The 144,179-nt window shown below is 34.9% G+C and overlaps 1 protein-coding gene across 1 annotated transcript; it reads left to right on the top strand.

Moving 5' to 3' along the window:
- The first annotated feature begins 5,708 nt into the window (after window positions 1-5,708).
- LOC149535492 (chaperone protein ClpB1-like) lies at window positions 5,709-116,730 on the top strand. Its single transcript, XM_089806148.1, has 8 exons — window positions 5,709-5,880; window positions 32,759-33,272; window positions 33,892-34,061; window positions 34,165-34,310; window positions 34,406-34,559; window positions 34,827-35,008; window positions 35,157-35,177; window positions 116,488-116,730. The coding sequence occupies exons 1-8, from the start codon at window positions 5,709-5,711 to the stop codon at window positions 116,728-116,730; spliced, it is 1,602 nt and encodes a 533-aa protein (XP_089662274.1).
- The last annotated feature ends 27,449 nt before the right edge of the window (window positions 116,731-144,179 follow it).

Below are 144,179 nucleotides of genomic sequence, written 5' to 3' on the forward strand. Positions count from 1 at the left end.
AAAGAAAGTGGATAAAAAGATGCCCTTGGATAAAAATAAGAGTTACTTTGTGAAAATTGTATATGGTGTCCACAAGGTGGTAGGAAGTGATGGGTTTGACATGATGTATGGGTTAGTATACATTGTGGAAAAAGATGTACAAGATGTATAACATGGTGGAGAGTATGATTATAAAGCCTTCATCCTAGAAAAAATGAAAGAAAACATCGGCTTGCCACAGAGAGGAGAAATGGGGAATTTTAAATTCCACCATTATTCATTGCTCATGTATCTAATTCAATATAAGAATGTGGGGTACATTAGCAAAAACTTCATTGATCAAACATTAGATGCAAATGGAGAGTTTCTAGTACAACTATGGACATGAATATGGGATATATTCTATCACTACTCTAACTTTATTTCATTTTAAAATCATTTTAGTTCCTTAATTGTGAAAATGTTAGACCCTAGTTTCTTTAGGGCACCTAAGTTATTAAAGAGCATTTTGAGACCATCCCTCCTACCTGATAACAAGAATTTAGACCATAATTGGGGTGATATATTCTTTTTCCCACCCTTTTCCCTCATGAGAGTCTATGGTTGCCCTTAACCACCCCATATACCACCCAAATTTATCCCTCCTACGCTAGCCATCATTGAATTCATGTCACAATTGTTGATGGTCAATAGGGAATACCTAGGGCCTAAAGTGCGTAAGGGCACAATTTTGTGTAGGTTTTTTAGAATATGAGACTTTTCAATTAGAAAAAAAGCCTTGGACCAAATTCATTCTTTCCTCCACCATTATAATTTGTCAACTACTCCCTATAGAATATATGGCCTAAAGGGATATATGAGAAATATCTTTAAAAAATTAGGGGTTATGTGTTATCAAATGCTAGGGAATCACTCCAAGAGGACTTAATTACAAATATTTTAGTTGAGGGGGAAGTTTTAGATAAATTAGCTAAATTTGATGATGTCCCAAGGGTTGAGAATGAGCTAAAAAGGACAAATCTCAGCTTCAAAGGTTTCTACCTAGATGTCCCCTACCCATGTAGGCTTAGGGAGATGGTGGATGATTATGCAGAGATCATGGCACATATGCCTATAGAGTGAATAAGAGAAGAGGATAGAGTAAACCCTAACTCCCCTAAGCTAGACATTACTTTGGAAATAGAAGAGGATGAACCTGCTGAGACATCATGTGTTACTATTAACCAAAAATGCCTTCCTACCAAAATTTGAATTCAAAGGTCTAAGCATACCATAATATTCATATGTTTGAAAATTTAAATATTTGGGCACATAAGAATACTTTGGTTATACACATTACATCTTAGTTCTAATGTTAAGTTTATATTTTAATATCCCCATGGATTCACATTTTTCCCCACTGTCAGATCTTCCTAGATTGATGAGTATCATTTTGTAGAAAAAAATAGACTTTATCCATGTGACAAAGTGATAGTATGAAACACATCTAGGTGAGGCCTTTTTTCTTCTTTGACTAGCACAAGTCACCAACAAGCTTTCATCTGCCATCAGGTCTTTCTAGATCTACGGCCATCACCTTGTCACCTTAGGAAGTTACAAGGGTTTTATGGAAGGTGACAAAGTGACATTGTGACACATGGACCAAATGAGGTCATTCCTTGGGCAAGCTAAAAAAGTAAAGACTTGTTAGGTGAGGTGGAGTAATTTCAGATAGGTTGGTGCACAAACAAGTTCTAATTGGTTTGGATTCTGGCATGGTTAATAGGTTGGTTGCATGTTTCTAGGCCATTAGATGGAAGAAGATCAATGTCCCTTGTTATGTCACTATGAGAAAATGATCGACCTTTAGCTATAGTGACATAGCAAGGTTTTGACACATGTCCATGTTGGCCCATTTCTTCACTTCCTATTTATCATAGGATTTAAAAGGGTAAAAAGTCAAAACTATGACGCCATGATTAATTTTCTATGCTATGATCTTACAATCTAGTGTGAGATCATAAAGATAGTTTTGGGAGCTACCAATGTTACAATATTTGTAAGCATCATAGGGTTGTAGCATTGTATGGTCATAGCACCAAAGGGGACCATAAGATCATGAACCAAAAAGGATACCTACCCAATGCTATGACATTATTGGTGATCGTAAGATCATAATGGTCAATACTAAAAGACTCCATAGGGTTGAAAAAATATATAAACCATTGGTACATGTAGCTCATCTTGGTTGTATGACTTAGTTGACCTGCTGATTTTGGCTGATTTGTTGAGCCAATGAGGAGGAAGTAATGCCATTCCTACATGATTTGTTCTACATGATCAATTCCAACCACTCCAAAGTTACGGCTATGCTAAAAAGACATGAAAGTCATGTTGCCTACCTCCTGGTTATCCATTTTGAGGGGATCTTTGCATTAAGGGAGCCATTTCATGTTAGAATTAGGGTTCTTCTAGTCAAGTTTGATGATTTCCATGACTCTAAAAGTGTATTAGATCCAATCTATCACCAAGATTTCATCCAATTTTCCTTTGAAAGTCTTAAATACATGACTAAAATTATGAAGCAATCGAGAGTTATGCTTAAACTATAAAAGAAAGTTTTGTTGTTTTCTCAAGAGTTCTCTTTTTTTCTAATTCTTAGAGAGCTCTCTCTTTTTGAATTTTTTGATCTCTTCTATAATTTTTCCTATGCTTAATAGAGATCGTCTTTGCTATATCCATTTTATGTTAGCCAAGTGTGTGCATATCCCTATGGCCTCACTTGTTGAATGTATTTGTCAATCAAAATATCATATAATTATGTTCATACTTGGTGGCTAATTAGATCAAGTGAATCCATTGTATTCCTTCTTTGATTGTGTTATCTTTGGCCCATTATAATATAGAGATTAAAAAGGTGTAGATAATGGTATATTTTGAGAAATCTATTAAGTTTTTAGTGCATTCATCGGAAAAGAAGTAGACCCACAAACTATTTGGCACATCACCCTTCAAATTAGATTAGGTATTTTTTCTCACATACATTCCTTCTCCCTTTTTCTCTTGAAGATATGTTAGGTGCACCCTGATAGTGAGCTAAGTTGACCTTCTCCAAAGACTCAATCTCAAGCTGAAAAGTCCCACACTTTTGAGATTGTTTCCATGTTAAACAAGGTTGTCTGAGAAGTATTCCCTCATACTAGGGTGCAAGGTTTTGTGTCAAAAATTTTTTGGCACACTCGGTGGGACTCATATTCAAGAAGATTTCAAGTCTACTAGTGTCAAAAGGGAAGAATTTAAAGTTTTTTTAAGAAGATAGTGTTGCTCTCAATATTGCAAGCCTTTAAGAGGCTCATTTCTACAAAGCACTTGGTGACTCTACAACCTTCATATCTAGTTTTAGACCATAGTTGTTGTGATTCATTCCCAAGCTCAAAATAAGGGTATCTTCTAGATGTAATCTCCAATATCAAGAGCTTTCATTTTCAAATCATAGAAGAAGAAAGACTAGATTGTCTCTATCACTAGTTAGGAGTATAAAAGAAATCCATACACTTGCCAAATTAATTTGTACTCCTCCTGTTGTTAGATCTCAACCTAGAGTACCATCTACTCATATTAATATAGAACTTGCTTATATGGCTAGAGTTCATGCTTTTTCCACCTTTATTGGTGGAAGTCCTCTTTTATTAGCTCAAAGACATGACATACTAGTAGCTACACTTAAAAGTATACCTGATTTTACTAGTGAAACTTCTGTCTCTCCCTTAGAACACATTCAAGAGGTTGCAAATGTCTATAATATGCATGGTATTATAGAAGATGATGTGGCCATTAGACTCCTAGCTTCATATTTAAAAGGGAAGGCCCTACAATGGTACCAGGGTCTATAACATGTTTCTATAACAAATTGGGATGGATTAGGAGCGGGGGCTATGTAAACATTTTGAGGAAAAAAGTGACTATTTATCACTTTTAGAACAACTAACTACTATAAAAAGAGCTCCCCATGAATGTATGACTAATTTCAACTACATATTTCATAATGCATGGGACAAAATACCTACTTCAGTGAAGCCTACACTTAGTAATGCCTTCTTGCATTATGTCAGAGCTTTTAACAATGATATTGCCACTACAATCTAAACCATGGGAGGAGATACCTTACCTGATGCTTATGAAATAAAAATAAGGGTAGAAAACATATTGATACAAGGAGGAAAGTTAGTTCCAAGCCCTCCTATTCCCTTATTCCCTAATATATTAAATCACCAACCAACAATGGCCCCTATTCACAAAACTTCCACATCACAACCCCTTGCTCTTGTCCCTCAAGCTTCCAAATCTTCAAATGGAATGGATGAAATAAAAGAGATGATGTAGTCTATAATGTTGAACATAGATAAAATATTGCAAGGTCAAGAGGAGAAGCTAGAGGATAGCTTCTCTGTGATGCAAAAAATGAGCAACAAAGTGGTGACTTTGGAGAGGCAACAAGCTCAGGGTAATAAGGCTCCTCAACTACAATATCAAACTCTAAATAATGGTAGGCCCCTAAATCATAATTATGGGAATACTTCTTTTGATCTAAATAGGAAGAATAGTTATGCCTCTATTTCAAGTTCAAATCAAAGTAGGACCATAGTCCCTCAAAATAATATGGCTCAAGACTGAGATTTTTGCTCCTCCTACAATTACTTCTATGCCTATTGTATGTGTCAAAAGGCCGAATCTTATTTGGCTTTAACCACTCAAGAGCCTGTAGTAGGATAGTCATATGATGGTAACCAACCCAAAGATGCCTAACATATGTGAAGATAGGGTGATTTCTCCTTCATTAATCATCAGGTGGAGGAACACTCTAATATAAGCCAAGACTCCATTTCTCACAATATTAGGAGCAAAAGAAGAGATGTTGAAGATGCTATGCCCTATCATCCATTTAGGCTTCAACTTCAAAAGTTGTTCCTCAAGTGCTATTAATGAATGCCCAATCCAATGATACTCCTTAGCAAAATCAAAACACAAGTAACAAAGACCTTGTTGAGCCTTAGGTTACTCAACCTCAACCATCTACCCATGCAATCCACAAAGCTTCAACCAAGGCAGTCAACACTCCTTTTAATGTAGTAGATAAAATGAGAAGAAATAATTTAAATATCTCCATGTGGGATGTTGTTACCACCATGCCATTGCAAAAAGAATCACTACAGAAGGAGTTATAGAGCATAGAGGCCAAGGATCAACTACCTAGAGAAGAGAATGCAACAAGCTTGGTATAGCCAATAAAGGGAGGAGAAACAAGTAAGAAAATTATGCCTCCCCCTTTTTACATTTCTTTGATCATAGGAGTTAAACTAGTCCATAATTGTATGATAGATTCAGGGGCTAGTAGTTTTGGAATGCCCAAAAGTGTGGTTGATCTCCTTTGTATCAAATATGAGCCCATGATTAGGGATGTCCTTCAATTGGATGGTAGCTTTTTCAAGACTGTAGGGGTCCTAAAAAATGTAAAGATGGAATTACATGCTTGTCCTAGTTGCATAGTAACCCAAGATAAAACAATAGTAGATATAGAACCTTATTTTTCTATATGTCTTTCTAAAGATTTCACTACACAGATAGGGGGTCATATTGTGATAGATTGGTCATTTATGTTCTTTGGGACAAGATATGGGGCAAGAGCTTCCCTAAGGGTAGATCCTTTAGTCCTTAACCACATAAAGACTTATACTCCAAGACCTATAAACATGAATTGTAAAATTGGGGAGGAGGAAGAAGTGTACACATTCCATAAGCCTGCTACTTCACTAGCAAAGGTCCTTGATTTTCTTTTGGATGAGTGGGCCACCACCTATCATCTTGATCCAATACAAGAAGCCAAAGAGATGGGTCTTGGGACGTATTTTATATTTGAAAAAGGTTTTTCTATCCCCAATCTCATGAAAATAAAAGAGGATATAAATAGATTGTGGGAGTTGTTCTTTGATGGTTCAAGAAACAAAAATAGTTCAAGGGCTGGCATTATGTTGATCTCTCCTAAATTGGAAAAGTATTATTTTTCTTATAGGCTCCAATTTAGCTACACAAATAATGCAGTAGAATTTTGAGGTCCTAATCCAAAGTCTCCAACTAGCATGATAGAGAGGTGTTAAAATCTTAAAGGTGTACGGGGACTGTGAGCTTATTGTAAATCAAGTTAGGAACTAGAACATTGTGAAGAACAATCTCTTCAAATAATATAAATACATAGTATGGGATCTACTTGAAGATTGTCATGCATTCAATATTTAGAGTGGTCTAAGGAACAAGAAAAAACATGCTAATAGGCTTGCAGTCATTCGTGCCCACTATGATATACCGGAGCATGTTGTTTATGAGAAGGAGGAACAAATTGGGAATGTTATAAGACCTATTGTTCTTTACAATTGCATAGATTGGCAGGTGTTTGATTCTAATGTGCAAATGTTATTTTTTTTGCAAAATGAGGCATAATTCTCCACTAAAAATCAATCCAAACTCCAAAGTCAATATGGGGACCAAATCATGAATTTGAACTCTAACAAATTACCTAAGGGTCTTATTACCTTGGATGGGATTTTCAATTCTAATAATCAAGTAAGAAGTAAGGGTTCAAATCTGACTATAAGTAAAGATGACTACACACCCATCATTGTTGCTGATGGAAAGACTCTTAATTTAGGAAAGGTATGTATTAAAGTTGAACAAGAAATTTTCATTAAGTTATGTCAAGAATTTAATGAAGTCATTGCATGGATGTATGAAGAATTAAAGGGTTTTGACCCAAGCTTATTTCAGCATACTATAGATTTGAACCAAGATGCCAAGCCTATTAGACAAAAACAAAGGCCAATTAATCCTAGGATTGAGCCATTAATGAAAAAAGAGTTGTCAAAACTCATAGAGGCTAATATCATTTTTCCTATTAAAAATTCCTCATGGATAGCTAATCTTATTCTATGGAACAAATTCTATCCAAGGTTAGTGGTTCAAAAATATTTTCTTTCTCGGATGATGTACTTGTCCAGGAATAAAATTGACATAAGACAACCTTTACCACTAAATTGGGTACCTCTACCTATTTTAAGATTCCATTTGGACTAACTAATGAAGGTGCCATATTTTAGAAGGTAATGGAGATGGCTTTGAAAGGTGTGATGGAAAATTTTGTGTTAGTGTATCTTGATAATATAACTATCTTCTCCAAACACACAATAGATCACTTTGATCATTTTAGGTAGGTATTTGCTAGATGTAGAGAATATGGTGTTTCCCTAAATCCCAAGAAGTGTGTGTTTGCCACTAAGCAGGGAAAGCTCCTAGGACATATTGCATCAAGTGATGGATTGAGGATAGATCTAGAGAGGGTACAAGAAATTCTTTCTCTCCCACTTCCTACTCATAAGAAAGGGTTTCAAAGTTTCCTTTGTAGGATTAATTTTGTAAGAAGATTCATTCCAAACCTTGCTATTATGGTCAAAACCCTTACATCCATGTTAAAAAGAATTTAACCTTCACCTAGACTAAGGAGGAGAAAGCTAGTTTTGATGAAATCAAGAAATAAATTGCCTCAACCCTCACTCCTGTTAACCCCAAGTTTGATAGAGATTTCATCATTTACTCCTTTGGAAGAGAATCAAGCATATCAATAGTTTTGACACAACTAAATGATGAAAACTTGAAACAACCCATTGCTTTTTTTAGTGAAGGGCTCAATGATTATGAGGGTAGATATAGTTATGTAGAGAAGAAATCCCTTTCTATTATAAGAGATCTAAAAAAAATTAGGAATCTCTTGTCTCATAAAAAAATCCAACTTTTAGTTCCACATGTAGGTGTGAAGGACTTCCTCTTGAAAAATAATACTTATTAAAAAAGGGTTTGATGGATTACTAAAGTCATGGAACATACATTTATATCAAGATCACTAAGATAATAAGAGTTAAACGACTTTATGAGTAGATGGCTTCATCTTTTGAGATACCTGAGGAGGCTATCCTCTTTATTCAAGGAGAGCAACCACTAGGTAATGAGGGTTAGTCTAACTGGTTGTAGGACATGACAACCTTCTTGCTAGAAGGAAGATATCCTCAACACTTAATTAGAATAAAGAGGAGACAATTTTGGTTACTATCTATTCTCTATGTCTTGGTGGATGGAATATTGTTCAAGAAAGATTCTGATGGAGTCCTATTAAGATGCATCTAGACTAACCAGGTCAGTAGGTTGTTGAAGGACTTTTATGATGACTCTACTGGTGGCCATTTCTTATCCAAAGTTACTACCATGAAGATAATAAGGGCTGGCTATTATTGGCCAAATTTGTTTAATGACTATTATAAATGGGTGAGTAAATGTGAGAAATGTGATTTCTTTTCTAGGAAGCAAAGAGTGGTTGTCTTTCCCATCCATCCCATTCAGGTTGATCAACCTTTTACTCAATGGTTTTTGGATTTTATTGGTCCAATAAACCCACCCTCTAGTACTGGTTGCAAGTGGATCCTAGCAACCATAGATTATTTCACAAGATGGATAGAAGCAGTGGCCCTCAAGGATGCAACATAAGCTTTTGTGGTTGATTTCCTTAATGGAATTATAACTAGATTTGGTGTTCCTTCTACAATTATATCTAATAATGTCAAATATTTCATTGGACCTCATATCTAATCTTGGGCTTTAGAACATGAAATATATCTAAGAACCTCCTCAAATTATTACCCCCAAGGTAATGGCTTGGCTAAATCCTCTAACAAGAACCTCATCAAAATCATGAAGAGGATAATTGAAGATAATCAGAGGTGTTGGCATGCCAAGTTAAAGACAACCCTTTGGGCTAATAGAATTACATCTAAGAGGGACATTGGGAACTCTACATTCATGCTAGTATATGAAAAAGAAGCCAAGCTTCCTATCTCATTAGAGTTCCCCTCTCTTGAGTTAACTCATCAATTGGAGCTAGAAGAATATGACCCCATGACAATTAGATTGGCAAAATTGATGGAGTTGGAAGAGAATAGAAAATAGGCCATGCAAACCCTAAAAGCACATTAGCAATAGATGAAAAAGAGCTCTGATAGGAAGGGTAAGGTTAGAATTTTAAAGAGGGTGACCTTGTGCTCAAGTGGGATGCAGATAGGAAGAAACCAGGGAGGCACTCAAAATTTGATGCACTATGGAGTGGTCCTTATATGTTTATTAGTTGCAAATAGGCCAATACTTTTCAATTAAGAAGGCCTAATGGTGAAATTCTGCCTATTCCAATTAATGGAACATATCTTAAGTCCTACTTTAGATAAAAGATGAGTATTTTGTGTGTATAGTTAGAGTAATTTTCTTCCTATTTGTTCATGTATTCCAAGAAGTCTCATTGTTTGTCTCTTTGTGAGATAGTAGGGTTTTGAGTATTTTTAGGTCTTACTAAAGTTGCAGAGAATCTTCTCAAGTTTTCCATTATAGAGAGTAGTTTTGAGTTTCATTGGGCATGTCCCTCTACAATTTTATGATTTTTTTGGATGGGTTTCTGTGTTAACTCTACAACCTAAGGATTCTTTAGGTCATTGGTCTTATTCATAGTAGGCTTGCATCCCACTTGAGTCACTAGAATTGTTAACCAAAAATGCCTTCCCACCAAAATTTGAATTCAAAGGCCTAAGCATACCCTAACATTCATATGTTTGAAAATTTAAATATTAGGGCATGCAAGAATACTTTGGTTATATGTGTTACATCCTAATTCCCAAGGTTAATTTCATATTTTAATATCCCCATAGGGTCACATTTTTCCCCGCTATCAAATCTTCCCAGATCAATGAGCACCACTATGTCATTTTATAGAAAAACACAAACTTTATTCAATGTGACAAAGAGACAGTATGACACACATGTAGGTGGGGCCTTTGTTCTTCTTTGGTCAGCACAAGTCACTAGCAAATTTTCATCTGCCATCAGATCTTTCTAGATCTACAACCATCACCTTGTTTCCTTAGGAAGTTACAAGGGTTTTATGGAAGGGGACAAAGGGATATTGTAACATGTGGACCAAGTGATGTCATTCCTTGGGTGGGCTAAAAAAGTAAAGACTTATCAAGTGAGGTGGAAAAATGTTAGACAGGTTAGCACACAAATGAGTTCTAATTGATTTGGATTTTGGCATGGTCAGTAGGTTGGTTCCATGTTTCTCGATCATTATATGGAAGAAGATCAACATCCCTCATTATGTTGCTATGATAAAATGATCGACATTTAGTTATAGTGACATAGCGAGGTTCCACCACGTGTCCACGTGGGCCCATTTCTTTAGTTCCTATTTATCATAGGATCACAAGGGTGAAAAGTCAAAGCTACGATGCATCAACTAATTTCCTATGCTACAATCTTATGATCTAATGTGAGATCATAAAGATAGTTCTAGGAGCTATCAACGTAATGATATTCATAAGCATCATAGGGTCATAGCCTTGTATGGTTGTAGCACCAAATGGGGTTGTAAGATTGCAAACCAAAAAGGATACATGCCCGATGCTAAGACATTATTGGTGATCATAAGATCATAATGGTCGATACTTAAAGACTCCATAGGGTGGCAAAAAGATATAAACCTTTGGTACACATGGCTCATCTTGGTTGTCTAACTTAGTTGACCTAGTAATTTTAGCTGATTTGTCAAGCTGACAGGGAGGGAGTAATGGCATTCCTACATGATCTAATCTCCATGATCGATTCCAACCATCTAGAGTTATGGTCATACTAAAAATATGTGAAAGACATGCTACTTACCTCCTGGTTATCCATTTTGAGGGGAACTTTTCTTTAAGGGCATCATTTCATGCTAGAATCAGAGTTCTTCTAGTTAGGGTTGATGATTTCCATGACTCTAAAAGTGTCCCAAATCCAATCTATCACCCAGATTTCATCCAATCATCCTTTGATAGTCTTAAATGCATGAATGGAATTATGAAGCAATCAAGAGTTATGCTTAAACTATAAAAGAAAGTTTTGTTGTTTTCTCAAGGGTTCTCTTTTTTCTTATTCTTAGAGAGCTCTCTCTTTTCAAAGTTTTAGAGCTCTTCTATAATTTTTCCTATGGTCAATAGAGATCTTCTCTACTATACCCATTTTCTATTAGTTAAGTGTGTGCATATCCCTATGGTCTCACTTGCTAAATGTATTTGACACTCAAAATATCATATAATTATGTTCATACTTGGGGGTTGATTAAATCAAGTGAATCCATTGTATTCCTTCTCTAATTGTGTTATCTTTGTCTCATTATGATATAGAGATAAAAAAAGGTGTAGGTAATGCTATATTTTGAGAAATATATTAAGTTTTTAGTGCATTCATTGAAAAAGAAGTAGATCCACATACTATTTGGTGCATTTCCCTTTAAATTAGATTAGGTAGTTTTGCTTACATGCATTCCTTCTCCCTTTTCCCATTGAAGATAAGTTAGGTGCACCTTCTCTAGAGACTCAATCTCAAGTTGTCAAGTCCCACACTTTTGAGATTGTTTCTATGTTACACAAGGTTTTCTGAGAAGTATTTCCTCATACTAGGGTGCAAGCTTTTGTGTCAACAGTTACCAAGGGTAACAAAAGGTAGAAACTGGTCCATATACCTAAAAAGGTAAAATAGAGGACACTTCAAATCATGCTTGGAAAAAATCAATATTTTTCTGACCTAAGGCAAAGTTACTTGCAGGTAAGGATGAATACAGTAGAGAATTCTCTAACTGATCTTGAGCTAGCTACAGCTAGGCTGGATGATAAAATCATCTAAAAAAAATAGTTCATGGAAGATGATTTCTTCCTTAAGTCTATTGAATTCAAATTCTTCCTGTATAATGCAAAGCAGAGTGAACTAGTGTTGAAGCTAAAACCAAGGGAATCTAAAGAAAAGATCTAAGAATTGGTTGATAAACTTCATGCTTATGACCCAGTGAGAAAAGTAGACCCCTGCAAAGGCAAGGGACTTAGCCCAAAGAAGTAGCATGCTTCTAGTACCAGGATGGGATCTGGAACAAGCCTTTATGCTTGACCAAATAAGGAGGCAAGAGAGCTCCATCTCATATGAGGCATTTGGAGTTTGTGGTTTACAAAGGGGATTAGGATTCAACATTTATTTAAAATCCCTAGTAGTATGGATAATGGCTCCTAAGACCAATAAGCCCAATCTAATGGATATCCAAAATAATGTTGAAGGAAACATGATAATATGGACTCTGTAGAGTGCATCTGGTGCAAAAATCTCTGAGGCCATGAAGCATTTCTCATTCACAAATGAGGCCAAGGTAGAGGAGATAGAGACTAAGCTTGCTAGGACATTCCATGATTATGTAGACTTAAGGAAGCTCTATGAAGAGGATTTGAGAAAGAGCTATGTCTAAAAATAGTAGGTAGAGGAACTAGAAGAAAAGGCTCAGGGACTAGAGGCTGAAGTTGCATCCTTGAAGGAGTAACTAAACAATACAAAGAAGAATAGGGCACATGACATAAATGCACAACTAGCAAGGGTCACACTAGAAGTGTCTACTTAGACCATAGAGTTGGAACAAGAGGAGATAGAACCAAGAAGGATGAGCATTCATGCTCAATCTCCATAATAAGGTGGTGAAGTAAGGACAAGTTTCTTGACATGCATGATAGGCCATAGAGTAGAGACTATAAATAAAATTTCTCAATAGGCTCATGCCATTTATATTTATTTACAAGATGTTGAAAATTTTTGCAATGAAGTAATCTTATGGCTATAACCCATCTTTAATCAATTTGGGCCATATATACAGTTCCTAGAAAGATTAATAATGTTAATGGCAAAGAAGCTAGATCTACTAGACAAGATCATCACAATGAAAGAAGACATGGAAACAGTAAAAAAAATTAATAGGTTTCTTCACTAGTAAATTGTAGATGGTACAAGGTAAGATGAAAATCTTGTTAGAAGGGATTGAACCTTGTATCCCTCTAATTTTGGATGCTAAAAATAAGATGAAAAATTGGAAAGAGTGGTCAAATGCTTTCAGTTCAATATTAATACATATAAGAATAGCATTAGTTTTTCAAGATGACAATGATACTCCCTTTAATAGCTTAATTTATTCATCGTTTGAAGTTGAAATAGACTTGAAATTTTTTTTAGTAGAATCAAAGGCCATTACAGATGCCAGATAGAATAAGGTAGTAAAATATTGAGATGAAGTCAAAGGCACTGAATGTCCCACCAAAAGGGAGATATATTTTTGCAAGGCAATTGGAGAAATCAAGGCTCTACCAACGAGAAGCAGTTAAGAACTACAATGAGATGACAAAAAAGAAAAAGTGAAGAAAAGGAAAGGAAAGTGATAGGTTGTCAGAGTACAACAAGTTTCATGCTGAAGACACTTGAGGAAAGTGTCACCTACCAATTGTGCATCTATTTCCCCAATTTTGATCAAATACAGAGAGTGTTTTGTAAAGTAACATGTAAAAATATCTTTGTATTTTGATTCCAAATCAATTTTTGACTTATGTCCTCCCATCTAAAGCTTTTTCAATCCTTTATTCAAAAGGATTTCCAAGATGTGGAGTGAGGGTCCAAGTCTTGTATAATTTTAGTATTATGCTATTACAGTCGGTCCAAAGTTTTGTGTCAATTGTATGTTGTTTCATATTTGCAAATATGAGAATATAGTGAATCTTGAATGAAAATTTTTGTCATATTTTTAGTTATGTCTTGATTTTTAGATCAATATTGTATTAATTTCAAATAAAATTACTATAAAAAGGAAGTTTTGCATATCTGTGTCTCTGAGTTTTGTCTCCATTTTCATGAATCTGTTATGTTGAGATTGAAATGAGCAAATTTCTTTCAATTTAGTGCATCTTGGATGAGTTGTATATCATTTCATTATTTTTTTTAATTCAAGGAATCAAGTAAATACTTATATGAAGTGGTAGGGTTTTTGGGTATATGGGAGGGATATCATAAGAATAGAATTTAGGGTCAACAATGTAAAAATATCTTTCTATTTCTATTCCAAATCAATTTTTGACTTATGTCCTCCAATCTAAAGCTTTTTGCAATCCTTTATTTAAAAGGATTTCCAAGATGTGGAGTGAGGGTTTGAGTCTTATATAATTTTAGTATTATGCTATTAAAGTCGGTCCAAAGTTTTGTGTCAATTGTATGTTGTTTCGTATTTGCAAATATGAGAATATAGTGAATCTTGAATGAATTTTTTTTTCATATTTTGAGTTATGTCTTCATTTTTAGATCAATATTGTATTACTTTCAAAGAAAATTAATTTAAAAAGGAAGTTTTGTATATCTGTGTCTCTGAGTTTTGTCTCTATTTTCATGAATTTGTTATTTTGAGATTGAAATGAGCAAAGTTCTTTCAATGTAGTGAAGCTTAGATGAGTTGTATATCATTTCATTATTATTTTTAATTCAATGAATTAAGTAAATACTTACATGAAGTGGTAGGGTTTCAGGGTATATGGGAGGGATACCATAAGAATAGAATTTAGGGTTAACAATTGATAAGTTTAACTGTAGGTCAATTAAATAGGTCAAGGGTTATTGGTTTGACTTTGTGTAACAATGAATAAGGCACTAATCATAAATTTGTGATGCAAATTGATACAATCATGTGGTTGCACAATACACATTTAAATCAAAATAAATTTTCCATTTCTGTAATAAATAATTGAAATGTTGGTCATTCACTTAATTGTAATAGCTTTCATTTGAACTATAACTGGCTACTATAAACCAAGAAGTTAATTACAAGTCCAAGAATATTGTTAACCATTTTCCTACTATAAATGATAGATCTGAGGAGAAGAACATTAGTAAATAAGTATTGAAGATGAAAATCAAAGAATAAGTCATCTCAATCCCTAAGTGCACTCACCTTGGCCCTACAAAGTCTAAAGAGTAGAAAACCCTTTTATGCTTTGTTGAAGTTAGTTTAGATCTAATAAATTGTGTTTAATATGGGAATTAGCCAATCCTTAGGCATTTATTGATCTGATGCATCTTAGTACTATTTTGGAACTTTTAGTTTTAAAACACCAACACATACCACATCACTAATTGTAGGGAAATAATTCTAAACATAAAAGAATATACATACAATAAGTGATCCAAACTTACACATAGAGTTAGTTTCCTTACAAGGAGAAACCAAATTCTCAGCCAATCATGTCCATTATAGCTTATCAAGGTCATATTTATGGTCCTTCTTAACAATCTTTCGTGCTTATTTAACTGTTATGCAAGACACACTGTTTAGTCGACTTGACTGGAAAAACTTGTACACAATCACTTGAATGAAAATTCAATAAGAGGTTCTTAAATGATTTTAGTATTCAATCCTCTTCCATTCTATACTCCTTTTCTTTTTCCTCAATTACCTTTTTGCTTTGGCATCAAATTATCTTTGTTTGATCATACATATGGTATCCAATCACAAGATGAATAATTTCCTTTGTGATGTTGATAGATTTGATCTCCAACCACAACTAAATATCATGAATTTGACTAAGAAAAAATTTAATCCATTCAAATTTTAAGTTCCTTAGGAAATCAAGGGAAATAGTTAACCCTTTGATCCAATGGATCCTGGTGGAGTATTCTTTTGATGAACAATTAGTCCTTAATTAGATCCTCTTCACTAAAGATATGCCAAACAAAAGTGTCCTTTATCATGTCCAAATTCTCTTAAGCACTAATCACAAATGCCCAAATAGGATATTAGGTTTTCACAACCAATCTCCAAAAAAGGAAATCCCAATCAAAAGGAAGATCCTCTCAAACAAGACAATTTATCACAAATTTCCCAAATTTGCACAGATTAACAATTTTGACACAATATCCCAAAACATAAACTAAGACTAGGGAGACTCAAGGATGGACTTGTAGTCTATTTAGGTCTAAGATAAGGTGGATTGATGGTTAAAACCAAACTATGCAACATTTATCCTATTGTTGCTTCACAAATCCACCATATTAGGCTTGTAACCCTTTTTCATGAAATTTAGGGTTAACTTCATAAATCTCCATATAATCCTATGGATAAATCACATATTAAAATACCCTTCTAGGTTTTACTAAGCATGCCCAAACACCAAGACTAGAATTTAAAAAAAAATTAGGTTTCTCCCAATTTCTTCCCTAGGCAATTAGCCCTATTAGGTCTCCAAATATAAAGGAGATATACATTGTAAAGGCACAAACTTGAAACCAACAATTCAAACATGAAGTAAAAAGCATAAGAAGATGCAAACCTGATTTCAAGACCTAGTGTTATTTCTAGAGCAAGTTATGGGAGATGTTCAGTGTTATGAGCACACACATGGGTCTTGCATGCCTAGGGCATCAAATTTCTATTCTCCACCTACACATATAGAATTAAGAAAAATAGCATCTTAAAGTACATAATTCACACTTGGATTTCACCAGAGGCCATCAAACTCCCATGGTGAAATCCTGAGATATGGCAAATTGTTATTGAAACCCTAGGTATGAGAACTTTTAAGAGCAACCTCTAGAAAAATCCAAATATATTGACTTGGGAAACTGATCAAGACCTCAAAAAAAGTGCATTGGAAATTCAATTCATCCATATTTCTAGAAATATATGTTTAACACCCTAGTGCATCTATACACATCCATACATGTTGCTACAACATAAAATTGGCAAGAAATCTAAGTTATTTTTTATTGATTTGAATGAAAAAGTACATCATGATACATACCACCCACCTAAAAGGGCTTATGCAGTCATTAAAAAACTTCAAAAAATATTTTAAAACCATTTTTGGCTGTTGGGGATCAAATTACAAGTTTTTGCAATTTTTGCTTAAAAAGTTGCTTGACAACTTTTGAGCAATTTTTGCAATTTGTGAACAAAACATGTTCAAACCTTAACTAAATGATCCAACTAGGATAAAAAAATGAAAAAAAAAATGAAAAAATGAAAATCCTAATATTTTAAGTCATTTGACCACCTTTGACCATAGTTGACTGTGGGCTTATAATTATGCCAATCTTGGAACTAGGTCTTACAAATAGGTTCAAATGTTTAGATGCTAAATCTAGCCTATCCTATAGGTTCTTAGGACTTAAAATATTCATCATTTAATGTTTTCACTCTTGTACCATACTCCCCTTTACTTTTTGAACTCAAGTTCCTGCATGAGGTTAACTACTCCACAGAGGTGCCATGTTGCTTGATTTGATCCCCTATCATCCAATTTGCATCAATGCTAGGGAGTCCTTTCCATTTCACTAGATGTTGCATGTATTTTTTATGCCTTGTTTGTTTCAGCAACTTGGTATCCAATATTTCCTCCACCTCAATTTTTTTTTTTTTAAGGGAGGTTAGTGACATAATCTTCATCCATTTTTGTCTGGTGACCTTGTTCACTTGTTGAACCTATCAAACCTTTATAAGGAGTGAGGTCTGTAACATTGAAATTGAGGAGATCTACAAGGTAGGGCAAAGAGATATTTCATAGGCATTCTCACCCATTTTGTTGAGTATAGAGCATGACCCAACCTTCTTCATTCAAATTTTTGTATATCTACCCTTAGGTAGTCTCTCTTTCCTCATGAATGCCCATACCTTGTCTCCAATTTTGAAATGGACTTCCCTTCTTCTCTTTTCTACCTATTCTCTATACTTCATGGTAGACTTTTTCAATGCTTCTTTCACTTCATGTTGTACCTTGGTGATGAGCTCTGCAAGTTTCTCTCCTTATGCACTGACCTTGAAGTCTAATGGTAACTCTAGCAAATCCAAAGGACCTTTGGGATGAAGGCCATAGACTACTTGGAAAAGACTTTTGACAATAGACCTATCCATGGAGTCATTGAAGAAAAATTATGCTTGGGGTAAGAGAAAATCCCAACTTTGAGAATGTTTCTTAGCTAGGTATCTTAGGAGGTTTTGTAGTGACCTATTCAACACCTTAGTTTTCCAATCAATTTGTGGGTGATAGGTAGAGTTATAGGTCAAGTTAGTTCCTAGATTTTTGAAAAGAGTCCTCCAAAAATACCCTTGAAACTTTACATCCCTGTCTAATACAATAGTTTGGGGTAGGCCATGGATTTTGACTACTTCTTTGAAGAAGAGATGTGCAATGTGATATGCATCATTAGTGATCTTTCATGGTACAAAGTGGACCATCTTTCTAAATCTATCCACTATGATAAACACATTGTCAAATCCTTATTTTTTTCTAGGCAGACCCATTACAAAATCCATTGAAATGGATTCCTAAGGCCTTATGGAAATTAATAAAGGTTGATATAATCCCTAATTTGTGGATACTCCTTTGGCTTGTTGGAAAATGGTACATGTTTCAATGAACTTCTTGACATAATTTCCCATCTTTGGCCAAAAAAAACTCCTCTTTACCATATCTATTGTTTTGTCTATTCCAAAGCAACTAGCTAAGCCACCAAAGTGTTTCTCCAGGTTATAATGTTTGTCCTCGTGGAACGCTTAGGAATGCATAATTGAGCCTCCTTGAATAGGATTCCATTATGAATTAGATATTTAGGAAAATCAATATGGTACTTGCCTACCATTTTTGTGCAAACTTTAAAAGCTTCTCCAAAATATGGATCACCTGCATACAAGTGCTTTAGTGAGTTTATGCCCACACTTCGGAGTTGAACTTCTTCAAATAATCCCACTCTTTTGCTAAGGGCATCAACCACTTTGTTTGTTACACCCTTCTTATGTTTGATATTGAAGGTGCATGATTGTAATTGTTGCATCCATTTGAGATGTTTGACTGGTAATTTTTACTGAGAATTAAGGAAACTTAATGCATGATTATAAGTATAGACTAAAATCTCTTTAGGGATTAGGTAGTGTCTCCATTTCTTTAGGGCTTGTACCATAGCATATAACTCTAGGTCATATGTAGAGTACTTCTTCTTAGCCTCATTTAGTTTTTTAGAAAAGAATTCTATTAGTTTTCCTTTATAGCTTAGGACTGCACCTATAGCCAAGTTACTTGCATCAATCTCAATAGTGAAAACTTTTTTGAAATCAAGGAGCACCAAGATAGGGTATTGAGAAACTATTCTCTTCAAGTACTGAAAAGCATTATTAGCCTCATTTGTCCATGCAAACTTGTTCTTCCTTCCTCCTTTGATAGTGTCTAGCATAGGAACACACACATGACTGAAATTCTTGATGAATTTCCTATAGAAAGTGGCAAGGTCATGGAATCTCCTTACATCACCTTGGTTCTTTGGTGGGGGCCAGTTGACAATGGCTTCAACCTTCTTAGCATCCATCTTGAGGGTGCCTTGTGAAATGAAAAATTCTAGGAACACAAGTTCCCTCTTCATGAATATGCATTTTTCCAAGTTGATCACCAACTTGTGCTGATGAAGTCTCCTCAAAACCTATTCCACATGATCAAGGTGTTCTTCTCTTCTATGACTTAATATTAGTATATCATCAAGGTATATAACAACAAATTTTCCAATCAAATCAATGAATATATCAATCATAAGCCTCATAAATGTACTAGGTGCATCAGTAGTTTTAAATTTTGTCTTCCATTCATCTCCTAGCTTGATCCTAATTTGATGGTAGCCTAACTTTAAGTCATTTTTTTGTGAAATAAAAAGAACCTCCTAGTTGATCCAACAAATATTCAATTCTTGGAATGGGAAATCTATATCTTATGGTGATCTTATTTATTGCCCTTATGTCAGTACACAACCTACACTTTCCATTCTTTTTGGGAGCAAGAATAAATGGGACTGTACAAGGACTAAGACTTCTCTAAATCAAGCCTTTCTCTAGTAGGTAATTGACTTGTTTTGAAATCTCTGCATGTTGGACTGGAGTCATTTTGTAGGGTGCTTTGTTAGGCAAGGAGGAGCTAGGAATTAGGTCAATCTGATGGATGATATCTCTTATGGGAGGTAGGCTTGAGGGTAGGTCATGGGAAGTGACATCATTGTATTTAAGCAGTAGATCCTTTCTTTCATTTGGTATAGGTTATTTGTCCTTAGTACTGATGTTTTCCTTAAGTTTAGAAACTAGTATGAATCCTTGGGAGTCATGTTCCTTCAATGCTTTCAACATTTCCTTATCTCCTATGGTGACTTTAGTAGACTCTTCCTTAGGATCAGATATTGGTTTAATTGTAAAGGTTACCCCATTATCTATTATGGAATAGGTCTTTTTTCCTAAAATGGTGTGTGGAATCTACATCATATTGCTAAGTTCTACTAAGGAGAATGTGAAAGGCATCCATCTCAAAAACATCAAAAAGAATTTTGTCCTTAAAATATGCAATAGAGAACTCTACCCAAGCTTGTTCAATTACCAAGGTTTGTTGACCTTTTGTAAGCCAAGAAACATGATAAGGGAAGGGATGGGGCTTCTTAGGCAACTTAATTTTCTCAACCATTTCATAGGACACTAAATTCTTAGTTAAAATATAATCAATTAACAAACTACATACCTTGCCTTGACATTTGATCTTTTTTTCGAATAGGTTCTTCCTTTGGGGTGGTTCTTGGGTTTGAGGGATTTGTAAGAAGGCTTTCCTCATCATTAGACATGCACCTCCCTCAGGTTCAAGATCCCTATAGTTAAGTTGATCTTCCTCAATAATTTGAGCTCTCCTCTCCCCTTGATTGTTGTTTCTCTTGTTAGGACACTTTCCTACATGGTGACCCAACTAATTGCAAATTGTAGGATTTGATGGGACCATTACCTCTTCCTCTACCTTTTCTGAAGGTATTTCCTCCTCTATAGTTTTCCTCGAAACTAGATTCTCCCTAATCCTTGTTCTAATCATAAGTCTTACTACCATTATTTTTCCCTTTGCTCCAAGAATTTTTTTCCTTGAAGTTCATGTTATTGTTATTTTCCTTCCCTTTATTTTGGTCCTACTTCTTCTTCCATTTCTCTTCCACTTTGATGGCTAACTGGTAGCACTTATTCAGAAAAGTGGGAGTGTGAAGTCTTAATTCCTCTTGGATGGGTACCTTGCATGTTTTTCTTCATCATCATCCACTGTATTGTTCTTCATACATAGTCTTAGGAATTCCTCTGTATAGGAACTAACATCTAGATCTTTTTGTTTCAAACTCTTCTTCCTCCTATGGAGTTGTACCCCATAGTCTTTAGGCACATAGGTTTCTTTGACTAGTGCTACCATTATATCCCAAGAAGAGATCATGCTTCTTCCTTTCTTCACCCTCTCAATTTGGATGAAGTTCCACCAAGTTATGGCTGCCCCGTTCATCTTGGACTTTTCCATTTTTACTCTCTGTTTCTCTAGAATTTCTTCACATTCAAAGAAACTAATCAAGGCCTCAATTGAATCCAAGGCCACATCAAAATTCATATTGCCATTAAAATTTGGCAGTTCTGACTTCCCCTCCATGGTTCTCTTCTCCATAGACTTGAGAGCATTCAATAGAGGTCTTTGTTCTATAGGAACTTCACCATCTTCCTAAAGTTCTTTAGCCTCATCATAATTTTCTTCTTCAGAAAGTGCCTCTCTATTCTTATCCAACTTACTCTCAAGTTCCTTCAATGTCTTCACTAGAGAAGCATTAGTTTCCCTTTGTTCTCTCATGATATTTGAAAGTTTTGCATTAGGTACCCTTGTAGGTATTTCTTCTTCTTTAGTAAGATACATGGCTTTGATACCACTTGATGTAATGGATCTTGGTGGAGTAGTCCTTTGATGAACTAGTCCTTAATCAAATCCTCTTCATTGAAGATATGCCAAAAAAAAGTGTCCTTTATCCTATCCAAATGTGCTTAAGCAACAATCAAAAGTGACCAAATAGGATGTTAGGTTATCACAACAAATCTCCCAAACAAGGAAAACCTAATCACAAGGAAGACCCTCTCAAATAATATAATTTATCACAAATTGCCCAAATTTGCACATATTGACAATTTTGATACAAGACACCAAAAAAAAAAATAATACCAAGGGAGACTCAAGGATGGACTTATAGTCTATTTAGGTCTAACATAAGGGTGATTGATGGTTAAAACAAAACTATGCAACATTTATCCTATGGTTGCTTCACAAATCCACCATATTAGGCTTGTAACCCTTTTTCATGAAATTTAGGGTTAACTTCAAAAATATCCACATAACCCTATGGATAAATAACATATTAAAATACATTATTGGGGTTTACTAAACATACCCAAACAATAGGACTAGAAGTACACAAAAATTAGGTTTTTCCCAATTTCTTCCTTAGGCAATTAGCCTTATTAGGTCTCCAAATACAAAGGAGGTACACTTTGAAAAGTACCAAACTCCAAAAAAAAAATTTAGCATGAAAGGAAAAGCATACAAATATTTTAAACATGATTTCAAGACCTGGTGTCACTTCTGGATCAAGTTATGGGAGATGTTGATCAATGTTATGAGCATGCACATGGGTCTTACATGCCTAGGACACCAAATTTCTATTTTCCACAGCACATATAGACTTAAGACCAAATTCATATTAAATTAAATAATCCACACTTAGATTTCACCAAAGGCCATCAAATTCCCATGGTGAAATGTTGAGATATGGCAAATTATTATTGAAGCCCTAGGTATGACAACTTTTAAGAGCAACCTCTAGAAAAATTGAAATATCTTGAGTTAGGAGATTGATCAAGACCTCAAACAAAGTGAATTAGAATATAATTCATCCACCTTTCTATAAATTTAGGTTTAACAACTTGGTGCATCCGTATATGTCTATACACATTGCTACAACATCAAATTGGTAGGAAATTTGAGTTATTTTTTATTGTTTTGAATGAAAAAGTACATCATGATACCTACCACCAACCTAAAAGGGCTTATGTAGGAATCCCAAATGGTCACAACATATTTTCAAACCATTTTTTGGCTGTTGGGGATTAAATTACAAGTTTTTACAATTTTTGCTTTAAAAGTTGCTTGATAACTTTTGAGCAATTTTTGCACTTTATGCATCTTTTGCAATTTGTAAAAAAAAACATGTTCAAACCTTAACTAAATGATCCAAATAGGATAAAAACATGCTAAAAACATGAAAAATACAAAGATTTTAAGTCATTTGACCACCTTTGACCATAGTTGACCAAGGGCTTATAATTATGCCAATCTTAGAACTAGTTCTTACAAATAGGTCCAAATGTTTAGATGCTAAATATAACCTATCCTATAGGTTCTTAGGATTTATAAGATTCCTCATTTGATGTGGGTTCTCTTGAACCACCCTTTCACTGAAATAATTTTGAATTCTTTCTTCAAAATTTCTTCTTTGCACAACTTCTCATAAGTCATTTTTACCTCATAATCTCCCACTTCACCAATTTTGTATGTATAACAAGATCATACATCATGTATCATTATAACCTTAATTATAATCAATGGTAGGGAAACCATAGAGTCCCCCTTCATCACAATTTTAGGTACATCCTTAAACTTTAGAGGTGGACACATATCATTTATAACTATTTATACAATACTAATATCAATTTCTTGCTCCTTTGCACCTGTAGAAGAACTAGTTTCCATTTTGTCAACTTAGGGTTTAACCATGATCTTCTATGTAACTCGACAATAACAATATTCCACACTTTAATTCACTTTTCCAAAAAGATGTTTTAAATCAGTTTAAAATCTCTTCTCAAAGATCTCTAGATGCTCTTCTCTTGAAAACTCGAATGCAAGGTATGAAAAATGACTTTGAAATCAAACTATATACCTCAGAAACTTGATTTAGGGAATCATTAAATCCACTATAGGAATTCAAGTGACATATAGTTGTTTTAGAATACATTGGACAACTCAGTCACTTCTATTCACTTTACTTGCTTGATCAACACGTTGACTTAGTTGCAACTACATTACTATTCTCTATCTCATCTTGATCAATCATATCAGATCAGTCAATACAGGGGCTTAGTCCACACTATAACTTAGTCACAATTGACATCAATATTGATACCCAAAACCAACTATGCTCCAACTCTATACATGTATTATTTTCTTAGTTCACACTTCAAATCTATCCTAATGCATGTACTCTAATGTAGATATAGACTTCAACATATCATATGTTAGGAACTAATGTAAGATATACCATTTGAAATAAAGTTCCTTACATAACTTCATTGCTTAGTTAGAGGAAGTGTGATCACCTAATCCATTGGATTGGGTGATATTGACATCTTTTTTCATATTGTTTCTACCTTCTTTCTCCATGTTTGATTCATCTAGTTTTTCACTTTTTCACCATTAACAACCTTTTTTCCTTTATTCTATTCATTTTTAGGTGTTGGTGCTCAAGTTCTGTAGTTCCTATTTAAAATTTCAATCTTATGATAGCTCTAACTCATCCAACACTTGGATTTACCACTAAAATGTGTCCCAATACAATTTGTTGCAATATGACCATATTCACCACATAATTGACAATTATACCATGTATTGTAATTCTAATTGATTGTATTACCTTTTTGAGGTGCATTTCCTTTCTTCTTGGGTGTCTAGTTAGATTTTTTCATAGATCTTCAATCTTGCACTCGATGACCATATTTCTAACAATTGTAACAATTGTTGAAATCCAATTGAAAAGATCATTATTGAGAAAGGGATATTGTTGATGAAGAATGTTTTTAATCATTATTTTTACATTGATGTCAAACCTACTATTTTTTGGAATTAAAATTTCTTATAAGATCCAAGTGCTATCACTTAGTTGATTGATGAAGAGTATTTAATCAACAAGATGCAATAACAACACCTAGAGGAAAGGTTGAGTTATGATAATGTAATGAAGTACAAGGATCAATTTAGCCAATGATAATATGATGTATTGATAATCTACTTGAAGGTACAGAGGTTGGCTACACTTAGAAACTTTAGAAGAACTAGTTTTAAAAAAACTATCTGCAAAGCTTAACTAAATTCATTAGTTGGGTGTTGAGCAAAGTTAGTTCATGCCAAGCAAAAAAATCAATAGAAGCTGAGTAAAAGAAAAATCTAGTACGTGTCAAGTGAAGTAGTTGGTGCCGAACATGTTTAGGTATTGATCCAGACAAAATATAATAGGTGTCGAGCATCAATAAAACTTAGTTGATGTCAAGTGAATTCACAGTTGGTTCCAAGTAACATAGTAAGTGTCGAGCATCAGAAGATCAATAGTGCCAAGCTGCTGCATTATTTGAAAAGTCAAAGACTCACCAAGTCTAAGTCAACAAGTTTTTTATCTTGAATTTTGTGAACTAGGTGGAAGATAAAGATGATGAGCTAGTGGTACAAAATTTGAGGTTAACTATTTTTAGGCAACTACAAGTGGATTCTACATGAAGTTTCTAGAAGAAACAAGATAAAGGGTAGATACATTGTATCTAACCTAATCCATTCAAACACTAATCTAAGTGAGGGAAATTAGAGCAAGAAAAGAATTCTAAATTCCTACTTAAGGAATTACTAGTCATGAAGAAAAGTATGTGGTTGGCAATAGAATTTTCTGAAGTGTGTAGAGGAGCAAAAAATAGAGAAGGTCAATAGGACCTAAGGGAGAATAGAGTACAGAGACTCTACTTCATCAAGTGACCACAAGAGTGACTACATTGGCACAACAAACAAGGAGACTCATGGAGATAGAAGCTTGAGGAGTGAAAAAGTTTTCAGAGCTGCAGAGATTGAAAGCCAAGTATAATTGTAAACTAAATTGAGATCTAAAATCTGCAAGTCAAGTTGTAAGTCGTGTTAGATCAAAAGCCCTTATTGTTACTCTCTAACAATTGTATCAGTCGGGGAAAAATCCTATGGACTTAGGCTAGTTTAATAGTCATTGAGAAATCCTTTAGTAGGTTTGCATTACAAGTGAATGTTCTAAAGTCCTTTAACCAAGCTCACTTCTAACAGGGTGATTGAAATCTCTTAACTAGGTCATACTTAATAGTGTGTGTTGTAACCTTTAACACGGTTGGCCTTTCATAGGGCATCACTTTAGAAGAGTGAGAAAGAAGTAGCATGTTACTAGTGGTTTTTCCCAAAAAAAATTTTTACATAAATCACTGTGTTATGTGTTGATCTTTCATAACTTATTGATGCATGTTGATTTATCAGTAACTTGTTAGGTAGATTGTTTAGCTTGGATGTATGAATTGTTTAATGGGCTCACTATGCTTAGTGAATAAGTTTTATTAGCACATCTAGACCTTGAATAATTGATTCACTCTTCCCCTCCCCTCTCATTTATTCTAAAAGCATTTCTAACAATTGGTATCAAAGCCCTCTATTGATTTAGTTTGAAGGTATTAGAAGCACAAAGATCAAGATGTCTAAGAGAGAAGTTCACAAGGTCAACAGAGACAACTTCATTGCATGGAAAATTCTAATGAAGCTACATCTTGGATCAATAGCTAGCCATGCATAGACCTCAATCATAGTGGAACATGTTAATCTAGTTGGTGTGCCTACTGCTAAAGATATAAAGAAAAAGAAGGAGCACAACCAGGCAATGTTGGAAATTGCCTCTACCCTCAGCTATGTAGAATTTGATGACATCAAAGGATGTGACATTGCATTCAAGATGTGGGAAGCCCTATCAAATATCTATGGAGGAGATAAAAATGTCCAAAGAGAAAAGTCAAAAAGCCTTAGAGGAAAGTTTGATGACATGATAATGGAGGAAGGTGAGAACATTGCTCAATATGCCTCCATAATAAAAGAAGTTGTAAGTGCAATTAGAAGTGTTGCTAGTCATTTAGATGATAAAATTGTTTTAGCAAAGTCTTAAGAACCTTACTACCTATCTATGTTATTAGTCTTAGTTATTTAAGAACTAAGGAGCATACCAAGGAACAAACTAAGTCTTGAAGGATTAGTAGGAAGACTTATTGCATTTGAGTTATCCAACTTTGATAACTACAAACTTGAGCATCTGGAACCTGCTTTCAAGGCCAAGTTGTTGTTGAAAGACTCTAAAGAAGTGAAACCAAAGAAGAAGAAAAGAAAGATAAAATATGCATCTAGTGACAACAATATAGATGAAGAAGATCTTGAACAACTAGAAGCACTGCTAGCTAGAAGATTTCATAGAGGAAAAGGTAAATTCAAACATAAGTTGCCTATCATTTGTCTCAATTACAATGAAGTTGGTCATATTGCAGCAAGATGTACACAAAAGAAGAACTATAGTGAAGGAAACAAGTACAAAAATAGAAGAGAGGATGATGGCAACGATTACAAATACAGAGGAAAGAAGTGCTACATTTTTTAAGAAGATGATTTAGATGAACATGATGATGAGGTAGTCTATGTTGCTATGAAAGATGAGTCAAATGAAGATGAAGCAACAACACTAGTAACTTATGTGAACAAGAATGACAAATGGATAATAGACAATGGATGTTCACATCACATGATAGGAGACTAAAGGAAGTTTGTTACCTTAACCTAGTATGATGGAAATAGTGCTAGATTTGGAAATGATGCTCCATGTCTAATAAAAGGAAAAGGTTCCATTAAGCTTACAGAGAAGATTTCATGTGATAATGCATATTAAGTTGAAGGTTTGAACTATAATCTATTGAGTGTGTCATAGTTAATAAATATAGGTTGCAAAGAAGAATTTGAAAATAATACTACCAAGATCTATGACATTGATGGAAATCTAATAGGAAAAGGAGACCAAACTAGAAGTAATCTATTTTACCTAGATATGGAGGATGTTTTCTATCTTATTGTAAGATTTGATAATGTGTGGCTATGGTATAAAAGGTTATGTCATGTCAACTTTGAGAATCTGATCAACATCAGCAATATGAAGAAAGTTAGAGGTTTTCCTAAATTGAAAAAGCTTGATAATGCAACGTGCAAACAATGTCATCCAGGAAAGATGACCAAGTCAAGCTTTAAAAGAAAAACCTATACTTCCAAAGAAGTATCAGAGTTAGTTCATACTAACTTATGTGGTCCAATAGAAGTACAATTACAAAGGAGACAAATATATAATGTTGTTTGTTGGTGATTACTCTAGGATGATGATTGTGATGTTTTTAAAGAAAAAATTTGATGCGTTTAAGATGATTAAGTGGTATCTAGCTAGGGTTAAGAAAGAAATAGGAAAGAGTCTAAAGTGTCTAAGATTAGATAGAGGAGGAGAGTTCACATCAAAAGAATTGAGATGTTCTGTAGTGATAAAGGAATCAAGAGACAAACTTCAACACCAAGAACCCCTCCATAGAATAGAATTGTTGAGAGAAGAAATAGATATGTGATGGACTATGCCAGAACACTAATGATGGAGAAAAATGTTGCTCTAAAGTACTGGAGAGAAGCTATAAGTACAACTATCTACACACTAAACTGAGTACAAATCAAGAAAGGTACAAATGTAATACCTTTTGAATTATGGTATGGTCACTCACCCAATGTGAAAAATTTAAAAGTATTTGGTAGCAAATGCTATATTCTTCAGGATACTAGAAATGGAAAATTTGATGCAAAAAGTGATGAAGGGATATTCCTTGGTTATTCTACAAGAAGTAAAGCATATAAGTTTTTAAATACTAACACCAACAAAATTATGGAAAGTGCAAATGTAAGTTTTGATAAATACACAGAAGTTCATGATGATGAACCCATCAAAATACTAGAGGAATTCAAATCATTTGTATACTTCTATGAGGGAATGCCAGCTGAAGAAGAAGCTACCAGTCAACTTGGGAATTAGCAAAAAGTTTTAGTAACTATTGAGTCATAGCCAATAAATGACAAGTTGCATTCAAATGTCGAGTTGCAGAATGAAGAAAATAAAGTTAGCACACATGACAGAGATGCTGAGTTACCTAAAAGAGATATACATAGTGACTCTGAAACTAAAAGACCAAATGTAGAAGTAAGGACAAAACCAAGATTATCCAAGTATGTCAAAAGACATCACTCTACTGAACAAATTATTGGAAATAAGGATGCCAAACTAATGACAAGAAACAAACTAAGGAGTGAATCATGCTTGTTGAGTTAGATAGAACCCAAAATAGTGAGAGATGCACTAGAAAATGATGATTGGTACAAGGCCATGGAAGAAGAGATTGAACAGATAGAGAAAAACAAAACTTGGAGCCTAGTTCCAAGACCAGCCAATAAAAATGTGATTGGAACTAAGTGGGTATTTAGGGAAAAACTAGATGAGAATGGTGAAATCACAAGGAACAAAGGAAGACTAGTTTGCAAAGGGTATGCTCAAGAAGAAGGAATAGATTATGGGGAAACATTTTCCCCTATTGCAAGAATGGAAGGAGTAAGAACATTACTTGCATATGCTACCTACAAAGGATACAAAATCTACCAGATGGATGTTAAGTTTGCTTTTCTGAATGGTATATTGGAAAATGAAGTCTACATAGAACAACTAAAAGGATTTGTGGATGACAACAACAAGGATATGGTGTGTAAACTACATAAAGCACTCTATGGGCTAAAAAAAGCACCAAGAGCATGGTATGAGATGCTTCACAAATATCTTGTGAAGATTGGATTTGAGAGAACTAATGATAACATCAATCTATACATCAAAATAGAAAGAGGTAAGGACATACTATTATCAAAAATCTTTGTTGATGACATAATATTTAGAGGTAAAGATGTTGTATGCGAGGATTTTTCCAATCATATGAAACATGAGTTTGAGATGTCAATGTTTGGTGAAATCAAGTTCTTTGTTGGCCTACAAGTCTGTTACCCAGTCAAAGTACATCAAGGAGATACTAAAAACTTTTGGACTGCAAGACTCAAAACCTATGAGTACACTTATGATAACAAGACATAAGTTATCAAATAATGATGAATCAGATGAAGTGAATTAGACACTACACTAGTACATTTGAGGTCATTTTTCGACCAAAATTTTTGACCATTTATTAAATTGGTCGGTATGGAAAGGGAAAATATGGCTTTTTTTAAATCTATTCCTGTGTTGGTCAAAATTTTGACCAACATGAGCTTAATGTGTAAAAAGGGCAAATGCCACCCATTTCATTGATTCTATTCAGCTTTAAGGCGCGCGGGAGTTGAGGAACTAGAGCTATTTGACCAGAGATCTGCTCTGATGGGTGCATTGATCTTGAATTTATTTCACTTTTTTTCTGTTATCATTCAGTTCTAGAGAAAATAACATCAGGTTAGGGTTTACATTTGTTGGGAAAGAGCTACATTGCACGATGTGAGCTATGGCCTAATTGGGGCTCGATTTGTTAAAATAGTATTGATATTTATTTTTTGGCAGTCGATGGGTTTTATACAGAGTTAAATTCATTATGATGTAATAATTTAGAATTCTTGAATCATTGGATATCGTAGGTAGATTGGGGTTTCATCCAAAAAATTTAAATTTAGTATTATGCTATAAGATACCTCATGTGTTGGTACCTGATGTTGAGACTTACATGTAGGCAAGTGTCTCGCAGAAGAGTTATCACATTCATATGACAAAACAATGAACCATACTATAGCTCTTACATCTACCAAATATGGTGTTAGTAGAATGAACATGCTCAAAGCTTGCTTCTCTTGAGAAGTACTGCTTATGAAGAGAAACTCTTTTGTCTACATATTTAAAGCAGGACAGGTGAGTCACTTGGATCACAAATTTGGGGAGCACAAGCATTCCTTTTATTTATCTTATCAGAGAAAGAAGAATGAATCTTGACAAATATATAATGCAGATTGTAGTTATTGGGACAATCACAATGATGCTATTTTTGCACACAAAAATGCACCAGCAGAACATTACAGATGGAAATCTATATATGGGAGCTATGTTCTTCAGTCTAGTCCATATGATGTTTAATGGATTTCCAGAATGTCAATGATAGTTGGCCACCTTCCAGTTTTCTACAAGCAAAGAGACCTCCTATTCTATCCAAATTGGGCTTATGCATTACTAGCATGGATAGTGAAGATCCCACTATCTTTTCTAGAAGCATTGATTTGGGTTTCAGTTACATACTATGTTATTGGCTTTGCACCAGAAGTTGAGAGGCAACTCTAAAACTCTGTATCTTTTCTCATATGCAATCTTGGATGCATAAAAGTCATTCTAATCCACTCACAAGAGGTTTAATAGTTCTTTGTGAATAATACTGTTTCATAGATGTGAGAGAAATAATAAGAAATATAATGATTTTAATCTTAACTATTATACATCACTTGCTGTATTTATAATACTGTATTGAAGTGATTCTTTTCAACACCAACATTCCATCTATGGTCAAGAGATGGACAGAATAATTAGTTCTTCAAATTACTTTACCTAAACAATACTAAGCTCAGGCCTCCTTAATTTAAACAAAGCGCTTAGTAATGATCTTCATGATAATTTCAAGAACACAAAAACTGGTCTGTTGTTGTAGCAGATAATTTGGAAGCTCACAATGTATTATTTGCAGCTCAATTCTACCTCTTATTTACCAAGTTCAATGATCCTTACTTATTTGTTAGAAGTTGAGTTTAGAAAATGTTACACATTGAAAAAAATAGATTCATGTTGTGTAGCTCATGCTTATGATGCGCTGTACTCTGCTAGCTAGTCAAATTTGTATCCCCCACAACAGCCAGTTTTGGATTTTGTAAATATTTTATTTTAATTTCCTTTTAGTTATGCAATTAGAAACATGTTAGATGAGCAAAGAGATTTTTTTTAAACTTTGAATTCTATATAGAAGTGTGCACAAACATGGCTCGATTTCTTAGGCAGAGGTGAAATCAATCTTGACGCTAATAGTTTCTTCCTACAAATCATCATCTGCTAAATCTTATCAATACATATTTGGGCCTTGAACTCTGAAGTGTCCTAGTTTTTCTCATTCCAAGGTTTCTTCCATGCAGACGGCAACCAGCATTTAAATGCAAGCTCATTTTATTCAGTTGTCTATGATCATTTTGATGTTATTTGAGAAAACAATTTTACTTTTTCCCCCAAAAATTAACTTGTTGAAACCCGTCAGCTAAAAGATCTTTGTTCCACAAACTGGGAAGGTAGATAAGTGTTGATTTCTATTAATTACAAAACCCTCAACAAACCACTACAAGAACTATTCACTCCATCTAATTGATTGTCTCCTTGAACAACAATAGACAAAAGACTCCACAAAGATTGTTTGTGTTGTTATGTCGTCAAATTCATGCACAACATGCCGATGTATGATAAACATCTTACAAAGCTAACCATGTTGATGATATTTCAGTTATAGTGCTAGCTCAAAAGATCATATTACATGTTAAAGAAGCCATCCTTAAATTTCTTTACAGCATAAAAATGGGTGTGGGGAGTATTGAGTGGGTATTGGAAGGGAGTGAAAAAACAAGAGTTTGGGACAATATTTTTTGAAACTAGGAGGATTCTTTAGTATGTCATGAATGCATGTGTTGTGATTCAATTTCTCTAAGTGAAGCCCACATTCAAGAAGCCAGCCACCAAAGGTAGAAGACCTCTATGATCACTACTCAACATCTTTACTTACTAAGATATTATATGATAGAAGAATTAGTCATGTTGTTTGAATACAAATAAACCAGTGGTCATCAACCTGTTAACCTTCTTGGACTATGCCCTTTAAGATGAGATGTTGTTAAATCTTCACTAATTTTGTCCATGAATTGATACTACTTAAATAGAAATATTCCTTTGTCTATGGGGAACATTTAAAGCAGACAACCTTTAAAAATCATTAGTCCCACATATTTTGGCTGATTAGGAATATAAACACCTTCAATCATTTAAGGGAATGGACTCACATCATGTAAGTCTCAACATCATGTATATCCCGATTCTCATAACCCTACTCCACAAGAAAATCCCCCCAGCACTGCTTTAATCAAATGCATCAGGTGTGCACAATCGAGACAAAAGAAGAAAGGAGATTCTCATTTGGCTGTAGATCATCTTATTCTAGGATTATTGGAGGATTCACAGATTGTGGACAACTTTGAAGAAGCAGGCATGAGTGCTTTGGGTGTTAAATTTGAAATTGAGAAGCTGAGGGTAGAAGGAAAGAATTCGGAGACTACCTTTGGTCATACAAACTTCCAGGCTCTGAAGATCTATGGATGTGACCTGGTGGAACTAGCTGGGAAGCTTGACCCAGTTATTGGCAGAGATGAAGAGACCAAGAGAATCATTAGAATTCTGTGTCGGAGGACGAAGAACAATCCAGTGCTAATTGGAGAGGCTAGTGTAGGAAAGACTGTTGTGGTGGAGGGACTGTCTCAAAGGATTGTTAGAGGAGATGTGCCAAGGCAAGTTGTTTTTTGCTAAACAGGTTCTTATTTTTAGCAATTTTGAAGTAAAGAAAAAGCTTAATAAGAGAGGAACATTTGACGTTTATGCCGGTCTTTTTATTTTTATTTTATATACCCTAGGGCATCCTGTAGGATAGATAATAGTAAGAATACATTAGTACTTGTAGAAGGATTTCATAATCTATTTTATGTCAGTTATATTATTGTTCAAACTTTACATTCAAATTTTCCTTTGGTGGCAATATATACGTTACACTATTCTGCATGGCACACCTCTTTCTAAATTAGCAATTGACAGTTCAAATGATGCAACACTATGCCCCCTTATATATTACTACAAGCTGAAATTAATAACACTAAAGCAACTTGCACAAGCTATTCTAAGCTCTAGATATCTGGTCAGCATGATTCCTTGTGCATTCTGGTTAAAGATTGGCACGTGTCCTTGTAAAATAGTTTTTCCTTTGTAAGCTAACATATAATAAAATGTTGATGCTTGGGAATATTTAAGTAGTATTAGGATAGGGACTGGCATTAAATTGCAATTTTTGCAGTTGGTTTGGGACTTCATGAATTTGCACTTTGACATTCATAAAATTTCTTTGGAATGTTGTAGTAATTTGCTGGAATTTAGATTGATAGAATTGGATATGGGAGCCCTAGTTGCTGGAACAACATACAGGGGTGACTTTGAAGAAAGACTAAAATCTATTTTGAAGGAGGTGGATGAATCCCAAGGAAGAGTCATTCCTTTTATTGATGAAATACATTGGGTTCTCAGTGATGGTGAGTGTTTTTTTTTTATTGTTTTCTTTCTCCATTTGATTAAATCTAAATATGTATCATTATAATTAGTTTTCTTCAATTTGACAAAGGGGGTTTGTCCCAGGACATGTTGAGGGTTCAATGGATGCTGCTAATTTATTGAAACCAATGCTTGCCCGCGGCCATCTGAGTTGTGTGGGAGTAACTACACTGGACGAGTATCGAATATACATAGAGAAAGATGTTGCATTCGAGTGCCAATTTCAAAAAGTTGGCCCTTGATTAATTTTATTGGTGCATTTTATTTTCAAGTCTGTATCACTATAGGATCACAAATCACCTTGTGAGTAGATTATCTCAACAAGTGTCTTTGGCAAGTGTACGTGGCTGAACCAAGTGTGGCTGACACAATCAGCATTTTGAATTGTCTGAAAGAAAAATACGAGGATCACCATGGTGTGAGGATCATGGACAAAGCGTTAGTGGTTGCTGCCCAATTATCGAGTCATTATATAACTGGTAAGTTCTTCAAATAGATATTCATATGATTTAAGTGGTGATAGAAAAAGATGACATTGTGTGGCAGCTCTTTAGATATGAGATTTTATCATAAATGGACAGAATTTTGATTTTAATCAAGTGATTGTGTATAATTAATTACTTGATTTTAAAGTATAAGAAGTTTGTTGAAGCTTGAGACACTAATTTTCATTGAGTAGAATGCAGCCATTTTGTGGGCTTTGTGAAATTGATTAATTATTGTTTTCTTGTTTGGACTATGAACAGACCAAAATCTTCCTAACAAAGTAATTGATCTGATTGATGAGGCATGTGCAAATGTGAGAGTGCAATTAGATAGTCAACCTAAAGAAATTGATGCACTTGAAAGGAAACAAATTCAATTAGAAATTGAGCTCCACGCTCTTGAAAAGGAGAAAGATAGAGCAAGCAAGGCTTGGCTTGTGGAGGTTAGTATGGAGATCTACCTTTCTTTTAAAAAGACTGTTTTGCTATATTGCATGAGCATTGTATACACACATAGAAAGAAAAGATTACTGTGGTATGCAAGGGATTTCTATAGGATAACATATTGTTCTTATTTTTCAAATTCCATAGGTTCAAAATGAGCTTAATGAGGTTAGAATGTTGGGATTTAATAAATGGTTATAAGAAGGTATTAATGGCCATGGATGAACTACCCACCAAATAGCATTGTCATTGTCATATTGTGGTGAGCATTCATATCTGTAAACAAATTGGGCACCAACATTAGTAGGAATGATCATGAGGGAGTTCCATTGTTTAACATTCAACCTCACAAGAGATGGTCTCTTGTGAATCATTCCATGTGAAAAGATGCATCATATAGATTGATTTCATTCAATAAATGTGTAGTTGATTCCCAAAAAAGTGACATCTATATCTTTCAAAAGTTATGCTACTAAATGTTGGGCTCGATCTGGCATAATGAGCTACTTAACATTCCTCCTATGACCTTATTCTAAATCTCTCTAGGATAGATGTTTATTATTAAATCCATTCTCTACTTTGCATGTTATATAGCAACTTGAGGTCTCCCTTATTGCTTGCATTGTGGTAATAGCCAGTGTTTGTTTGTAGAAAAAGGGTGAAGTTGAATTCCTTTTTCTAAAGAGATGAGCTACTTACTACAACCTCTCACGGGGAAACAAGAAGTTGACAAGCACATTAGGGATACATTGGACAAAGTTCTGGTTCTTCATTTTGGAAGGGCCACAGGTATTGTCTGCATGCAGCTTGATGAAATTGTAATATTTCCTCTCTAATGCCACCAACTACAATCAGGCCATCAACCCCTACCCACTACTCAAAGAAGAATGACTAAAACACAGTGGAACTATGCTTCTAGCTCCACAGTCACCGTGAAAGATCTGTAACTTTCATAATAGTTCTCTAATCTCCAAGATACATTTGTAACCACCACCTACTGCAATTAGAAATTTGGAAATCCCTGTGATGCTATAACTATCTATTTTTCCATTTTCAAAATTGAATTCTATTTTTTGTTTTTGGGATAAGGAGCTTATTTTAATCACATATAATCTCAAGGGGCATTAACCATCATATAGGTTAACCATTTGCAAATTTTATAGACTCCTATTCAACTGGTACACTTTATTAACAAGAACAAATTTCCACAATCAGTCATAGTAGAGAGATGCATATTCTAGATTCAAATTTGTTTTATCTCGTATAGCTCTTCTCATCTTGATGATGGATCACTGAGTGTGATTCGAAATGTTGATGCAAAAATGTGGCACACAATCGAATCCAGAATATGCATCTCTCTGGTACACTTTACTTTTAGTTGTATTTTGTTTTTAAGAGTGCTTACAAGTTCCATCATTGCCTTATTCTTTATTTATGAATTGTGTTTTTCATCATCAAATGTTTTGGTGTCTTGAAATTCATGTTCTATGTCATTAGCCCATGTGAAATGACTAATAAGATTGCTCATTTCAATTTCCAATACTGAAGGTTCTTACTCTTCTGAGTTACTAGAGTTGAAGAATAAGTAATCTTCTTTTCATCAGGGTGAATTTCATGTCTGTTTGTTTCTTTTATTAGAAAATATCTAGAATCATAGAATGACTTGTCTGTCTTGGGTTTAATTGTAGCACTAATTATATTTTTATTAAAAAAATAATTTTTTTCTTTCAAATGATTTCATCCCTTTGACTTGAAGAAAATAACAGCCTAGTTCCAAACACTACATGGTTTTCTTAGCCTTTGATGAGTAGTTGCTGATGCACAATGAATTATGGAAAACAGATGTCTGACACCAACCACAATTTCATTCTGAAAAGTGAAAATTATTAGTTGGGCCTATATAATAAAGTTTCTTGTCTGTTCATTTACTCTTTTATTTTTGATTAATAACTTACTCATTAAAAATTATGCAGATCTTTCACCTCCACATTTTACCCCTCTTGTGATCTGTGTCTTGCAAAAGTGCCTTCAAGTTGTCGAGTCAAGTTCCAAAAGTTAGAAGCTTGCCCGCCGGACAATGATTTCATTCTATGTAGCCAGTGTGATGAACTTTCTTTTGTAGGCTTAGGTGTGTATTTGTTCTTCCTCATATAGTTCATTCTAAGTTTGAAGTTAGATCCTTATGTTGACAAGTGGATATTTCCTCTCACAGGTTAATTCAAGGTCATTATCTTTCACAATTGTGACTACTTTGCTTCCAAAAATCAATCAAGTATATCAATCTGATCATGGTTTAGAAGATTTTCTTTGTTAATGGAGTCCATTGAGAAGTTTGCTTCATTTTTCCCAAGGCATATTATCCAAAGAGCAAGTGAGATACAGTTTGGAATCAATAGATACTCACTTTTTGGGAAAAGGAAATCCTACTGTTCAACGATCTCTTTCCCAAGTGCTGTCACTTGTAGAGAATACAGATTGTGAGAGGAAATCTGGTGCAACAACTGCATTTGCATCCTCCATAGTATCTACAATGCCAGAGGAAATAGTGGAAAAATTTCCTTCCCTTTTTACATTATGCCATAAAGTGTTTGGAAAGAACTTTTCTGTCTTGTTGGCTTTGTTGTGTGCGCATAGAGATCTTTTTGGTAGAATTGCTGAGGCCTGGGATGATTATTTCTTATTGGGTCTGAAGCTTGCCAAATATTTTTATCAAACAAGTAGAGATAATGGTAATCTCCAAGTACATCATGTTGATAAGCAAAACTCTTCTTTGGATGATGGGTTCAAATTTTATCAAATGAGACATAAAAGTATAGAGAAGCAATCACTGTCTGTTTCCATGGGTGGTGGATGTTCTAATGATTCGGCTACTATAGCTTTTGTTTCTTTTATCCAATCCATACCATTCTCTATTTTTTTTATGTTAAGTGAAAATTGTTATCAATTAAAGCTTTTGAGTTGCGTGTACATGAAAGCCATTCTGGAGGCAAAATTATGTCAAGTTTCTTTTGATTACATTAACATGCTACAGTTGATTTTGCATTGGATTTTACAAATAGAATCATCATTGAGCAAAGAGGCAAACTCAAAAGAGCAACTAGAAACTTTCTTTTCTCTCTTAAGGCATCTTCTGATTCATGCTATAGAGGGATTCTGGAGTGATTATTGTATGGATAGACTTGATGCTAGTTTGGATATGATGTCTATTGAAGAAATCATTCACACAATTCTAGGTCATCCTGTAATAAACATGTTTATACATAAATGGATGTGTTGTTCAGTGTCAAAGAATACCAAAGGCTTAGAGAATTGTGATACAGAGCATGAGGACTTGCATTGTGATCAATGGCAGACAAAAACTGATCAGCCAAATTGGAAGATATTTTTGGGTCTACGCAAGGATAAGCTTCATGTATTTGATAATGGCATACTCAATTTATTGATGACCCTGATGGATTTTGTGTCTTCCCAGTGTAAAATCAATCGAGGTCACACCTTAAATCAGTGGGAGTCATATTGCAAAGCCATTATAGCATCTTCCAAACCTCTCATTATGTAGTCATTTGCAGTATTTAAAATTGAAATTTCTAAAAGAATGAAAGGAAATTCTTACGAAATATCTCCTTTACCTTCATTTTATGTGCTTTTTGTGTTAAGTCCATTTGTATCCCCTTTCAGTTTACTTGAATTAGTGCATTGGTTATTTTTCAATGACATCTATGAGCGTAAGGAAAATGCAACCTCTGTTCGACACCCAAATATCTCTTATTTGGATATTGGACTATATTTTGGGACTATAGCTTTTGATATGTTCCATGCTTATTGCAATCAGGCTAATGGAGATGCTTGCATTTAGAAGTTTTTTTGGGATTTGGAAGGTCAAAATATTGATCAAAATTTAGTTAAGGAAGTTTATGTAAAAATTGTTGAAGTAGCCATTAAACAGAATCAGGCCACCAACCCCTGCCCACTACTCAAAGAAGAATAACTAAAACACAGAGGGATACTCTGTTTCATTTCAAAATAATAAATTTACTGTCTCATATTTGTAACATTCTTATTCATGAAAACTAATATAGTTTAAAATTCAAGTTTAATTTATGTTTTCAAATAGGAGAAGGTTTTGCAATTTCTCACCTGGACCCTATCAAAGTGATTTGTTAATTTGTGTTTGGCTGCTTATAAGTTTTCATCTCCAGTAAATCATTATCCTAAAGTTGTTTGCATTATGTGAAGATACTGTATCATTCTAATATTACTGTTGGTTGACTGTGGGAACTTGGCTTCCACTGTGATAAAATTCAAGGTGAATGTCGTGCTAAATTTGCATGCCACCTAGATTGTTTTGCTTGGGTCAAGCGTGACAGTTATCTACCACAAGGTAGCCAGGGCCTAAAGGTGCTAGTTCTGTATATCAAAACACTGTAACTTCTAATAGTTAAATAGTTTCTATATTTAATCATTTGTGCTTGGTGAATGCATTTTATGCCCAGCTTGAAATTAAAATGGAATTTATCCTTGGCTTAGACTGTGCGAGTTTTCCTTTTTCACATATATGCCAAAATGATTTTTTTCGTTAATTGTAATTTTAATTCTATGAACCTCCTCTTCTTTTCCCTTCAAGATCTTGTGTCTTACCGTCTGACGTTTCAAAATAGTGGGCATAGTCTTATGTATCTTTCCTATGTTTGTGGCAGCAGTAACACTATAAACAAAAAAATTGTCATTGATTTTGGAGCTGTAGTTTTATTTTAGACTTGCAGAACCTCTTCATCTAGAAGTAGAACATCCCTGATCCAAACTTGGCAGAAAGTGTACATTTCATTTTACACGTGTTCTGGAAGGTTACTTTTCAAACAATTTTATCTCAAGATGCACTTTGCTTAATGGATAGAATGCACTATGAACCTTTTAAATTGGTAGTTTCATGAATCTTGATTTTGTTTTAAAATAGGATAACAATTCAGTAGATGTCTTGTTTGAGATTAAAATGGTGGGTATATGTTTAATCTAGTTCTGTACTGTATTGCCTACCAACTTTCTTCAGCACACTAAAAAAGTTCTTTAAATGGCATTCTCTACTTTTTGTTTTCTACATGTTTTGAGTTTTTTATTTTTGGTGAATTGCTATGAAAGGAGATTCCTCCCATTATATTGAAAGAAAGTAATTTGATTAGAATGACTTCTTGTAATTTGGCTAAGATCATAATGTGAATGCCTTGAGTGATGTCTTGCAATCTTTTGATCTGATTAGGAGAAAATAGATTTCATTGAAGTTTATAAAATAAGCATTTGTTTGCATGTTATTCGTTGCCAGTCTTTTCATCAAAGTGATGCATGCATCATGTCTTCGCTCTTGCTTGCTATTGAAATGCATCCTCAACTAGGCCTCCTTTTGAATCTCTTCTCAAACCAGCAAGTGTCATCAATGCCACAAACCTATAGACTCGATTCACTGTGTTGTTGATCACTCTTCTACCACATTCAAATTTGTTGAGTGATTTTTATTTTGTTTAGTAGATGTATTCCTATTTTAAGCTGTAGACAATGAATCAGAAATAGACTTGGCGAGCGTACTTCAATTGTTAGCTTGGCGAGCTGACTTGGGGAGCCGACCTAGCGATCTAACATGGTGAGTGGGCTTAAAGTGGCAACTTGGTGGGGCAAGTTGGCGAGCTAACTTAGCGAGGCCACTTCAAGATGTGACATGGTGAGTTGACTTGGTGAGCAAGCTTGATGAGTAGACCTAAAGACTGACCTTGATGAGGCACTTTGGTGGGGTGACTTGATGATCGAACTCAAAGAATCAACTTGGCGAGCATACTTGAATAGTTGACTTGGTGGGGCAAGTTGGTGAGCCGACTTAGCGAGTCCACTTGGTGAGGCGAGAGGTGAGTCGACTTGGTGCGATGACTTGGTGAGCTGACTTGGTGAGCAGACTTAAAGACTGACCTTGATGAGGTGCTTTGGTGGGGTGACTTGATGAGTGAACTTAAAGAGTCAACTTTGTGAGTGTACTTGAACAATCAACTTAGTGACATGACTTGGTGGGCTGGTTTGGTGAGCCGACCTGGCATACGTACTTGAACAATAGACTTGGTGAGCTAACTAAAAGAGTCAACTCATTGAGGTGACTAGGTGGGAGTGACTTGGTGAGCTGACCTGGAGAGTTGACCTAGGGGGTGGGCTTGGTGAGAAAACTTAAAGAGTCGACTTGTTGAGTGCACTTGAATTGTTGGCTTGGCGAGCAGACTTGGGGACTTGGTGGGACATGTGGGCGAGCCAACTTGGTGAGGCGACTTGTTGACATGAATTGGTGAGCTAGCTTGGTGAGCTGACCTTAAAGAGTCAACTTTATGAGTGTACTCGAACAATCGACTTGGTGACATGACTTGGTGGGCTTGGTGAGCCGACCTGGCATGCGTACTTGAATAGTAGACTTGGTGAGCTGACTTAAAGAGTCAACTCATTAAGGTGACTCGGTGGGGGTGACTTGGTGGGCTAACCTAGAGAGTTGACCTAAGGGGTGAACTTGGTGAGCGAATTACTTAAAGAGTTGACTTGGTGAGCATACTTGAATTGTCAGCTGGGCAAGCTGACTATGGGAGTCAGCCTGGCAAGCTGATATGGCGAGTCGACTTAAAGTGGTGACTTGGTGGTGCAAGTTGGTGAGCTGACTTATCAAGGCCACTTGGTGAGGCAACTTCACGAAGCGACTTGGTGAGATGACCTACTAAGTTTACTTAAAGACTAACCTTGATGAGGCACTTTGGTTGGGTGACTTGATGAGAAAACTTAAAGTGTCAACTTGGTGTGCCGATCAAGTGAGTTTACATGGTGAGCGAGCTTAGAGAAGCAACTCTATGGGGCAACTTCGTAAGCACACTAAGTGAGCCCACTTACTGGGGCAAGGTGGTAAAACCACTGGGTGAGTCAACTTCGTGAGCTGACTTAATGAGTCAACTCGTTGAGGTGACTGGGTGGGGGTGACTTGGTGAGCTGACTTGGAGAGTTGGCCTAGGGGGCAGACTTGGTGAGCAAACTTAGAGAGTTGACTTGGTGAGTGTACTTCAATTGTTAGCTTGGTGAGCTGACTTGGGGAGTCATTCTGGTGATCTAACATGGTAAGTGGGCTTAAAGTGGCAACTTGGTGGGGCAAGTTGGCGAGCCGACTTAGTGAGGCCACTTAGAGACATGACATGGCGAGCTGACTTGGTGAGCAAGCTCGATGAGCAGACCTGAAGACTGACCTTAGTGAGGCACTTTGGTGGGGTGACTTGAAGACCAAACTGAAAGAGTCAACTTGGCGAGCATACTTGCACTAGTGCATTTGGGTTCATTTTTTGACCTTCATTGATCAAATTTTTGACCTAATTTTTGACCAAATTTGACCAACCCATTGGTCAAAATTTATCTGGTCAAAATTTATCTGGTCAAAATTTTGACCAACTCACTGGTACATGATTTGTCTCAATCATATAACTAATTATATATTTTTCATATTAGTTATTGTCAATGTTTTTTAGGCATTCTATAAAATAGTTCACATGCCTTGCATATGATATGACATTTTGCATGCATCCTGCACTCTCTCTCATTTGGCTAATGATGGATTACGTAGAGTGATCTGAAACCATGATGCTAAAAAACATACAATCAAATCCAAAATGAACTTGCACTACAAATGGATTGTGGAAATCTGATATTGCTAAAATTGCATGCATGTCTACTAGGACAATCACAACTTAAACATATATTTGTCCTAGTAGACATGCATGCAAAATTAACAATATCAGATTTCCACAATCCATTTGTAATGCAAGTTCATTTTGGATTTGATTGTGTGTGTTTTTTAGCATCATGGTTTCAGATCACTCTCCGTAATCCATCATCAGCCAGATGAGAGAGTGCAGGATGCATGCAAAATGTCATATCATATGCAAGGCATGTGACTGTTTTATAGAATGCCTGAAAAAAAATTTACACCTACCTATTGGTAGAAATTTCTACCTTCATTGGTCGAAATTTCTACCTTCATTGGTCAAAAATTTTGACCTTCATTGGTCAAAATTTCTACCTTCATTGGTCAAAATTTTTGACCTTCATTGGTTGAAATTTCTACCTTTATTGGTAAAAATTTCTACCTTTATTGGTCGAATTTTTTTCCTTCATTGGTCAAAATTTCTACCTTTATTGGTCAAAATTTTCTACCTTAATTGGTCAAAATTTTGACCAATTCCTGGTAGAACTTGCACCATGGCTATGGAGGTTTTTTGACCAACGTATTGGTCAAACTTTTGACCAACCAAAAGGTTGGTCAAAATTTTGACCGAAAAAATTCTGACCAATGGGTTGGTCAAAGTTGGTCAAAGTTTGGTTGAAAATTGGGTCAAATTTTTTACCAATAATGATCTCAAATGTACTAGTGCTATATAGGTCAATGATTGGTAAGTTACAATATGTTGTGCATAGTAGACCTGATATAGCATTATCTATTGGTATAGTTGCAAGATTTTCTGTAAATCTAATAGAAAATCATTTTATGGCAGTAAAGAGAATCATGAGGTACCTAAAAGGAACAGATGAATTTGGCCTATAGTATAAGAGGAATGAAAAATTAAAGTTATGAGCCTACACTGATGTAGATTGGGGAGGAAATATAGATGATAGAAAAAGTACCAATGGAGGAGCACTCTTTTTGGGTAGAAGACTAGTCACTTGGACTAGTAAAAATAAAAGTTGTACCTCGCAATCCACAACTAAAGTAGAATATGTTGTTGCTACCATCAAATAAACCAATATTGTATGGATTAAGCATCTACTCAAAGGTATGAAAAAAGAAATAATTGAGCCTATGATACTCTATTGTGATAACACAAGTTCCATCAACATATCAAAGAATCTTGTGCTGCATTCAAAGACAAAGCATATAGCAATCAAGTATAATTATGTAAGAGAGCTAGTTGAAGACAAATAGGTGAAAATGGAATATGTTAATTACAAGGAATAAATTGTTGACATCTTCAAAAAACCATCACCTAAAGATGCATTTGAATATCTTAGAGGTAAGATAGGGGTGATACCCCTACCCAAGGCTTTTTGAGCAAAAACAAGACTACCGTACATCAAATAGGTTGATTGTTGAAATGATATAAATTGACACAGAGGATACTTACTTCAAGATTTTTCTTGAAGTAATCAAAGTGCTAAAATTCCAAAATAGTCACAAGCAAGGTGACAGAGGGAGAAATTGGAAGTTACTACAAATGCTACATTTGCATGATTAAGATACTGAGATAATATGTCTTTGGCATTGTTGTCAAAGAGGGAGAAATAGAAAAAATTGATCAAATAGATGGAGAAATCTTGAGGGATAAATTGCAGAAAGAGAGAAAGAAGCAACTAAGAGGGAGAAGATCAAGAACTTAGAGGGAATAAGCAAAAACAATTTCAGGATAAAGATCTATCTTTTAAGAGGGAGTAATAAGGTAAGATAAGAAGCTAATAGTAAGAATGCTGATAGAAAAAACAAGCTTTTCTTTTTGGCATTCAACCTTATTGTTTTAACCTAGTTAATTTGTAGGTAACTTGGTTGATCAGTTTTGTATGCCATCAATTCCAAAGAGGGAGATTGTTGAAATCTGATTGAAAGCATCATTATTGAGAAAGGGAGATTGTTGATGAAGAATGTTTTCAATCATCATTTTGCCATTGATGTCAAACCTACTATTTTTTGGAATGAAAATTTCTTATAAGATCCAAGTACTATCACTTAGTTGATTGATGAAGAGGATTTAATCAACAAGATGTAACAACAACACCTAAAGGAAAAGTTGAGTTATGATAATGTAATGAAGTACAAGGATCAATTAAGCCAATGATAAGATGATGTATTAATAATCTACTTGAAGGTACAGAGGTTGGATACACTTAGAAACTTTAGAAGAATAAATTAAACAAAATTGTCAGCAAAGCTTCACTAAATTCATTAGTGGGTGTTGAGAAAAGTTGGTTCACGCTGAGTAGAAAAATAAATACGAGCCGAATAAAAGCAAATTCTAGTGTATGCCAAGTGAATTATTTGGTGCCAAACAAGTTTAGGCGCTAAGCCAGACAAAATGTAATATGTGTTGAGCATCAGTAAAACTTAGTTGATGCTGAGTGAATTCACAATTGGTGCTGAGTAAAAAAGTAAGTACCAAGCATCAGAAGATCAATAGTGCCAAGCTATTGCATTATTTGAAAAGTTAAAGATTCACCAAATCTGAGTTGATAAGTTTGTTATCTTGAATTTTGTGAACTAGGTGGAAGATAAAGATGATGAGCTGGTGATACAAAATTTGAGGTTAGCCATTTTTAAGTGATTACAAGTGTATTTTACATGAAGTTTCTAGAAGAAACAAGATAAAGGGTAGATCATTGTATCTAACCTATTCCATTCAAACCCTAATCTAAGCAAGGGATATTTGAGTGGGAAAAGAATTCTAAATTCCTACTTAAAGAATTACTAGTCATGAAGCAAAGTAAGTGGTTGGCAAGAGAATTTTCTAAAGTGTGTAGAGAAGTGAAAAATGGAGAAGGTCAAGAGGACCTAAGGGAGAATAGAGTACAAAGACTATGCTTTGTCAAGTGACCACAAGAGTGACTATATTGGCATAATGAGAAAGGAGACTCATGGAGATAGAAGCTTGAGGAGTGAAAAAGCTATTAGAGTTGTAGAGACTAAAAGCCAAGAAAAATTGTAAACTAAATTGAGATCTAAAATCTACAAGTGAAGTTGTAAGTCATATCAAATCAAAACCCCTTATTGTTACTCTCTAACAACTATATCAATCAGGGAGAAATCCTATGGACTTAGGTTTGTCTAACAACCATTGAGAAATAATTTAATAGAGTGGCATTCTAAGTGAATGTTCTAAAGTCCTTTAACTAGGCTCACTTCTAACAGGGTGATTGAAATCCCTTAACTGGGTCACACTTAACAGTGTGTGTTGTAACATTCAATAGGGTTGGCCTTTCATAGGGCATCACTTTAGAAGAGTGAGAAAGAAGTTGCATGTTACTGGTGGTTTTTCCCAAATTGGGTTTCCATGTAAATCACTGTGTTATGTGTTGATCTTTCATGACTTATTATTGCATGTTGATTTATCAGTAACTTGCTAGATAGATTATTTAGCTTGGATGTATGAATTGTTTAATGGGATCACTAATGAGAAAGTAATATATTGAGAGGGTGGGGAGGTGTGTGAATTAAGATCTATAAACCTTTAACCTTTTCTAACAAATATTCAATCTGATAACTTCACCACAAATATTTATCTCAATAGTCTCATAAATCACATAAACATTTACTTTAATGATGAATGTGGAATTAGTTATGTTACTTTAATTTACAATATATTGTGATAGAAGATTAGTGATTACCAAGTCATAGAGGAAGTAAGGAAAACTTTGAATTGGCTTAAAGATATTAATATTGATCATGCACCCCCCCCTCAACATCCTATATCTCCTAATAATTCCAACATATCTTAGCCAATGGAGGGAACAATACTAGTTTCCACTTCCTCAATAAGCACATTACCCATGTCTCCTTTAGAGAGAGGGGACAAGGAGGGTTAACTAAAGGAGGAGAGGACATATCATGTTTGGGGATTTTCGATACCCAACAAGAGGAACCCTTCTCTAAGTATTTCTCATTGAATTTAGTCTCCTTTGAGTCCTTAATGTTAAGTTAATTAATGGCATGTTTCCATTTTTTCATAGAAAATCTATTAGAATGACAAGGAGTTTCAACAAAATTTCACCTTAGAGTTAACATTATTGGCATTTTTGTTATCATTTCTAAGGGTTTGAAGTTTAGAGGTGTTGGAAGTGTGATGGGAAGTAAGATTTTTTTTTTTTTTTGGGGGGGGGGGGGGGGGGGGGGTGGGGGGGGGGGGGTGTGAATCATGATTTATAAACCTTTTACCCTTTCTAAAAAATATTCAATATGATAACTTCACCAAAAATCCTTATCTCAACAATATCATAAATCACATGACCATTTTCTGCAAGATGTAATATATATAACTACTAATCACATCTATGAAACATATAAGAAAATTATCAACACACAACATAAAGATTTTGGTTACCCAAAAGCCCTCCAAGGTGAAGGTAAAACTAGGGTGGGGATGACACCCACAAATCTTCACTACTACAGTAATAATGTTCACCTATTAGGGATATAAATTTGATTACTTCTAATGATCTACCCTGTGAGGAGTTTGACCTATTAAGAGCTTACAAGACTTATACAATCTACCTTGATTGAAGGATTTACAAAGAACTTACAAGACTTATACAATCTACCTTGATTGAAGGATTTACTTATACAACTAAGTAAGAACTTTTTAAAGAGATTTACAAAGGCTTGCTAGGACCACTTTGTTCAGAGATTTACCCTTGAATACTTTCTAGAATTTATTAGTACCTAATCCTTTAGTTTGTACTTCAAATATTGATAATGAATCTCCTCTTTACAATCTCTAATCTGATCTCTAATATGATATATCTATATTCTACCCTTCACTACTCTCCTCGATCGCTATGTCTAGTTTCCCTTCACACTTTTCCTCTAGCATCCAAACTTGGAACCTCTCTCACACACACAAAATTAGGGTTTGCTTCCTCTTTTTATAACCACATGTAGAAATTTCTAGATCAAAATCAATGATTTAGATCTCTCTCTTTTTTTGCATAGTCCTTCCATTTTTTGGATTTACTAATCACCTTGCATAGTGATTAATGATCCATAGAAGAATGTGTGATCACCTTCATAATTGACTCCTTCAACAAATGCATACATCTCTAGATAAACAAAAATGTTTTATCTTGGTGTTTGTTCCATTCCAAATAATTATTTCAAATTTGGTTTACTTAGCACTTGAACATTCTGACGCTCGGTCATGTCTAATATTTATATTGTCGCTCAGCCTCAATATTCTTTTCTTATACTATATGACTCCACATCTATATGCTCAACATGAGCTAGATATCTTAGTCTCTATTCTTCTTAGCACTAGTATGCACTCAATACTTACTAACTCAACACTCACTACTACTCAGTTCATACATGAAATATATACAAGTCTAATTACAATGAACAACCTATATAGGATGGTTTGATCGTAGTGATAACTAGCCAACCCTGCCAAATATATGACTAAGTGTTTGACACTAATAGACAACATGATTTAGGGATCAAAAAGAGCTAGGGTACTCATCCTTATTCTTCTTTATTTTCTCAAGGGACTCCAACATGTGAGAACATCATTGGACTTCACACTTTTGAAAGGGTTATTAACAAAGCATTTTCTATCTAACCTAAAAGGGGGGAGGATTCATTTCTCATTGGTGGAACCTGAGGGTGAAGTTAAGGGATTTTGGAAGACTATATGGATAGAGATATTGAGTAGATGGAAGAGGTAAAAACATAACATGTAGAGGCAACACACAAATCCCTGCTAAAGAATAACATAGTTCTTCCCTTCTATTTTAGCTTTGGCAATATCAACAATACCACTTTCAATAGAATGGGGTGAAAAGAAAGGAGTGGAAATAAAATCTTTGCTTCTTAAGTGATTAATTAATGAGAAGTGGTAGAAATGAAAAAATCCAAAAATACCCTCTAGAGTAAAATATTTCATAGTAATATCACACATCTTAGGCTAGACATAAAGCAACTCTTCATAGTTGAAGTTGCATTGATTCTTAAGTAGTTGCTCATCTGGAAACCCAAAGAACTAGTTTAGATTGGCTTAGTTAGAAATGGAACTCATCCTATTCCACTTCCTACCATTATTGGAGAGCCCTAGGGCTTCTCCAATTGGCTCTTCATTAACCTTGAATAAGTTTTTTCTTGTTTTCACCTTGCACTTGTTTTAGGTGGAAATGAACTAGCTAGAGATGAGCTCATAATAGACAATCATATTCTCCATAAAAGTTACAATTAATCCTTCTTTAGATATAAACATCACCATAGGGTTATTATTTTCTTCAATATTTGTAGGCTCTATTCTATTCCTATCACCCAACATTTTCAAAACAACAAAGAGAAAGGTTGATAACCATAGCAGCTAATTCTAACCAAAGCAAATCCAACACACAAGAAACCTAATAATAGAGTGACGGTGCAAGAAGTAAGGAATAAGTATTGAAACTAAATAGAGGCCATTAATTAACATGTGTTCCCTTATAATTAATGAAAACAAGACTCATTCATGAATGAATGCATGGAGACACATGTCAATAGTAATAATAGTTTGGTAAATCAACATAAGATGAGTCATTGAACCCAATAAAATCTAACCAACTCAACAAGTTACTAAGATGTTCCTTTATAAGATAGTTACACCATAAAAAATGATTATACCTCAATCACAACATGTAAACAAAAAAATAAAGCCACATAACCACAACAATAAAAATTCCAAAGATAGAGTCTAACTAGTGATCATTAGCTGTCATGTGTTTGAAATTTGAAAAAGGGGCAATGTTTGAAAATTTAGTGGTAGACCTAGTAGTGTAAAACCTAAGTCCAACATAATAAGAGGGGATACCCATCATTTTAAATTATTTTTTATATGTAATCCTATTTCCATATGATTCATTTTGTGAAATCTGAGAGTAGATTGACAATATACCAACATCATAAGTAGCCTGATTGGAAACCAATAGCAGCTAAGAACAAAAGAATTTACATCCTTGTAGGTGTCTATAATTTTCACCTATCCAAATCTAGAGAGTACCCCTCTAATATCCCTCAAGATACTTTCAACTGCGCAACATGCTAGATCCTTTCCTTTGATAGCATCAATTATGATTTTAGAGCTACCCTATAATGCCCCACCAAGGAACCCAAAAGGATAATTCTAAACATTACTAATTTTGTTGATTTTTTTTTAAAATTGACTTGTTAATTATACTTAATCATAGATGTAATATCCCTAACATGTTCCCTAATATCACCCTTAAACAACATTCTTTAATTTCTAAATTCAAGAGTTAGCTTTTTTTATCCAACCAACTCAACAAATATTCGTTATTTGTTTCTTACTTAATTTTCATTCTACATTTCAGCCTTGTTACTTGAGTTAATCCACCTATTAGTTTTATGTCTACTTATCATTTGATACATTATCCATCCTAATATTAATTTTTTTTTTTTGTATTAATTAGATTCATAAATCAAGTGTTCCTTTTTCTTAGATTTGCAAGTAGGACCTAACCACTTTTAAATCGGATAATTTACATCTAACCTTATAGAAGCTAGGGTAGGATAATAAATTCTTACATAGTTATTTCCTAACCATTTTTTTCTTAAACCCAACCAACACTTATTTGAATTTAATTAATTTTACCACTTCCAAATCATAAGCCTTATAAATCAAATTCATTTACTTATTGTGCAATAAAATATGTGTGTGATAGATTTAACCCATTAACTACAGATGTTAACCAAATCATATTTTATTCACTATTAAATTTATGAAGAGTACATAATTATTTATTTAATTATACATATTATCATTATCACCATTGAGATACAAGGGAATATACAATGACATCATCATAACTTCAGTCATCCTCTGAGATTAATACAATATGTTCATATTTCCCATTATTTGTCCTAGATATAACCTTTACCCTTATAACATAGCTTTTCATTTCATGACACATAAAAAAATATATATATCAATAGTGATATAAGAAAGGAGTGTGACACCATATAGATCTCTCAAAGAAGTGACTAGGATTGCATCCCCTCATCTAGAAGACACACGAATTTGAGTAAACACATGCATATATAAGGCACAATGGGTTAGTTGGGTTAGCTTAAAACTAAATAATCAAAATATTATAAGTGTGGAAGTGAAAGCATAATAATAAATTCAAAATAGTATGAAAAGAATTATACAAATCAACCATACACCTAATCTCCTAAAGACATTATATAGAACATGATCAAGTGTAAAATACAAATTAATAGATAAAATGTTTCTAAACATATTATAACATGAGAACCTCATTTAAGTAGATAGGTACAATCCTTTTGTGTTAATAATGTGGGATGTCATCTTGTAGTTTTACCTATGCATGAATTTGTGAAGTTGTGAAATTGAGTATCAAAAGTGACCTTATTTTGCAACCTAGTCCAAGTGCACTTATACTTTCTTCAAAACCCTATTGATACTTGTTAAGATAAGAGGGGTATTACATGCCATCAATATCAAAAAAAAATTGGTACCAATAAAGAGGGAGAATTTAAGCCCCCATAGGAGGCTCATTCCTTCCACTTGGTTAACAATTTGATCATAGAGGGGCTAACATAAGAATATATAACTTTTTTATTATATTTCATAAAGATCCCCCTGCCAACCTTAATGTCATTATTAGTAGCACCATAAAAAATAAGTTTATCCTAGTTAGGTTTTGGGGGTAGCCATTTGGAATCTTATCTATCTAGTAACTTGGTATTGTCAAAGAGATCAAATCACTTAGAGAGGTTCGAAGATTTAGCAATCTAAATGTTAGAAACAACTATAGGGTTTGCAGGGATCTTCTAGTGAGAAACCAAGTTGTTCTCATGTAAGAGACTGAGGCCAAGGTGGATAACAAAATTAGGGATAATTTAGAATCCATAAAGATTCTACTATGACATTCCTTCCAAATACAACAACAAGCATGAGGTGAAATTTCCTGCAAAAGGAGATGGATAAGAGGATGCATAGAGGGGTAATGCCAATCTATGGCAAATTTTTGAATGCCAAATTTTACAACCCATTGCACATTAAGTTTATTATCCTTTTTTGATAGGATAAATCTTTTGGCCAAAATAGAACCTCTCTTAATAGGATTGTCCATGGTCAGATTTTTCCCATATAAAACAACCCACCAAAAGACGTTCATTTTGGGAATAAGTTGAGAGTATCAAATCTTCTTTGAGAAAATTGGATCCCTAAAATCTCTAATGAGAAGAGAGTAGGTATATTTGATCAAGAAATACCCTGATTAAGTTAGGGACCAAAGAACTCTATCCACGTTATCAAAATAGGGATTCTAACCTTAAATAATAAAGTCTAAAACATCTTAGTTGGGTTCAATTCTATTAGTTAGCAATGAAGGGAGGTCTCTCTATTGGCTTTGATCATGATATTGATGATTAAATTACCAACATATGGGATGGGAATTTTTTTCAAGTGGTTGAACCCTGCAATCTCTAGAGTGAAATTTCCAAGCTATTTATCCTCCCAAAATTAGATAACTTTCTCATAACACAACTACCTAATCATCCCCATCAACATGAGGCTCTTGTACTTGAATATATTGTCCCAAATTTTAAAACTAGGGTTAAAGAATCTAGAAGTAAATATATTATAAAAGTACTTCCTATTAAGGTATTTTGGCTCTATGAGTTTAGACTAATTAGGAGATCCAATGACAAACTTCTAGAAATTTTTTTATCATGATGGCCTTATTAATGATGAAAATCTTGTGAATACCAAGGCCTCGAAGGCTTTTGGGAAAGAAAACCTTATCCAAAAAATCAAGTGAGAGTTGTCAAGCTCAAAATTTTGGGCAAAAACACACCAACAACTATTATTTTTAACACTAACATTTACTAAGTTAACTGTTGAAAAGTTTACAAGCTATGTATGTATATTTTCAAAAGTGAGACATGAATCATAGAGTCTATATCTGAGGGGATTCATGACAAAGCATTAGTTGTGTAGTTTTCCCATCATCATGACTAAGTTAGTCAACCTCCCTCTAAATTTTGGGCCTAACTCCCTGAGTTAGAATTTAATAGGATTCAAAGTTAATCATGATATGAATCTAACCCTAATATTCAATTTATATTACTTTTGACCATTTAATATGTTGATCCCTATAGTTTGTTGTCTAGTAGTGTCAAACACTTAGTAATTCCTATGGTAGAGTTGGTCAAACATCACTGTGACTGAGCCATCCTACTAAGGCTGAGCTATGTATGTAAACTTATTAATATTTCAGTTACAACCAAGAAACTATTATTATCAAGAAAGTCTATGGTCGTTAAGTACTCCTATACATGTCAAGTGAGATGGAAGGCAATTTACCCTAATTTATGCATAGTTAGTTCATGACAAGTTATAGAGTAAGTGTTGACCATACAGAAGCTAAGGGATATCATGAAGATTAATTATGAATAAGCATCAAAGAGTTCATGTGTTGAGAAAAATCAATTTTGATATATTTGTTTGGAGTTGCACAAATAGTAAGGTAAACCATTTTTGGTTGACTTAATGCATGTTTTAATGATTGAGGAGTAATTTAAGGAGATGATTATTCATTTTGGCTTGGATCAATAATCATTATGAAATATGTTTAACTAATCATAAAAATGGAAGGTTTAAGTGGTAAAAGGGAGAAATTTGGATTGCTAATCTTGATCTAGAACCTTCTCTAATTGGTTATAAAAGAAGGATCCAAACCTTATTTTTATAATGGCGTATGCATATATGTGTTTGGATGCTTGATGAAAAGTTTTGAAAGACAAATATATAGAGAGACTGGGAAAAGTGGTGAAGTGTAGAATAGAATTATATCAGATCAAAGAGAGGATCAAACATTGGAAAGAGGAGATCGATTATTAAGCATTAAAGTTCTCACTAAAGGATTAGGTACTAGTATATTTCAGCAAAGTGAATCATGGTAAATCTTTTAACAGAATGGTCCTAACAGGCCTATGTGAATCTCCTAATAGAGTGCTTACTTAGTTGTAAGTTTAAAATCATTTAATAAATGTATAATGAATAAGTCTTGCAACTCTTAACAAGGCAGACCCCTCATAGGGTAGATCATCAAAAGTGATCAAAATTGTAGTTCTAATAGGAAAAATTTATTGTTATAGTAGTGAATAAGTGTGGGTGTCATCCCCATCCCAATTTTACCTTCACCTTGGAGGTTTTCTAGGTTACCAAATCTTTTTTTTATGTGTTGATCATTTACTTTCATGTTTAAGGATGTGTTTAGTTGTTAGATCCAATACATCATTGTAGTCTATGTTTATGTGATTCATCTATTTCTTAGGATAAGGGTTAGTGGTGAAAGATATTAGTTTAATTAGATAGATCATGATTCATCCCCCTCTTAGTATTTTACTTTCATAATAGACTTCTAATAATCGGTATCAAAGCTTTGATCTCTTAGTAGAAGTCTAACCAATTTAGATTCAAGACCTTGGAGATGGAGGCTTAGAAGTTAGGAAAGATAATTGAAAATAAAAAGCTTGATATGTAGCTTACACTATAGTAACTTGAAGCAACAAGAATGGAATTGAAGAAATCATTAAAGAAAAGGAAAGATTTGGCAATCCAACAGAATGATACTTAACATCAAGAAGAAGATACTGAAGGAATTCTTGATGATGGAAATTCTAGTAAAAGTGATGCATTAATAGTAGATCTATTGGAGAGGAAGGATACATTGAAAGATTATATAAGATGACTAAAGAGAGAGCATAAAATCCAATCAGTAAGAATATGTGAAGTGACTGAATAGAAAAAGAAATTTGAGGAAGAAAAGTTAATGGCTGATGAAGACACAAGACAAATGGCCACAAGACTTGATGAGAGAATATCTAATGTGCAAAAACTAACTCACAAGAAATTTGACATGCTCAATCAATTGTTAAGTGCAATTCAAGATCTTAATAGGAAAGATGTGGAGGTTGCAAATCTAAAATATGAGAATGAGAATCTGAGGAATAGGTTGAGATCTAAAATTAAATTCATTGAAATGTTGAACAAACCTAAAGAAGCTATGAGATACTATGAAGAGCTGATGAGATCACAAAAAGACCCCATGACACATATGGTCTAGGATATGTTGAGAGCCTATCATCTACCAAGGAAGGAGAATCATCAAAGAGTGGCAAACAAAGGAATGAAAATCCAAAGAATAACAAACCTACATGTTATCATTGTAGGAAACTAGGTCATACAATGAATTTGGTAAGAAAAACATAAGCCCTAATTCAATGGCTACTATATCAATTATAAGAAACAAGGACACCAAGCACATGAGTGCATATCCAAAGCCAACAATATACCAGTTGGACCTAGATTCAAAGGTTAATTTTATAATTGTCAAAAGTATGGACATAGAGCTCAAGAATGCAAATCAAAGACAAAACCTAATTGGACAACTAAGAAGCAAGGATATGCACCTAAGAAAGGAAACTCTTATAATCGGGATTTAAAAACATGGTACAATTTTCATTACTATGTTGAATATGGTCATATTGCAAAAAAAATGTATTAGAACAAATTTTAGAGGCAAATCCAAGAATTGGATGAATGATAGTATAGCTTGTTACAATTATCATAAGATTGGACATTTGAGCAAAAACTGTAGGACCTAAGCACTAACACCAAGTAAAAAAATAGAAAAAATGAAAAGGTGTCATTGATGTGGAATAGACAATAAATGAGATGAATCAAACATGGAGAAAGAAGGATGAAGGCAACAACAGTGGAACTAGTGAAGGTGAGATCACCCAATCTAATAGATCAAGTGATCACACTACCTCAAAATAATCCAAGAAGTTATGTACAGAACTATATTTCAAATTATTTATCATACATCAGTTCCTAGCATAAGACATAGTGAAGTCCATATTTGCATAAAATGAGATGTATTAAGAAAATTTTGAAGTGTGAACTAAGTAAAGAGAACATATATCAAGTTGGAGCATAGTTGATACCAAGCATCAATATTGATGTCTATTGTGACCGAGTCACAGTGTAGACCAAGATCTTGTATGGACCAAGTTGTTATACTTGATCAAGCAATGATTAAGAATCAATATGTTATTGTGATCAAGTTCTTGTCATGATCAAGCCAATGAATAGAGTATGGATGATGATTTGTTTTATGAATGTCAAGATAGCTACCATCCATTTTGAATCTACCTACTATATGTATGGAACATTAAATACAAAAATATTTTGATTCTTTAAAGGTATTTAGTAAATTTTGAGTTCATTTCTTTATTTTCCTATAAATTTGAGAGTTTGCAGAGCATTTGAAAGGTGATTCTAGAGTGATTTTTCTAAAGTTTGCAAGGATCTAGTGCATGTTGTTGGAAAAATTGAGTAAGTTAGCAAAGTTTATTGGAATCAAGTTTGGTTATTGTGTGAAATTGTTTGAAGTTTAGAAACCCTAGTTTGCAATGGTATCTTCTACATATAGAAGTAGTAATAAAAATTCATTGAAGGACACCAATGCCCAAATTGTGTGAAATGGTGCATTCCCCTATCAAAATTCAAGGCTTATCCTATGATTGTGATTGCTGGTGATGCATCTAGAGCATTTTCATTGATTCCACCCCAAGTTAAAATGGTACATGGTGTGATCATGCTACATGTGTAAGATTGGAGAAAATAGAGATTTTGAGCTAAGGAATGCTTATGTCAAGCTATGCAAAAACAAAGTTTTGAGGGAAGAAAAAAAAAGTAGTCACTAAGAAAGTGTTTACCTATGCCCTAGCCTTTCCTAAGGTTTTCAAGGTTAAATAGATTAAGATATTTTTGAGTACAATGCACAACATGAAGTTGTGGTTAGAAAATAGGCCAGTGAAGATCACTAAATCAATCATCAATCAAGTTATGAGTTACCTTACCCTTGACCGAGTAATGAGTGTACGATGTCAAGCTAGGAATGTGTTGAAGAACTTACCAAGGTGAAGTGGAATGGCCAATGAATGTCCATTGATGCAATTGATGATTTAGTCATTTAGTTTTTAGTTTGAGTGATTTCTCATAAATTCTATTAGTTAAGTCATTTGAATAATGTGCCTTGCATAGCAGTAGATTTGGTTTACAAGATAGTCAAGAAGGACCATAGCTATGACTTGGCTAAGTTGGATTTAATTCAACTGGCAGAGAATTTAGGATCCATCAGAAAGGAAAAGAATATTTTGTGTAAGTTTTTCTCACTCATTTGTGCTTATTATTTTATGTACAAAATTTATTTCCTACAATTGAAATAGTGTGGGATAAGGCTAGGCCAATAACTGAGAAAATTAATGGTTACATTGAGAAATCAGGTGAGAATTTGAGATAATTTTGGATGGGCATTTTGATAAGTTCAAAAGGAAAATGAAGAGTAAGATGAGAATTCCTAAGTTTTTTGTTTAAAAATATTATCATTACATGTGTTTCATGGTGGATACTAACTACACCTATGCCCAAGCTATCATACCAAGGGTCACATGGCTAAGGCCAATGAATTATGAAGTTAATGTTGATGAAGTGTCTACAATAGTAACAACATTACTTTGAGAAGAGATTGACAAGAATGTTAAGCCATTCAAAACATATGAAATTGTAAAGGTTAAGATGGTGATGTAGATAAAGGTCCCCAAGATAGCTAAGAAGAGAAGGAAATTGATTCAAGATCTAGAAGGAAAAATTGGAGAGGCACCCATGAAAATCACTATAGGTAAAGGGGGAGATCAAGAGAGTGGTGATGAAGATGATGAAGAAGATGAATCCAAAGGCAAAGAATTAGTGGTTTCTAATCCTCAAATAACTAAAAGAAAGAAGATTGTGACTGTTGATGCTAAGGTCAAGAGGGGAGTAAAGACAGTGGTTATACCAACCAATTCTATGCCTCAAATAAAAGTAACTAGGAAAGGATCAGAGACAACTACCCCCTATAGCTACCGAGCCAACGAAAGGAATGGTGAAGATTACCAAATTAACAAAGGGAAAATCTCCCAAGAAGAGGAAATCAAAGGTCAAGGAGACCAAGAAAGGTTAGAAGAAGAGGTCGAGGAGGAAAATCATGTTTGAATCAGATGATCTCAATAAATTTTAGATAGTTACAAGGAAAGCTCCTTAGGAAATAGAAAAGTTATGTGAAAAAATTAGAAGTTTAGCAGACCTAACTTGGTTCAAATGTATAAAATATGATTCTTTAGATGAAAGTGATAAAGAAAAAGTTGAGAAAGTAGTTTTGGAAATGATGATCAATTTTAAATACACACATATAGAATTAGGTAAAGAATTGCCACAAGAATTATATAATAAAATGGATTCAAAATGGAAATGAGCATTAAGTACTAAAAGAAAAATAAGGGAAATAACTTTAACCCAGACTATTTCTAACTTGGGAAAGACTAGTATATCTATAGCCCTAATAGATTTTGCAAAGAAATTTGTGCCCAAGACAAGGGCTTATTAAATGTTGAGGAATAGAATTGAAGAGGTAGTTTAGGAGAGATAATTTTTATGGAAGAAGGCATTTGGGTTGATGCCATGAACTATAGAAGAGGAAGAAAATGAATATGAGGTAGTTGAGTTGGATAACACAAATGATTTTTATAGTGATGCATAACAAATAGTGGAGACAATTGAGAAAATGGCTCAAGATAAGGAAAAGTAGATAGAGACAATCATCATTGAGGATGAAACCCTTGATAGTACTTTGCCCAATGTGACTTTATTGTCAACTAAGATAGAAAAGATAGTGTCTACCAATTAAGAGAAAGGGGAGAAAGCTCTAAAATCTATTAAAGCTATTCTTATTGATGCCTCTAATCTAGTAATTGTTCAAATCATGGAATATCCAAAGATTAGAGAGAAGGGAAAAAATTGATTGATAACTATATAAATAACTAAAACACCTATTGTTACTATTGACTCCAATGCAAAATTACAACAAAAGACATTAGTCATAGATATTGAGGAATAGAGTGGATTGAAAATTGAAAAGGAGAGAGATGAAGAGCTAGATAATGTAGATCAAACCATAGAGGGTTATGCTAATGTGACTTCATGTAGAGAAATCTACTAAAGGTGAAGAAAGTACACTAGTCTCAAGACCTCTCAAAGAGGGAATTAAGGAGAAGGAGCCACCAAGTGTAGCAAGGATTGAGTAGGATGAAGCATAGAAGAAGCTAATAGAGAAATAAAGTAGACAAAGTTTATAAGGACCTCCTACACAATTTTGAGGTTAGATAAGTGGTATACCTAAACAACAAGTGATTGTAACTTAGAAGGAGTCAGCTTTAGAAAACATTGATGCTAGTGTAGCATAAGAGCAATAGAGACTGAGTGTAGATGATGTAGGAGCATCTAGCAGTGTAAAGGTAGACCTGTATCACCAAAGAATATGCTTAGTGTTATTTTTCGTTTTATGTGTTTGTATTTATGGATACTCATTTAGGCCAAATAGAGATTCCAACTCTCATAGTTGCACTATTAATTTTTTGGGTTAGTGTTTTCTACCACCTTAAGATATGTGCTAGTGTAGAAAATGGGGTATTTTGTAATTGATTCATAATTATTATGATTTATAGATTTTAAGTTGCATAGATGACTATACTTGAAATTTCAAGCACTCCAAAAAAATAACTAGGTCAAAAGGCTTTACAGTTTGAAAGTTATGACAATTTTAAGTTTCTTGGAGACCCCCTAAGAATGCTTCAGAGTCATATTTAAGGCACTAAATAGCCTCATAAATAATTTCCAATCTCATCCATTATGATATAGAGTGCTCAAAGATCTTTTTGGAAATGTAAATGGTTCATCAATCAGATTATTAGATCAAAAGTTATGCTCCCAAATGTTGGACTACCATTTCTAGATTCTTCTAATTTTGCACCGACTTCTTATGTGTCTTTAGAACCTTCTGCTTTGGCAGTGGATGCAAAATGAAATATTCTAAAATTTATTCCTAACCCTAAACCTAATTTAGGTTACTTAAGGTAATTTCTTAAATTGTAAAGGTAGTTTTTGTGGAGTTTGGGAGAAGGTACTATGAGAAGGGTTTTTTCTCTAGAATTTGATTATGTTATGAGCCCATAGAGCATATAAGTTGAGTTTGTTTTTTCTATAATGAATTTACTAGAATATAATTTTCATATTAAAAGTCTCATTTCTTATTGTTTTCATTTTTTTTGGGTTCTTCCCTCATTAGTATATGTTTCATCACACTCACTATAACTAGCATTGTTGAGCAACAACACACCAAAGAAGAAAATTCTAAAGAAGAAGGCAAGGTCATTTATGAAGCTAGTGAAACTTGATGAAGTCATATTGATCCCCAAGTTTGATAATAATCACTTGACCTATGAACACATGCAAATATTGCAAGATCTTTTGGCCAGGAAGACATGATAGGAAGAATTGAGAAGGGAACATCAACAAAAAATAGGAACTTCAAGAGATAAAGGATATCTTTGTTGATGTATGTGATATCAAAGATGGTAATAAGAAAGTTCCCATTGTGGACCAATTAATGCATATTTTTGAGATGATAAATAATGATGACATAGATAAAAATGAGAAGTTATTGCATTGATCTAAGAAGAAAGTTTTGGAGAAAGTGTCAACTGAAATAGCCATCAAGAAAGTTGAACTTTCTAACCTTGTAAATAATGTAGAAGTTGTAGTGAAGAATATTAAAATTTTGTATAAGACATTGTGTGATGTACCAAGGTTTACACAAGATATTCAGGATCATATTGAGAAGTTACAGTTCGGTCTAAAGCCTATGGGACATTCTTTGAACATGGACACTATCATGCCCAAAATTTACAAGACTAAAACACAACTATTTTTTTTTTTGAAACTAAACCTAAGATATATGTTGACATGTGCATGATGCAACCATGTTAGGTGACATTGCCAGGTGATTTTCCCATTCGATACTTCATTATCACTACTTATATGCCTTCATGGGATAGCACAAATAATTTATTGAAGTTCAAGTGATGGCACATGCTTTAGATTGTAATTGTTTCTAGGGGATAAGCTTTCTTGAGGCCTTTTTCTGCATGTTTTGATAAGTGATATCACTTTTAATTCCATAACCTATCTTCAAAACAATGTTGTATTCCTAGATGTGGGATATCAATTCCTTATATAGGCTCACAACTTAATCAAGTCTATGTATTGATGGTAGATAGTCCTACTCGTTCTAGTATGTATATGTCTTTTCAATATTAGGGTTATATATAAAAATTTATCATTCGATATAGGTGGATGGATTAGTTATATCACAATGATAATATAAATAAGAATCTTATGCTTCTACATGGTTATCACCTCTTCATAATGTACTTTATTTTGCACTTCCATCTTATCTTTTAGATAAATAACTTTACTAAAACATTAAGTGTCCTATACTTATCAACATTATCTTTAGCTAATATGCTTACTAAGGCATTCAAAAATGTGATAAAAAATCAATTTCCTTACCAAATTCCATCCTTCAAGAGACAAACTAATCAATAGAATAATTCTCCTAATTATCACTAATGTCCATTATGTTGAGTTGTCATTTTACACGATGCTAAATGGTAGGAATTCTTGCAAACTCCTCTCTTGAAAAGCTGATTTTATAAATCAACTCCAAGGTTCTAGGTGATCTTGTGACCTACTGGAACCCACCTAGTTAAAGATAAATGTGAAAGTTCACAAGGAGGCCTTTTTTGGTTCATTTTGATTTTGGATGGAATGTAGAATCAGCACACTATCTCAAAATAACACTAAAAGTAAACTATATTTTTGTATTTTATGTTTTTTTATGAATGCAATCTAACAATGCAACTAATATGAGTTCCTATTCTAACAAAGGGTTAGCAAAGAAAATAAAAAAACTTGAAAGTAAATAACATGAAATTGAAATCCTAATGGACATAAGCTACATAAAACAACACATTGTGAGTTAAGCTTTCAAAGAGATCGGTAGGTAACCAATGAAAATAGGAGTAGTGCTTCCTAGATTCCACTCATGCAATCATCGATCGAAAATTTCAATAACTAAATGATGTTTCACCCTTCATCAAATTCCAAGGCCATGGAAAGTGTGCTCATGCAAGACAAAGAGTTATGTAGGCACAATTTGGTGATTTCTTCTCGAGCTTAATACATCAACAGAATTCGTAAATCTATAGCAAACACCAAAACTAAAGATCCCACAACTAGAAACAATGCAATAAACCTTTGGCTCAATCACAATTCCATGAGCAAAATTCATAAAACAATGACACATTCAGGAAAGAATGACTACACTCCAAATGTGAGTACCAAAAGCATAATTTTATTGCATAATAATGATGGCCTTTGTTACATATTACAATAGGGTATTTATAAGAAATCTCCTCAATTTTTTTTGAGAGTGAGAGATATCTTCATGCAATAAAATGCCTTTTAAACATTAAAACAAACTAAATATATACAAACTGACAATTAATCTAGTGCTTATTAGGACTCCATCCATATTTTATTCATTTATTAGATGCATGAGTCTTTACATGTCAAAAACAAAGAAAATATGAGAGAAGAAAGAGGAGGAAGCCTTTAGTCAGAGTAGAAGTGTTTGGAGGTGCCAAAATTAGAAGCTAGTCCTTTACTAGGCATGTGTCAAAGTTAAATTGCCATTAGAATGCATGGAAAGCTCTATATTTGGAACAAGCAGTTAACTATCAATGCACCTCTAAGCTATGGAGCTATACAACTATGCACCTGAAGACCTATGCACTTATGGACCTGTGGAGCTATGGACATATAGAGCTACAAACCTCAACAAGGTCAAAATCTCAAAATTTTATTGAGTGTCAAAATTAAAATTATGGCATCTAGGTTTTGTTCTTCTTCATCCCAAAGCTATGTTTGGATATTTGCCCTTGAATTTCTCTATCATCTTAGCAATTTTAGCTGCATCTAGTAGATCTAAAGCCTAATATTTATCTTTAACCTTCTATCTATAATTGTCTACCTCAATTTGGGTGTCAACAAAATCCTCGAGTTTGATATCCAATTCTAATAGGGCTTCTTCTATCTTGAAGGCTTGTCAGATGTCCTCATCATTAGCAACCTCCACAAAAATCTTCCAGAAATTCTCCACTACCATCTCTATAGGTAAAAACTTTTCTCATTCCTCATCTTCAAATATATCCAAGCATGCATCACTGTAGTGTCTCTCTGCTTCCAAAATTTGCTCTCAGGCTTGGTCCTTGAGCCGATGAATCTCTTCATGTAATGTTTCCCATTACTTTATTGCTATCTACTATCATTTCAATCCATTCATCAATCATATCTAATTCTTCTCCAGTATATACATCAATCAAAACTAGTACCTTTGCCCCTTTATGGCTTGTAGATTTTGCAAATCCTTATACCAAGCTCGTACTTAATCCATATATTTGAAGTCTTGCTTCAAAATTACTATGATTTTATTCACATTCTCCTATGTAGCATATAGTAACTTAAAATTCCTTGTAATTATCATAACACCTTTCTCCTCAAAACTTTCCCACCACTATTGACAGGCTTTCAGAAATGGATCAATGTGCATCGCTCCCCGTTCTCTGAGAATAGTATTCAAATTTTGGTCAAGGTGATTAGGATCAAGAGGACCAACTACTTTGTCTAGATATCTTTTTAGGATCTCAACTTCGAAGTGTTTGGAATTTAGCCTCATCTTGGTCCATGTTCTTGAGGACCTCTTTGACCCCCATGGTCATCATCAATTAGGTTGAATCTTTTTTAGGCCTCCCCAACATAACATCCTTCAACTTGAAATCCTCAAGACTAAGACCTTCTGCATCTGTGTCTTTTAGAGGGACAACCACTTGTGCAAACAATTCCTGGCTTCATGTGCTAGTGACAAATGCCAATGGTGTTGCCTCGTGTGATGGAGACTCGGGTTTATTCAAAATCTATGCAATGTCACAAATGTCTTCCTCTAAAGCATAGAATTGAGGCTTAGTAATCCTCATTATTTCCTTTCAAATCCATCTAGGGATGCATCCTACTGAGGACCTAGCTCTTGATGAAAAAGGGGTATATTCTGCAATTTCCTTCCCTTTGTCACCCCTACTCAGACTTGTCTCCTATTGTGAGGGATCCTCTTTTGTAGCCTTAGTCTTAATAGACCATGTAGCCTAAACCTTATTGTCTTGGGAAGGCAATTGAGAATATTCCACCATTTTTCCCTCCTTCAACACTTCATCGGTTGCCATTTGTTCTGGTCTCTCCTCCTATGATGATTCCTTCTGAGCTTGCTCTTCTTCTAAACTCTAAGGTGGAGGAGTCACCGAGCCCTATTCTACCACTATAACTAGTGGTGGAGATAGAAGAGTAAGATCAGGACCTTGTGTATCTAGTAGCATTTGTGTCCAGTCCTCCTATTGAGGTTCACCTATAGGGGTGTCCCTAATCTTATCCCCAATCAACTCTATACCCATGAGCATAAAATAAAAATTGAAAAAACATCATTGCCCACTTCACTGTACTCATCTATCCATATTATACTTCATCTTCTAAGGAAGAGAGTTCTAAGGGTTCTGGTACCTGTGGAACTCTTTCTCCTTTGTAATTTTTTTGGCTCTTGTTGGTCGATTTCTTCCTTATAGGAGCACTTTTTCCTCTTCCTCTTCATCTCCCTTCAGAATGCTTTCAAGAATAGAGGGGGAAGGCACCAATATTTTGTTTATCCTTTGCCTCTTTTTCATCTAGATCTTAATCCTCTTCTTTTTTTTCTTGGAAGTAGAAGAAGTTGGCTCATCTTAGGCAGGAGGAATGGAGACTTGCAAAATCTCTCCCTCTTCTTATTGGTTGGACACAATGGGAGATAGTTGAGGTTCATCATGGACTTGAGTAGCTCCAGTATCTTTGGACCCTTGTGCACTCTATTCTTTTTGCTAGAGAGACGCCTATTTTGCAACTTGTTCTACTTGAATCCTCTAAGGGGAGGTCCTCTTTCTTTTGTTCTTTCCCTCCCTCTCTAGAGGGTGACAGTATCCAACCAGGTGATCAAGCTGGTATACTATCTCTGGTCTAATAGGAGACTAGGCCACAAAGGTAGGAATTGTTACTTTCTTCCCTCTACCTCTTTATGGGTGGGCATGTGCATGGAAGATCATTATATTAGGAATTGGATCAAGTGGAAAAGGTCTCTGTATCCAATCCTTTGTCATTCTGACGACATGCCTTGCCTAATGATTAATATCATCAGCCTCCTTCCTATCAACATTAGCATTCATAATGGGTCTTTCAACAATTTTGTTAGCATTGAACAGGGGGTCCAATAACTCCTTAGATTCATGTTGCATTATCTCCTCTGGGATTTTCAACTGTAGCACCTTCTTTTCTAGATACAAAGTCATCCTACAATAGTCCCTTATGCAAACATCATAGTCATTCATTGCATTCATCCAGTGATCTTCAACAACATCCTCTTGGTGAAAGTATTTTCCTACCAGACTCTCCACTCTCTCAACATTGTCAAAATAGGGCTGGGGAGAGTTGTATTCTTCAAGGAAATAATTCTCTAACTCCCACTCGAAGGATAGAATATCTTACTTCTACTTCACCTGATATGGTCCAATGATCGATGGCCATGCCTAGCAAGGTCTCGGTTGCCTCTTTATCATCTTATAGGCCAACTCAATTTGTCGAGAAATCTCTAATAGCACCATTTTTTCACTTGGGTATCTTGGGAGCTTCTTAGGATTGATGGAGGCACAACCTACCCAAAAATATGTGAATGTCTTGAATTGGATGAAGTAGGCTCTGAGAACTATAATCTGTGCTTTGGCTTAATCAGATAACCTCTTTTCGTAATCCCCTTCAATGAATCAGATGATCACAAAAATGAATGCATCATTCATGATTTGGTACTCTTTTCTCTTTGTTGAGAGTTTCTTCTTCACTAGATAAGGGTAGACCTAGATCCTGCATACTGCCTCTCTTGTACAAACTGGGATAGTTTTTTTCCCTTGCTACAAGAAAGTATACCATGTAAGAAGTCATGTAAAACTTCTTCTTGTCCTTCACTATCCTCAATCGCTCACACAAATTTTCACTTAGTGTGGTGGCCCAGTCTAGTGGTATCTTTTCCTTTTTGATGGTCTCAATGAAGTTGACCATGAAAGTGTTGAGGTGGCCTATTGCAAGTAAACCCATGGCTCTACTTAAAAGAGTGATAGAGTATCCAATGTCCTCCTTCATGTATCCCTAAGTCATGTCAATTTTATCTATTATCCTTCCCCTAGGAAGCTTCTCAATGAGGTAGGAGGATCGTATGATGTCAATTGCCTCCTGTTGATGCTCCCTGTACCATCTCTTAGCTATTTCATATGAGAGCCTAATGAACTGGTCGGCTCTCAGAAGATGGAAGACCTTCTCAATATTGTTGGGTTGTAGGTCCAACACAACCTCTCTTGTGATGCTTTTGATGACCCTTTCTTCAAGAACAAAATGTTGTGCTAGGGCCATGATTAGTTCTGATGAATTTACTGACATAGGATGTGATGCTATGTTCGCCAACTGAGAATGGATCAATGAGGATACTAGTATAGATCTCTCACTGGGCTTATTGCAAATTTTTAAGAATTCTCCCAAATCAGTGTGTCCTAGGTCAATACCTCTAATTTCTACGTAATCATCATAGAATCTCAACTTTGAGGGTATGCCTTGGAACTTGAATACGATGGGTTTGGGTGCTACTCCAAATGTGGATGCCATTTGATCACCTGCACATCACAAGAAAAAATGCTTGTCAAGTCAACAATAAAACTTATGAATAAAATGTAAAAGCTTTAAACTTAAATAAACAAAAATGAAATGCCCAATTTGGGCATTTTTATTTATTTATTATCATTATTTTCTATTATTATTATTTTTTAATCTTTTACATTTATTTATTTATTCTGAATTTTTAGGCTTTTTTTGAGAAATGAAAAAGTGTGGGTGTATGGCACCAAAAGAGACTGTGTGCGGGTCATGGCATGGAAGTGCACGTAGCATGCACAACTTTGTGTGGTGTGACTTGCTTGGCGCGGTGCAACCATGCTTGTGGGCACAATGCCTACAGTGTCGAGCATGAGCAGCAAACAGTTTTATGGGTGTGTATGGGTACAATGAGTTCAGCGTGCATGAGCATGAGTGGCACCGAGCATGAGCAACGCACTAAGGAACTATGCTTGGAGTTTTAGTAATGCATGTGAGTTTTGAAATACGTAGTGCATGCAAATTTTTTTTATTATTATTATTTTATTTTTTTTGGAATTTTTATAATTTTTATATTTTTTATTTTTTGATTTTTTTATCTTTTTTATTTTTTTCAATTTTTTGGGTTTTTCAAAAAAAATTTTTTTTTTTTTAACTTTTTGACTCTTAACATCGTATTTTTTTTTCTTGACTCTCGAACTCACAGTTCATGAGCCTAAAGAAAAATAGGGGGTCCCCATTCCTAGTTAGGAATGGGGCGTGTGTTGTGAGACCACAAAAAATAGCCCCAAGGAAACGTATAAATGACCAAGGCATTTCTTCATCAATAAACATTCTTCCAACATGCACCAAACACCAACTAAACTTCAAACATCTCAAGTGTCTTTCGGATGACTTTGCAATCAAAATCTCAAAATTTGAAACCTTCAAGCTCATTGTGATTTGTGTATTCACTCCCTTTGACATCTCAGAATGCATTCTATCAAAGTTTTTTGACAACCCAGAAACAATCTTCCACTCCTCATGACTCATTCATTTAGAATCTTCACGAAGGCTATTCATCGATCATTAGCTTGACCAGATGAGAGAATCAGTTTGAGGCCTCTTGGTGAGGTGCCACATTCTTTTAGCTTTTTGGAAAATTTGAATAATCACTCCATATCATTCAGGATGTTACTTTTGATGAAGCAATATTTTGGATACAAGATACTTTGTCTTGAAAACATATCTTTTACCATTTTAGATTTTTAGAATCCTTCAATCTTAACACTTTATTTTCTTTCATTTTCTTTTTCTCTTTTTTTTTCCTTCTGTATCTCGACTATGCTTAGACTATGTAGTCAAGACATCGGTGTCATTTCTTGGATTTGATCTCTTGTGAACATCCCTTGCACTCCTATTTTAGAACTTTTTGGAAACTCTCGTGTCAAACAATGATCTTGGAAACCTTTCGAAGAGACTCCTCTTGTTTGAACTAGTTGAAGTTTGGATTGTCCCTCTTCATCTTTGACTTTAATTTGACAACACCCAAAATAATCAATTTTTTAAATTTGCAAAGTGTTGAGAACTTATTGGCCTAGACTTCTGATTTCTGGACTAAAAATCCCCTATTTCCATAAGAAATGTCAGTTGCTCAGTTGGTATAAGACACACAATCGTCCAAATTTTTTGACAAATAAATACCTCTTCCTAAAATCAAAACCAAAGAGTGGTTAATAAAATATTGATAGAAAATCTTAGGTACATCTTACCCCCCAGGACTGACATAACTTTGAAGGGAAACACACAACTAAAAGCAAACACGCAACATGAAATCAAACACACTTGCATAAATAAACACACTTGTAGGAATAAAAATCTAAGCTAAATATAGAAATAAAATCTAACTAATTTTTTTAATTTTTTGTTTTTTAGGCTTCAAAATATTGCTTTAGAAACTGCCCATTTATGAGCAAGGGAAGCAATTCCCCCTGTAAGGAACTGAGCCTAAAAGTGTTTTCTCTGAGAATTTTCACGATCTGATAAGGGCCTATCCACAAGTGTTGAAACTTGGTATATCTTCCCAAATTTTCTTTTGCCTCATCCCAGAGTAGAACAAGGTCAGAAATTCTAAATGATTTAATGATGGCTATCTTGTCAAACCATCTTTTCACAATAGCTTGATGTTTAGCCAGATGCTCCAATGTAGCTATCCATTTCTCATCCATCTCTAAAAGATTCATAACTATAATTTTTACTTTGTTAGCATCTTCAGCATACCCACTCATGAATTTCAAAATAGGAATCCTTAGATTAAGTGGGAACACTGGTTCTTGTCTATAGACAAGAAAATATGGAGAAGTCCCTAAAGCATTTTTTACTCTCACTCAATCTATCCATAAAGCATTTTTGAGTTATGTATGCCAATCCCTAGGATTCTCCTTCAACGTTCATCTTATTACTATGATCAAGTTCTTGTTTGTAGATTCTACTACCCCATTTCCTTGTGGGTAGTAATTTGAAGAGAACTTGATAATGACTTGATTTTCAAATGCCCATTGGGTCAGGAATGTTGATGCAAAAGCAGACCCATTATCACACTCAAGGGTGAAAAGCATTCTAAATGTAGTAACAATATGTTCTTCCAAGAAGTCTGTTACCACCTTATTAGTGCAATTTCTGAATGTTTTTTCTTTTGTCCATCATGTACAGTAATTTGTAGCTATGAGAATAAATGCATGTCTAGTTGATGATGGTGGATTGACAGGACCAATAAAATCTAGCCCCCACTTTGTGAAGGGGTGTATCTCATATATAGGTTGTAAGGGCATCACCAAATTCCTTTCTCTATTGGCACTAGTTTGATAGATATGGCAAGAGCGTACATGCTCAAAAGTGTCTTTGAATATCGAAGGCTAAAAATAACTTGATCTTAGAATCATGTGAGATGTTACTTCTATTGAACCATGTCCTATACCATACTTGTCATGGAAATGTTCCAAGACTTCTTTTGCTTCCTCATGGCCTAAACACTTTAGATAAATCCCTTCATAGTTCCTATTTTATAACTTATTGTCATGTAGCATATAAGATTCACACTTCTTTTTAAGTCCCTTACATTGTGAACTATTCATCCAACTAGGACATTGGTCTTGTAGAAGATAATAAACAATGTCTTGATACCCAACATTTTTTACCACACCTTGACCAATATCAACTTGAGACACAATCTTTTTATTCTGATCATCCTCATTTGTTTCACTGTTGAACTTGAACTCCTTTTCATTCCCATCCTAGTTATTAGCTATCATTCTTGACAACCCTTGACCTCAAACTAATCTCATAGGTTGAATTTTGAGATCAAATTCTTGAAGTATGGCCATCCATTTACCTCTCCTTTCACCAAGTTCATTTTGCATCAAAAGTGTCTTTATTGTTGGATCAGGTACAATTGCATGCACCTTACTTCTCAGTATGTAAGGATGGAACTTCTTCACCACCTTGATGAATGCAAAGGATTGTTTCTCAAGGTTTGAGTACTTCAACTCAGTGTTCTTCAGGGGATAGCTCATAAGTTTGATTGGTCTTTCATCCTCCTTTTCCTTCTTCTATGTCAGGATCCCTACACAAGAGTATTCTGAAGCAAAGGAATAGAACTTAAAAGGTAACTCGTAATCATGAATCACCAAGACTAGGGCCGTGGAAATGGCCACTTTGATATCTTCAAATGATTTCTTAATCTTTGGGACCCATTCTATCTTGGCCCCCTTCTTGAGTAAATCATTAAGGGGATGAATGATTTCTACAAATCTTCTTATAAATTTTTGCACAAAATTTATCTTCCCAAAGAAAGACTTGAGTTCTTTTTGACTATGGGGAGGTGAAAACTTTAGAATAGCTTCAATTCTATCAGGATTAATGGAGATCCCAGCCTTATAAATGATATGTCCTAGGAGCTTTCCTTTAGTGACCCCAAATGAACATTTCTTGGGATTGAGGAATATGTTGTACCTATGACATCTATTGAATACCCACCTTAAATCAGCAATGTGAGTGCTTTGATCTTTTGAAAAGATGGTTAAATCATCCATGTAGATGACTATAAACTTATTTACTAATCCTTTAACAGCTTCATCCATGGCTCGCTGAAATGTAGCCCCTGCATTAATCAGTTTGAAAGGCATTCTCATGTAGGCAAAAGTTCCCCATTTGGTTGTGAAAGTTGTCTTTAGTTGATCTTCTTCTTCAACCATCACCTGATTATATCCTGAATATTCATCTAAGAAAGACATCATTTTTGAACCATTTATGATTTTTTGAACCTCATCAAGGGAGGGTAGAGTATAATTGTCCTTTTGAGATACCATTTTCAAGTTACAAAAATCTAAACAAAGACGAATCTGTCCAGTCTTCTTCTGCATGAGAACCAAATTAGCCACCCATATAGAATGGTGAATGGGAAATATGATCTTTGCATCCAGCAATTTCTTGACTTCCTTCATTATCAGGGGCTCAAGAATGGGATTAACGGGCCTTTGCCTTTGCTGAAAAGGCTTGGTATCTAGTTTCAACGGGATGTCATGAGTTATAATCTTAGGGTCATATGTCTTTACCTCTTCATAGCTCCAAGAAATAACATCTTTATACTCAGTAAGTAACTTGAGCATTTATTCCCTTTCTTGTATATTGCATGCTTTCCCTATTTGGACCATCCTCATATCTTCTTTAGTTCCTAGGTTCTATTCATCACACTCTTTGATACCCTTTTCTTGGATTGTTCTTTTATTAAGTGTGGATTCATCATGATCAAAAATGCTCAACCATCCCCTTGGGAATAGTGTTAGTCTTTAAATTCAGAATCCCATTTTCATCTTCAAGTTCATCATCCTTAGGCTTGTTATCTAGATTATCATCAATTTCTTGGCCTTCAAAGTGACCATTGGACATGATAAATTTGAGTATGTACTAATCATCCTAAAACACTTGAAATTTTGTAATATTGTCTATAATAGATGGGGCAGCAACCAACTCTACTGAAAATCTTTTCAACTTTGTTCTTTCGACTAGTTGTAATGCACTTGCTGAAATAGTGAGAGCATCTACCACCATGTTCTTTCTTATTGGAATGGACCTTATGTTTAAAGCTTTAAAATCATCCAGTAAATCCCATACTCTCTTCTTGTAAGACAGTAACCTTTTATCATTGCAAGAGTATAATGATTTTACTTGACAAATAACCAACTGAGAATCTCCTTCAATTATGAGAGCTATGACTCCTTTCTCAAGTGCAAAGAGAAGTCCTTAGATCAATGCTTCATATTCTGTAGCATTGTTAGTACATATAAACCATAATCTGTATGCTATATAAAAAGAATTACCTTTTGGATTAACCAATTCTATGCCTACTCTAGCCCCTAATTTGCATCTAGAACTGTTGAAGCAAAGTGTCCAAAATAGATTGTCCTTGGGCTTCTTAACCTTGCATTTGTTTGTTCTTAGCTTCTCTTTCACCTGAGACCTAAAATATTGTTTCTTGGGAACCCATTGCAACTTCTCATGGGGTGGACTTGATGATTCTCTTTTGTAATTTGTAGATAGAGGAAGTGTTTTTTTTTCCTATTTATCCTGGATTTCCCCTATCAATTCTTTTATTTCCTCAACTTTAGGTTCAAGATGAATGAATACTAAAGTTCATCCTTTACCTTTCATATATCATATTCTTCTTTGTACTTTAATAATCCTTGGAGGAGGAGAAGACAATCCTCCACCATCTGAAGAGGTATCACTGTATGAAACATTTAAATCTTCAATTTCTTCTTCCATCTACCTTGTCGACTCAGTTGATTTTATATTACTTTGATCTCCCACATGTCCCTTTTCTAGAATGTGGTTATTTGTGCCTTGCATTATATGTGTTAACACCTTTGCAATTGCTTCTTGGCATGATGAGCATTCAAACTTAGAATGACTAACTTTGTGTAATCGACAAAATCTAGGGAGAAGTAAGATGTCGATGTCAACTTCTTCTCCCAAGAATTACAAATTAGTCACCATATTATCTATGAATTGTGCCATGATCTCATCCTTTGGGATTGGTATCTCGAGTTCCTTATCTTGATCTTGGGATGCTTTGATTGGGATAGTATTGAATACCATCACCTTGTATGAACCCAAATCTAAGTATAAGAATGCTATCTCATTCAAGGCATTGTAATTTGTAATCATCATTTTAAATTTGGGTTCTGCATCTATATTTATTTTATTGTTTAATCATTTCAATGGTAACCATAACTGAGTGAAATCTATAGAAAACCATCCTCTTAGGCATTTCATCCATTCTCTACTCAGGAGCACTCCATGCATCTCTGGAATGTCCACAACATGTATATCAATGACATCCAAAATCCAAGGATTGACTACCAACTATATCCAAATCTCTTTCACTATACTGATGACTTTCACCTTTATTTTGTGTAACTGTATCACTATCTGGTTGGAAGGTTGAGGACTTATCCCTAACCTTTGTGCTATTGATAGTGGCATGACATTACATGAGGCTTCTGAATCAATCAAGAAATTGTGGAGATTCTTTCCATATATCCTAATGCTAAGAAAAAATGGGGATACTTCAACTTTGTCTTTAAACATAGTAGGCATCACTTCTGTGACATTGACTTGTTGAGATACAATCTTTTGAGGGACCGTATTCGTGTTATGGGGTACCTTTGTATGATCCAGAGTCTTCATGAGCACTTCTCACTATTGTGGACAATTTTGTAACATGTCAAACATGGACATATTTGATTTGGTTATTTTCAAGTCTTTGACAACACTATACTTTTGAGTAGACCAAGCAGGATTCTTCAATATCATTGGTACATTCACTAGGTTTTGGTTTTGTTGTCCTCCATATGGTGGCCTAATTGGTGCCAGATTGTTACTCACTCTTTGATCAGTAGGAGTTGGTTGTAAACCTAGAGGAATTCCATCTGTCAAAAGTTCCTTGCTATTTCTCAGATTATATGTATTTTGATTGTCATTGTGGAAAGCAAACATCTCGTCATGTTGAAGATCAGGTTCCAGATTGAATGGAAAAGAGAACTCTTCACTGGTAGGTTGTTCTACCTACACATTCTATGTAGAATCATAGGATTCTAGTAGCATGGCATTGAATTGTATAGGAGGAGCACTATCATTCACTTGTGAATTTTGAGCCATCTCTTGATTCCCATTGTAATATGAACCATATTTGTTGGGTGCATGCTGACCATCATCACATTGATTAACATCTGCATATTGAACATTGTTATTATTGTTTTCAATGGGAATACTTCCATTATTTGGTCGAGTGTTCCATTATCGATTCTATCTTTGGAAGCCATTATTATGATCAGAAGGATTGAATTTGTTTCCCCCATTGTTGTTTCCTGCATTGTTGTTGTTGTTTCCACTGAAGTTCCTATTATAATTCTGGCCATAATTTTTATTGTAGGGACCAACATTGTTCCTTTGAAATTTGTTGTTATGTCCCTGCAATAACCTTAGACAAGTCAATTTATTATTCATTTGGGGCATAGTCTTTTTCATTTGACCAAATTTTGAAACAAAATCATTGTCTGCTTCAGTGGGTATTGTTGCATTTTACTCAAAGAAAGTAGCTTTCGAAGGTCCAAATTCTAGATATGTTAGAGTGGGATTTGGCAAGGTGGGTTCCTATTGCAATCGAACTAGATTCATAGGTATGAACTGACTAGGCATTGTGGGTACTCTAGTACAGTATTTTGGCATCATTGTGATAGCTGGAGTTGGAAGCATTAATCCTCCTCTATTAGGATTAGCTTACTTAGTGAAAGTAATTGCCTCTGTGAAGACTTTATCCAATTTGTTGATATTTGTTGTAGGAAGTCTTCTCAAAAAAATTGCAGTAAGATGGTCCATAACATTTAGATAAATCTGAACAATGGCTTCAATTGGTATAGTGTATGGCGTCTCTAGCTTGTGATATGCCATGTGAAAGTGATGGTTGAAGCGAGCAACTATCTCAGCTGGGTCCCTTTTGATTGATATGAATTGTTGGTGAATAACAGTAGGGTTGATTAATGTTTTAAATTGTTCCATGAACAATATTTTGAAAGTATCCCAATCTCCAATGCATCCAGGTGGAAAATTAACATACCAATTGAAGGTAATTTCACCCAAAGGGTAGGGGAATAAATGAAGAACCACATCCTCATTAGCAACCTACTTGTGGTTACAAATTTTTTTAAATACCTTGACATGATCTTTGACAGTTCGTGTTTCACCATAGATGAATCTTGGTCAAAACTTCTTGGGATTCTTAGGCAAGTCATGGAGTGCACCTCTCGAGTTTATGGGTGAGTCCATAGTATTTGCAAAAGAGGCCATTGGTGGCTTTGGTGGACCTAATAGTGGTTTTTGAGGAGTAGCTATTGGAATATGTGGTGGTTGACCAAGTGGTTGGAGTGGAGGTGGAGTTGAAGAAGATGATGAAAGTTCAAATAGAAGTGGTTGAATGTGGGGTATTCATTTGTCACTACATGGTTTGTAGAAGTGGGTAAGCTCAAGAAACTTGTGTGCACTTGGCATAGACCTTAATGCTCATTGAAATGGGTATTTTGGATCAATATCCTCTAGTTTTCATCAATTCTAGAAAAAGTGTACCTCTATAGAAGTACACTTTCTCACCTCAAAATTTTGTGCACCACAGAGTTATGTGCTCTTATGGACCTACAAAGTTCCAGATCTACGGACCTATGTACCTACAAAGCTACAAAGCTATAGACTTGAATTTCTCAAAAACTCAAAAAAAAAAAAATTTACTTGTGTGAAGCGTAGATTTTTGCAAAAAGTGCAAAATTTTGAAACTTTGGAAAATTTTCCACTTTTCTCCAATCTAAAAGTGTGGCCCTCCTTCTAGAGCCACTTCTGTTGAGTTGTCATTTTACATGATGCTAAACGGCAGGAATTCTTGCAAACTCCTCTCTTGAAAAGCTGATTTTATAAATTGACTCCAAGGTTTCAGGTGATCTTGTGACATACTAGAACCCACCCAGTTGAAGATAAATGTGAATGTTCATGAGGAGGGCTTTGCTGGTTTTTTTTTATTTTGGATGGAATGTAGAATCTGCACACTATTTCAAAATAACACTAAAAGAAAACTGTAGTTTTTTTATTTTATGTTTTTTTTATGAATGCAATCTAGCAATGCAACTAATATGAGTTCCTATTCTAACAAAGGGTTAACAAAGAAAATAACAAAAATTGAAAGTAAATAACATGAAAATGAAAGAAAATAACATGAAATTGAAATCCTAATGGACATAAGCTATAGAAAATAACACACTGCAAGTTAAGCTTTCGAAGAGATCTATAGGTAACTAATGAAAATAGGAGTAGTGCTTCCTAGATTCCACTGACACAAACATTGATGGGAAATTTCAACAACTAAATGATGTTTCACCCTTCATCAAATTGCAAGGCCACAAAAAGTGCGCTCATGCAAGACAAAGAGTTATGCAAGCACAATTTGGTGATTTCTTCTTGACCTCAATATGTTAGTAGAATTCGTAAATCTGTAGCAAACACCAGAACTAAAAGATCACAAAACCAAAAACAACATAATAAACCTTTGGCTCAATCACAATTCCATGAACAAAATTCATAAAACAATGACATATTCAGGCAAGAATGACTACACTTGAAATGCGAGCACCAAAAGCATAATTTTATTGCATAATAATGGTGGCCTTTGTTACATATTACAATAGGGCATTTATAAGAAATCATCTCCTCAATTTGTGTTGAGAGTGAGAGATATCTTCATGTAATAAAATGCCTTTTAAACATTAAAAAAATTAAATATATACAAACTAACAATTAATCTAGTGCTTAGTAGGACTCCATCCATATTTTATTTATTAATTGGATGCATGAGTCTTTACATGTCAAAAACAAAGAAAATATGAGAGAAGAAAGAGGAGGAAGCCTTCAATAAAAGTAGGAGTGTCTGGAGGTGCCAAAATTAGAAGCTAGTCCTTTACTAGGCATGTGTTGAAGTTAAACTGTCTTCAGAATGCATTTTTGATGCATGGAAAGCTCTATTTTTGGAAAAAGAAGTTAACTGTCAGAGCACCTTTGAGTTGTAGAGCTACAAACCTACATATCTACCAACCTGTGCACCTATGGACCTACACACCTATGAAGTTGCAGAGCTGCAGACCTCAACAAGGTTAAAATCTCAAAATTTTATCAAGTGTCGAAATTGAAATTATGGCATCTAGATTTTGTTCTTCTTCATCCCAAAGCTATGTTTGGATGTTTGCCCTTGAATTTCCCTATCATCTCAATGATTTTAGCCACATCTGATAGATCTAAAGCCTCATATTTATCTTTGACCTTCTGTCTAGAATTTTCTACCTCAATTCGGGTGTCAGAAAAATCCCTAAGTTTGGTATCCAATTCTAACAGTGCTTCTTCTATCCTGAAGGCTTGTTAGATGTCCTCATCATCAGCAACCCCCACAAAAATCTTCTTGAAATTCTCCACTATCGTCTCTTCAAGTAACAACTTTTCTCATTCCTCATCTTCAAAAATATCCAAGAATGCATCACTTGTCTCTTTTCTTCCAAAAGTCACTCTCAAGCTTGGTCCTTGAGCCAATGACTCTCCTCATGTAATGTTCCCATTACTTTATTGCTATCTACTATCTTTTCTATCCAGTCATCAATCATATCTAATTCTTCTCCGGTATATACATCAATCAAAACCCAGTACCTTTGTCCCTTTATGGCTTGTAGAGTTTGCAAATCCTTACTCTAGGCTTTTACTTCATCCATAATACTAAAGTATTGCTTCAAAATTGCTACAATTTTATTCACATTCTCCTCCATAACATGCAGTAACTTCAAATTCCCTGTAATTATTGTAACACCTTTCTCCTCAAAAATTTCCCACCACTACTGATAGGCTTTCAAAAATGGATCAATGTGCACCACTCCCACTTCTCTAAGAATAGTATTCAAAGTCTTCTTGGGGTGTTCAGGATCAAGAGGACCAACTACTTCTACTAGATATCTTTTCAGGATCTCAACCTACCTTCGAAGTGTTTGGAGTTTAGCCTCATCTTCCTCCATGTTCTTGAGGACCTTTTCACCCCCATGGTCATCATTAATCAGGTTGAATCTCTTGTAGGCCTCCCCAACATAACATCCTTCAATTCATAATCCTTGAGACCAAGACCTTCTGCATATGTGTCTTTCAAGGGGATAGCCACTTGTGCAAACAATTCCTGGCTCTGTGTACTAGTGATGGAGACTCAAGTTTATTCAAAATCTTTGCAATGTCACAAATGTCTTCCTCTAAAGCATAGAATTGAGGCTTAGTACTCCTCATTATTTCCTTTCAAATCCATCTAGGGATGTATCTTGCTGAGGACCTAGCTCTTGATGACGAAGGGGTATGTTATTCAATTTCCTTCCCTTTGCCACTCCTGTCAGAGTTGTCTCCTATTAGGAGGGCTCCTCTTCTATAGCCTTAGTCACAGCAGACCCTATGGCCTGAACCTCAATGTCTTGGGAAGTCAATTAAGAATATTCCACCATTTTTCCCTCCTTTGACACTTCATCAGTCATCATGTGTTCTGGTCTCTTCTCCTATGATGGTTCCTTTTGAACTTGCTCTTCTTCTAAACTCTAAGTTGGAGGAGTCATTGAACCCTATTCCACCACTATAACTCATGGTGGAGATGGAGGAGTAAGATAAGGACCCTATGTATCTAGTGACATTTGTGTCTAGTCCTCCTGTTGAGGTTCACCTATAGGGTTGTCCCTTATCTTATCCCCAATCAACTTTGTACCCATGGGAATAAAATCAAAATCTAACATTGAAAAAATGTCATCGCCCTCTTTACTTTTCTCATCCACCCACTGTTTTACTTCATCTTTTGAGGAAGAGAGTTCTAAGGGTTTTTCTTGGGTGGATGGCAAGGTACCCGTGGCACTCTTTCTCCTTTGTAATTTTTTGGCTCTTGCTAGCTGAGTTCTTCCTTGTAGGGGCACTTGTTCCTCTTCCTCTTTTGATTCTTCTTCTTCTTCCTCTTCCTCTTCATCTCCCTTTGAAATGCTTTTAGGAATAGAGGGGGAAGGCACCAATCTTGTGTTGATCCTTTTACTCATTTTCATCTAGATCTTAATCCTCTTCTTTTTTTTCTTGGAAGTATAATGAGAAGCTAGCTCATCTTGGGTAGGAGGAATGGATCCTTGTGGAATCTCTCCCTCTTCTTGTTGGTTGGACAGAATAGGAGGCAGTTGAGGTTCATCCTAGACTTGAGTAGCTCCAATATCTTCAAACCCTTGTGCACTCTATTCTTGTTGCTAGGGAGATGCCTATTCTATAGCTTGTTCTGCTTGAATCCTCTGAGGGGAGTTCCTCTTTCTTTTGTTCTTTCCCTTCCTCTCTGGAGGGTGATAGTATCCAACCAGGTGATCAAGCTGGTATACTATCTTTGGCCTAATAAGAGACTCGACTGCAAAGGTAGGAATTGTTACTTTCTTCCCTCTACCTCTTTTTGGACAAGCATGTGCATGGAAGATCACTATATCAGGAATTTGATCAAGTGGAAAAGTTTTCTTTATCCAATCTTTCATCATTCTGATGACATGCCTCGACTGATGATTAACATCATCAGCTGCCTCCCTGTCAAACCTCAACATTCATAATGGGTCTTTCACCAATTTTGTCAGTGTTGAGCAGGGGGTCCAGTAACTCCTTAGAGTCATGTTGCCTTATCTCCTATGGGATGTTCAACTAGAGTGCCTTCTCTACTAGATATAAAGTCATCCTACAATAGTCCCTTATGTGGACACCATAGTCATTCATTACATTCATCCAGTGATCTTCAATAGTATCCTCATGGTGAAAGTCTTTTCCTGCCAGACTCTCCACTCTCCCAACATTGTCAAAATAGGGCCAAGGAGAGTTGTATTCTTCAAGAGGATAATTCTCCCACTCCCATTTGAAGGATAGAATATCTTCCTTCCGCTTTACCTGATATGGTCCAATGACTGATGGCCATGCCCAGTAAGGTCTCCGTTGTCTCTTTATCTTCTCATAGGCCGACTCAATTTGTCGAGAAATCTCTAATAGCACTAGTTTGTCACTTGGGTATCTTGGGAGCTTCTTAGGATCGATGAGGCACCAGCTACCTGAAGATATGTGAATGTCTTGAATTAGGTGAAGTAGGCTCCAAGAACTATAATATGTGCTTTGGCTTCATCAGATAACCTCTTTCTATAATCCCCTTCAATGAATCAGATGATCACAAAAATGAATGCATCTTTCATGATTCTATACTCTGTGCTTTGTGCCAAGAGTTTCTTCTTCACCAGCTGAGGGTAGACTATGTATGGCCAGGCATTAGGATCCTACATACTGCCTCTCCTATACAAACTGATATAGTTTGTCACCCTTGCTACAAGTAGGTATACCATGTAAGAAGCCATGTAAAACTTCTTCTTGTCCTTCACTATCCTCAATTGCTCACACAAGTTTTCACTTAGTGTGATGGCCTACTCTAGTGGTATCTTTGCCTGTTTGATAGTCTCAATGAAGTTGACCATGAAAGTGCTGAGGTGGCCTATTGCAGGTAAACCCATGGCTCTGCTTACAAGAATGATAGAGTATCCAATGTCCTCCTTTATGTATCCCCAAGTCATGTCAATTTTACCTATTATCCTTCCCCTAGGAGGCTTCTCAATGAGGTAGGAGGATTATATGATGTCAATTTCCTCTTGTTGGTGCTCCCTATACCATCTCTCAATTTTTTCATATGAGAGCCTAATGAACTGGTCGGCTCTCAAAAGATGGAAGACCCTCTCAATATTGTCGGGTCATAGGTCCAACACAACCTCTCCTATGACGCTTTTGACAACCCTTTCTTTAGAAATAAAATGTTGCACTAGGGCCATGATTAGTTCTAATGACTATACTGACATGGAATGTGACACTGTGTTCACCAACCAAAAACGTATCAACTAGGACACTAGTGTAGATTTCTTGGTGGGCTTATTGAAAATTCTTAAGAATTCTCCCAAATTCATGTGTCCTAGGTCAGTATCTTTGATTTTTGTGTAATCATCATGGAATCTTGACTTTAAGGGTATGCATTGGAACTTGAATACGATAGGTTTGGGTGCTACTCTGGATATGGACGCCATTTGATCACCTGCACATCACAAGAAAAAACACTTGTCAAGTCAATAATAAAACTTATAAATAAAACATAAAAGCTTTAAATTTAAATAAACAAAAATGAAATGCCCAATTTAGGCATATTTATTTATTTATTATCATTATTTTTTAAATTTTTTTTATCATAAACATTTTTTATTTTTTGAATTTTTAGGCTTTTTTTGAGAAATGAAAAAGTGTGGGTGTGTGGCGCCAAAAGAGATCGTGTGTAGGTCATGGCATGGAAGTGTGCATAGCATGCACGACATGGTGCGGTGCACCTTGCTTGGTGCAATGCGACACAAGTGACCATGCTTGTGGGCACAACTTGTGCGATGCCAAGCACAAGCAGCGTGCTAGCTCAAGCAGCACCGAGCATGAGAGACAAACAACTTTATGGGCATGCATGGGTACAATGCGCTTGGTGCACATGAGCGCGCATAGCGCTGAGTGCGAGCAGTACGCTAAGGCACTGCGTTCGGAGTTTTATTAATGTGTGTGAGTTTTGAAATGAGCGCGACGTGCACGGAAGTTTTTTATTATTATTATTTATATATATATATATATATTATTATTTTTTATTTTTTTATTTTTTTAATAATTTTGTATAGTTTAATGATTTTTTTATTTTCTTGTCTTTTTTATTTTTTCAATTTTTTGGGTTTTTCAAAAAAAATTATTTTTATTTTTTTAACTTTTTAACTCTTAACATCATTTTTTTTTCTCGACTCTCGAACTCACAGTTTGGGAGCCTAAAAAAAGTATGGGGTCCCCATTCCTAGTTAGGAATGGGACGTGTGTTATGAGACCACAACACATTAATGACCTTTTTATATTAAAGATCCATTATCAAATCATTCCCATCTAACTTCACTTAAAATCTCCAACACTTTACTACCTATTTTCAAACTTTATTCTCTAAATGACTTGTCACCAAAGATTACTAGTAACCTTGAATACTTGCTAATTTTTACACTAGGTATTGTCCATACTCATCTTTTACTAATTATTAAACCTCTCATACTTAATAACATGATCACTAACAATTATATTTATGAATACCTACTACACAATACATCTACTAACTACTTCACCACTTTCATGCTAGTAGATTCCATCTTGTTAACCTTACATTTCCTAAATTACACCTTCATCCCATCCATATCTTTTCAAATAGGACATTAACTAAATTGTTATATATATATATATATATATTTATTTATTTATTTAAATTTATTTATTTATTTATTTTATTTTTTATTATTATTTCCTTTGGTCATTATTATTATTAAAATGATTATTTAAAATTTAAGTTACATGTACTTGATAATGTAGCCTCATAAGCTATACTAATTTGATATATGTATTCTATGCACTAAATAATACATAATATGATTGCATATAGGTATGCAACATATAACTACATAACAATGTATTTATGAACTCATTCAATAATAAATTATTATTATTTTTTATTTTATTTTATCAATTAATATTTACTAACTACTAATCTATCCCATACTCCTTCACCTACTAACTACCTTATATACTAACATTCTTACCAACTACTCTATTAACTAAATCCCTTAACATGCTTATTAATTCTCTAACTGAATATTTAATCTCTACCCAACATCCTAATACTTTATCATTAATTGAATCTTGCATTTTTCCCTCCCATGAAACTATATATGTCTCCAACACCTAATCATTGTTTACATCCCTTCCATATGAATTTCATAGTCATGGGTCATGTGCCCTTCTCTCCTTCCAAGTGGGGTCACATCCTTCAAGTATAAATCATGTCAAAAGAAGCTATTATCCCAAGGTAATTCAACTTGGGCATGCATTTTAGGCTTGGACCACTTCCCAAGTCCATGCATACTCTTTCATGATGTGATATGGTAGTTAGAGTAAAAAAAAGCTTTTATCAAGTTTTAAACACACCTTTTTTCATCTTTCCCAAGGGCTAGGTGCCTAAGTTGGGGGTCCTATCTATGTCATAAGCTAATCATGTTTTAAACACATTAATGTATGCCTAGTAGGAAGGTTATCCATTTACAAGGGCATTAAACAAGTCTTTTCTTTAAAAAAACTACTAACCCAAAGAATTTGTATTATTACAAGATGGGGGTGTTTGGGGATTAGGGTTTGACTTCATGTCAGAATTTTTCCCTCCCCAAAACCCATGTTACATGTGCCAAGTCTTTCTATGAAAAGGTAGGCACTAGGTGGGTTTGAGTTAGTATTTTTTTTTTTTGTATTTTTTTGAACTTTATTTAATATTTGGTGAGAATATCACATTGGATTGCCATAGTTTTTTTTTTGAAGGTGGCATCCCTTTTTATAATTATGGTCTTATTTAACTATATATTGATAAATTGTTTTCCTAATATGATGTTTCAATGGTCACATGATTCATGAGGGTCCTTTTACATAGACAATATAGGGCTAGGCCATTATTATTATGTGGGTCTTACTCTCTAGTGTGTGTGTGTGTGTGTATAAACACTCCAAGCACAAGATGCTTAGAATATTCCTTTAATATTTTATTGGACTATAATCTTGGGGAAGGAATTATTTTCTTCCCCCATACATTTTCCAAAGAACCAAATATACACCTATAGGATTGTTCTTGTGCATTTGGGCTATATATCTTTTTAAACAAATTTTCTTTAATCCTACCATAAATTTTAAGTGAATATAGTTGATGATGTGATGGTATCACCTAAAAAATTTATTAGAACTTAAAGTCCAAGCGACCTAAATCTTCATACCCATGAATGAACTATCAAAATATGTTAATTTTATTCCATCATATTGCATACAAAACATATATATTTATGATACAACTATTTATGCATTGAAATTAAATCAACTATATCAAAGGATGTAACCACTATTAAATATTTACACTAATTGGATTGCAGGAAGAAATGTTTCTTTTACGTGATTCTCTATTTTGCATCAAATTACATAATGTGAAAACTCACAATAAATGTTTCCTTACAAGCAACTATATAAATATCTTTCAATCTTTCCTTACACATTTTCAAAAAGATACAATAATGAGGATATCCCTCTTTACATCACAATGAAATGAACATGGAGACTTAACATCCTAACACATTTACAATGACATGGAGGATTTTTATCTCCACACACACTTGGTTTCCAACATTTCCAAGAATAAACCCTAACATCTCCAAGGATTTCATCCAAACAAAAACCTACAACACAACACAAAATGGGAACCATGGAGGCTCACCTCCCATCCTAGGCTTCTATGAAGCCACCCACTAAGTAGGGGAAACAGGATCCAAATGGGATACACACACATAAAACATATGATAATGCATGAGAAAACTTACAATACACCACATAATACTCCCTTCCAAGGTTTACACCTTGATTCACCATTGGAATCATAAGAACATTGGGTGAAGGTGGGCTCTTCAAGATGAGATTTTCCATGCCAATACAACTCACACACATTGAATTCACCATGTCTCTACAAGGCTTGCATCATACATACTTTTCATCACAGTCTTCCACTTATCACATTCATATTTCTACTTATCACCCCCAATAATATCATCAAGACATTAGCTTCAATGGAGCCCATACTCCATGAAATCTTTCGTCTTCTCTCCAAGAGAAGAGGCTCTCTACTACATTGTTGAGCCCAACTAATCCCTTCACCCAAGGCTTCTCTTCCCTCCCAAGGATGATTGAAGCCTTCACACCCATGATCACATTCACATTCAAATCAAGACAAGAAAATCAAGAAATAAAGACAAGAAATTTACATGAACACAATGCACATTCCCATTTTCACAACAAAATACCCAAATCTACAATACAAGATTTACCACACAATGCATGATTTCTTGACACCTACTCCATGCTTGTAGAGTTGTTTTTCAATACTAAAAATAAATAGGATGAAGATGGTTTGAATCACCAACCTTGATCCAAGCTAAAGGAAATGATAGTTGTAGTAGAGCTCACTCCTTCCTCCAAAACCCTAATTGTCTCTAAACTCAGAGAGTGGGTGAACACCCCACTAGTTTGTCCAAGATTCTCTAATAAGGCCTTCTCACTAACTATTATAGAAAAGGCACCTAGCCACTTCCTCTTACAAACTTGTCTCCTCTAAATTTTCTATATTTGACTTGGTGGGAAAATGGGAGAAAACACATATGACAACTCCAAATTCGAGTTGATGAAAGAATGCATGGGTAAAGGGGCCCCCTAGGTTGTCTAGGCACTCACATGGTCAAAATTCAGTCCCTATCTTGATATACTAACATATGGGTAACTTATTTTAACATAAAAGACACCTTGGGACCACCTAATGACCCCTCAAAACCCTAGCCAAGTCTAAAATCGAATTTCCTTTGATTGTGACCCCTCCTACCCCTTGTCAAGTGGGTTTACTTACTCATTAATAGGGTAATTAAATTTAGGGTAAATGACCACCATGATCTAAACCCTAAATGACATGTCAATTACAAACAATGTTCACAAGTGTCAAGTGACATATTAAAGCACATTCCACATCACTATGACATGCCCCTAATGCACCTTAATGATTAAACATTTCCACATGCAAGAAACTCACATTTATAAAGAAAAATACTTTCACAATGAGGCTTTTTGAATCTTCCAAAGATTTTCCTTGGTTAAACGATGTTCAAAAAGGTTTGGAACTTGTTTCCCCCAAGAATTTCCATGGTTCCACTTCTTGCACATTAAACTCGAGCATCAGTAGTCCAAGGAGGTCATATATATATATATATATATATATATATATATATATATATATATATATATATATATATATATATATATATATATATATGCATATAAAAAAATCCATATTAACATAATTCAAATTAAATTTCCTTTCCTAATCAATTCAAATAAATCATTCAAGATGTTAGAATATCAAATCTGCATATCATAAACCATCATAATCAATTTAACATCCATATGCATATCATAAATCATCATAATCAATTTAACATTTTGCAATGCATTTTAATCTAATACTATCTTTTCATAAAGTTGCATCCATATGTGTTCAATCATTCCATACACAACATCAGGTTCATAGTACATATCATTAATGCAAACCACTACTAAAATATCAAAATCAATAAATAAAGAAATCCACTATCCATCTAAGTCCTAAATAATGGTCAAATTATCAAAGTCTTGAATATCAAAATGCTAGTAACATGTCTATGCTATAATGGGTCGGGGTGAGGCCTCCCAAACACAAATTCAAGTTCCATTCATTTTAATAGTTTTTTTTTTTCTCAAGGGAGATTGATTGAATTGCAAACCACAGATGGTAGAATGAGAGAAAAAATTATTTCCATTCAGTCAATGTTGATACCTCATTTGGAGGTTATGCAGAAAGAGTTAGCACTAGAAAAGGAAATAGAAAACAAAGATTCATATCTCTCTACTACTGAAATTTTAGTTGACCTATTTGCTTAGCTAGAAATAAAAATTTCAGTTTTGGAATCTATTAGATCAAGTTGTGATAACACTTTAGCAATGGTTATACAAATTCACAAACTATTTTTGGACAAGTATGGGTTGACCCCTTCACCTTGAAAACCATAACTGACAAAAACAAGGAGAAATGTAAATGTATTTGGGAACATCTATCAAAGGGGGAAATGTATATAGATGGATATCAAAGGTATGATTCTTTGAACTTTTTGTAATGGATACTCATTTTGAAGTTAAACTATGTTAGAAGTCATGTATATATGTTGTACATATTAAAGTCTCTTGAAGACTGAGTCATACATAGTGTAGGGGGGGATACTATTTTCAATTTTGAATGCAATATTGAATCATTTTTTTCCACTAATGTCAAAGGGGGATATTATTGATCCCTACAATTTGTTGTCTATTAGTGTCAAATACTTGGTTATTCCTATGGAAGAGTTGGTTGGCCATCACTATGACTAAGCCTTCCTACTAAGGTTGAGCTATGTATGTAGAATTATTTATATTTCAATTAAGGCTGAGCAATTGTTATTATCGAGTAAGTCTATAGTTTTCAAGTACTCATATGCATGCCAAGTGAGACAAAAGATAGTTTGTGTTGAGTTATACAGAGTTAGTCCATGCCAAGTTATATAGTAAGTGTTGAGCATATAGAAGTGAAGGGACAACATGAAGATTGTTCATGACCTAACATTAGAGTGTTCATGTTTTCAGAAAACTAATTTTGATATATTTGTTTGAAATTGCACAAACACTAAGGTAAACCATTTTTGGCTGACTTAATACATGTTTTAATGATGGAGGAGTAATTTAAGAAGATGATTATGCATTTTGGCATGGATCATTAATTCTTATGTAAGGTGTTTAACCAATCATAAAGATAGAAGGTTTGAATAGAAAAAGGGAGAAATTTGGATCATTGATCTTGATCTAGAACCTTCTCTAGTTGGTTATTAAAGAAGGATCCAAACCCTATTTTTACAATAGTTTATGCGTGTGTGTGTGTTTGGATGCTTGATGCAAAGTTCTGAACGAGAAAGAAATAGAGTGAACAACTAAAATAGTGAAGTGGAGAATAGAGTTATATTAGATGAGAGAGAGGATCAAGCACTAGAAAGAGGAGATACATTTTCAAGCATTGGAGTACTAACTGAAGGATCAAGTATTGATACATTTTGGAAAAGTGAATTAGGGTAAATTTTTTATTAGAATGGTCCTAACATGTGTATGTAAATCTCCTAAAAAATTATTTACTTAGTTGCAAGTTTTAAATCCTTTAATCAAGGTAGACTCAATAAGTCTTGTAGTTCTTAATAAGGCAGGCCCCTCATAGGGTAGATCATCAAAAGTGATCAAAATTGTAGCCCTAATAGGAAAACTTTATTTTTGCAGTAGTGAAGATTTGTGGGTGTCATCCCCACCCCAGTTTTACCTTCACCTTGGAGGGTTTATGGGTACCAAATATTTTTGTTACGTGTTGATTATTTACTTTCATATTTATGGATGTGATTAGTTGTTAAATATAATACATCATTGCAGTATATGTTTATGTGATTCATGTATTTATTGAGATAAGGGTTAGTGGTGAAAGATATCATTTTTATATTTGTTTCAAAGGTTAAAAAATTAATAGATCCTTATTTACCACCCCCCCCCTCCCCCTCAAGTATCTTATTTTCCCAATAGATTTCCAACATTAATGCTCATTTATCTAATTAATCATCTAGTGTGAAAACTAGGTTAATAGGGAAGACACTGGTTTATTAGGATCATTAATGTTAAATTAACTTAGTTGATTTTCCTTTGTAGTTCAAAATCTAAAGACATTTGATTTTTTTAAAAATTATTTTTTTCCATAAAAATAAATTTGATTTAATTAAAAATTCCTCGATTCAACCTCGCTACATAAATTATTATGCTAAACCTCCAACTATGATTTTATTATTAATTTTATTACTTCTAAACTCAAGTACAAGCTGGAACACAAAATATGTATATAAAGTTAGATGAAAAATTTACTAGTTATATCCTATGAATTATAAATTAGTGAAATCTCCTTTAGATTTAAAAAGAGTGAATCCCTTCTAAGAACTAAGGTTTTATTAGCATTCTCCTATTAAAGAATCAAATATTAATTCCTAATGAGTTCATACACACAACACATTTGTGTTTTCCTTAATATAATCAAATTGATTAATAGAAAATATATTCCAATAAGACAAAGTCAAATTCTCAATTTAAAATTGAGAATGGTTGAAACCATCATCATCCACCCTTATAAAAAAGGCTTGACCAAAATACAATCACTCAAACATGAATCAGTAGAGTCATTCATGTGAATCTTCCAATCAAGTTGATAAAAGTAAACATTAAGGAGATCTCTTATAGCATATAGAAAAGTTGACACTTTGTTGAACAAACTCTAATGATAACAAAAAATAAATTACCCTAGACTAACCCTAGCGAGGGGATGATGAAAATAATAAAAAATAAACATTATAACATCCCTTTCCCTAAAATTGATTTCACAAGTACTATATTTCTAAAATTCCCCACCCCTCATTCAATTATTCCCAAAGTATCACTATAATTCCACCCAACCAAAATTTTACCATGTAACACAATAAGGATATGTCTATACCATTCTGAATGGGTGAAGGATTTTCTTCTTAGGGATAGGGGTGATGATGCCATGAGGGTTAACACCTCCTTGTCTAAGCCACATGAGGCAGTGGTAAGATGTTGGGTAGTGTTTTGCCCAACTATGTGCATACATATATATTAATGACACTAGTGATATGGTCAAAAAAATCAACATAAGTTCAAGTGATACAACCTCCATGCAGTAATTATTAGAAGAGAAAAGAGAGAAGGCTATGCTGAGGGTTTCTTTATCAGGGAGGAGATGGTTGCAGTGGGAGTTATGGATAAGGTGTGTGAGTCTATTAGTTTATACCCTGGTGACTGAGGCACCAAATATACATGACAAGTGATGATTGACTAATAACCATTAAAGAGAGGTGGGATTGTAGTAGGTGGAAAAAAACCTATGGATGTCAATCCCCATTTTTTGTTCATTTATTCATTTTTTGAAGGATAGCATACTTCACCTATTATAATAGGATACTTAAATTTTTTGTATAAAAAAGTGAATATGTTTGTTAGCATTAAATATTATCAAGATTTCTCATTTAGCTCTATTTAACTTAGTCTTTTTCTTGTTCATGCTTTTTATTAAGGAAAAATATGTTTTAAGGGAACCCTGAAACCCAAAACAAAGAAGGTTTTAAACAAAGGGACTTGAAACCCACATCAAAAGATATTCAATAAATATCCTATATATATAAATCTTAATATTGTTGCTAGACTTTATTCCTAGGGAATTCCGGTGTATGATTCCCTTTCTTTTCTTGACTATCAAGTAGTGTCAAGTTGTGTCTATGGGGTTAGAGTTTCTTGGCTCCCTCTTCTTTGTCTTTGAACTATTTTATCTTTGTTTTGTTTTACTATGTGGAGCTCATTTTATATCTTTCAACATAGGTTGCAGGTCCCTTTGTTTTAACCTTCTTCATGTTGGGTTTAGGGTCCCTTCATGTATTTTGTTCTCGTTAGAATGATAATTATATACACACACACACCCACACCCACACACACACACATGTTTTATGAGGAAAGAAATATTCTGAGATTATTGAATGTAGTGATAACATAGGGTGAAACCCTACATTCTGAATGAGGTTCCTCAATAAAAATAAAAATATATATTTTGACCTAATAATATGTAGGAAGAGTATATAATGTCGAAGAATACATTTTCACTTAAGCACATTTCAAGTTTCTTATTACAAATACATGGGAGTAGCTAGATAGAAAGAGATGTGATTAATGTATTTAAATTGTGGCAAACTAAACTTATCATTTAAATATAATTTACTTTAGGGACCCTATTTTTCATTACCAATTTTTTTTTATCAATTATGTACATGTTTTTTTTTTCTCCAAACCTATTAAAATAGAAGACCATGTAATATTGTCACACCACAAGGTATATAGTACCTTCTTTCATCCAAATATGAGATCTCAATCTAATATTCAAATTTCCTTTTTGTGATATTTAAACAAGTCAAAAGAAACAAGGAAAACTCTTTTTTCTTTTCTTAATAAATCTATAATTTGACATAATATTTTTTTTATCGATAATAGATATATTTTGTTAATAGATATAAAAGAGATTACATCAGCCATAACACCATATACACCATAACTATTAACAATCTAATAGCCAACCCATTACATATTTGCCTACAAATTGGGAAACTATCTATAAACAAACTCCCACGTGTTGTTACACTTTTCCATTTTCCATATATACAAAATTTACAAAATGGGAAACCATCCACTGACAATGAAACCACTATGTCTTTATTTTTCCAACTCCTAAATTCTGCAGCCTTCCAAAATATCAACTCCTCATGCCTATTAGTGATCGATCTTGTGACATGCCCACCATTTCCATAATATCATGTTGAAAGGGCACACAATTAATTCATATGGTGTTATGGCTGTTGTAATCTCTTTCATATATATTTATAGAATATATCTATAAATGATTAAAAAATTATGTCAAATTACAAAAAAAAAATTATTTTTTTAAAAATCTTTTCCTTGAATTGTGTAAATATCACAAATAGGAAATCTGAATATTAGATTAAGATCTCAGATTTAGTGAAAATGATAAGTTTGCATGTGTGAATATGTGTGTGTGTGTGTGTGTGTGTGTGTGTGTGTGTGTGTGTGTGTGTGTGTGTGTTTGTGTATACATATATAAAATATATACATATACATATATCTATATTTATATATCTATATGTATATATACATATATGTATAGATATAAATATATGTATATATTTGCATATATATGTATAGATATATATACAAATATATATTTGTATATATACATATATGTATAGATATATACATTATCATAAATACACACACACACACACACACATATAAGTATAGATATACATATATATACAAATATATATATGTGTATATATATATATATATATATATATATATATATATATATATATATATATATATATATATATATATATATATATATATATATATATATATATATATATGTCAATATATATATGTATATGCATATGTATGTGTATATGTATATGTATATGTATATATGTGTATATATCTATATATGTATATGTATGTATGTGTGTATATATGTATATGTACATATATATTTTTAAAAAATCACACATGCAAACTTATCTTTATCACTAAATATGAGATCTCAATCTAATATTCAAATTTTATAAAAGAATTCAAGGAAAATACTTTTTTTTTTCTTAATAAATCTTTAATTTGATATAATATTTTTTTGGATCAATAATAGTTATATTTTATTAATATATATGAAAGAGATTACATTGGCCCTAACACCATATACAACATAACAATCTAAAAACCATACCATCATATATTTTCCTAAAAACTAAGAAATTATCTATAAACAAACCCCCCATGTGTTATTACACTTTTTTCATTTTTCACACATACATTATTTACATAATGGGAAACTATCCCTTGACAACCAACCATCAAGACTGATAATCTATGTCTTCATTTTTCTAGCTCCTAAATTCTGCAATCTACCAAAACATCTACTCTCCATGCCTATTACCAGTCGATCCTATGACACGCCCACCATTTCCATAATATCATGTTGAAAGGGAACAAGGTTCATTCATTTATGACACCAAAAAATTGCCTTGTTGACCAACTTAAATGGCTCAAAATAATAAGCACCTATCATGTAAGGTTATGAATAACATCTAACACACTATCCATATTATGCTTCTCCATAGAAAAATAGAAAAAAAATCCAATATTCACAAGGCCCAGACACCATTCATAGAATACCCCTCCTCAATTATTCCTCCTCCTTCTCAACGAACTTCACCTTTGAGGATCCTCTACTATTGTTCCAATTTTACATTCACCTCCTCCATTCTCTCACCCAAATCCAAACCCAAAGAAATAAACACATATATAACATCCAAAATTTCCCTTCATTTGATGTTTCTCTCCTAAAATTGGGGACCCATAACAAAAAGAATAGCATTAGTCATCTTGCCACTTTTGAATTTCATCACACCTTTAATCATCTCTACACTAACATAGACCTCAAATATTTTTGGCCACTTCTTAGTATCAACAAAGAATGTGGCCTCCATCCTCACTTAAGTCCAATACCTAAACTACTAACAACCACTTAAACCCCTTCAACCAGTAAACCACTCACACCTACAAATATTGTTCAAGATAGCTCTAAATAGTTACTAGGAAAATCATTGAGACTAATTTATAAATAAATTAGCCCATCACCTTTCCAAGCATTATACTATCAAATATTCCACATTGTGCTAAATTCTCCCTATGTCATATGAAGGTTGACAAAATATCCTTTCACCACACATATCTACAAAATAACTTAGCATTGCTAATCATTAGGCTCCCTCCTCCTATCATCATCAATGTCCTAATTCCTTTTGTGGGGAGAAATATTTATTGTACTAGTTTAATTACCTTAAAATATTATCATTTTATTAATGTTTTAATCCACACTTAACAAATATCCAAGTGGTAAAAGTCTTCAAATGTCATATCTCCAACATTTTGAAAGGGTGTCGCCCAAATTTTTAGCTTGTTATACTCATAATTACTCTATCTCAAATTATGACTAACTTTGAGTTTGTTAAAGAGGTTTAAATCCAAATGTTCTTATGCTAATGGATATTGTAGATGCTATGTTTATGAGTTATTGAATTGTAAATCCTTAATCACTATTTTTGAATCCCCTTCAATGTGAACTTTGTCAATATTAAGAAATCTTTCTAATTTGACATCTAGGAGGGTTTCTTAGGACTCTATTTTATTTTTAGTTCCTTCATGTTTCTTCTTAGATAGGAAGGCCAAAACATTGCCATTCTAACCCCAATAAATAGCACCAATACCATATTCCCATAGGTTTCCTTTAGAAGCCCCATCAAAATTAATCTTCATCTACCTTTTTGTTAGAAAGTAAAGTCCATCAAGATAACTAGGGGGGAGGGGGGGAATGAATCAGTTACCCAACTATTAAAACACTTATCAACCTTATTAATCCTTAAACATGTGAAAAATATAATAAAAAACCACAAGAAGACACTCACACCCAATAACACCATATATGTTAAATAGGAAAACCCTTGATTAGAGGGAAAACCCTGGTGGGGATGGTACCCACAAAATGACGTACTAATATAAATGTTCCTTGTTAGAAGATAGACTTTGTTATGAGACTTTGAACCCCTGTTAGGAGATTCCAACCCAGTTAGGAGTTGTAGAAGGCAAATGGACCTACTATCCAAAAATCTTCAGGTGCAAGACCACTGAACTCACTGCCCAACTGATCTCTATATTATTCTTTATAGAATAATAGAAATGTATAGATCCTTCTTTATCCTCTAGCTAGACCAAATCTCTTTTGATCTTGATATCAAATGACCAACTTTGCAACCAATAATCCCTTAGATCGCTTACTCTCATTTACCAAATAGTTTGCATATCACACACTTGAATACATACTATCACATCAAGGAAAATAACCTTCCTTTATACCATATCCTCAAAATAACTCCTTGAGTTGGCCTTCAAGCTTTCCAAATTAATTATAATAGGACCTCATTAAGATATTACAAAACTTTTCATATTTTTATAATTACAAATTACTGTTAGCTCACAATCTTTACATCTTCTCACACGTGCATCCTTAGACCTTGTGCACTCACTAATGTCATCATCTGGATATCTACTATCATTGTCTAACTACACTCATCATGACTCTATCTCAGTAAAGAGATAAAAATAAATCATCAAGAACCACTTATCAAGGCACTCTATATGTATACTATCTTCTATAAATCAAGCATATCTTCATCATGTCTTCAACTTTCTTCATAAGAAATCCTTACCTATGCTTGACCTGATCATCAATACTCAATCTATATGACCTTGTTCTTTGTATTCTATTCTACTAGTCTTCACAAAAAAAACACTATGCTGGTATCAATGACAAACACATTCATGAATGCAACATGTCAATCATGCTAACAATCTCCCCTAGTGTTCTAGAAATGCATAGGATACTCCCCAAATGAAATACCATGAGCATTCATGCTAACAATCTCCCCATTTGGCATTGATGACAACATAGATGAAAAAATTGAAGTTCCAAGAATACCAAATCAAATGCTATTGTTGTTGTTGTTGTTCTCTCATTTTTAAATCCTCTTCATCAATTAAATAAAAAACTCATAGGAACACAACTCTATATGTGCTTTCTGATTCTTAGGATCGACAATGGTTGTTCACACTCTAACTCTTAGGAAAAATTATCATTCTTTCATGGATGGTCATCAATTTTCACACTTCTCTCCCTTTCAATGTTTCTCGTCATTGACATCAATAGTTATCATGTACTATATCTCCTCCATTGTGCTAGAGCATATTTAATCTTTCTCCCAATATAGCACTTCTCCCCCATAGATAGGATATTTTTTCATGTATACTTCTCTTCCATTGACATCAATGACAAAATTTTCATTACATCAATCATCTACTCTAAGTCTTCAATCAGCTCAAGTGTCCAAAGGTACTATTCAATATTAACTACCAAGAGTCCTTTATGACTCTTCTCATCATGAGATACTCCCCCATATATGAAGCATCAAAATTTATTCTAGACAAACAATAGTGCAATGTACCACTGGACTAATGCAATCTCTAAATCATCTAATCAGAAGTAGGAAGGGGCATAACCCCAAGCATACCTCACAACTACTCAAATGTATCTTTAGGAAAAGGCTTCATAAGGTATATGCAATCTAATTTTTTGTATGTACATACTCTGATCTGATCTCTTTCTCTACAAATTTCTCTCTCAAAACATGATATTTAATAGATATATGCTTAATCTTAAAATGCAGCATAGGATTCTTAGACATACTCACTATACTTGTGTTATAAAAATGTATGATAACATGTTTTGAAAATTCTATCCCAATGTCCTTCAACATTTTCTTCATCCGCATGATCCGATTGCAATTGTTCATTGGTGTTGCATACTCTATTGAGATAATGGGTGTTGCATACATTGCATAATATTGTTATATTATTTTATTTTATTTTATTATGTAATGTTGCACCTAGGAGCACCTAGATGGGCATGCAACATGTAAAGATTTCCATGGGATATATTTGATGAGTTGTATTGTAATATTGTGATAATATTTGATGTAATAATTTAATATTGGAAAAAATAATTAAATGTGGGGTCAATGGGTTAGGTAAAACATGGTTTATGTAATACCACTTAGTGGTTTTGTGGGACTTGCTATTATATATGCATCCACAAGGGTAGTTGTAGAGATAAGACAGAAAGGGAAAGAAAGCAAAAATGAAAGTCAAGCAAGATACAACTTGATAGGTTAGCCAACAAAACATTTATGAAGGTTGGAAGCATGACATGTGATGTGTAGATTCATGTTTTTCTACATGGATTTATTGGTTCTGGCTATAGCTTTGAAGGCTTCCATGGTTGTATTGCAATGGTGTTTTTGCTAAATAATACATGGTGATGGATTCTTTTGGAGGCTGGGTTTTTTCTCCTCAATGAGGGTTTCCTAGGGTATATGTTGTGTCACATTTTTGTGGGTATGTTATCTATTCTCTTGAATGTGAATTTCAATTACATATCTATTTTATATCTATATATTGGTTATGTGGAAATGGTTATATTTTGTTGCAAATTTCCTTACAAGTAGTATCAGAGCTATGGTTGTGTCATTGTAATCCTAGATTGATTCCACAGGAATGCATGAGAGGATTAAAACAAGTGAAAGATATACGAGTCATTTATTGCAGATCTAAGGGTTTTCGATTTGTTGTTATGATTAGATGTTGGTAGATTTTAGACTTGTGAAATTGTTGGTCAAATGGATTTTTTGGATGTTTCATTTAAATGAGGTTTTTAGGAGAAGCTTGTAAAATTGACCTCCAGGCAAAAACAAACCTCACCATTAGATATGGGTTGGTTTTTCTATAAAGTTTGATATATAATATGCCCTAGTTTGGCCATGTTGATAAAAATGAAAAGGTTTATTAGTTTCATCTTGTGAAGACCGTCAAACTTAATCCTATTGAAATTTTTGTCACAAAAAAAAAGTGCAAAAATTGTAATGAAAATGGTAAAAAGAATGTCTTGGTAAAATAACCATAACTTTCTCTCACGCTATCAAATTTTGGACTTCTTATAGTCATTGGAAAGATAATTCAAAGAACTACAATGTGGTGTAGGTTTGATTCTATGATTTTGACATTTTGTCATTTTTTAAGAGCCCTAAAATCATATGTTATTTATGTAGACACCTAAATTTGATTACACTGCTTTGGTAATCTAATTTAGCCATCTCTAAAGGCATTATTAATTAAATTTCTATTTAATTAATCCTTTGTCATCCCCTAGTTGATTAATTTAATTAATCATCTATAGTCCTAAATTGATAAATCAAATAATCTATTATTTATCAATTAAATCCTTTTCTCCTATCTAATTCCAAAAATCCCCATTTATTAAATAAATCTATTTGATAAATGAAATCCTCAAATTCAAAAATCCCTAACCTATCTCTAATCCTCCATTTAGCCTAATCCACCCCATCCACCCATACTAACTAAGCTTAGCCACTAACTCACCCACCCTCATTAATGCCATCCACTTCCACATCTCTAACATCCCTAATTTAATCCTAAACCCAAGCCTAATCCACCCCCTAATGTTGTCACATTCCTTAAACAAGTTTAAGACTTTCCTAATCCAAACCAAAGTCTCCCCTCAAAAAGCCCAACCACTAAGTCACGAGTGCTCTTACAAAACATAAAAGACTCTTACAAGCCCACTCATGACTCTTACACCCATCTTCCACACTCTTCCCTCTTCCACACTCATTCCTCTTACATCCCTCTTACATACTCAACCCCACTCATCATGCCTTTAACCAACCCTTTACCCTACCCTCTCACACTCATCCTCCTTGTGACAAGTGTCACCTTCCCATTGGTGCTAAACAAGCACAATCCATGTGCTCTCCTTTGAGTGCATCCTAGCCCTCCTTAAGCCTTCATCCATCCTTGCATCTAAGCCCTCCATCCCTCTACCCCTTAGTCTATAAATTGAATCCCATCCCAAGCCATTTCATCAACAATCTTTGAGCTAAAGTTACCATGCTATTTTGAGAACCAAAGCCATCAACCATACTCTTATAATGCCAAATTGAGAGCTCACAAAGCTACCAATTTGCCATTACTCATCTCCATTGAAGCAGCTTTTGAGCATCTTGAGCATACATCCACAGCAAAAGGACACATCTACAGAATCAAGAAAGCATGGAGTGCTTTTTCTTGTGAGGTTTGCACTTCTTGTTTTCTTCCTTTGTCTAAGCATATATGTGAATTTAGTTTTTGGTTTGTGAATGTTTACTTTATTTGTTAATGTTCTTTGCATACTAATTCTTGTTCTACATTTTGGCACGCCCGGTGGGACCCCACTATGGGTCATTTAATCATCTATTTTCATCTATATGTCATTTTTTCTAACCATCTAATGTGTGTTTTTGTTTGAGTGTGTTGTGAGGGTGTTTTGCTTGTTTTTGCAGGTTAAAGAACGCACTTAGGATGAAGAAATACCATCTATAAAAAAAATAAAAATAAAAATCGCATTTTTCAACTTTTTTGGCGTAGTTTTGGCGTCTGCAACCTGTTCTGTCTGCGAAAATCCGCATCTGCAAAAATCGACGTCTGTGCAAATTGACGTCTGCAAAAATCCGTGTCTGCGCAAATCGACATCTTTGAAAATCCGCATCTATGAAAATCGACGTCTACGAAAATTCGTGTCTGCGCAAATCGACATCTGCAAAAATCATCGTCTGCGAAAATCCGCATCTGCGCAAATTGACGTCTCTGCTTGTCACCTATTTTCTGTGCCGCAAATCTGTTCTATCGTCTTTGAATACTAGTGTCTCTATATTTCAGCATCTTTGTATTGTGGCGTCTCCGCTTGATAGACGTTAAAAAACAGCAAAAAAAGTTTTTAAAAATTTCCCATAGTTAAGCTCTCATTTTTTGAAGATTTTGGCTAACTAACTAAATTGCTTTTTTTTTTTTGTCTCATTGCAGGTTGGAGCACATATGGAACCACTAACCATGTTTCTTGCAGGTTTTCATGTTGCTAAAAAATGAACTTGAATGTTTAACCATTTATCTTTGAATGCATGTTGCTAAAAAAATGAACTTGAATGGCTAAACACATTTTCCATTGAATGAATGTTGCTCAAAAAACACTCTTGAATGTCATGGATTAAAATCAACTTTCCTTGGAATGCATGCTTAAAACAAAAAATCCAATCTTGAATGCCAAGGATCAATTAACCATTACAATATCAAACACTTCATTTGGAGCTTCTAAAATTGAACAAAACAAATCTCTTTTTCACATGCAATCTAGGTAAAGTTTGATTTTTGGACATTTAAGAAACTTTGTTAAGTTAAAATACAAATTTACAAAAATCAATTTGAGTAGTTCCTTGGACTCACCTCTTTTCTAATCACCCATCAAATATTAACCATTGGTTGCATCTCAGCACCATTTATGGGGATGGGTCTACTTGAAAAAGGTGTTAAATGTTCCACAATCTAACTCACTCACTTGGTCTTTGAATGTTTTCTTTAACTTTATCAAAATTCTTAAATGGCCAAAACTCTAGATTAAATCGATCACACTTCAAGTTTGGGCACTAAAATTGAACAACAACTAACGTGGAGAGCCTCTGAGCGTGCGCTTGAAATCGAATCTCACACACTTTTGTTTTGGGCTTAAAACAAACTCACACTCAATCTTGAATGCCTTAAAGAAAATTAATCGATACTTGACGTGGAGGGCCTCTGGGCGCGCGAGTTTTCTTTTGTTGATCCTAACTCTTCTTATTGTTTGCATTCTTAGATCGATTTACTTTTGTTGGTGCTTCAAGTTGGAATTGAACATTGTCTCTTAAACATGAGTGCTTGCAAAGTCTAGATTAGCACACATAAGAGTCAGTTGGTAAAAGAACAAGCGTGTTTTTTAGCCCAAGGTCATCCAAGTCTTCTCTCCCCTTGTCGTCTTTCGAGGCCATCTTGGGTGCATAAGATTAGGATCCAAAACCTTGTTTCTTTTTAGGAGGCCTGCTTGGGGATTTCATCACCCCTTGGATGACCTCAACTCTAGCGTTCCGACAGAGTATAAGAATCGGGAGGTGAATCGAAAGACAACTCTCTTGGGATCAAGATTTTGTCATTCGGGCTAAGCCTCAAGGAACTTTATACCCTTGAGAAGTGAAAGAGGAGAAGTGGGTTACTACTCCTCTCGGCTGTGTGACATCCTTTTGGTCTCATCTACAGATTTGGGCCTCACATACCTTGCATATATCGAGGACTCCCTAGCTAAACCAATTGTCTACCTTGCAGAAAACCATCAGGGATGTTAATGTGTTTGGAGTGACTGATCGAAACATTTGTAGAACATACACACTCCTTGGCGCAAGTATCACATTCTGAGAACCACAAACTTCTATCTGGGTGTTCCTATCTATTGCTTGTTTTTATTTTACTTGTTGAATGAATGTTTGCCAAACTTGGTCAATCCTAGCTTAGGGCACACTTAGCGTAGTCACTGCCTATTTTAGAAGATTGAACAAGTTGAAAGCAAAACAACTGAGATTTTTCCCAAAGTCAAGAAAATTCAAGAATTTATGTCGGAACAACCCAAACCCAAACAGAAGTTTCACAAGGTCAAACTCAAGCCATCTCTAGCATACCAAGAACTTTCAGCCAAGAGAAAAGAAATAACACCAAGCCCATGAATTGCCAAACTCCACAAAGACGAGGACAAAGCTACCGACGAAGCACTTCAAGAGGCCTGGTTAAAGTGCACCATCAAATTTAGCCAACATCCAAGAGTTAATCCTGCTTATGCCTTACCAACGAGGCATGATTTCTATGATTAGACACCCTTGTTTCTCCACATCTTCTTGGATAAGCTTCACTTTAGAGTCATCTTTGTAGAAAAGGCAGCCATCTTAGGTTATCCCCTTAAGCATTATTAGCTCATCCATCTCATTTAGAATCATACCATCTAGCCAGTAATCAAAAATTTGCACATCTAAGCTTTCAAAATTGTTGTCACCTTGCTAAAAGTTTGCCATTCCTAAAATCTTCCAAATCCACCAATCTCACCAAGGTTATCCCTTTGACAGAGCTTTGTCTAGGGTAATCTAGCTTTGTCACTTGTTATCCCTCATCACCTTGAGCTAAAGGTTGGGATTCACAAGTGGTCAATCTCGTGTTCTTCCTAAAGGATCATCAGTCTATCCTTAAGTTGACACAATCACCACCAAGCTTGCACATAGGAAAGCAGACCTTTTGTGCTTTGACAACATATCTTTGAAGTTAGAATCCCCAACCCAATCCTCCTTAGGTTTTGTCATATAGCTTTGCCTCAACCTAGGAAATCATTTGCATAGAAAAGCCTTCCCCCTTTTGCATCCATCAGCATTATTGCATCTCATCCCTAGGAGCATTTTTCATGCCACCCGCCACTCGCTTAGCCAAGAAGAAAGAAACAATGGAGCCCTATCATTTGGAACGAACAGCCTCACCCCCCTTGAGCACTCAGCCATCCTTCAGCCCAGAGCAAGCTATGCCATCACCTACTAACATTGAAGCTTTCATGAACCAACCAGGAAATGCAGTATTGGTAAACGCCATTATAGACAAAAACAAAGAGACAATCATGGCTAATTTTCGAAGGGACAATGTAGGAACCTTTGACTTTGGAAGACCCCCTCCATTATCAGATCCATCTCATCCATTGTTTGGGCAGCTACCACCACCCACAGGCTCTTATGATCCAAATTATCCTCAATATATTCCAAAAGAAGAGCCTCCAACCAATCCATATGAACCAACAGACCCAAACATACCATCATCCACCCAAGTTGAAATCTCCATGCCACAAGCCAACCCAGCCACCACCACTCCATCCTTGGTTCATACCTCTCCGCTCCAAACCCCCTTTACCCAAAACACCTCACCATTCACCCCCTTCACTATTGCTGCTGCTCCCACACCTAGCCTTCCAAATCCACCCATCTCCCAAATTAGTGCTAGCATCTTTGGCCAACCTCAGCAATATACAAGAGGGATGCCACCCATGGGGCCAAGTAATCAACCTTTCATCGCCCCCAGCTTGTTCACCACATCCCAAAGTACAATCCCATCATTTTCATTAAGTCTTGGGAGCTCAATACCACCAGCCACAAATCCACAAGCTACTACCTTCACTCCACAAAGCTATCAAAACCCACAAGCTACTGCCAATCTTCTACCAAGCTCCCAAGTGACCCCAGCTCCCACCACCACTCTACCAAGCTTCCAAATCCAGCCACAAAGCTATCAAACCCCATCAGTTCCATTCCCAAGCTTTCGATTCCCACCACCTCCACCACCAACTAATCCATTACCTCCAATTACCAACTACTTTTCAATGCCACTTCTAGGAGGTAATCCACCACCCCAGCCAACCACCAATTATTTGCAGATACCATCCCAAATGGGGGCACAACCCACATATATTGGTCAAACCCCACAAGCCCTCTGATCCTTTCCCCAAGCCTCACAACCATCTTATACCTTACCTCCACAAAGCAATCCATTTATCCCATAGCCAGCTTATGTTCCTCAATCCCAACCTCAAATCCCATATCAATAGCAAGCCTCGCAGCACATGCAGAAATATGCGCCACCTCCCCCTCAATAACCCGTCATCCACCATGCAGCTGCCCAAACAATGTACAATCCCTATCAGCAAATCCCTCACAGCCATCCATATTCAGTGGCCCCATCCAGCACATACCTACCTCAAGGCACTCCTACATTGGGGGCACCCTAACCATCACCTATCAATTCAGAGTGGGAGCAAATGAAGACAGCTCTGAAAGCCATCCAAGAAGGGAATGATCCAAAGACATTCAAGTTTGAGAATGTGTGTCCTTACCCATTTGACAGAGCCATTACCATGACACCATTTCCCAAACACTTTGAGGTACCTAAATTTGACAAATTCAGAGGAAAAGGAGACCCTGTCACACATATCAAATAATTTTACATGCATTGCCAGGACGTGGCATACAATGATTTCTTCCTCTTGCGCATTTTTCCCAAAAGCTTGGCTGGACCAGCTCTTGAATGGTTTTATAGAATCCCCTATGGCACAATCAAAAACTTTGCTAAATTATCTGAGGCATTTGTAGCCCAATATGCCCATCTTGTTGAAACAGAGCTATCAATAGTTGATCTTGTCCACACCAAGCAAAAAGGTGGAGAAAGCCTTGCCGAATACCTGCAAAGATGGCAAACCCTTACCACCCGCATATCCTGCACCTTGCTAGAACGCCATGTGGTGAAAATGTTTATTGATAATGCACATCCTAGCTTGGCTCACCACATGACCATGAACTGTTTACAGACCTATAAGGATATCAAAGAGAAAGGAATGATTCTTGAGCAAGGACTCATCAAAGATGGTGTGGTAAAGATTTACAAAGAGGCCAACCAAAATCAATCACATTCTAATGACAAGTCTAGGTATTGGAACAAAAACAAGCATGTTGCGACAGATGGGGTTACTGATACCAGACATGTGAATATCGTTGTTCCTTCTCAAAACCAGTCTAACCCACCATATCAAACAAACAACCAACAAGCTATCAATTACCAGCAACGAAATAACCAAAGCTATCAAAACCACAATACAAGACCCAACTTTCAAGGGTCTAACAATCAAGCTAATGCCATCAATGTAGCTGCAGGGCAAAAGCCTAGATTCCAACCTGCACCTAGAAACTATACACCCCTTGGTGAGCCATTGGATGTTATTTTTGAGAAATTGGCTAAGGAAAACCTCATCAAATTTCCTCCTACCCAGCAAATTGATCCAAGCCAATCCAAAGCTGCATGGTACAAGGACAATGAGTATTGCAAGTTCCATAGGGTAAACGATCACACCACCCTCAGATGCATGAAACTGAAAGACTATGTGCAAGACCTCATTGATCGGAAGGAAATCACTGTTGGTGCCCAAACCTCTCCCAATGCAGGCTTACAGATTTATCAAAATGCTTTTCCTCCACACAACAACCAAAATCTTGGAAAAGCACCTATCCAAAACAACACCAAAAACTGCCAGCCAAACCAACAGCATGGGAAGAACAATGACCACACTTCATCCTATATAGACTATGGTAGCCTTATAGGTTGTATATCTGAGAAAGAGCCTTCTATCAATGTTATCAATATCCGAGGACCAGACAATGAGTGTGCGGTCACCACTCGAAGAGTGCAATTTAACATCGTAGGCCCACCAGTTTCATCAGCACCATCAGCTCCATCAAAAAGTCGGTACAATATCTTGGAACACCTTGGGAACATGCCAGCCCAAATATCCATTTTAGACCTTCTCCGCACTAGTCCTGTGTACAAAGACATCCTTGACAGTGCTCTCATAGAATCTCGTGTCCCTTCTGATATCAATGCTACTGATTTTCATAATCTTGTTGGACACCTTTCATCCTCATGTGCCCTATCTTTCAAACCCACCGACATACCCGCGGTTGAGCCAGATCACACCCTTCTGCTTCGCATAGCCATCATGGTATCCAATTTTGCCGTGAAAAGAGTAATGATAGATAATGGATCAGCCTTGAACATTTGCACCCTAAAATTCATAAAACAAGCTGGGTATACTGAGGCATATATGATTAGTGAGGTTATCACCATCAAAGCTTATGACAACTTGGAAAGGACCACAGAAGGGACTATTTTGCTACCAATCAAGGTTGGGCCAATCATTCAAGAGACAATTTGCCATGTTGTTGATCTAAACCTACCATTTAACATCCTCCTCGGTCGCCCATGGATTCATGCTATGAAGGTCATTCCATCCACCTACCATCAGTGCATCAAATTTCCGCATCAGGGCACTGAGGTAACCATCCATGCTGATCTAGAACCCTTTGCTTACTGCAATGCGGTTGAAGCTTCATATACAAACCATTTCCCTAGAATAGACATCGGCATAGCCATCGCCAGCTCATCCCACACTTGTAATGACGCAGAAACCATCCTTGCCTCCACCCTATCTACTGTAAAGATCAACAAAAAAGGTTGTGGAGAATATAGTCTATCAGATGCATTTGTTGTCGGAGCAATCCCACTTGATTCACATACCCATGGACGGCCAACATATCACAAAGCTAAGGAGATTCCACCTCCTCAATACAAACAGTTTGGCCCAACCACCTTTGTGTCCTCAAAAACCCCTCTTCATGAGGAGCTCACTCTAGATATCAACAATTGGCTACATAAGGATGCACCTCCAAGAAATCAAGCACACCTTGATCACTTTAGCCAGAAGTATCCCCAACAACATAAGCTCATCACTAAAAAATGGAACTATCAAGGAGGTGGACTAGGACCAGAAGAAAGGGGCATGCAATGTCCCATCGGAGCACATAATTGGGAAATAAAGTCAGGTCTTGGCTTTGGCATACCCACAACTGGGGGCACCAACAAGAACGGTCACACTTTTTCGAACATCCACCGCGACCTTGTCAAAATCGAAGACATTCTTGAGGAAGTTGAAAAGAGAGCCTACGACAATATCCCAGACCAAATCTTCCTAGGAGACTCTGTTCTCTGAGAACTATCCATCCATCTCATTGACCTACCACTTGCTCATCCACAACTCACAGATTGGGACCAACCAAGCATCATACATATTGATGAGTTCGCATCAGAGGAAGCACTTCTAAGATTCATGGGAGCTGAAACTCCTCATAAGAAGACAAAGCCAGATTTTGTCTACATCTACAAGCTAGATCCCAAGGGGTATTTTGGAGAAAATCCCCAACCTAGTTTCGATACACCCAAAACTGGAACTAAGGTAAATCTGGGACTAGCTAAGGCAGCAAAGAGAACCCCTCAGCAAGAAAATCCAGAGCCACAAGTAGAACATGAGGATTTAGTATTGCCTCCTCAAGATAATCGACCAGAGGTGTCTTCAATTCTAATAGAGGATACTAGAGAAGTCAACATTGGTTCTTCAGAGATCCCTAAAATTGTTCACATTGCTGCATCCCTATCACAAGACCAAGCTGACCTCCTCTTTGAGGTTTTATGAGAGAACATTGGTCGATTTGCATGGTCATATCAGGACATGCCAGGACTTGATCCAAAGCTTGTGGTTCATCATCTTGCAGTCAATCCAAAGATCAAGCCCGTAAGACAAAAGCTTAGAAAAATGCACCCCAAGGTGGCCTTACTAGTCAAAGCTGAACTAGAAAGAATGTTAGCTGCTAAGGTTATCTGACCTATAGACTACTCAGAATGGATCTCCAACATGGTCCCTGTCACTAAGCCTTCCGGTGACATCAGAATCTGTACTGATTTTAGAGATCTTAACAAAGCTTGTCCAAAGGATGATTTTCCCTTGCCCAACATAGATATGATTGTAGATCTTACAGCTGGACATGAAATTTTGTCCCTTATGGATGGATTTTTCGGGTATAATCAGATCAAGATTGCAGAAGAGGACTAGCATAAGACAGCATTCACTACCCCTTGGGGAACCTTTTGCTACACCATGATGCCTTTTGGCCTAAAGAATGTTGGGGCTACCTATCAAAGAGCTATGACAGCCATTTTCCATGATCTTATCCATAGCATTTTGGAGGATTATGTGGACGATATCCTAGTCAAATCTCACACCTTCATGGATCATCTTGCTGACTTGGAGAAAGTCTTTGATAGGTTGGCCCAATATCATCTCATGCTAAATCCCAAGAAGTGTGTCTTTGGGGTCACATCTGGCAAGCTTCTAGGCTTCATAGTTTCTAAACGAGGTATAGAGATCGACCCCAAAAAGGTCAAGGCTATCTTAAACATGCCTCGTCCCCAGACACTGCGACAGCTTTGCTCTCTTCAAGGAAAACTTCAATCTGTCCGGCGCTTCATCTCCCAACTTGCAGATAAGTGTACACCATTTTCACACTTGCTAAAGAAGAATGAGAACTTCAAGTGGGATCTTTTATGTCAGCGCAGCTTCGATCAGCTCAAGCAGTATCTCACCAATCCCCCAATCTTGGTTCCACCAGTTCCTGGTCGTCCCTTGATCTTGTATATATCAGCAACACCTACTGCCCTAGGGGCACTTCTAGCACAACATGATGATTATAGCAGAGAGAGAGTCATCTACTATATCAGTAGAACCCTAGTTGGTTATGAACTCAATTACACTCCTATGGAAAAAGCTTGTTTGGCAGTTTTTTTCTCAACTCAAAAGCTTCGCCACTACATGCTAAGTCATACCATCCAACTAGTCTCCAAGATTGACCCTCTCAAGTATATGCTCTCCAGAACAGCACTTATAGGCTGTTTGGCCAAATGGGTTATGCTACTAAGTGAGTTTGACATCCAGTATGTGGACAGAAAGGCAATCAAAGGGCAAGCTATAGTAGATCACCTAGCTGATGCACCTCTAGTAGATGCATATCCTTTGCTCACAGAATTTCCAAATGAGCATATCTGCCTAATTGAAGAATAGCCCCCATGGAAGCTTTATTTTGATGGCTCATACACCTCTCATGGATCAGGGGCAGGAATATTATTAGTTACACCTCAAGGAGATTACATTCCAAAAGCCTTCAAGCTACAATTCCCTAGCACCAACAATATAGCAGAATATGAAGCTCTTGTAGCAGGATTAAAGATAGTTGTAGAATGGAATATCACTGAGTTACGAGTCTTTGGTGATTCCCAACTCATCATCAAACAAGTCTTAAATGAATATCAAACCAAAGATGAAAAGCTATTACCCTACAAAGAGCTAGTTGATCAGCTGACCCAGCATTTTACAAAGCTTTAGTTTACACAAGTGCCTTGAATGCAGAACAAGGCAGCAGATGCCATGGCCACTATCAGCTTGCTCTTGGAAATTCCCCAAGAAGCTACGTAGTATGAATTTTTAGTTGAGCAGCTCCTCACACCCGCTTATGCGAATGAGGATTCAAATCGTGTTTGTATCTTGGTTGGTCCCCAATCCCCTTGGTACCATGAAATTCATGCTTACCTTAACGATGGTATCATATCCCCTCACCTCACACGCACCCAACGCCAAAACCTTATTCAAAAATCATCCCGCTATGTTATCATAGCCAATACCCTATATCGTCAGGGTTATCATGATACCCTCTCTAGATGTTTAGATGAAAATGAGGCCGCGATGGCATTAAAAGAAGTACATTCCAGACTTTGCGGTGCCCACACAAGTGGTATTGTCCTAGCATGACAAATCCTTAGAGCAGGCTACTATTGGCCTACCATTGAAGAAGACTCTTGTGACTTTGTCAGAAAGTGTCTCCCATGTCAGTAACATGCAAATCTTGTGCACGCTCCAGCACAGGATCTACAGCCTATTGCACCACCTTGGCCTTTTTCTTGTTGGGGCCTTGATCTAGTTGGAACTATCACACCTCTCTCATCTGATGGACATAAATGGATAATAACAGCTACAGACTATTTCACTAAGTGGGTGGAAGCAGTCCCCCTAGTCTCAGCTATAGGAGTTCAAGTCTCCAAGTTCATCTTGTACCACATTGTTTGCCGCTTCGGCATCCCATCCACCATCTTCACTGACCACGGAGGTAACTTTGAAAATCTCAACATGGAAGAATTATGCACTTCCCTCTGCATCCATCACTACTTTTCTAGCCCATATTTCCCACAAGGTAACGGCCAGGCAGAGGCAACTAATAAAACCCTCCTCAAAATCCTAAAGAAAGTTGTCAATGATTTCGGTCATGATTGGCACCTTCAAATAAATTCGGCTCTATGGGCCTATCGAACTTCCTTCCGTACATCCACAGGCACAACTCCATACTCCCTAGTCTATGGTGCTGAAGCGGTATTACCTATAGAAGTTGAACTTCCCTCACTACGCATATCTTTGCGAGGGCAAATCTCAGATGAAGAATACAGAGTAGCTCGACTCACCCAGCTAGATCTCTTAGATGAGAAGAGACAACAAGCCTATGACCATCTCACAGTCTATCAAACTCATCTCAAAAGGAATTTCAACAAGAAGGTGCTCCCACGACACTTTCAGCCAGGTGACATGGTCCTCAAAGAAAATATGAAAGTCCAAGCAGATCAAGAAAAGAAAGGCAAGTTTGAACCTACATGGCTTGGTCCCTATGTGGTTACTGCCTCCTTTGGCTCCAGAGCCTATCAATTATCTACACCAGAAGGAGAACTCTTGAATGATCCCACTAACATCATTCATCTCAAGAATTTCTATGCTTGAAGATCCTTGGTATACCCAGCTTTTGAAAAAATACAAAAAAAAAAATAGTAAAGAGAAATAAGCGTCCAATGGTGAAAACTTGGCAATTCAAGCGCCTTGGATAGGTACCTTGGTGAAAACCTGGTAATTCAGGTGCCTTGTGTGCTAAAGACTAATCCATTATCTATCACTATCCTATCCCTCATCCATCCACCCACCATCCCATAAAACACCTGCTTGTTCCCTTGGTGTTCCAATCAAATATCCAAAATCTGATGGAGCTTGTCAATACCTCCTGTACAGCTTGTAAATCTTGTACCAAAGCTTGTATTATACCTTGTAAATCTTGTACCATACCTTGTATATATTCTAATCTTGTCCAAAGCTTGTACCATATTCCAGCTTGTAAATAATCTTGTATCCTAGCCTGTATCCTATCACATGCACACACAGAATCCCATTTTCCTTAAGCTTTTCACAAACCATCTACCTATCCACCTATCAACTATTATAGACATCCCATCCTTCACAAACATTTCCATCTCACAAAAAAACCAAAACATAAACAAACTTGTACATTTGTAACATATCTTGGTCTGTCAGCTTGTACATCCTCTTTAGCTTAGTATCATTGTATCTATCCGACTTTCGTGTTAGTTCATCCTTGGTCAACATCTTGCACACATCGCACACTTTGGTTAGATATTCCAATGCATCCTTTAGCTAGATCTCCTATCACCAAAGTGTTATCCTTCTTAGTTTAGCTTGCTAGATGCATCACTCATCCAGATCCATCAGCTTAGGTGCTCTCTGATAGATCCTTGCAGGATATAGCTTTCTTCATGTCTGATCTTAGTCTGTTAGTACCTCATCCTACCCATCTCGTTGGCAAACAGTTCTCTTTTGGATTTTTGCTTTCTTTTGATTTGGGATCTTCCCTTTTGGGTCTTGAAATATCTTTTCCAAGAAATCTCCTTGTTCCCTCCTCAAGGTTGGCATGATCTTCCATATCATGGTATGCTGCGAATGGGGCAATTAGAGCGTAAGGTCTTGATTAGGTCTTTTGCTTGTTTTCTTTTTCTTCTTGTGGGTTACCTAGTGTCGTTTCCACGCTGCTTCCTCTGGGATTCATGTGTGATACTGGGGCAATCCTTGCGTGTTTTTTTCGAGTCAGTTCGTCAGTCCTCTGGACGGTTGGTGAAAAGGCCTTGATGTTCTTGGTAACCTTGGCAATTAACCAATAGTCCTATAGCAAATCTAGTGCTCAACTACATGGTGGTACTTCTCTTTGAAGTATCCCCCCGCTCAAAAAGCTTCAATGGATTCCCTTCATCTCCATTATCCCCCATCCATATCCAACACCTATCCTAGCTTATGCATCAGTATCTCTTTGAATCACTCCTCACACTTAGCTTTAGGGATCCACAATCCTAGTCTTAGGGATCCACTAATCAAATCAATCCACCAAGCCTCATCTTTCGAGATCCACAATCCTAGTCCTAGGGATCTCCAAAATCCATCTTCCGCCAGTCTGACTCTTTGAAATCCTGTTGCATCAGCTTTATCATTCTATCATCCATCTCCCTAACATGGATTCCTTTTATAGTGCTTCGCTCCTCCATCTCCCCCCCCCCCCCCCTCAATCCTGGAAAGTCTTAAGCTTGATTTACTATTGTGCCTCTGATTTCCCTTTATCATTCTCTCGTAGTGAGAGTTTGAGCTAATTCAGCCCCTTCTCTTCGCCAACCTGCATCTCAGCTCGTCTCAATTTCTTGTACTTTTCAAGAAGTTGTTGAGCCTCATTTCTCTCCCTGCCGCCTTCTTGAGGGGGCATCATCTAAGTCTAGTCTCTCCTCTTCTTATCTGAGACTGGGGCAACCTTGTTGCTAAAACATCTTCCTCGTTTCATCTTCATTCGAACTTCTTTGAAATAGTGTTGTCTCAACACTATGTCAAAGAGGGGCAAAATGTAGACACCTAAATTTGATTACACTGTTTTGGTAATCTAATTTAGCCATCTCTAAAGGCATTATTAATTAAATTTCTATTTAATTAATCCTTTGTCATCCCCTAGTTGATTAATTTAATTAATCATCTATAGTCCTAAATTGATAAATCAAATAATCTATTATTTATCAATTAAATCCTTTTCTCCTATCTAATCCCAAAAATCCCCATTTATTAAATAAATCTATTTGATAAATGAAATCCTCAAATTCAAAAATCCCTAACCTATCTCTAATCCTCCATTTAGCCTAATCCACCCCATCCACCCATACTAACTAAGCTTAGCCACTAACTCACCCACCCTCATTAATGCCATCCACTTGCACATCTCTAACATCCCTAATCTAATCCTAAACCCAAGCCTAATCCACCCCCTAATTTTGTCACATTCCTTAAACAAGTTTAAGACTTTCCTAATCCAAACCAAAGTCTCCCCTCAAAAAGCCCAATCACTAAGTCACGAGTGCTCTTAAAAAACATAAAAGACTCTTACAAGCCCACTCATGACTCTTACACCCATCTTCCACACTCTTCCCTCTTCCACACTCATTCCTCTTACATCCCTCTTACATACTCAACCCCACTCATCATGCCTTTAACCAACCCTTTACCCTACCCTCTCACACTCATCCTCCTTGTGACAAGTGTCACCTTCCCATTGGTTCTAAACAAGCACAATCCATGTGCTCTCCTTTGAGCGCATCCTAGCCCTCCTTAAGCCTTCATCCATCCTTGCATCTAAGCCCTCCATCCCTCTACCCCTTAGCCTATAAATTGAATCCCATCCCAAGCCATTTCATCAACAATCTTTGAGCTAAAGTTACCATGCTATTTTGAGAACCAAAGCCATCAACCATACCCTTATAATGCCAAATTGAGAGCTCACAAAGCTACCAATTTGCCATTACCCATCTCCATTGAAGCAGCTTTTGAGCATCTTGAGCATACATCCATAGCAAAAGGACAAATCTACAAAATCAAGAAAGCATGGAGTGATTTTTCTTGTGAGGTTTGCACTTCTTATTTTCTTCCTTTGTCTAAGCATATATGTGAATTTAGTTTTTGGTTTGTGAATGTTTACTTTATTTGTTAATGTTCTTTGCATACTAATTCTTGTTCTACAATTTATTTTGAGCACAGATTTGGGCATAACTTGGGCATATGGAATCAGATTTTGGACTTTGAGTAGTCAACATAAAGTTCTTGGAAAGCTCTATACATTGGTTTAGATTTGGTATAGGTTTTACATAATTTATTTGGTGATATATTAATCTAAATGATTTATGATATATATTAACTATGGTAACATTGTGAGTTTATGGCATTATATATTTTGGATATTTGGAGATTTGATGTTATTGTATATTCAGTTCATATTTTAGATAGGTCTCATGATGGTATGGTTATCAATGTTTTGTTTGAATGTGTATGATGATTTGTTTGCTCTACAAGTTGTGTACTGTTCTAAGTGGTCTATACTTACAAGATTCATTTCTGGCGTGGCTATGGGTTGTCTTTACCCATTGATCTTTCATTATTGATGCATATTCAGATCGGTGGCTTCAATTTGGGTTGTCTATGCCCTAAGTCACATGATTTTATCATTTTTTCTTCATGTAGATGGGATGAGATGTTGTGGCCAAGTACAGTCATAGTGGAGGATTACAGTTGACTATTTTATGCTGACAGGCTAGACACATCAAGAGTTAGTTGATCAATTCATGGATGTAATCATGGTTCCATGGATTTTGGAATGACATGACTAGATACATAGGTGCATCCCTAATGTTCATTCGTTTGGATTCCTAATTTGGTTATGGTGATATATCTTCTTGGTTGAGGATCATTGTTATTTGGTTTCTTTTGAGGAGCTCATGATGTGCACTTTGAAATCTTTGATGGTTTGATGCCTTGGATAATTCTCATGATTAGAGGATGGTTTTTCATCATGATATCATCAATAGCTTAGGTACACAATTTAGTGGGAGCTTGTGACAATGATGAGGTGATAGGGCAGGATAAGTTCCTGCAATACCCCTTCCTTTTTTATCATTATATACTTAGTTGTTAAACTTCCATATGACTCTTCTATAGATGTGTAAGCCATTATTTGATATTTAAAATGCAATACTTTGATATGTTGAGTAATTGTTTATGTCAAGTTGTAAAAATTTCCTACTTGCAATGATGACACATTAATTTCTCTTAGTTAGTTAGATGATGAGATGTTAATGTTAGAATACAATGTTATTAAGCTGATAGGCTTATATGTGGGAGCTTTGCTCCCAGTTTTTACAATTTTATGTCAGAAAATTGTCATCCCTTATTGTACTTTTATATTTTCCAATGAGTAACTTATTTTTAGATTATTTCCATAATTGATCTTTTCCTTTTATTGGTTAGTTTCTAATTCTTGAATATATTCTCTATGTTTCTAATTCAATAGCAATTCCTATTTTATACCTTCCGATTTAATGGATTTGATTTAGACTTTATGATTTTTTCATTGTGCAATACGTTAGTTCTTTCAAAATTTGAGTTTTCATTATGGCCAAAAGATATCACTTATGCATTGGGAATTCTCACTGCATAAAATATTTCAAAATTTGAGGTAAGTGTGATGTTTAATTTGGGACTTGTAGGTTTTGGAATAGCCCAAAATAATAAAGGCATCTTTTCTTTCCATTTGTAGTCATGGGTCTTCAAGTTTGGAAATTACTTCTGTGAAATGTCCAATTCTTTTCTTCTACACATCCCTTTCAATCATGGAAATGAATGCCTACAATAAATGCATGTCCTATACTCTTTTCCTCTTTCTACTTAAGATATTTATTCACAAACTAAAAATGATTAAAATAGTAATGGTTGAAGTATTAACATTAACATGATAAGGTCAATTGGGACTTCCTTCAGGATGTACTAGAAAGAATTGGATTTAACAATAGGATTATAAACCTGATCATGTTGATGGTGAGCTCAGTATAGTACTCTGTCCTACTAAATGGGTCCCCATGGGGTAACATAATGGTAGGAAAAGGCTTAAGACAGGGTGACCCACTCTCACCTTACCTCTTTATCATGGTAGCAGAAGTCTTGGGAAGGTCATTTTGTAAATCAGTGGATTCGGGCTACATTAAAGGTGTTAAACCAGCCACTAATGCTGAAGCTAAGGTTATAAAACAATTTGTGGATGATACCTTCCTATTTGGGGAATCTTCAATCATGGAGGTTGAAGCCTAGAAAATTATTTTACATAATTATGAAGAAAGCTTAGGGCAATGGATGAACTACCATAAAAGCAAGATTTATTTCTTTAACACTGATTCTTCACTTCAAAGAAGGATTAGGAAAATCTTGGATTGCCAATCCACTTGCCTCCCAGACACTTATTTAGGCCTCCCCCTCACTACCAAGGAGGTTTCTAATGAATTTTGGAATACAATAGTGGAGAAAATTCAAAAGAAGCTTGCAGGGTGGAAAGGGAAGATATTAAGCAATGCTGGAAAACTACAACGAATTATTGCTACTCTTTAGGGAATCCCTATTTATTTCTTATCCATATTTAAGATTAATCTAAATATGGCTGAGAAAATTGAGAGAATTCAAAGGAATTTATTGTGGTGAGGGATTGAAGAGAAAAATAAATTGAATCTGGTCAACTGGGAGGAGGTGTGTAAACCAAAAGCTAAGGGGGGGGCTTGGGATTAGAAGAATGAAAGACCTTAATAAAGCTCTTCTCACAAAAATTGGATGGAGACTGGAAAAAGGAAACACAAGATGGGGAAATATTATGAAAGCTAAATATTTTTCTAATACCTCCTTTTGGTGGAATCTATATAATAATGACCTCCTAGGAGGTTCAAAGATCTGGTAGAACATTGTTAGAAATAGAGGGATGCTAAGAGAAGGATTGAAGTGGATTGTGGGAAATTGCTTCAATATAAGGTTTTGGGAAGATAGGTGGGAAACCGCTGGCCTTAAGTAAATATAGTGGTTTAATGGAACTCGTTAAGGAGGACATAGGGGTTAAAGTGGGAGAATAAATTGATCAAGGGAGGAGATGGAAGAAGCTGTATAAGGAGGACTATCCGTGGGAGATAGTTATTCTCATAGAGGAATTGGAAGAACTAATAAAGGAATAGAGACTCCCATTATTGCCATAGGAGGATATCATGGCTTGGGATTTAACTCCAAATGGGAACTTCACTGTCAAATCTGCTTATACCTTAATGTTCAATAAGGAACTATGCCCAACTATGTGGAGCAAGGTATGGATCAGTAACCTTATACCTAAGATTAATTTCTTTTGGTGGATGGTTCAACATGGAAATTTTTTAACAATTGATAATTTGAAAAAAAGGGGATTTTGCATAACAAACCATTACTGCCTTTGTGAACAAAAGGAAGAAAGTATTTACCACCTTTTCATTGAATGTCAATTTGCAGTTGACATCTGGACTAAGGTTTGGGAAAGATTGGGAGTGGCTTGGGTCATGAAAGATAACTTGGGACAGTTTGTGGACAATTAAGATTGCCCATTCCATCATCCAAGACTAATCCTTTTATAGAAGATTATCCCACCATATGTATGCTGGCACATATGGAAAGAAAGGAGTAATAGGATATTTAGGGAGGAAAATAGGATAGTTGAAGTGGCTTTTAGAGTGATGAACAAACTATTGAAGGAAAATCTAAGGGTAGCTAAATACAAGATGCCAAAGGAGGAACCCAGAAGACTTGAAGGCATTGTGGCTGAGAATTGGGGTTGTCAAGAGGATTTCTTCATTTTTGATAACTTTGCTAGGAGGAGGAGACAACAGATAATATGGAGACCACCCACCATCACACAGTATAAACTAGATTTTGATGAAGCTGTAAAAGGAGGACAGGGAGCTTCTAGAGGTGTGCTGAGAGACAAGAATGGTGATGTGCTGTTAGTTTATGCAGTCTAGGTGGGGATTGGTAGCAATAATGTGGCAGAAGCTACAGTGTTATTATGGAGTCTTCAACTCTCTAGGGAAAGAAACATTTTAGAGTTAACTATAGTAGGGGACTCCAAACTAGTGATCGATTGGGTAAAGGGGGAGGCAAAATTGGGATGGAAGATTAGAAATATCATCCTAGATATTAAAAATATATTGGAGGAAATGAGAATGGTCCACCTTTAGCATATCTACCGGGAGGGTAATCAACATTAGGGCAATCACGTGCTAGAAAAATTTAGTTGATATCAATGAAAATCTAAGGATGTTGATATTCAAGGAAAAAGGTGGCAAAATTCAAAATGGTGATCACTAAATTTCAAAGTAAGGCCAAATTTGGCAAGATGGAGAACTTTGTCACTAAATTAAACTTTAGCATTTTGGAAATAAGAGAAAAACGTGGCTATACAAATGACAAGTGGAGTAATTACAAATTAAGGAAATTTTCTTTTCATAATTATGGAAACTCATTGCAAGCTTTGAATCGCTCTCCAAAAGGAAGTACGATAGATATTATGGATTGGGATGTTAAAAATTGACGGGGAGAGAAAATTAGGTTTTTTAATACCCATGAATCTCATAATAAGATGTTATGGGATTCTAGAACACATCATACACAGGTCTATAATTTTGATCCCTATTTCCTCAAAGGATTTAAGCAAGAGAGTAGCCACAGAGAATTTGAAAGTGCTAAAGTTCTTATGCATATTTCTAAGGAAGAGAGGCCAGATAGTCAAGGAATTGAAATGGGAGGTGATTTGAATTGGTTGGAACCAATGAGATTAGAGAACTTCAAGGACAGGATGGCGACCTGGTATCTTCTAAAAGAAGGGGGTTTTGCCCTATATGATGTCCATGGCTAGGTATGATGAAAATTGTGCATTACAATTTGTGAATAATTGGAATGAGAGGAAGGTTACAATCAAGGACATTACATTTCAAGTCATAGAGGAGGTAATTGCCATGGCGACAAGACTCACAGTGAAGGGAAAAAAATGGAAGAATGTTACTAAAGTCTCAGATGAGGCTAGCATGAATAACTTCTTTGCGGGGAATGAGGAGCCAATTCGCTACAGAGGAGGGTTTAAAAGGGATAAGTTACCTGAGCCCGGGGATGATGTGTGTTTGGTCCTGATGAAGTATCTCACACTAGAAGGTAGGTTTGGAGTGTTCTATTATTATCATTTTCCTTTGTTGAATCATTTTAGAAATAGGGATTTCATTTCCATTCTATTTTTCCTTCTACATTTGCTTGAGGATATGATTAATGATATTAGGGGAAAAAAGAGTAAAGGCTTAAACTTCACCATTATTCATCAGGGGTTAATTTTCCATATGTATCAGTTCCACTTAGCTTTGTGTCCCCCTAGAGAGGTTGTAGTGGAAAACCCCCACCATAGTCTGAATTCCCCCCCGAAGCTCCAATATGGGGACGAAAATCTATACTCCTAGGCCATCTCCTAGCAAGGATACTAAGAAAAAGAAAAAATCTAACATAGCCCTAGAACAAAAGGGAAACAAGAAAATTAAAGTTGATAAGGTGGTTGAGGTTGTTGGAGAGGATTCTGGTGAGGATATTGGGGGAAAAGCAAGAAGAAGGTCTAGTAGGTTAGCTAAGTCCTAGGCTAGGGTTAAGCAGAAGTCCATCAAATACCCTATTGAGGAAGTTGAAGAAGATATCTTAGGCAATAATAGTGACAGAAGGGAGGAGGAAAATATTTCCAACTCCAAAAAGGATGAAGGTAATGAGGATGGGGAAAAAGTTTTAATTCTGGGAACATTTCGATGGATGATACTCAAACTCAAGTGTCGAACGACAAAGAAAGGAATACTGAGACAACCCATGTTTTAGCCAGCTTCTCACTTAAACCTATTACTTTTTGTGAGGAGATGAGTAAAAAGGATAATTCCCCAATTACCATTTCTTCCCTTGTTAAGGAAAAATCAAATATTTCCTCTAACCCATGAGTGCTACAGGATAAACCACAGGGACAAAAAATGAAGTAGGTTGTTGCAAAGAAGGTCAAGGAGCATAAAGAGGAGACTGAGGTGGCGGAGGAGCATTACATGAACTTAGAGAAAAGGGTCAAAGATTTGGAGGAGGGGTTTTTCACCTTCTCCAAGTTTGGACTTAAAGTTACTCATGCTACTACTACTACCCTCCAATTGCTAGCACAAGAGAAGGAGGAAGCTAGCTTGGACATGGAGGACAAAAAATTACTCTTCAAGTTTCTTGCTGATGATTGGGCCCAGATTCTACTTCATGCAAGGGGAAAAGGGAAAAAAGAAATCTAAGTCTTTTTTAGTTATGTTCAGTTATGGGGATTTAAGGATCCAAAGACTTTATATACTTTTATGGCAGTTATGGTTTTGCTGGTAATCAGTTGTATTTAATATTTTATTAGGCCTAGGTAGCTAGGTTGTTTCCTTTCTAGTTCTAGCTTATTTTTGGTTTATGGTTTAAGTCTTTGCCTGCCGGTACTCCTGTTCTATTTGTCTATTTTTGTTACTGGCTGGTAATGTGCTGGTTACCAACCTTTTGACTATTAAGGGCCGACCCCCTTATTTTTGGTCGCTTTTAATTTCAAAACCATTAACATGATAGAGAAAGAGAATGACTTTCCTTTTAAACATGATAGAGACAGAGAATGATCTAATATAAATGACTTGATTTTTCACAATTAATTTAAAGAACTCACCATTAGGTATGCAAAGAGGATTGAAATAGTTTGAGTCATCAATTTTTTTGCTATTAGATTAAATGCAAACATATAGTAGAAGCTATTTTTCATAAATAGGTACATAGGGAGGTTAGGAATTATTTTCTTTGACAGTTGATACTATTTTCAACAATAGATACTAATTCTAACAGTCAAGTTTTAAATTGAGCAATTGATTCTATTTGTCAAACAAATGTAATGATCACTATTTATACATGCTTATGTTTGTATCATAAAAATGCCAACACTATTTATACATGCTTATCTTCATAGATTTCCACATAATTAAAGTCACATAGAAATTGTTTGTAATGAAGCAAAAAGATGATGAAATGGAAATATCCATGCAAAAGGATGATTTTCGTTATCTGTTCTGATCATAGCTATTAGTAAGATTAGATTTTAAAATCCATATTTTGACTAAGATAGGTTGAATTTTTTATTAATGTTTTGGTTTTATATATACAAGATTATAACATTAATAATAAACTAAATGTCAAGACATAATATGTATGCTTCAACTTGTTAGCTATTCTTGAATTTGATTATACATGACATTTTAATATTAATGTGGTGAATTATAGTGTGTGACCTATAATCTTAATAAATTACATTTACAATAATTTATCATCTAAATGCCTTGTTTCTATTTTTCATATTTTTGTAGTATGTAATTTTTTTAATTTTTAACATAATAGCAAACATGCCAATAGACAAATACTATAGACGGCTCAAGCAACCTTCTACCAGCTAGGAATGGGTGGGAAAGCATAGGGCCATAGGGAGTTATCCAGCTTGAATTGATGAATTACTCTACCCTTGAGTTAAAAGGGCTTTTGGCCATTGCATTACCAATGGGTAAGTCTATTGCATATTCGATAGAAGCCAAATAATGGGGTTTGGTTATTTTCCCTTTCTCGGGGTAGCCTGCCTAGAGAGGAATGTTTGATACCATACCACGAACCAGATATTGGAGTTAGCTACTTCAAAAGAAAGGAGTTCAGTAGATAATATGGCTATCTGGTATAGAAAGAAGATTATTCTACCAATGTTATTACCATCGACTAGCCTATCTAAGATGTTATAGGATTTAAACTTCTAATAAGTCTATCCATACTCCCTAAAACCACTTCCTTCGAGCTGCCCTAAGAAAAAATCACAAACAAAGATCAATGAATTTGTGTCAGTGATGGCCATGAAATATTTCTTTCAGAACTCCGCCAAGTATCTCTAAAAAGAAATTTAATTACTAATGCAATTTTATGAGAAAAATGAGACAAAACATCATAGAGTATATAAAATTAAATTTAAAATAGGATTTTTCCAATAATGTAAGACAATAAAGTGATTTTAGTGTATGAAATTATTTGAATTTAAAGTGACTACAGTGTAATTAGACGAAGAATTTTAAATTATGAATAGGTTTTTAGGTAGTATAAGAGGATGAAGTGATTTTTATGCTTGAAAACTTGGATTTGAAATTAAATTAAAATATTCATGTAAGTTATATATAATTCTTTTTAAGTTCATAAATTTTATTTTATATTTACATGCATAATGAATATTGAAATAAAAGTATATAGTTCTCTCAATGTAAGAAGTCCTATTGTAACAACAAGTACAGAAGTCAAGAAGTCGGCTTAGAGTCATAACCCAAAATTGTTGGTATCCTTTAGATCAAATCAAATAGCACCAATGTTAAATAATATGCAACAATTTTTTTTTCAGCATATAGAATAAAAATGTGAGGCCTCGCCGCGACCCATCATAGCATAGTGATACATTATTATTATTTTGATACTCACGACTCGAGATGGCGAGACATTATCTGATACTTTGAACATATTATATTATTTCATGTTGTGTGATGTTACTTTCAGATATTTGATGTTCGTCATTTAATTTTTTATGTATATGTATGTTGATGAAATAAGTAAATGTAGGATTAACACTTTGATTAAGAGATTTTAATGGTTAAGAATTGAGTAGGATGAGAGAAACCCTAACTGATTTATAGATGTTTGTTTTAATTTATGTGATTTTTTGATACGTATATACATATGTGCATGTGATTTTATGGGACTACTGATGTGTGCAATGAGTGTGCAAGATATTTTAGCCGAGAAACCCAACGGAGGAACGAAACTGATCCCTATGTGCTTTTTGTGGAAACCTTGTTGTTTGTAACTTAATTATTTTGTGAGATGTATTAATGTATCTTTCCGTGATCAGTAAATGTTAATGTTCATAACTGTGTACCCTTTAGACCTAAGTCAAATTCAGTTAGTGTCATTTTTGCTAATTTGTTCTTAATCAAGTTTAGTTACTCCTAATCCGAATTAGTGCTTAATTTGCATTTTGGAGTTGTTAGATGGTCCTAATTTTCCTAGCTTTTGTTTGGTTTCAAATCAGTTCCTAAGGTTTTAAAACATGAAATTTTTATACCCAAGGGGTATGGGTATGGGTTAGGGGCATTTTCCACCCCCTAAGCCCCTTTTGTTGACTTTTGAGGTCACTCAAAAAGTCTATTTTTGCCTTTGTACGAAAATTGAAAGTGGTTATCATGAGTTGCATCACCTCAATTCCACTCAGTGGTTAACCTTAGGGTTGGTTGGGTTAGAAACTTCTAGAGTTTTAGGTGAGTGGGGGAAGTTATTGCCCTTTTTGGTGGTTGAGTTTGGGTCTTATTTAGAGGCCCTTCTTGGAGTAGTTTTGGTTGTCACCCAATCTCTACTTTTAGAGAGGAGTCTTGGAAGATTGAAGGCAAGGAAGGAAAAGCTCTTCTCAAATTGATCATTTTTCATAACCCCTTTGTGAAGGTAGGAGTTCTTCATCTCCCTTGTTCAGATTTTTCATGTGTGTTTCATGCTTATGATATTGTGTTGTTATTTGGATGCTTGTATGTACGTTGGGTATGTTGGGAAGGTGTCATGCCCAAACTATGAGGGCAAGAATACAAAATCTTTTTTTTTGAAAATTATAATTATAATTAAAATTCTCTAAGTAAGATAAAATTTTGTTTACCATTTAAGCATAGGTTCTCTACATTACGTCTTAAGTTTATAAACTTGTGGACAAATACATCGTTAAGATTTTGAAACTTTCGTTAAAAGATTGATATCGATCCTTAATCATGTTATTATATTAATTTCTCAACAATATAATAAAAATTATTTAACTAACAATGTCAATGAATTCAGGTTTAAAATTAATTTAAAATATCTAATCAAGTTCAACTATAAATCTCTTAGACAATTATCGATTGACAATTTAACCGATATAGAAAAGACACTTAATCAAATAAATAAAAACTAACTAAATCTAACTTTACTTACTAGCTACATACATTCAAAGTTTTTTTTTTTTATTTAAAAAAATCAAATCTAAATTAACGATTACATCCATAATATCTAAAAAAAAGTTGAATGAATCGAAATCAAAACTAACTTTCATTACTTAAACTTTACGAACCTAAACTAAATCTACTAATTACATTTAAAAATTGGAAACCTTCCAAAACAAATATCTATTTAACTAGCATTGATCCTAAATTACATACTATCAACAATTTCAGTAATACTAACTTATATCTATATTTTTAAATTAAGACTAATTGATTTCTTATTATAACCATTAACTTAACTAACACTATAAATACTATTAATCTTAAATTATTAAAAGAAACTAACTAAATTTAATACTTTATAAAAGCAACCCAACTAAACTAATTTTAAACTAAAAACTTTTTGAAATAACATATATAAAAATCAAACTAGCTAACAAGCATGCTAACCTATACTTAACTTATCCTAAATCTAACCTAGGAATCCTAACCACCCTAGCTACTTGAACCCTACACCTCTCCCTAGGCCCCTAAACAATTCAAAGCCCCTCCACTCATCACATCAAAAAGGTACGCTAGCTGCATGGAGGGAAAAAAATTTAAAAGCATATTTCCTTGGCAATCTTTGCTAACACAACCAAAACTCAACCCAAAGCCTATATAATATGATATGTCACTGACATGGCAGAATCCTTACACTCTCCCATGCAGCCCAAGGTGGAGGAAACATATCCCAAGTAGAGGAGCACGTGAGCAAAGACAAGGGGGAATAAGGAATGAAAGGTGGTGACAAAACTAAGTTCAAAATTAATGACAACTTGCAAACTCACCCCACTTAAATGCTTTTCCTTCCAAGTTGAGCGCTTAATATGGTGAGGGAGATGGGGATGGGACAGGGTGGCAAGGTGATGCCACCCTCCCATCAAGACAACCTTAACTATGATTGAACATAACTTCCTTTTAAAATCCAATCCAAACTGACGTCCACCAAGGCCAATGGGTATGCAATAAACTCAAAAAGTTTTATAGGTGAGGAGATATTTAGGATAAGATGTTATAAGATTTTTTTTTTTTTGAATTTTCTTTGTAATTTTATCATGTATATCTATGTCTTTTCTCTATTTTTTTTATTTCAAAGTTTAAATAAAAAGGATAGTTTAAGAATATTCTCTGTTGTCCATTTCAAATTAAAATGGTCTCCCATACAAATTCCAGTGAGCAATTTTGCTCCTGGGAGTGTATTTTTTTTAACATTTTTCTAAGTATAGATTACAAGGCAAAGTATATATTTCTTTTTGATCTATATTTTAAGGTGTATTTTTTTTTGAAAAGATTTAAAACATTGATACCATAGTTTGAGTCACATTAACACCATAATCATTTGTTCTCCTATATAACTTGAATTGAAATAATTCGACGTTTGTCATTATTTTCTTTTTTAATGAAAATCTATAAAGACTTGTTACAACCTTAACATACCAAGAATATGAATTATCCATTTTATTCTAAAATGCAATAATTGTTTCATTCTAATAATCATGAAAACCAAATCTACATGCATGATCGCAATTTTCGTTTTCAACATAAAAGAAAACTTGTAATGTTTCCAAATTGAACATCATCAATTTCATCCTATCTTTGATGTGCATCAATCTAAATTTAAATCACGATTAAATCACATGATAACCAATTATACTCAAACACCAATTTTATTGGCAAACCTAATTCAAAGGCTCAGCCAAAAAAGAACTAGGAAGAAAACCCAGCTTCGTTGCCATTACAACAAAGTTTAAAATACAAATTACATAGGATATCAATCCCAAATTTCAACAATTTAATTGAATTTTCTTCATGACCCTCATCAAGGGATTCATAACAAATTTTGTAACACATTTCTACGAACCATGGAGGGACCAAAATCTGATCAGGTGACAACAAGCATGACCAAAAAACAATTCAAACATGCATATTCATACAAGGTTTTCACAATAAGATTCACAATGAATCAAAACTAGGGAAAGGTGGATTTTTCCAACAGGAGATGTTAGACACAACACCAAACCAGGTGCCCAATCAGGGCTATAAATCAAGAACTTTCGTTCTTCCATTCTTACATGCCAAAACTCATACGTGGTTTGTGCTGACAGGTAGGGGCCCATAACACCCTACCCTCTCTCCCTCTTCTCATCCTAAGAAGAGACTGTACACTGTTGGAGTCCAACTAAAAGGACCTTTCCCAAAATTGGCCACTTCTACCCTCTCCAAGGGTGAGTAATGCCAAAACACCCATGCAAGAAAATTTCAAAATTCAAACATAAACAAGAAAAGAAATCATTCAAAATAACATGGTTTTCAAATCTTCCCAACATACCCACAAACATACAAACATTCAAACAACAATAAGGTAGCATAAGCATGAAAAAAACATGAAATTTGAATAAGGGAGATGAAAATTCCTACCTTTATGAAGAGGTAATGGCAAATGAACAAGTTTGAGTAGAGCTTTTCCCTTCCTTGCACCAATCTTCCAAGACTCATCTCTAAATGTAGAGATTGGGTAACAACCTCCACTAGTCCAAGAAGGGCCTCTAAATAAGCCTCAAACTCAACCACCAAAGGGATCAATAAATTCACCCACCCACCTACAAATCTAGAAGCTCCTAACTCAACCCACACTATGGTTAAACACTAAATGGAGGTGAGGTGAGGCAACTCATGGTAGCCATAGTCAATTTTCGCACAAAGGCAAAAAGAGACTTTTTGAGTGGCCTCAAAAGTCAAAAAAAGGGGCTTAGGGTTGGAAAAGACCCCCAACCCATACCCATACCCTTTGGGTATAATAATTTCATCTTTAAGCCTTAAGAATAGGTTTAGAACCAAAAAAAAGCTAGGAATAAAATAGGACCATCTAACAACTCTAACATTGCAGATTAAGCACTAATCCAGATTAAGGGTTGAATAACCTTGATTAAGAACCAAATAGAAAACTGACACTAACTTAAACCAACTTAGGTTCCAAGGTTACACAACTAACCCTAATCAGCACACTGAAGAACATAAACAATTTACAAGTGTCAAGTGACACTAAAAGAACATAGTTACAAACACTAACATTCACTGAACACAAAAAGATACATACATACATCTCACAATACAATACTTGAATTACGAACAACAAGGTTTCCAAAAATTAGCACATAGAGATCAGTTCTGTTCCTCCATAGGGTTTCTCAGCTAAAATATTTGCACACTCATTGCACACATCAGTAGTCCCGTAAAATCACATATACATATATGTATACATATCAGAAATTCACATAAATTAAAACATACACAAATTAGGGTTTCTCTCAATTTCTTAACTATTAAAATCTCTTAAATCAAAATATTAATCCTTCATTTACTGATTTCATCAATATAAATATAAATAAAACATTAACTGACAAACATCAAATATCTAAAAATAACAACACACAACATGAAATAATATGATATGTTCAAGGCATCAGATAATGTCTCGACATCTCGAGTCATGAGTATCAAAATGATAATGTAACAACTAAGGCTATGAAAGGTCGGGGTGAGGCCTCACAGAAGGATTGAAACCATGTTTCTTGAATGCTTTTCTTTCATGTTCTTGTTTGAATTTTGAAGTTTTCTTGTATAGGTTTTTTGGCCAGTTGGACTCCAACAGAGTAGAGTCTCTTTTCAGGACAAGAAGAGGGAGAGAGGGTAGGGTGTTATGGGCTCCTACCTGTCAGCACAAACCTTGTATGAGTTTTGGCATGTTAAAATAGAAGAACGGAAGTTCTTGAATTATAGCCCCGATTGGGCATCTATTTTGGTGTTGTGTCTGACATCTCCTGTTGGAAAAATTCACCTTTCCCTAGTTTTGATTCATTATGAATCTTGTTATGAAAACCTAGTATGAATATGCATGTCTGATTTTGTCTCTTGGTCATGCTTGTTTGGCACCAAATCAGTTTTTGTTCCCTTCATGATCTTAGCAATGTATTGCATAAAATGATATGGATCCCTTGATAAGGGTCATGAAGGAAATTTAATTGGATTTTTGTAATTTTGGGAATGGAATCCTATGTAAATTGTATTTCAAAACTTTTTTGTAATGGCAACGACACTAGATTTTCTTCCCGGTTCTTTCCCAGTTGAGCCTTTGAATCAAGTTTGCCAATAAAATAGTGGTTGAGTATTATTGCTTCTCATGAGATTTAATTGTAATTTTCAGTTATATGGATGCACATCAAAAAAAAATGATGAAATGATAATGGTTCAATTAAGCAAAATTTCAAGTTTTCTTATATGTTGAAAGCAAAAAAATTATGTTATGAATGAAGGTTCAGTTTTCGTGATTATTGGAAATAAAATAATTTTGCATTGTTGTTAAAATGGATCTTGCACTGTTAACAATACTATTAAACTTTATGTTAAACCCATCAAAAAAATAATATCCCCTTTTGTCAAAAAAAAAAATACTTGCTTGAAAATCTATACTTAGCATAAATTAAGACTTCAAAAAAAAAGAATTGCCCCAAAGAGTAAAAACTCTCTAGTTTTTGTATGGGGAACCAATTTAATTCCCCTCTTAGTAATAGAGAATCTTTAAAAGATTCTCCTATATATCTTGGTTGAATAATATAAATAAATAAATCAAATTATAAATAAATACATTAATTCAAAACCAAACTTTTAAACATATTAAACTATCCTAAATATCCTTCCTACCAAATAAACTTTATTGCATTAAATCTCCAACTTGGCACCAGTTTTGGCTTATGTATTAAAAAGTTATTTTTAAAGCAAAGTCAAAAAAAAGTAAGTTAAGGGTGACATCACCCTGCATCCTCCATAGATTTTCATAGTCCTTGGCCTGACATGCTTTGTGAAAGGAGGTTAAAATTTGTTAAGTCTTTTCCACCCTTCATTACTTTGGTCGCCACCTTGTTTGAGGGAGGGTCTGTGCATGTGTTGCTTCGAGCAGTGCGTTGTACCATGACCAGTGCTTGGGAAGTGCTTGGAGTTTTGAGGGGGATGGGATGTGATGGTGATTAAATTTGTTGTTTAAATTAAAACTTTGCATTCCACCCTCATAACCTTGGGTCGCCACTTTCCTTGGGTGGTCTATGCATGATTATTGGGTAGAGTGCCTTGGTTAGCGCTTGGGAATGTTGAGTGTAGGGTAGAGTGTGTGTGTGTGTGGTGGGGGTGGGGGGAGGGGGGGGGGGGGGGGGGGGGGGGGGGGGGTGGTTAGAAAGTAGATTAGGTTTGGTCTTAGCATAGTTTGTGTTAGTTATTTATTTAGGTTTTTTTTTAATGTGAGTAGTGTTAAGTTAGTTTCAAGTTTAGTATTATGTTAAATTTTATTTTAGTTTAGTTAGACTTAGTTAGATTAAGTTTAGGAAAGAATTAGTTTATGTTAGTGTTAGTTATTTTATTTTATTTGTTATAAGTTAGTCATGGATTATGATAAGTAATTGTATTGTTTAGGGATTGTAAATATATATATATATATATTAGTAGTTTAATTTGGTTAGTTTGTATATAACTAGTTTTTAAAATTTTAGTTGTTTTTTTTTAAAATTTAAAAGTTGGTGGATTAGTTTATATGTGTCATAATTAGCATATTTTATTATTAAATTTTGTTGAGAGTGTTAGGATGTTAAGAACTTAGTGTTAAGGTTAACTTAGTTTAAAAAGATAGTGTAGTATAAATTGGAAATGTTAAATCTTAGATTAATAATGAAATTAGTTTTTGTAATTTAGTAAATTTAAATTAAGTATAATTATGTAAAAATGTAACTAATGATCGATATCAATCTTATAATGAAAGTTTCAAATTTAACGATTGATTCAATCTTCATGATTACAAAATTAAGAGTAACGTAGTGAATCTAATTCTTGAAATTGTGTATTCAACTCTTCAACCTTAGTGTACCTCTTTATTATTAACATTTTTTAAATAAATAAAAATTGTGTGTTTTTGCCCTCATATTTTAGGCATGACATTTTGGTATCAGAGCTCATGTTTCAACACTAGGAACCTTAAACCATTGTGCTTCCTAACTTAACTCAAACTTTTAAATTGTGTAGATGCCTCCTGTTACTCAAAGAAACTAGTGAGGTAGAGATCATAGGGATACGGGTGGTAGAGTGGGGTAGGAGGATGGACCACCACCACCTCCACCACCACATCCACCTCCACCTCCACCAAACCTGAACTAAGACATTATAGATGCACTTCAAACTTTGATCAGTGTAGTTTAGCAATGGGTAGTACTTGTAGTTCAGCCAGGTCAACAAATTCCCATAATGGAAGCAAAGGGACCTGGAGGAAGCAAACTCGAAGTCAGAGAGAGGAGTAGGAGTCTCGCGTCGAGACAGATAGAGGGACAGGGAGAGCACGAGGGTGAGTCAATACACCAGAGAAGACCCCCCCTTGACAGACCTCCTAGGCATATAAGAGATGATATCAGGGAATTGATTTGACTCGGGCCACCATTATATATTGGTTCCACCGAGGGGACAGTAGTAGAGGCATGGTTACAGAGCCTACAGCGGTGCTTTCAATTACATCCTTATGGGAGTAATCTAAAGGCATGCCTAGAAATTCATCAGTTGAGAGGACATGCCTCCAATTGGTGGCATTAGGAGGAGACCATAGGAGGAGTGAGGATGGATACCCTCACATGGGAGTCATTCTTAGAGAGATTCTGAGAGAGGTACTTGTCAGAGCATTTTAGACAGAAGCAGATAGAGGAGTTTCATTCTCTATATCAAAGGGGTCTTATAGTAGCTTAGTACGAGAGTAGGTTTCTCGAGCTCCTTCCTTATGTGGAATACATGAAGGATGAGAAATTGTGAGTGCATCACTTTATCATGGGTTTGAATTTTTCACTTCAAAGTCCAATTTGGATGGTCTTCCCTACCACCTTCAGACAAGTAGTGGAGATAGCACTAGTTGCAGAGGATACTTGAGGTAGGTAGGAGTCACAGGATCAGTCTCAAAATCGAAACTCTACCCTGTAGAAACCCCCTTGGAAAGATAATTAGAACTATACACTAGGGTCCTCTAAGGGCCAATAGTCCCAACAGGTGAAACCATAGTAGCAGCAATAGTAGAAACCTTCTCAAGGTTATCAGGGCTCCAAGCCCAAGAAGTGGCAATCACAGGGTCCCAAACAAGATCATAAATTATAGGATCCACAGTCATAGTCAGTGAAGACTCAGCAATCTTGTAGGGGTGGATACAATGGATCTAGTAGGTCATGAGGCCCACAGTAGTCTAGATCATAGGGTGCATGATCTTATACTCGTGGACCATGCTACACTTGTGGTGGCATGGGTCATATAGCTAGGGAGTGTCTATAGGGACAGGCATCCAGTGGTCAGAGAGGGGCTTTTTCAGAGCCAACAGTTGGCGACATGGGTAGATCTTATAGATTTTTTGTAGCAATTGACAACCACCAGGCTGAGCATCAAGCCACAGTTATTGAGGCTACAGGTATTATACAGAGCCGTATGGTTGCAATTTTATTTGATTCCAAAGCTACTGACTCTTTTATATCTCCATATGTGGTTGAGCATTGTAGGCTAGTGACAGTTAGACAGGATGTCAATTGGGAGGTAGAGTTAGCCTCAGGAGCTAAAGTGTCAATTAGTTCCATGGTGTAGAATTGTTAGATGCAGATTGGAGACATGTCCACAATGTCTGATCTACACATTACCCCTCTAGGTTCTTATGATGTTTTTCTTGGCATGGATTGGCTTTATGTCCATAGCACCAAGATGGATTGTCGACAGAAGAGGGTGGAATGTGTGGATGATGATGGTATCTCTAGGGAGATCTTTGGGGTGAAGAGACCTGTATCCCTTCATATGATTTCCGCTATGCAACTTAGTCAATGCATACGAAAGGGTTGTCAGTTGTTCACTATCACCATTAGTGACAGAGAGGAAGATTCAGAGGGGAAACCATCCCTCGATGATTTTCCAATCTGGCAGGAGTTTGTAGATGTGTTTCCTTTAGAGCTTCCTAGTATTCCTCCACCTAGAGTAGTGGATTTTCACATAGATCTTGTGCCAGGAGCCGAGCTAGTTTCAAGAGTAGCATACAAGATGAATACTCATGAGCTTAGTGAACTAAAAGCTTAGTTGGAGGAACTCTTAGAGAAGGGGCATATTTGACCTAGTGTGTCACCTTGGGGTGCACCAGTGATCTTCATAAAGAAGAAGGATGGATCACTTAGGTTGTGTATTGATTATTGGTAATTGAACAAAGTGACCATCAAGAACTGATATCCTCTTCCTAGAATCGATGATCTCTTTGACTAGTTGCAGGGTGCCTAAGTATTTTCAAAGATTGATCTGAAGTCAGGTTATCATCAGTTGAGGATTGTGGATAGTGATATCCCCAAGATTATTTTTCATACTAGGTATGGTCACTACAAGTTCACCATGGTACCATTTGGCCTCACGAATGCTCTAGTTGTATTCATGAGCCTCATGAATGGAGTATTTCGTACCTTTTTGGATAAGTTTTTGGTTGTTTTTCTTGATGACATTCTAATTTATTCTCATGATGAGAAAGAGCATGAAGAGAACCTGAGGCAGGTATTGCAGAAGCTGAGAGAAAATCAGTTGTTTGGCAACTTCTCAAAGTGTGCATTCTTCATACCTAAGATACATTATTTGGGTCATGTCATATCAGGTGATGGAGTCTTAGTAGACCTATCAAAGATTAGGGCCATCATGGATTGGCCAGCACCCACCAGTGTTATTGAAGTGAGGAGCTTTATGGGGCTAGCAGGTTATTACCGATGCTTCATTTCAGGATTCTCTAGATTGGCACACCCCATCACATCTTTTCATAAAAAGGGGAAGAAGTATGAGTGGATACAGAAGTGTGATAGAGCTTTTCAAGAGCTCAAGAGAGCCCTCACAAGTGCACTGATTCTTGCAGTACCAGATCCTTCTACAAATTTTGTGGTGTGCACTGATGCATCTTTAGATGGTATAGGGGCGATCCTTATGTAGGATGGACAACCTATTTCCTTTGAGTCTAGGAAGTTGAAGACTCATGAACTCAATTATCCTAGTCACAAACTAGAACTTGTGGTAGTGGTTCATGCCTTGGTGAGATGGCAACACTTCCTTCTGGGTCATAGATTCGAGCTTCATTTCAATCACCAAAGCTTGCAGTACATATTTTCTCAACTGAACCTTAATGCTAGGAAAAGAAGGTGGATGGAGTTTCTATGTGAGTATGATTTTGATGCTTATTACATCAAGGGAAAGGGGAATGTGGTTGTAGATGCCTTAAGTAGAAGGCACCATGAGCTTTCATCTATGACTACTTGCACTGACTTGAGAGAGTGGATCTTACAACACTTACCAGCCAATGAGCTTTATGCAGAAGTGAGTCAGATAGTGCATTCTCAGAGACCCTTGGAAGGGAAGTATTCAGAGTATTCCTTGGAGTCCAATGGACTTTTGTATCATAGAGGACGTATGTATGTACCTTCCATTGGGGGTTTGCATGAGCTCATTGTACTTGAGCCTCATAGAGCACCTTATGCACCCTGATGTTAAGAAGTTGCATGCAGATTTGAGGCATTTGTATCATTGGCCAGGCATGAGAGTGCAGATTGCTAGCATAGTTGCAAGATTCCTTGAGTGTCAGAGAGTGAAGGCGGAGCATCGTCATCCTGGTGGGCTTCTTCAACTGCATGAGATTGTAGAGTGGAAATAGGATACTATACCTATGGATTTCATTGTTGGTCTCCCCATGTCATCTCATCACCATGATGTCATTTTGGTGACGGTTGACATGTTGACCAAGGTTTCCCATTTCTCACCCATGCATACTACATTCATAGCAGGAGTCATAGCACAGGTGTTCTTGTGAGACATTGTCAAACTGCATGGTGTCCCCCATAAGATCATCTTAGATAGAGACTCATTGTTCACTTCTTCATTTTGGAGAGAGTCACAAGAAGCTTTGGGCACTAGGCTCAATTTTAGTACAGCATACCATCCTCAGATCGACGGTCAGAATGAGTGAGTGAATCAAGTTTTGGAGGACATGCTATGTATGTACGTGATGGACCATGAGGTCAAATGGGAGGAATACTTGCATCTTGTTGAGTTTTCCTATAACAATGGGCACTATTCCTCCATAGGCATGTCGCCTTATGAGGCCTTGTATGGAAGACTGTGCAAGATGCCCATGAGTTGGGATAGGATCGAGGATCGAGTATCTATTGGTCCCTAGTTAGTAAAGGAGATGGAGCAGGAGGTGAGCTTGATTAGACAGTGTCTAAGAGAGGCACAAGATAGGCAAAAGAAGTACATTGATGCAAAGAGGATAGATCGAGAGTATCAAGTCGATGATAGAGTATTCTTGAGTGTGCAACCACACAAGAGTCTGATTTAATTTCAAATGGGCTCTAAGTTGGCACCTCAGTTTGTTGGACCATTTGAGATCCTAGAGAGGATAGGACCTATTGCATACCATTTAGCTTTTCCAACTAGCCTATCATGCATCCATGATGTGTTTCACATTTCAGTACTTAGAGGATACATTTATGATGAGTCTCATATTATAGATTGGGATGCTTTACAGGTGGAGTTGGATGGACAGCTAGCACTGGAGCCTATCTGTATTATTTCTTGATAGACCCTAGCACTTCGAGGTCGACAGCTAGACCAGGTTAGGGTCCAGTGGGATTGTTACGATGAGGTCATAGCTTCATGGGAGGATGCAGTGCAGATGCAATCACAATACCCTTATCTTTTTTATGAACTCTAGGAGGAAGTTCATGCCTAGGGGGGGAGGATATGAGGCCTCACCCCGACCCATCATAGCATAGTGATACATTATTATTATTTTGATACTCATGACTCAAGATGTCGGGACATTATCTGATGCTTTGAACATATTATATTATTTCATGTTGTGTGATGTTACTTTCAGATATTTGATGTTCATCATTTAATGTTTTAAGTATCTGTATGTTAATGAAATAAGTAAATGTACGATTAACACTTTGATTAAGAGATTTTAATGGTTAAGAATTGAGTAGGATGAGAGAAACCCTAACTGATTTATAGATGTATGTTTTAATTTATGTGATTTTTTGATATGTATATGCATATGTGCATGTGATTTTATGGGACTACTGATGTGGGCAATGAGTGTGCAGGATATTTTAGCCGAGAAACCCAACAGAGGAATGAAACTGATCCCTATGTGCTTTTTGTGGAAACCTTGTTGTTTGTAACTTAATTATTTTGTGAGATGTATGAATGTATATTTTCATGTTCAATAAATGTTAATGTTTGTAACTGTGTAACCTTTGGACCTAAGTCAAATTCAGTTAGTGTCATTTTTGCTAATTTGTTCTTAATCGAGTTTAGTTACTCCTAATCTAGATTAGTGCTTAATTTGAATTTTGGAGTTGTTAGATGGTCCTAATTATTCCTAGCTTTTGTTTGGTTCCAAATCAATTCCTAAGGTTTTAAAACATGAAATTTTTATACTCAAGGGGTATGGGTATGGGTTGGGGGCATTTTCCACCCCCTAAGCCCCTTTTTTTGACTTTTGAGGTCACTCAAAAAGTCTATTTTTGTGTTTGTACGAAAATTGAAAGTGGTTATCATGAGTTGCATCACCTCAACTCCACTCAGTGGTTAACCTTAGGGTTGGTTGGGTTAGAAACTTCTAGATTTTTAGGTGAGTGGGGGAAGTTATTGCCCTTTTTGGTGGTTGAGTTTGGGTCTTATTTAGAGGCCCTTCTTGGAGTAGTTTTGGTTGTCACCCAATCTCTACTTTTAGAGAGGAGTCTTGGAAGATTGAAGGCAAGGAAGAAAAATCTCTTCTCAATTTGATCATTTTCCATAACCCCTTTGTGAAGGTAGGAGTTCTTCATCTCCCTTGTTCAGATTTTTCATGCGTGTTTCATGCTTATGCTATTGTGTTGTTATTTGGATACTTGTATGTATGTTGCATATGTTGGGAAGTATTGAAACCATGTTTCTTGAATTCTTTTCTTTCATGTTCTTGTTTGAATTTTGAAGTTTTCTTGTATGGATGTTTTGGCAATACTCACCTTTGGATAGGGTAGAAGTGGCCAATTTTGGGAAAGTTCTTTTTAGTTGGACTCCAACAGTGTAGAGTCTCTTCTCAGGACGAGAAGAGGGAGAGATGGTAGGGTGTTATGGGCCCCTACCTGTCAGCACAAACCTTGTATGAGTTTTGGCATGTTAAAATGAAAGAACGAAAGTTCTTGAATTATAACCCCGATTGGGCATCTATTTTGGTGTTGTGTCTGACATCTCCTGTTGGAAAAATCCACCTTTCCCTAGTTTTGATTCATTGTGAATCTTGTTATGAAAACCTAGTATGAATATGCATGTTTGATTTTGTCTCTTGGTCATGCTTGTTTGACACCTGATCAGTTTCTATTCCCTCCATGATCTTAGTAATGTATTGCAGAAAATGATATGGATCCCTTGATAAGGGTCATGAAGGAAATTTAATTGGATTTTTGTAATTTCAGGATTTGAATCCTATGTAAACTATATTTCAAAACTTTGTTGTAATGGCAATGACACCAGGTTTTCTTCCTGGTTCTTTCATGACTGAACCTTTGAATCAGGTTTGCGAATAAAATAGTGGTTGAGTATTATTGCTTCTCATGAGATTTAATTGTAATTTTCAATTATATGGATGCACATCAAAGAAAAATAATATGAAATGATGATGGTTCAATTAAGCAAAATTTCAAGTTTTCTTATATGTTGAAAGCAAAAAAATTATGTTATGAATGAAGGTTCAGTTTTCGTGATTATTGGAAATAAAACAATTTTGCATTGTTGTTAAAATGGATTTTTCATTGTTAACAATACTATTAAACTTTATGTTAAGCCCATCAAAAAAATAATACCCCCTTTTGTCAAAAAAAAAAAAAGTTGCTTGAAAATACTTAGCATAAATTAAGACTTCAAAAAAAAAAAAATTGCCCCAAAGAGTAAAAACTCTCTGGTTTTTGTATGGGGAACCAGTTTAATTCCCCTCTTAGTAACAGAGAATCTTTAAAATATTCTCCTATATATCTTCGTTGAATAATATAAATAAATAAATCAAATTATAAATAAATACATTAATTCAAAACCAAACTTTTAAACATATTAAACTATCCTAAATATCCTTCCTACCAAATAAATTTTATTGCATTAAATCTCCAACTTGGCGCCAATTTTGGTTTATGTATTAAAAAGTTCTTTTTAAAGAAAAGTCAAAAAAAAGTAAGTTAAGGGTGCTCCATAGATTTTCGCAGTCCTTGGTTTGACATGCTTTGTGAAAGGAGGTTAAAATTTGTTAAGTCTTTTCCACCCTTCATTACTTTGGTCCCCACCTTGTTTGAGGGAGGGTCTGTGCATGTGTTGCTTTGGGTAGCGCATTGTATCATGACCAGCACTTGGGAAGTGCTTGGAGTTTTGAGGGGGATGGGATGTGATGGTGATTAAATTTGTTGTTTAAATTAAAACTTTTCATTCCACCCTCATAACCTTGGGTCGCCATTTTCCTTGGGTGGTCTGCACATGATTATTAGGTAGACTTCCTTGGTCAGCGCTTGGGAATGTTGAGTGTAGGGTAGAGTGTAGGGGGGGTGGGGGGGTGGTTAGAAAGTAGATTAGATTTGGTCTTAGCATAGTTTGTGTTATTTATTTATTTAAGTTTGTTTTTAATGTGAGTAGTGTTAAGTTACTTTCAAGTTTAGTATTATGTTAAATTTTATTTTAGTTTAGTAAGACTTAGTTAGATTAAGTTTAGGAAAGAATTATTTTATGTTAGTGTTAGTTTTTTTTTTTTTTTTTTTGTTATAAGTTAGTCATTGATTATGATAAGTAATTGTTATTGTTTAAGGATTGTAAATATATATATATATATATATATATATATATATATATATATATATATATATATATATATATATATATATATCTTAGTAGTTTAATTTGGTTAGTTTGTATATAACTAGTTTTTAAAATTTTAGTTGTTTTTTCTTAATTTAAAAGTTAGTGGATTAGCTTATATGTGTCATAATTAGCATATTTTATTATTAAATTTTGTTGAGAGTGTTAGGATGTTAAGAACTTAGTGTTAAGGTTAACTTAGTTTAAAAAGATAGTGTAGTATAAATTGGAAATGTTAAATCTTAGATTAATCATGAAATTAGTTTTTGTAATTAAGTAGTAAGTTTAAATTAAGTATAATTATCTAAAAATGTAACTAATGATCGATATCAATCTAATAACGAAAGCTTCAAATTTAACGATTGATTCAATCTTCATGATTACAAACTTAAGAGTAACGTAGTGAATCTAATTCTTGAAATTGTGTATTCAACTCTTCGACCTTAGTGTACCTCTTTATTATTAACATTTAAAAAAAAAAAAAAAAATTGTGTGTTTTTGCCCTCATATTTTGGGTATGACAAAAAATACCATAGTTACAATATTGACCTTGGTTATAAAAATGAAATAGAAAACTATTGTATACAAATACCTCAACTAGTTCAATATATCCTCTCTTAACCTCTCTTTACACATCACTACAGAGATCAAATATATAGTAGATAGCCTTGAGAATGTAAAGTCAAATTATAAATATCTTAAATATGTTATTTTCTTTTACTTATACCATGATTTGATAATCTTATAAGGGTCTTAATTCAAATGCCTTAAAACTAGTGTCAATTTATTAAAATTTTAAGAAATCTTTTTTTTTTATCAATTATCATTTATGTGTAATTTTTCTCACTCCATGAAATGAATCATTCCTATCAGCTTATTGTTGTATGTACAAAAACATGCAACTGCTAGTTTATATTTAGGATTTACTATTATACTTACCCCATACTTGCATGTGTATGGTGTGTGCATGTTTTATATTTATGTTTGACGTGTATGATATGGTTGAGGAAGGGATTCATAGTCACCTGCTAGTTGGGATCTACACGATGTATCACTTCTTGTAATTGTTAGTTTAGCTTGGATATATATCCATATGTACATACTCGTCTTTTATATATTTTTCAAAGTATCAAGCATCGACTTCCCTAAATTTGCAGGATGAGTGTGTCCTATTGCAATAACTCAATCATAAGAATGAGGAAATAATATTCAGGTCCAATCTTAGCCATAGCCTAATTACTTGCCTTGAGAAGGATGACATATATTTGACTTTCCACCCTTTTTAAACCCATGAGTTTATCTTTATCTGTGTTGTTAATTTTGAGGTTTGCTCAATTTTGGTAATGTTTCTCTTATGTGGATTTGGCTATGTGATTTAGTTGGTAAATAATTTAATTATAATATTTGGGTTAATCATATTATATTAAGAATTATTAAATATTATATGATTAAAAAGAAAATATTAGAATATGAGAATACAGAAATAATAATTGGGAATCAAATACAACAATTAATTAAGAACATAATACAGAAGGATTAGTTCCACCAGCAACTTCAACACAATGGAGCAACATCACCATAAGCAAAATGACCAAAAAATGGAGTTATAAATTCTAGGAAACTCAAGCAAATGGATTAGACCCTTTTGAAGAATGAACTGAGCTTAGAAACAAAGGAGTTAGATGAACACATAGACAAACTAATAATCTATACCTTAAAAATAAAAGGTACAATACTAAGAACTCTAGAACATAGCATTTGCCAGGATTTAGTAGAAGATAATGAGAAAGCTATATGGCAGAATTGAGAAGAATATGGAATCTTGATGGACATAAATCAGAGGAATGTAAATAAAAAAGAAGATGAAGAGAGCACATAGATCGATGAAAACATAGAACAATATGAAACATTGATTGATCTAGCAAAACATATGATCAAAGAACTAGAAGGAGAAAAAGAAAATGAGGAAGGAGAAAACCATACAACAAGCATCAACAATGCTCAGAAGAACCTAGAACACCTGTGAATCTCAATAAGCTAGGAAGGCATAAAGAATTTGAAATTTGATAAGAAAAAGTCAAAAAAAAAGGAGGAAATCTCTTAAAGAATTAAGAGAAGCAAATGGCCAAGCTAAAGAACAACAAAAGATAGTCAAAATTCTAAAAGTAGGAAAGGGGAAGAGCCTTCTCATAACAATGTGAGGATAACAACATGGAATGCACCTAGCAAAAAATGCTTACTAAAGTGAAATATATCACTATTTGAATCTAAAATTGTATTAATACAAGAAACTAAATTGAATAAAGAAGAAGGAATTAAATTAGAAAGGAAATTGGGTAGTTGGAATATAATACTGTAGGAATCAAGAGGAGCTTCCAGAGGGTTAAGCATGATATGGAATCCAAGGAAGATAACCCTAGATTTAATAACCTCAAATCATAACTGGATGAGTTATAAAATCAAGAGTATCAGGAAAAATCTTCAAATAATATAAATATATATGGGCCAACACAAACTGTAGATAAGAAACACTTATGGGAAGAAATAAGCATATTCATTAGAGACTATAGCAATCAATACATACTAATAGGTGGAGATTTTACTGTTATCCTAAATTTGGATGAAAAATATGGGGGCATGTACCATATCTCACAGGCTTCTATAGACTTAAAGAGATGGACAAAACAAAAAAACTTATTAGATATACCTACCAATAATGGAACTTATACATGGTACAACATAAGGAAAAATGTTACCTACATAGTAGAAAAATTGGATAGTTTTTTCTTCAAAGGGGAGCTAAGAGATATAGACATGGTACTACAATCAACAATCTTAGCAATAGTAGGATCATATCATTATCTAGTAAGATTTGAATTAACTGAACCAAAAAAGCCTTTAAGAAATCCCTTTAAATGTGAAAAAAATGTGGTTTCTAGATAATAGTTTCATAGAAAACATTAAATTATAGTGGTCCCAAGGAAACTTCCAAGGCTCAAAAATGTATTTCTTTGTGTCTAAGATAAAAATGATCAAAGAAAATATTCTAAAATGGAACAAAACACACTTTAATAACATTTTTAAAGAAAAATTAGATAATGAAGAAAACCTTAAAACTCTAAACAATGAAGTGATAAAAAAAGGAATGGATATTGAGAAATACCTAAAGAAAAAGAATTACTTTCACAACGGGAGGAAATATTGGCAAAAGAAGAGATGTTTTGGAGACAAAAATCTAGAGAAACATGGTGAGCAGAAGGGGGTCATAAAACAATTTTTTTCCATAACAAAACTATTTTTAATAGATCTAGAAATAAATTCACAAAGATTAAGGATACAGAAGGTAAGGTTATTGAAAACCCTACAAATATATTAGAAGTATTTGTAGATTATTTCAAAAACATATTAAACAACTTTGACTACTCTAATAGGTTTGCTCAAAATAAGATGTTAGAATCTATCCCAAAATTGGTTTCTATAGAAGATAATAAATTTCTTAACAAACCTCTATCCTTAGAAGAGGTTAATTCAGCACTCTTCAACCTCAACCCTGATAAATCACTAGGGCGAAATGGATTTCATGATTTCTTTTATCAAAAATGTTGGGATATTATTGCGATAGATTTATGAAAAGCTATAGAAGCATCTAGAAATGGTGGATCAATATTAGCAGAGATTAACCACACTTTCTTAACTCTCATACCAAAAAAAGAAGATACAAAAGCTCCTAGGGATTTTAGATATATAGGTCTTTGTTATACGATATATAAAATCCTCTCAAAAATATTAACTAGATGACTTAAATTTATACTTCCTAAACTCATATCGAAGGAACAAACAAGTTTTGTACCTAAAAGATCCATTTTAGATGGTATAATCATTATTCAAGAAATGATACATTCTACAACTAATTATAAAGAGGAAAGTATGTTTATGAAATTAGATATACATAAAGCATATGATATGGTGTATTGGAGATTCTTATGCAAAACATTAGAAGTCTTTGGGTTCTCTCGCCAATGGAGCAATTTAATTTTCAAATGTATATCAACTCCTAAAATATTACTCCTCATTAATGGAACCCTAGAAGGATATTTCAATATTACAAGAGGTATTAGACAAGGAGATCATTTGTCTCCATTCTTGTTCATAATTATGGAAGAAGCTTTTGGGAGGACAATGAAAAAAGCTTAGACAGAAGGTAAAATTAAAGGCATCATTGTTACAAATAATATTCCAAATATTAATCATCAACAATTTGTTGATGATACAATTATGCCAGAAGATAGCTTCTTGGAAGAAGTCCAAAACTTCAAACCTATAATTCATCAATATATGGAAGCATCTGGTCAAAAAGTTAATGTAGATAAGTCAGAAATTTTCTTTTTCAATACCAAGCCTAAATTAGAAAATCAGATATGTAACATTATGGGATACAAAAAAGGATCATTTCCATGAAAATATCTAGGTATAGAGTTAGAAAAAGGTATGAGACATAATAAAGGTTGGAATAATATTCTCCAAATAATGGACAAGAAAATAGGAATTTGGAAAGGAAAGTGGCTAACAAAAGCAAGAAAAGTTACAAAAATTAAAGCAATACTTTCAGCTCTACCCACATATCAATTATCATGCCTCCCACTCCCTAAAAAAGTGAATAAAAGGCTATAAGGAAAGCTCAAAAGTTTTTTCTAGAATGATATGGAAGATCATAATAAAATGGCACTAATATAATGGGAACATATGCAAACCCAAGGAGCTAGGGGGTTTAGGTATTAAAAACCTCAATTTTCAAAATGAGGCTCTAGGAGAAAAATTGGTATGATGAATATATCAAGAAAGGGAAGAAAAATGGGAAAAAATCATATACAACAAGTACTTAATGAAGTTGATCCTACTTTCCTCTTTAGAATACACAATTTACCTAAAGGATCAAAAAGTTGGAATTTCATAGTAAGATGTCAGTCTCTAATTAGTAAATATATTACTTGGGATACAGGTAAGGGAGAAGAAGCACTATTCTAGGAAGATTCATGGGATGGTTTTCCCTCCCTAGATAGCTTAGGAATACCAGCTAATGTAAAAAATGTATTAGTAAATTTATGGGGGACTAAAGTAAGAAATTATAAACATCTACAAGAAGAAACTGGGAAAGATATGCGGGTTTGGAAATCATTAGAAAACATAGAGCTAGACCCTGAAGGAAAGGAGACATTTGAGGGAATACTTTGATAGCAAAAGGTTAACCAAATGGAGAGAAGAGACAAACTCATATGGGAGCCTCCAAAGATGGAAGATATAGTGTCCAAAAAGCATATAACCTAATAATATAGTTGTAGAGATGGGAAGCTATTAATATGCCCCTCAAACTCTATTGAGACACAACTTTCCTATCAAAAGAAAGAATTTTCCTTTGGGAAGCTCTTCAAAAAATGATATTATTAGTAGACAGACTTAGGAAAATAGGTATTGAGGGACTCTCAAGATGTTATTTATGCAAAAATGAAATTGAATCTATAGAACATATATTATTTCAATGTTCATATGCAAAGGAATGTTGGGAATGGCTCCGGAAAAAGCTTTTCTAGACATCACCTCAACAAGGCAACCTTGAGAGCCACTTGATAGGTTGGCCTAATGGAAACTCTTATAACATTTATGAAAAACTTTGGAACATTAGCCCATCCATTCTTATGTGGGAGGTATAGAAAGAAAGGAACAAGTAGATTGTCTATGACTCAAAAATGAATGTTGCATCATTACTTAACAAAATAGAATCATGTATAGTAGAAGTCATGAATACTCATTTAAGGAAAATAGTAAAAGAGGAAGGATCCTTCATGGAATGGGATAGTGAAATGAAAAGAAATTGGAGCAAACTTATCAATCCACCACTAGTATATAACAAGAATAGTTAGGAAGCAAGGAAAAAATGTAAATTGGAACTGCCACCGAGAGGATGGTCAAAATTGAACTTTGATGGAGCATCTAGGGGTAATCTAGGAAAATCAAGAATATGGTGTATCATTAATATGGATTCTAGAAAATGGATCACTAAAAGAGCCAAACTTATGGGAATTATTACAAATAATTTAGTAGAACTACAATCCCTTCAAGAGGGACTTCAATTAAGTTTATGTTTAAGTATTAAGAAACTAATAATTGAAGGGGATTCCCAAATTCTACTCAATGCATTAAGGAAAAGGAATACCCAAAATTAGGTGTTGAATTTGAAACTAGAAGAAGTTCTAAAATTATTCAATCTTATTGAAGAATAAAAAATTTAGCATATATTCCGAGAAGGTAATCAAAAATTAGATTATTTGGCAAACAAAGGAGAAGATGGTGAGGATACATTAATATATCAAAACCTAGAGACTCATGACCTAATATTATACATTATCATTAGTATGTTTATCGATTAATCAATTCTAATTAGTTAAATCAACTATCCTTAGGAGCTTAATTAATAATCATTACTGATATCATAATAGGTTACTAGTAATTTTGGTGGGGAAAGGTTATATTTTTAATCATTGCTATTTCAAGCACTTCTAGATCTTTTGATCCTGACTCCCTTTATAAATTCAGCGTCATTGTCATTAGTTCTTAATTTGTCACTTTCTTCATAATTTTTTGGGTATATGTCTTAGAGTTAGGATAGAGATTGTTGTATTTTTTTTTTCATGCCCTGGAATCCATAACTATGCCATTTAGGGGAAATGTTAATCCTAAAAGGTGGAAAAGGATATTGAACCCAATGGATGATTGATCCAGGGTAGTAGTTAGCGGGGTCTTAGGCAAGCAATTTTTTAATTATGATATTACTTAGTGAACCAATAGCTCTATAATTGGGTCTTTCATATCTTTCTTGGCTAGGGAAAACATAGGTCATGCTGAGATTATTAGCTTATTTTGAATTTTTTTTTATACTAATTGGCTAGAGGGCTTAGAGCATGCTACTTTTAGTATCAACCATCAACAAAGGATTCCTCTTCCTAAGGTTTATATGAGCCATATGCTTGGTAGTATAGGGAAAGCTAAGGTCTATAGTGTTGAAAATATATATGAAGTAATTGAGAGGGGGGGGTGAATTAGTTACCACAAAAATATTTTAGATCCCTTGGATGTTAACAATAAAATTGATTTCTACTATAATTCGGTAAACACACAAAAATTGTTGTAACTCGGTAAAAGTAGTGTGATTTACTTATTACTAATCTTAAACATTCACAGTGATTAACATGCAAGAATAAAAGAAATAACATGAACACATTAGACACCAATATTAAACCTGGAAACCCAACATGGGAAAAACCACCAAGTAACTAGCTATTGATTTTCACTCTTTTGAAGTGAGCCCTATTACGAGCCAACCTGGTTAAAGGTTACAAAACACATTGTTAGGTGTGACCTTGTTAGAGGATTTAATCACCCTATTAGGAGTGGCCTTGCAAGAGGTCTTTAAAATAATTTAATGGAATTGTCACCTTGTTAAAGGATTTACAACTGGCTATTAAACCAACTTTGCTAAGAGATTTTGAAATCACTGCTACAATGGTAAGAAAGTAACAATGAAATGACCTAAATGAGATGCAATTGAATTGCTCATTATAGATCTCTATTCTACTTCACTCTATATCCTTCTTGATCAAATATTACTTTGTTTCTCCTCAAGGATATCTAACCATCCTTCAAATTCACTCACACTTGCCTTTTCAATCAATCAAAACACTTGCATACTCTCACATACACATTAGAATCTCAACTTGACCTTTCAATTATACCGTTCAGATTATCAAGTTGGCTCAATTACAATTTACAATGACCAATAATCATTACCACAGTCGACTGGAATCAATACTTAAAATAATTAAACTTCATATCCTAAATTAACAAAATCCTTCATTGGCTGACCCTGCTCGGTAAACACTGATCCTAAAATGATTTCCTATGTTAACCAAGAAAAGCTTGGTTAACACTGTGAATTTTTAAAATCCTTTAGAAATTGAGTGAACTTGATGAACACTAGCTCCGACCAACTTTCCTTTATTAACCATGAGAGCTTGGTTAAAACTGCTTTTTTCCATAACTTCCTTTGACACCCGAGTTAGCTCAGTAGATATTGTCTATGCAAATTAATCTCCAAGAATGTTTAGTAGATAAGTAAAATTGCCTTGTTGACCAACTAAGCTCAGTAAGCACAGACTGACAATTGATATGACATTTGTGTAACATTAAAGACAACACACAA

This window comes from Cupressus sempervirens, chromosome 10 (genome assembly GCF_028749045.1).
Source record: "Cupressus sempervirens isolate cs-2001-9-10 chromosome 10, ASM2874904v1, whole genome shotgun sequence".
Classification (NCBI taxonomy): Eukaryota; Viridiplantae; Streptophyta; class Pinopsida; order Cupressales; family Cupressaceae; genus Cupressus; species Cupressus sempervirens.

What these genes read in the sequence shown, in the direction of transcription:
- LOC149535492 (XM_089806148.1), top strand. Translation starts at nt 5,709, where the DNA reads ATGAATTGTAAAATTGGGGAGGAGGAAGAAGTGTACACATTCCATAAG. An exon ending in ATCGAGTCATTATATAACTG is followed by an intron (nt 34,560 to 34,826) that starts GTAAGTTCTTCA and finishes GACTATGAACAG; the next exon opens with ACCAAAATCTTCCTAACAAA. An exon ending in TTCAAAATGAGCTTAATGAG is followed by an intron (nt 35,178 to 116,487) that starts GTTAGAATGTTG and finishes CATCATACACAG; the next exon opens with GTCTATAATTTTGATCCCTA.